This window comes from Cetorhinus maximus, chromosome 16, assembly GCF_964194155.1.
Source record: "Cetorhinus maximus chromosome 16, sCetMax3.hap1.1, whole genome shotgun sequence".
In the NCBI taxonomy this organism is placed as follows: Eukaryota; Metazoa; Chordata; class Chondrichthyes; order Lamniformes; family Cetorhinidae; genus Cetorhinus; species Cetorhinus maximus.
In genome coordinates, this window is record NC_135894.1 from 46284865 (window position 1) to 46429043 (window position 144179).

Genomic DNA, 144179 nt, shown 5'->3' on the forward strand with positions numbered 1-144179 from the left:
TTTTCATGGCTTTTTCAAAGAATAATCCAGTTAGTTCCAATCCCCCCACACTTACACCAAACCCTGCACTTTTTCCTCTTTCAGATATTTATTCAATTCCTTTTTAAAGGGTGTTCTTGGATTGATATCCACCAGCCTAGCAGGCAGTGCATTCAAATCCTACCACTCATTGTGTAAAGTCGTTTTTCCTCAGGTTACCTCTGTATTTTTTTTGCCAATCACCTGAAACCTGTGTCCTCTGTTTACTGACCTTTCAGGCAGTTTCTATTCATTTACTCTATCTGAACTCTTCATGACTTCAAACACCTCTCTTGAATCTCCTCTTAGCCTCTTTGCTCTAGAGAGACATGCGCAAAAGCCCATCACCATCATTTAGAGTCTCCAAACCAAGTTCTAAAAGGTATGGTGGGGCACCTACTCACAATCTCGACAGTGGCCTTGAACAATTTAATGCTGGGAACAGTGTTAATTGCTTTAAGGCAAGACTTTCACCCCATCTCAGTTGAAAGTCCAGCCTTAGAGAGCTGCCAGCTGTTTGGATGAAAGCTCTGTAACCCCAGCATCTCCAGCCGGACATGGGTGGCCACTGTTGGGACTACATTCAGTCCCACCATGCCGAGGAGTCCAGGTAAGTCCTGGGTTGGGAGTGTCAACAAAAGGAATGAGGGGTTTGGGGGGGTGGGGCTGGGTTCAAGAGGATGGGGGTAGGGCTAAATGGTGAGGGGATTGGGCGGGGGGGATGTCCGGGTTGGGGTCCACCATTTTAAATGTCCTTAATAGCAGCAATGCTGCACATACCAGGTGCCATTTTCACAATTACTTTGTAATCTTCAGATGCATTTTTCTCCCTTTGGTGTCCTTTGTAGTCATCAGTTTGATTGATAATGATGGGAAACAGAACCATTTTCTAGTGCAAATGAAATGCTCCCAAGATCAGCTCTAGCTTGGGTGAGTTTTCCAGTGTACTGTAGCCTGAGAATGGGCAGCTCAAGCTGCAGCAATGATGTCTCCATTTTGTAACAGCAATCCTCAGTAGACTTTCTAAGTGAGATTATCATTTATGGTACGCTTTGTAGTTTGGATTTATACCCATGAGCTACTGAATTGAGAATATGCAAATTCTATATATTTATAGATAGCTCCTACAGAAGATTTTGATCTGAATTCAGTTTGAAGTTTTAAAATAATTCAGTCGTTTGACTAATTGTTGATGGAAACAACTGTTGCTACATTGGTAAAAAGTACAGTCAATAATTAGAATATTCCTTTCCTGCTGTAAAAAAAACGGGACAAGCTTGTCACCTATGCTTTCTTAATGGGAATTCACAGATCCCTTATGATGAATACACCATTTAAATTAATTTTATGTGTAGTCCTCAAGTTTGGGTGTATTTTCTTCCAATCTGATATGGAGCTCTCACTCACACTATACACCACAATTACCCCTTTTATGATTCACATCTTTAAGCATAAAGTGCTATTTGCCTCAGCTCAATCAACACTAGCTTTGTCTTCCTTTCTTTCTTGCCTGTTCTTGGCAAAATGAAGGAAAGCGATGAAGATGACAACGTATGTCATCTTGCTGCTTGTCAGGCAAGCTCTAAATAGAATGAAGTCTGTAAATAACGCACATGAGTGAGGGAAATATTTAAAACATTGATTGTCTTCAGAAGGGCCTTTGTAAAAGCCATAACTTTTGTACATAGTTGTTTGCTAGCTTGTGGTCGTATTTTGTTTAGCTAATGAAACAGACAAGGTACTTTGATACATCCTATTGATACATTTGATACATTGATACATGTTAAAAAAATGACCTTTAACAGTATGTTCATTTCCTGTAGCCCATTATGGCTACAGGCTCAGTCCTGTTTCTCTGAATATATGAAGCACTGTTTCCTGATCTGTTTTGTGAATCTTTTGTCAGCAAAATTCATGTTAGTGACCATTGTTCAATGTTTCTGTCTCAGTTTGCGTGACCTATATAACATAGACTTTGAAGGGGTGCAACGATGATGAAAAAATAGTTGGTAAGGCGGATGGTAAATGCCAAGCTGCCCAAATGCCAGAGGGAAACTTGAAGCAGCTGCCACAACTATTCATACTTTTTTCGAGATGCAGGGCTGAATTTTCCCAGAATTGCACTAAGTGCGGTAGCGGATGGGTAGAATGGAGTCCTACCCACCAAAGAAACTGACGGGTTTTCACACCGTACCTTCCCGAGCTCACCTCATTGTATGTTCACTCCCGCGAAACAAGCCGTTTCCATGGTGGGCGGGTTCTCATTCGCCCATTCAGCATTACCTCGCGGTTGCATTACGCCGGTCGCCATCTTTAAAAGGCAGCCGCCAGCAAAGCGTTCATCACCACCAGCTCACCACCACTGCCTGGGACACATGGCCAGAAAGGAAAAAAGACCGCAGCCCCCCGCTTCAACGACAGGTCCCTCAAGCGACTGCTGTATGCTGTGGAGGCCCGCTGGGAAGTGCTCTACCCCCGCTCTGCCTGCAGGATGGGTAGCAATGTCACCAACGCGGCTTAGAAGGCGGTGGCAGTGGTGGTCAGCGTGAACGCCCTGCAGAGGAGACCCAGTGCCACAAAAGAATGAATGATGATCTCTGTTCCGGTAGGGTAGGTCACTCTTTTCACAACTCCCAACTCTCACACTCACAAACCCATCACATATCCACAGGGCCCTCACTCACTGCCAGTGCAAGGGACATCACCATTCACTCTTTCACACACACCGTAGTTGTCTTCATCCTGTCCATGGGACCACTTGCTACCCATACAGGCCAGGCATACTTATCGTCTGGCCTGGCATTCTTATCATCTAGCCCGGCAGGCATCCTGATACACTTTCCCCATCTCTATCCATGCTGGACAAACTGGCTCACAATAGGAGGGAAAGGTCACAGACAGGTGGAGGGATGCTGGAAATCAAAGTTCTGATAGAATTTGAAAACAGAGCCATCCAGCTGGCCGGCGATGATCAGGACCGGTCCTGTGCTGATGGTGAGGTTGGTGCTGCTCTACCAAGTGATGATCCAGCAGCACAACATCCATCAGACGACCATGCCATGAGTGATGTGTCCTGTTTCACAGGCCACTGCCATGCACTAATTATCTCCCCTTGCTTTTGCAGACACATCTGCCAAACAGCCGACAGAGTCCATAACCCGGGGCCTCCAATAAAGCCTCGAAGAAAGCTCTGAAGAGGAATCTGAAGGCATCCTCCCTGAAGTCCCGTCACAGCGCACACCCTCCACCAGCACAGAGACACACTCCTCGGTGGGATCTAGCTTTAGAGTAGCCCCTGGATCACAATCTGCTGAGCACATCGCACTGTCTGATCCACAGCAGGCGGAGGCAGGGACTTCCCAGGTGTCCGCCACTCAGAGGACTGCTGGACGCCAGAACGTTGCTGAGTTCGAGTCAGATGATGAGCCTCTGGACTCGGTCAAGTCACAGTTGCTGGAGTTGCAATTGCAAGCTAGGGAACATCCAGGTGACTCCAGGAGTGTCAGGCGCAGCCGACTCCCCTCTTCCTGTGACTTCAGCAGATCCAGCTTCACAGGCCAAGGAGGGTATCACTGCCACACAGCAAGACCCCGAAAGCAGGCCAGGGCCCTCCACGTCTCGCCCCTGCAGAGGACGCCTGCCAAAGTCACTACAGACAGGGCATCACAGTCAGCAGGCTGCCTCCACCTCTGCTGCAGATGTCCGGGCGCACCAGAACATAGCAGCAGGGTTAGGAAAGTTAGGTAAAAGTTGCTCTTTTGAGTCAAAACGATTAAACTAAATTAACAAAATCAGGGACAAAATAAAAGCAGCCCCTTAAGGGGAAACTGCAAAAACAAAAGACAAAATGCAAAGGAAACTTACAAACATCAAATCAAAACGTGATTAAGAGGGTCGATAAAACACCCCAGACCCCGAGGTGCCCACCGGGCATGGAAGGCCTCGACGGTGCAGGCAGACATCGCGTGCTCCCTCTCCAGGGACACCCGGCCGCAAACGTAGTCGTACGTAGACGCTCGTACGAACGTAGAACGTAGAGGGACAGACAGTCGGGTTGGACGACCCTCTCGATCGCCCACGACCTGGACCTGTTAATGGCCAACTTGGCCAAGCCCAGGAGCAGGTTCACAAGCAGGTCCTCCTCCCTCCCAGTCCGCACCAGGTGTCCGTAGATCAGGAGCGTGGGGTTGAAGTGCCAACAAAATAACAGTAAAAGGTTTTTCAAGAATCTAAAAAGGGGGTGCAGCCTAAAACAACTAATATATACGTAGTCCACAGAGTCCGCAAGGCCGCAAAAGATGCAGGTATCTTGGGAGTCCATGAACTGACACATCCTACGGTTGTATGGGACTGCTATGTGTAACACCCTCCACCCCAGGTCCCCAATGGAAAGTGGGAGGACACCCACTGGGGACCTCCACCACTGGACGGCAACAAGGCACACCCCAGCGTGTCCAAGTGGCGGGCGAGGGCAAAGAAGTCAAGGGTGTACAGCAGCAGCCCATACAGGAAACCCCTCCTCACCGTGCTAAAGGACACGGAGGGCATTTCTGTGAGGTGACTCAGGCCGCGGGGCAATGGCTCCTGAGGGAGGGTTCAGGGCTTGGGGCCAATGTGGAATTTCATCTGAAAAGGGGTGCTGTCAAATGGAAAACCAACATGCACCTGCACCACCTCGAGGCCCAGAATGACGTCGGGGCCGAGCACGAATGTCCTAACTTTTTGAATGGCTTTGGCTGCGAGCCGGACATCCACAGACGCGCAATACACCAACTACTGTCGTAACGTCTAGCCCATTCATCCGCCACTCAGCACGTCCCCGATCCTGGTCACCCCGGCAGCCACAGCCCTCCTCCCCGCCAGCCACTGAAATGGACAGATGGACGGATTCCTGAGCAGTGGCTCTCTGGCGATAGCCGCTAATCCTGATGGGGGAGAGCTGCGTCGCGAGGCGATCACGTTCCAGACTTTGATCAGGTCCCGGTAAAAGACGGGCAACACCTGCAAGGAGCCACAAAGGCCCCTCAGCTCTATAAATAGGAGCTGCCCATCATAATTCAGGCTGTGCACCTGGCAGAAGAAATACATTGCCAGGGCACACCATCTCGGAGGGGGCTTGACGTAAAGGTGTCGCTACAGGGCCTGAAGTTGGAAAGTTGCCACCTGGGTGTGTAGGCACACCAGCACCTGACCGCCCTCCCTAAGTGAGAGACTCAGAACCTCAGCAGTGACCCAGTGCAGCCTTTTGTCCCAGAAGAAGTCGATGAGCATTTTCTGGATTTTCACCACAAAGTCCAGGGGAGGGGTCAAATTCACCAGCCAGTACCACAACATGGCAGCAATCAGCTGGTTTATGACCAGAACTCGACCCCGGTAAGACAGCACTCGGAGCAGTCCTGTCCAGCGCCACAGGCGAGTGGTGACTTTGGCCTCCAGCTCCTGCCAGTTCGCCGGCCAGGATTCTTCAGCTGGGCAGAGGTGGGCACCCCGGTACAGGAGGCTGGTCCTGCTCCAGATGAAAGGCCTGAGCTCCCCGGGTAAGGGATCCATCTGCCACTGACCAACCAAGAGTCCAAAACACTTGTCCCAGTTGATCCTGGCAGAGGACATGGCAAAATAGACCTCCTGGCACTCGCGCATCCTCCGCAGGTCAGCCAGGTCAGCAAACATGAGGAGCACATCATCGGCGTAAACAGAGAGGACCACCCCGATGCCCGGCCTGCGCAGAACCAATCCAGACAACCTCCTCCGCAAGAGGCCCAGGAAAGGCTCCAAGCAGGTAGAATACAATTGCCCAGACAGGGGGCAGCCCTGACGCACTCCCCTCCCAAAGTGAACAGGCACTGTCAGGGACCTGTTAACCTTAACTAGACACTCTGCGGCATTGCACAGGAGTTGGATCCGGGTGACAAAATGTGCCCCGAACCCGAATGCTCGCAGAGTCCCGAATAAATATTTGTGATCCACCCTGTCGAACGCCTTCTCCTGGTCAAGAGACAGGAAGGTGCTTGACAGACCAGTCCTCTGTGAAAAGTGGATGACGTCCCAGGCCAGATGGATATTATCAAAGATGGTGCGGCTCAGGACGGTGTAGGATTGGTCAGGGTGGATAATGTGGTCCGGCATGGTGCCAAGGCGAGAAGACATTGCCCTGGCAAAGATTTTGTAATCCATGCTGAGGAGGGAGACCGGGCGCCGGTTTTTAAGGTGGCGGAGATCCCCCTTCTTAAGTAGCAGAGCAATGACCTCCCTGCACCACGAGAGGGGCATCTCCCCGTTAGCGAAACTCTCCCTAAGGAACCCCGTGTAGTCGTTCCCCAGGACATCCCAGAATGCCCTGAAGAACTCCATGGGCAGCCTGTCCAGCCCCGGGGACTTGCCCCTGGAGAGGCTGTCGAGGGTGCTGGTCACTCCCCCAGACTTATAGGGGAGTCAAGCTTTCCGGCACCCTCCAGGCCGACCTGCGGCAGGTCCTCCCACAAACTCGGCGAGCATCCTCACTGGACGGATCCGGAGAGAACAGGGCAGTGTAATAGTCCCGGCCAATGGTCCTGGTGCTCTCCAGATCCAAGACAGGGGGACCATCGTCGGCCAGCAGCGTAAGGAGCTGCTGACGGACCCTGTGCCTTTTTCCCAGTGAGTGGAAGAAGGGGGAGCCATGGTCCAGGTCCCAGAGGAACCAGATCCGTGACCTCACGTACGCACCATGGGATCCAACGAGTTGCAGCTCCCGCAGCGCGCCCTTCTCCTCATCGTACACCAGCCGCAGGGCCGGGTCCGCATCGGGCTGACGGAGACGTGTCTCCAGATCCAACACCTCCTTCTCCAACTCCTCGACCCTGGATTTCCGCCTCTTTGTTGACCCCCTCGCTTACTCCTGACAGATGACGTGCACGTGACTCTTGCCCACATCCCACCATAGCCTCAAGGAGGGGAAGCCTCCCCGCTTCCTTCTCCAGCCAGCCCAGAAACGATGGAATGAGTCCAGGAACCGCTCGTCCTCCAGCAGCAGGTTGTTAAAGGGCCAGTACGCAGACCCCGTCCGAGCGCAGAACGGAACGAGTTCCGCCCACACCAGACGGTGGTCCGTGCACAGCACCAGCTGCACAGAAGCCGATGGAACACAGGACACGAACGCCTCGGAAATGTAAAGGTGGTCGAGTCTGGACGCTCCGACTCCAAGTGACACAAAAGTTAAAACACTGGAGTCAGGATGGAGATGTCGCCAGACGCCCACCAAGTCGAAGGACCCGACCAGGTCCCACAACTTACTCACACCTAGCGAGCGGTGCTGGGCACCGTGACGGTCCCCAGCCCCGAGGGTACAGTTGAAATCCCCCCAAGGACAATGCCCTCGCCCGTGTCGATGGAGCTGAGATGAGTGGACACTTCCTCAAAGAAGCTCGCTTGCTGCTGTGAGCCCAGGGGAGCGTACACATTCACAAAGTGAAGCGCCGCGCCCCCCAGGCGCACAGTGAGGTGCAGCAACCGGCCTGGCACCGGCTCCTTGACCCCCAAGATCTCCAGCTGAAAATGTGGGGCCAACAAGACAGCCACCCTGCCAGAATTGGGGGCTAGGTGGCTCATGTAGACCCCCCCACCCCTTGCCACTCCAGGAGCCACGTGGCTTTGTCTCCCGGAACGGTATGAGTTTCCTGCAGGAAGCACACCGCATACTTCCCATCCCGGAGGACTGAGAAGTTCTGGAACCTGCGCTGTGCGTCCCTGCTGCTGTTGATGTTGGGGCTGGCTATGGTAATCTTCATTGTCAGGCTTATGTGCTACCATCAGCTAATGCAAAGTGCAAGGAGAGGACTATTTTAATCCTTCCTCTCCTTCAGGATCCCAGTGAGAAACGTGTGGACCCTCCTCTTCATGTTCCGGTCCAGCCCAGGGGCCTTGAGGGCCTCGCGGGCCGACCAGAAGACAAGAGGAAAAGAATGTCACCGGCCCAGAGCCGACTGGTCCCTGTCTCGGTGACCGCGATTACTCACTAAAAAATCATGGAGCTCCCGTAAAGGGATGAGGGGAGAATCGGTGGGGGTCACCAGGGGATCCACCACCTCACCCAACAACAACTTGAAGTCATCCCTGGTGCTCACCACCAAAACCCCGCCCTCCTCCAGGTCGTCACCTCCAGCTTCCAACCCCTCCCCCGTATTGAGTCTGGGGGCTGGTTCGGAGCTGCCAGTCGACTCCATCTCCACCTCGATCCCTCCCCGAGGATTAAGGGCAGAGGGGTCCTCGCGGGTCTCCTCTTGGGGATATGGGCCAAAAGGTGTCTTCCAGACGCTCCGCCCTCTGGGGTTTGGGCAGGTCCGCCCTCTTTAATCGGACCACCGGCTCGGGGTCACATGCCCCACCACCGCCGGACCCGGGAACCTGCACAGGGACGAAGCCGGCCCAGCACATGGCGCCGAGGCACACACCGGGCCCAAGAGCTCGCGTGTTCACGATACCGAGGCCAGATGATTTTTGTCCCCCCGAGCCGGTGTCTTCAGGGGCCTGGAGATCAGGGTGGGTTTGGGTGGTCTGGGGAGCTACCTCCAGGTGGCGGGTCTTCCTCCGCGCCTTCTTACAGTGCAGGGTCTCTCCCCACATATCGCTGGCAGCCGGCGGCACCTCCCCATGCGGGGAGGAAGATGGAGTGGTGGCAGGGGGAGAAGCAGCAGTGCCAGCCGCAGCCGCCTGGATGGTACGGGTGGCCTTGGAGGTGGGGCACTCCTTCCTCACGTGTCCCACTCCCTTGCAGGAATGGCACCGCACGCCATCTACCGACCAAAAAATGCGGTAGACGGTCCCCTCAAAGACAACATCAAAACCCCCCTCGGTGCACTCCTCCTGTGCCAGGCATACAAACACCTGGTGCCAGAAGGAATACACGTGATGGAGGTTGGCATCCTTCAGGCCGAGCGGGATCGGTGCCACACTCGACCTCCTCTCCCCCATGACAGAGGTGGAGGAGGAGGAGCCCATCGGGGGCAAAGGGCGGGACATTTGATTACATTAGCCGCTGGGCAGTGGCCTCCAGAGGGTTCACTGCCAGGGACGTCCCGTCCACCGTGACCCCTTTTCGAGGGCACCCACCGCTCGGCCTCTAGAAAGAACGTGGTCTTCCCGTACATTTTCGAGGCTGCGACTATGTCTGAGGGGACAACAACCCCGGCCAGGGCCTTTACACAGGCCTCAATGGTCATTGTGGGATGGGTGTGGCACTTCACCCCAAGCTGATGTGTCAGCAATTTAAATGTGAGGGGGCTGCAGGAGATGCAGGGGCTGATGGGGCCACCGCCCCTGCATTGGTGGCTCGAGCGGCCCCGCCACCGGTAAAGATGTTGTTGCCGCCATCGGGAGTGCTGCACCCACCCCTGTACAGGTGAAATATACACAACAAACAGAGCAAAGTGGAGTGGAGGTAGGGGAGAGTGACGGGGGTAGGGGGAGACAGAGATGACAAAGGTGCAGGGTTTCTTGAGGTGCAGGTGTTTCCAATGTTCTGCTGCAGGGGGAGGAAGAATCTCCATCTGAGCAGCTAGCACCGCCCAGTAATGATGTTAAATGCCTGTAGATGCAGCTGGCTCTGGGCAGTGCTAGCTAACCCAGGTGAGGCAAGGGAGGGCAGAGTAGGGTACAGGTCTTCTTCCCTCAAAGTTCAGTCACTCACAACTCTCCCTGCTTGGATGTCCTATCCCTCCCCCTGCAGACAACCAGACAGATGAAAGACAGTTATTTTCTCCCCCAGGCACCCACCCCTTGCATCAAATGTCTTCCCCATCCGGCTGGGGTTGGGCCGTCTCCCCTCCGGCTATCCACAAACCACCACTCCCAGGCTCTTCAGGCGTTGCTAGGCCTTACAAAGCCCAATCCTACAGTAGCAGGTTGTAATAGCAGCAGCAGCAGCAACCTTGTTGGCAGTAGTCTTCTGGCTCCAGTTGAGGACTAGGAGGAAACCCCACAGCAGCAGCAGCCACAGGAAATTCCACAGCAGCAGGAACAGCCACAGGAAATCCCACAGCAGCAGCAGCAGCCACAGGAAATCCCACAGCAGCAGGAACAGCCACAGGAAATCCCACAGCAGCAGCAGCCACAGGAAATCCCACAGCAGCAGGAACAGCCACAGGAAATCCCACAGCAGCAGGAACAGCCACAGGAAATCCCACAGCAGCAGGAACAGCCACAGGAAATCCCACAGCAGCAGGAACAGCCACAGGAAATCCCACAGCAGCAGGAACAGCCACAGGAAATCCCACAGCAGCAGGAACAGCTACAGGAAATCCCACAGCAGCAGGAACAGCTACAGGAAATCCCACAGCAGCAGGAACAGCCACAGGAAATCCCACAGCAGCAGGAACAGCTACAGGAAATCCCACAGCAGCAGGGACAGCCACAGGAAATCCCACAGCAGCAGGAACAGCTACAGGAAATCCCACAGCAGCAGGAACAGCTACAGGAAATCCCACAGCAGCAGGAACAGCCACAGGAAATCCCACAGCAGCAGGAACAGCCACAGGAAATCCCACAGCAGCAGGAACAGCTACAGGAAATCCCACAGCAGCAGGAACAGCCACAGGAAATCCCACAGCAGCAGGAACAGCTACAGGAAATCCCACAGCAGCAGGAACAGCCACAGGAAATCCCACAGCAGCAGGAACAGCCACAGGAAATCCCACAGCAGCAGGAACAGCCACAGCCAGCACCAAGCACAACCACAGCAACAGCCACACAGCTCAGCAGTAACGAGCTGTAGCTGAGACCAATCAGGAAGCACAGCCTGGGGATGGGTGTTAATCACTTGTACATAATGTTCACTATTATCAATAAACGTCGAAGAATATCTCCCTGCCTGTGGCTCTTTGTTCTGATGAGCAGTGTTCATGTCCCTTGGATGATGAAACCTTTCTGCACAAGATAAAAGGCAGGTGTCTTAGTCCAGGACTTCTTCCCTGTGCTCTGTGTAGCCTCCAGACTACAGTGATGGCCCAGTCTCACAATTCCTGGACACATTACTGATGCCTGCGCCTCGGCAGTGCTGGTCATTGTTGCCAGAATGTAGTGGGCATTTGCCACAGAGTTCTCTCATACTCTCTGTGTGCTCTCAGCACCTTTAAGGTGGGGCTGACCCCCATCTCTTCAACATCTGTGACCAGTGATGCTTTGTACCAGCTCCTGAAGAGCTGAGGTGCTGAAGGTGGACACAGCATCAGATGCACCTAAAGTTTCATGGTTGTGTCTCTGAGATGGCCCTGATCATGGAGCGCAAGCGAGCTGTCCTCAGCCAGACAGGAGTCAGACATTCTCAGAGGCCATGTGAAGATCTGTGGAGTGTCCTCACTGCATGTTGTCATCATCCTCTTGTGATCGAGCGACTATTAGGGCCTCCACTGCATCTCCATGACAGGAGCATTCTCACACAGCTGCCATAAGCCAGACTGGAGTCAAACTTTCACAACTGCAATGTAAGGATCTATGGGGACACCTCACTTCATGTCGTCATCATCTTCCACAAATCTGGGAGCTATGAGGGCCTCCCAAGCGTGCCTGCCTCATCTAGCCAGTGCGAGAGCCTCAGCCCCATCATCGTCACCACCGAGGATCCCCTCACCCTCATCCCCATTGGCATCCTCCTCATCAGGGGAGACTTGCAGCTCCTCCACCTCCTCCTCAGCCAGCTCCTCACCCCGTTTCAGCGCCAGCTTGTAAGGAGCGCAGCAGACTACGAAGATGCATGACATCCTCTGTGGACTGTATTGCAGGGCTCTGCCAAACCAGTCCGGGCACTGGAACGGCATCTTCAGCATCCCGATGGTCTGCTCCACCAAGGTGCGAGCTGCTGCATGAGCCTCATTATACCATCGCTCTGCTGCAGTCTGAGGCCACCACACCGGTGTCATCAGCCACAGCCTCTGTGGGTAGCCCTTGTCCCCAAGGAGCCAATCCTGCAGCCTCTGTGGACCCTGGAAGACTGCAGGGATCTGCAAGTTACTCAGGAAGTAGGCATTGTGCCCAATCCCTGGAAACCGTGCGCATACCTGCAGGATGTGTTTCTGGTGGTCACACACCAGCTGCATGTTCAGTGAGTGGAAGCCGTTGCAGCTGATGAAGTCCACCGACTATAGTGATGGAGACCTGAGCGCCACATGATTGCAGTCAATCGCACCCTGTACCTGTGGGAATCCCGCGATCAAGGCGAATCTAATGGCCCTTACATCCTGGCTGTCCTGGTCCCGGGTGAAATGCACAAAGTTGTGTGCCATGGAGAAGATGGCATCCGTGACCTCATGGATGCATTTGTGGATTGTGATATCCCACAGAGGTGACCTGTGGAGCCCTGAAATGAGCCACTGGCGTAAAAATTGAGCACCACGGTCACTTTCACAGACACTGGCAGTGGATGCCCTCCATGTCCCATTGGCGCCAAGTCCTACAGTAAGTGGCAGGTGTGAGCCACCGGGTCCCGAGACATGCACAGTCGTCAGCAACACTGGTTCTCAATCACCTGTAGGAATGGCAGGCGGCATCTGTAGACCCTGGGTGACACTAGGTACCGACCAGCCACGTCTCACTGTCACTCCTGGACACTATGTGTGGGAGCTCCTGCTGCCCCTTCTTCATGAGGAAGCTGCTCCTGCCTTTGCACAGCCAGGTGCCTCAGTCACTCTCTCCTCTGTCTTCTACGGTCTCTGTAGACCATCAGGCATACAGCTTGGTCACCAGGATCCATGATCCTGACCTGGTCCTCCCGCAGCATGAAAGAGAGAGAGAGACGTGGTTATCATGGCTGTACTTAGCACCTTTCCTGGCCCTGTGTGACCGCCCCTTAACGCTTCCCAGTGAGTGCTGGTCACTCTTTGGATGGCCAGAGATGAGTGCTCTGCATGGCTGCCCTGTCAACCTGCAACATGGGGGACACTGGTCCCAACCAGGATGCTGAGATTGCAAGGGGCTGTTAGCGCCTCCAGCAGTGACTGCTACATGGCTAGTGTTGGCGAGGAGATTGTGAACGTGTGCAGTCCAACTGCCCCGAGGTCCAATAAAGTGGTGGGGGCCTCCAAGTGTTTGGGGAGGGGGTGGGGGGGGGTGTGTGCGATGGTGAGGTATGGAGCGCTTGGTGGCCCTTTGGTGCCTCCGCATTGCCTGCATGGGTGGGCAGGCTAGGAGCCTGTCCCCAATCATATCACTGTGGCTGCACTTGATCTATCTCAGTTGCAGATATATGGTCAGTTTATACAGGTGTCCCTAATGCGTGGCCACTTCCTTCGCTTACCCTGCCCCCCAACCTCGATTGTGGGGGGCAGGATGCAGCGCCCGGGCAATACTTGACCCCGGACACCCCCTCCCCCATCACCCCATCAGCGACACCGAGGCTGGCCAGCACTTTCCCCCAGTTCCCCCCCCAACCCCAGCAGTCGCCTCCAGAGCAAGTCATAAGTTGCCTCCGCACCCCCCGTGTCCCTGAGGCCTGTGAACAACGGGTGAGCTGTGGAGAAGCTGCTGCTCACTCAACTCAGTTCCCCCAAAGTGAAGGCCGCCAAGTGCATGTCGCCTGTGTGCTGTTGTGATACACGTCGGCGTGCTTTCCCGCTGATGTGGATGGACGATGCGGTGGGGTTCCAAGAGCCTGACAGGATGGCCTTTTAATTATATGCTAATGTATTACAATCAGATCCCCATTGACCGATGGCGGGAAACGTGGCCCGCTGTTGGCGAGCTGAGCAAACGATCGCGACCTGCCTTCACGCCATCGTGAAGCAGGTCATGCCATATTTTCCACGCATGCAACCACTCATGCCCACTGCCAGCGGGCACGGAAAATTTCACCCCTTGTGTCATTCTCACCACTTGCCTTCCCACCTATTTTTGTGTCATCCGCAACCTTGGCAATAGTACATTCACTTCCCTTATCGAAGTCAGGACTGCATGCGTGCCAAACAGCATAAGCAGAAAGTGATAGACAGAGCTAAGCAATTCCACAACCAACAGATCAGGTCTAAGCTCTGCAGTCCTGCCAGATCCAGTCATGAATGGTGGTGGACAATTAACCAACTCACTGGAGGAAGAGGCTCCACAAATATCCCCATCCTCAATGATGGGGGAGCCCAGCACAGCAGTGCAAAAGATAAGGCTGAAGCATTCGCAACAATCTTCAGCCAGAAGTGCTGATCCATCTTGGCCTCCTCCATAGGTTCCCAATATCTCAGATGCCAGTCTTCAGCCAATTTGATTCACTCCACGTGATATCAAGAAAAGGCTGAAGGCACTGGATACCACAAAGGTTATGGGCCTTGACAATATCCCGGCCATACCATTGAAGACTTGTGCTCCAGAACTTTCCTCGCCCCTAGCCAAGCTGTTCCAGTACAGCTACAACACCGGCATCTACCCAGCTATGTGGAAAATTGCCCAGGTATGTCCTGTACATAAAAAGCAGGACAAATCCAACCCGGCTAATTGCCACTCCATCAGCCTACTCTCAATCATCAGTAAAGTGATGGAAGGGGTCATCAACAATGCTATCAAGCGGCACTTGTTTAGCAATAACCTGCTCACTGTCGCTCAGTTTGGGTTCCGCCAGGGTCACTCGGCTTCTGACCTCATTGGTTCAAACATGGACATGTGTTGAACTCCAGAGGTGAGGTGAGAGTGACTGCCCTTGACATCAAGGCAACATTTCACCAAGTGTGGCATCAAGGAGCCCTAGCAAAACTGGAGTCAAAGGGAATTAGGGGGAAAACTCTCTGCTGGTTGGAGTCATACCTAGCACAAAGGACGATGGTTGTGGTTGTTGGAGGTCAGTCATCACAGCTCCAGGACATCGCTGCAGGAGTTCCTCAAGGTAGTGTGCTAGGCCCGACCATCTTCAGCTGCTTCATCAGTGACCTTCCTTCCATCATAAGGTCAGAAGTGGGAATGTTCGCTGATGATTGCACAATGTTCAGCATCATTTGTGACTCCTCAGATACTGAAGCAGCCCATGGCAACTTAAGCAAGACCTAGACAAAATCCAGGCTTGGGCTGACAAGTGGCAAGTAACATTCACACCAAACAAGTGCCGGACAATGACCATCTCCAAGAAGAGAGAATCTATCACCCCTTGAAATTCCCTGACATTACCATCGCAAAGTCCCCCACTATCAACATCCTGGTGTTTACCATTGGCAGAAGTTGAACTGGACTAGCCATATAAATACTATGGCTACAAAAGCAGGTCAGAGACTAGGAATCCTGTGGTGAGCCACTCACCAGACTCCCCAAAGCCTGTCCACCATCTACAAGGCATAATTCAGGAGTGTGATGGAATACTCGCCACTCGCCTGGATGAGTGCAGCTCCCACAACACTCAAGAAGCTTGTTAACATCCAGGACAAAGCAGCCCATTTGATTGGCACCCCTTCCACAAACATTCACTCCCTTCACCATCAACGAACAGTAGTAGCAGTGTGTACCATCTACAAGATACAATATAGGAACTCACCAAGGCTTGTTAGGCAGCACCTTCCAAACTCATGACAGCTGCCATCTAAAAGGACAAGGTTAGCAGATAGATGGGAGCACCACCATCTGGAAGTTCCTCTGCAAGCCAGTCACCATGCTAACTTGGAAATATATCACCTTCACTGTCGCTGGGTCAAAATCCTGGAACTCCCTCCCTAACAGCACTGTATACCTACACCACAGGCACTGCAACGGTTCAAGAGGGCAGCTCATCACCACCTTCTCAAGGGCAACTATGGATGGGCAATAAATGCTGGCCCAGCCAGCAATGCTCCCATCCTGTAAATAAATAAAATAAATCTAAGTTGACACCTCAGTGCAGTAGTGAGATCATGCTGCAAAGTTGGAGCTGCTTCTTTAAGATGAACTGTCAAATCGAGACTCCATTCGCCCTCTCAGTTGGACATAAAATGTCAAGTTACAGTATTTGAAGAGCAGGAGAGCTTTAGTGTCCAGGCAAACAGTTATTTTCCCCAGTCAAGCTCATTATGAACAGATTATCTCATCATTTATCTTATTGGTCTTTGTGGGACCTTGCGTGAAAACTGGCTGTCGCATTCCTCTACCGTGTGCATTCAGAAATAATGAATTGGCTGCTAGTCAAGAATTATATATTTCTATATAAATAGAAATTATTTCCATTCTTTGAATAAGGTCAAGTCCTACTCAAGAACTTAACCTCATAATTTAGGGTTACAACCTCGTGCACTACATTGTCGAAAGTGCAATGCTTCAAATAACATGTTAAATTAAGGTTTGTTATTGTGTTAAATATCCCATGGAATTCCTCAAAATGAAATTATTCTTGTGTCCTCGTCAATATTCTTTCCTCAGCCAGTGCCATCAATAAAGATTATTTGGTCATTTAGCTGATTATTTGAGAGAATTTTGGTATGTGCTAAATGACTATGTTACACAAATGCGCCTGATCTTTTAGCTCGGCATGCGGGCGTGATCAGTGGGCCCGGGATGGGCCAGGAAACGCACCATGGTGGCATGGGCTTGAGAGGTCATATGGCCTGCTCTTACTCCATTTTTTTATGTTCTTAGGTTAAAAGTACATTTCAGTCCATAAGGGATGAGGGGCCAATCTATTAGAGGCGATCTGAGTTACTGACCCTGGAAAAAATATTGAAGTTAAAGCCCGAAAATATACCAATCACCATCTACAAGTTGGCCATCATTAACGTTAACATGCCTCTCTGGCTGCATTAGGGCTGGAAACAAGCTTTCCAGCTTCCAGTGTGAAATGCTCCTGCACTTGTGTAGGTGGTTTGCCAGTAAATGATAGTCTAGTGAACATCAAATGATACTGATTTTTTTCAGTAAATTGATATATCTCAACATGTTACCAGAAACCCTCATCACAAGCAACAGACCTAATATCATTAAGGCAATGAAGGATGGAGGATGTAACCAGATTAGTTTTTTGTAGACACTCAATCTGATAGTATTTAACTGTATTAGCAGGCATTGTATCCCTTGCCAGAAGCATCTGCAATCACTTTTAGTGTAATGTCAAAGTCACAGCTTAGAACCACTAACAGCAATGTATATCCTACTCAGGATAAAAACCCACTTTAAATGCTGGGCAGATGTCTTGAGAAAAAATGAACATACTCCATCTCAGACCCACCAGGTTGGAAAAGTACTTGTCAAATGATTGTTATGCAGATAAATGTTGATGATGCTTTTGTAATAAGCCAAGTTTTCCTCATGATATGCGTTGTCCCCTTTAGGCAAAGGCAAAAATATTCCTGTCAGGACCACACTCCCTCCATTGGCAATCTCTTCCAACATCATAATTTGCAGCCTCCATTTTTCTGAGTCATGACTACCTCTTGTCTTCTCTCCAGCTGTTCCAAGATCAGCAATAAGCCTTCAACTATAACATCCCTGCTTCTAGAAATCTCATGTAGTATATGCTTACCTTATATCATCTGTGTGCACCTTCAAATGTGTCCTGAGAACATATCTCATCGCCTTCATTCATACCTACTATGCCTATTCTGTCCTCTCATGAAATATTTTGCAATGTTTGGTTACATGAAAGTGCTTGTCATGTTTCAATTTTTTTTTCTAATTGGCGTAGAAGTGACTTCTAGGTTAATTTATAATGGGTGCGATTTTGCAGTAGAAATAACAGTGAAGGTAATATTGCTGACCAATTATTTATATAGAAATCAGGTAATTGTGTGCATTTAAATGTGGAAATGAAGAAGTTGCTTCTGAGATGAAAACAAAAATACCTGGAAAAACTCAGCAGGTCTGGCAGCATCTGCGGAGAGGAGCACAGTTAACGTTTCGAGTCCGCATGACTCTTCAACAGAACTAAGGAAAAATAGAAAAGAGGTAAATGTAAGCTGGTTTAAGGGGTGGGGGGGGCGGGGGGGTGGGACAAGTAGAGCCAGTGATAGGTGGAGATAACCAAAAGATGTCACAGACAAAAGGTCAAAGAGGTGTTGAAGGTGGTGATATTATCTAAAGGAATGTGCTAATTAAGGATAGAAAGCAGGATGAGCAAGGTACAGATAGCCCTAGTGGGGGTGGCGTGGGGTGAAGGAATCAAAAAAGGCTAAAAGGTAGAGATAAAATAATGGATGGAAATACATTTAAAAATAATGGAAATAGGTGGGAAAAGAAAAATCTATATAAATTATTGGAAAAAACAAAAAGGAGGGGGAAAATCGGGAAGGGGGTGGGGATGGAGGAGAGAGTTCATGATCTAAAATTGTTGAACTCAATATTCAGTCCGGAAGGCTGTAAAGTGCCTAGGCGGAAGATGAGCAGGGTGGAGTGTTGAAATAGCAAGCGACAGGGAGGTCTGGGTAATGCTTGCGGACAGACCGAAGGTGTTCTGCAAAGCAGTCATGCAGACTGGGTGACCGCTTTGCAGAACACCTTCGGTCTGTCCGCAAGCATTACCCAGACCTCCCTGTCGCTTGGCATTTCAACACTCCACCCTGCTCTCATGCCCACATGTCCGTCCTTGGCTTGCTGCATTGTTCCAGTGAAGCTCAACGCAAACTGGAGGAACAGCACCTCATCTTCCGCCTAGGCACTTTACAGCCTTCCGGACTGAATATTGAGTTCAACAATTTTAGATCATGAACTCTCTCCTCCATCCCCACCCCCTTCCCGATTTTCCCCCTCCTTTTTGTTTTTTCCAATAATTTATATAGATTTTTCTTTTCCCACCTATTTCCATTATTTTTAAATGTATTTCCATCCATTGTTTTATCTCTACCTTTTAGCCTTTTTTGATTCCTTCACCCCACCCCACCCCCACTAGGGCTATCTGTACCTTGCTCGTCCTGCTTTCTACCCTTAATTAGCACATTCCTTTAGATAATATCACCACCTTCAACACCTCTTTGACCTTTTGTCTGTGACATCTTTTGGTTGTCTCCACCTGTCACTGGCTCTACTTGTCCCACCCCAACCCCCCTTAAACCAGCTTATATTTCACCTCTTTTCTATTTTTCCTTAGTTCTGTTGAAGAGTCATACGGACTCGAAACGTTAACTGTGCTCCTCTCCGCAGATGCTGCCAGACCTGCTGAGTTTTTCCAGGTATTTTTGTTTTTGTTTTGGATTTCCAGCATCCGCAGTTTTTCGCTTTTATCTTTTTTGCTTTTATTTTTGCTTCTGAGATATCCTGCTGCTTTGAAAGTTTCCTGAAAACGGCATCTCACTGAGAGATAGGAACAGTGTGGAGTTGCTGTACTTACCTGACATACATGCACTAAATTCCTGAGAAAAAGTTAGGACTTGTCAATTTCAGCATAAGTACCCTTTCAATGGCATAATGTGTTTTAATTAGAACCAGTTTACCTTTCTGCCTCTGAAAATTAACTTTTACAAGTGCAGACGATCATTCCTTCAGTTTTTAATTATTGTTGGAGATTTGAAGCAGGTAAAATACCTAAGGGCGAAATTTTCTGTGCCCATTGGTGGCTGGCATGTTTGGCAGCATGAGCGGACAATATGGCAAGAAGGCCAAAAATCAGTTTCATGACGTCATGAAACCAGTTTGCAATTGTCCGCTCTAGACGTCAATGGTGGGCTGCATTTCCTGCCGTCGGACGTTGGGAACCTCATTGTGAAACATCTGCATATCATTATACGTCCAACTCACCGGAATCATCCCCCCATGCTGGATCATCTGAGCATGCAGTATGATTGCACGCCGACGTGTTTCATAACTGTACATAAGCGACATGCATCTGGCAGGTTGCACTCCACTTGCGACTTCAAGGTTTGTTTGCCTACCTTGCTTTGGTCAGCACTCGTAGTCATCAGCACCAGGTTTCACAGACAGTGCCACATCACTTTTAGGGGGGCTCTGGGGCCAGCCTCTACCTACCAGACCAGCCGTATGGTGGGGGTGACTTCTCAATGGCTACAAGGCTAGGGCTTGCTTGGGGAAAGGGAGAAGTGGCCTCAGGCAAGGGAAGAGGCTTGAGGGCAAGGACTATACTGGGGAAGGGGGTATCCCAGGGTGTGTGTGGGGGAGGAGGGGGGAGGCACAAGCTGATCTGTGTGAGTGGCCTTAAGATGATGAGGGCTGAGGAGGCAGTCTTCAGAGGAAATCAGGCCAGATGGAAATGTGAAGGTGTGTGTGTGAGAGTAATATCCCTTGAGCTGACAGCGAGCGAGATGCCAGTGAATGTGTGATGGGTAAAAGCAAAACACTGTGGATGCTGGAAATCTGAAAAAAAAACATAAAATACTGGAAAAACACAGCAAGTCTGGCAGCATCTGTGGAGATAAAAACAAAAAGCTAAAAGCTACTGCGGATGCTGGAAATCCAAAACAAAAACAGAATTACCTGGAAAAACTCAGCAGGTCTGGCAGCATCGGTGGAGAAGAAATCAGTCAACGTTTCGAGTCTTCATGACCCTTCGGCAGAACTGAAGCATAGTTAGGAGAAAGATGAAATATAAGCTGATTTAAGGTGGGGGGGCGGGGGGAGAGAGAGAAGTTGAGGGTGTGGTGATTGTGGAGATAAGCAAGCAGTGATAGGAGCAGATAATCAAAAGATGTTACAGACAAAAGGATCAAAGAGGTGTTGAAGGTGGTGATATTGTCTAAGAAAGGTGCTAATTAAGAATGGAAGACAGGACACTCAAGGTACAGCTCTAGTGGGGGTGGGGTGGAAAGACTGACAGGGCATTACAGGTATAGATTTAAAAATAATGGAAATAGGTGGGAAAATAAAAATCTATATAAATTATTGGAAAAAACAAAAGGGAGGGGGAGAAAAGGAAAGGGGGTGGGGATGGGGGAGGGAGTTTAAGATCTAAAGTTGTTGAATTCAATATTCAGCCCAGAAGGCTGTAAAGTGCCTAGTCGGAAGATGAGGTGCTATTCCTCCAGTTTGCGTTGGGCTTCACTGGAACAATGCAGCAAGCCAAGGACAGACATGTGGGCAAGAGAACAGGGTGGAGTGTTAAAATGGCAGGCGACAGGGAGGTTTGGGTCATTCTTGCGGACAGACCGCAGGTGTTCTTCAAAGCGGTCGCCCAGTTTGCGTTTGGTCTCTCCAATGTAGAGGAGACCGCATTGGGAGCAACGAATGCAGTAGACTAAGTTAGGGGAAATGCAAGTGAAATGCTGCTTCACTTGAAAGGAGTGTTTGGGCCCTTGGACGGTGAGGAGAGAGGAAGTGAAGGGGCAGGTGTTGCATCTTCTGCGTGGGCGTGGGGAGGTGCCATAGGTGGGGGTTGAGGAGTAGGGGGTGATGGAGGAGTGGACCAGGGTGTCCCTGAGGGAACGATCCCTACGGAATGCCGTCAGGGGGGGTGAAGGGAAGATGTGTTTGGTGGTGGCATCATGCTGGAGTTGGCGGAAATGGCGGAGGATGATCCTTTGAATGCGGAGGCTGGTGGGGTGATAAGTGAGGACAAGGGGGACCCTATCATGTTTCTGGGAAGGAGGAGAAGGCGTGAGGGAGGATGCGCGGGATATGGGCCGGACACGGTTGAGGGCCCTGTCAACGACCGTGGGTGGAAAACCTCGGTTAAGGAAGAAGGAGGACATGTCAGAGGAACTGTTTTTGAAGGTAGCGTCATCAGAACAGATGCGACGGAGGCAAAGGAACTGAGAGAATGGGATGCAATCCTTACAGGAAGTGGGGTGTGAGGAGCTGTAGTCGAGGTAGCTGTGGGAGTCGGTAGGCTTGTAATGGATATTGGTGGACAGTCTATCATCAGAAATTGAGACAGAGAGGTCAAGGAAGGGAAGAGAAGTGTCAGAGATGGACCATGTGAAAATGATGAAGGGGTGGAGATTGGAAGCAAAATTAATAAATTTTCCCAGGTCCCGACGAGAGCATGAAGCAGCACCGAAGTAATCATCGATGTACCGGAGAAAGAGTTGTGGGAGGGGGCCGGAGTAGGACTGGAACAAGGAATGTTCCACATACCCCATAAAGAGACAGGCATAGCTGGGGCCCATGTGGGTACCCATAGCCACACCTTTTATTTGGAGGAAGTGAGAGGAGTTAAAGGAGAAATTGTTCAGTGTGAGAACAAGTTCAGCCAGACGGAGGAGAGTAGTGGTGGATGGGGATTGTTCGGGCCTCTGTTCAAGGAAGAAGCTAAGGGCCCTCGGACCATCCTGGTGGGGGATGGAGGTGTAGAGGGATTGGACATCCATGGTGAAGAGGAAGCAGTTGGGGCCAGGGAACTGGAAATTGTTGATGTGACGTAAGGTGTCAGAGGAATCACGGATGTAGGTGGGAAGGGACTGGACAAGGGGAGAGAGAAGGGAGTCAAGATAACGAGAAATGAGTTCCGTGGGGCAGGAACAGGATGACATGATCGGTCTGCCAGGACAGTTCTGTTTGTGGATTTTGGGTAGGAGGTAGAAGCGGGCCGTCCGAGGTTGGGTGACTATCAAGTTGGAAGCTGTGGGAGGAAGATCTCCAGAGGAGATGAGGTCAGTGACAGTCCTGGAAACAATGGCTTGATGTTCTGTGGTGGGGTCATGGTCCAGGGAGAGGTAGGAGGAAGTGTCTGCGAGTTGACGCTCAGCCTCCGCGAGGTAGAGGTCAATGCGCCAGACAACAACAGTACCACCCTTGTCAGCGGGTTTGATGACAATGTTGGGGTTGGACCTAAGAGAACGGAGTGCAGTGAGTTCAGAGAGAGACAGATTGGAATGGGTGAGAGGAGCAGAGAAATTGAGACGGCTAATGTCACGCCGACAGTTCTCAATGAAAAGATCAAGAGAAGGTAAGAATCCAGAGGGAGGGGTCCAGGTGGAGGGAGAATATTGGAGGTGGGTAAAAGGATCCGTTGAATGGGGAGAGGACTCCTGCCCAAAGAAGTGAGCACGGAGACGAAGACGGCGGAAGAAGAGTTCAGCATCATGCCGAGCCCGAAATTCATTGAGATGAGGGCGTAAGGGTATGAAACTAAGTCCTTTGCTGAGCACTGAACGTTCAGCATCGGAGAGGGGAAGGTCAGGGGGTATAGTGAATACGCGGCTGGGGCTGGGATTGGAAGATGGGGTGGGACGGAGGGACAAGCAGGGGTGGAGGGTCCCAGATGGGTGTTGGTGTCGATGAGTTGTTGGAGCTTGCGTTCCTTAGCACTTGAGAGAAAGAGAAAAAGTTTCTTGTTGAGGCGACGGATGAGGCGAAGAATAAAATGAAACTGGGGGCACGCGCAGCTTTGAAAAAGGGTGCGGCGGTGCTGCTGGAGGGAGACATCTGTGGAGAGCTGTGAAGAAAAGGGCCGAACTTGAAATGTGGTGCCCAGTGGGGTGACAGTGGGGTAATAAATGTGGAGTGCAGTATGGGTTTCTTGTAAGAAACAGTAAACTTTATTTACAGACTCCAGATGATGCTACATGCTTGTTCCAAGACCAAGGCTAAAAAGCTCCGTTCCCTACGTTTAGGGCTGATTCGTCTGTACAGTCACAAGATCCCCATAACAGTAAGAAGTGTTTAATTTAGAATTATTACACCCACCATGTTTCCCTGGAATGTATGATTAATGAGACGGGGTTGGGATGATACGTCGTGAAAACCCACCATTGGGGCCAGCGGGTAAAATGTCCTTTTTCTTGTCTGCTACCGCAAATCTGGGACAATTGCACCCAAACTTTTTTTTTTAACTGTTCTTTCTGTGTCTTAATCAAATCTCTTGTTCTCCCTGTTTCACTTTCTGGGGCTGATTTGACATGAAATTCCATGGCCCAGATCTCACAGTCAAGAGTAGAGCAAATACACCACTACTGACTGTGATTTAATCTGCCCACTTACTATTTTATGTTGGTGCCCTGTACCTCCCAGTTTTAGCTCCAGTTTGAATCCAGCAAAAATCAGAGTCAGAAGTGTCGCGTATAATTCCAGCAAAGCCATGGCCCCTTTTCCATCATGAACTGAAGACATGCCCCTTAAGGTCTGTTTTCAGTTCATTGACTTGCATTGTGTTTAGGTAGACCTGTCAACCTCCACAGCCTCACCCCCAAAATGTTCACCCCCTCCTTCACCCCTGTAATGATCTCCAAAGAGACCGATAACTTTTAAAAATAAATTCAAACTTCTGGTCAATAGCTGAATGACAAGATTTCGCATTTTAAGACTTCTACTGTAACAAGTGGCTAAAAACACTCATAATTAAGCACTACCTTTCTAGGCAAGCAATGCTTCAAACTATAAACCGTAACATTCTCTTTCTCCTTTTGGTAAAACTGAAAACACACTTCACAGATATACCTTGCACTGTCCTTTAAGTAGACATTCAATTCTCCCAGAACCAGTCCAGGGTGATTCTTAGCTCCTGATGGTTTAATTCTAATATTTTCTTTTCTCATCCTGGAACTTTTAATCTCATATCTTTCATGATGAGGTTTTCTCTGCGCAGTGTTTGATGCGTAGGAACAGCATATTACATTAATTTATCACAAGAGGAAGTTATCTACGTAAAATGCATATCTTGCTGACTGCAAAGGCTTTGTATCTTGTTTGAATGCAGACAATTGCAAACATTTGAAATCAAGGAAACTGTTTGCAGAGACGGTGGCTAGCAAAATATGTTGTTTATGCAGAAATGAATGGCTTGAAGGATACCAATATGAAAGCTACTATCATTGTGTCTTTCTTCGTAACTGCCTGTTGGTTTGGTACAGTATCTTTTTACCTTTTTCAAAATTTTCTATTTTAAGTTTAAGCTGTTTTATAACTGCTTCCGTTGAAATAATGCTGATTACATACATAACTATTCCTTTCAAAGCTAACTAATTCACAAAATTTTCTGAGTCTTAATTTCAAAGGCTTATGTGACAGAAGAACTGTTAGCTAATCCTTGTCATTCGTAAATAGCCTGTTAAGATCCTGAATTCAGACTTTTAAGGTCCTGTGTTGAAACATTTCACATTTTTGAATTTTTCTGCTAAAAAATGTACAATTTTCCATGCTTTAGTGCATTTTTAAAAAAACACGCTTGTTCACTTGATGGGTTGACGATTGAATTTGATCAGTTTCGTAATCATACATAAAATGGTTTGATTTCTGCAAGTCAGACCTAGCTCTAAAGCCTTTAAATATTTTAGAAGTGACTTTTCATACATTTAATAACGTTATTTATTTTAAAAGTAATACTTCTTGCCTTAAATGCTTTGTCAAACAATTCAATTTATGCACCCAAGATTAAGTTATGATTCTGCCGTTGACCTGTTTCTTTTTGTAGCCATTTTGTCTGTTCAAAAATGAGAAGGCATTGGATCCTGGCAGTCCAATTTAGGGGTTATTTCCTGCCTGATATCATATTGGTTTGGAAATTCTAGAGTAGATATTTTCAACCAGGGGTCTGCAACTTGGTCATGTTCGACTCAACTCATTAGTAATGGACTGGTGTAACCTTAAACAACATTTGTCTCATAAGCTCTCTATCAGCTCCTGTGACACTGTACCAACACTAGAGACACTTTATAAACAGTAGTGATACTTTACAAGCCTCAGTGACAACCTACTAACTTCAGTATAACTGTGCCAAAATCAGTGACAGTTTACCAACCCCAATGAAGAGTATTAACTTCAGCATATCTACCAACCTCGGTGAGAGTTTGCTAACCTCAGTTGTGCGCCCAGAAGGGAAAAACAGTTTGGACCAGTGCTCTTATTTCCCAGTTTTTACTGATGTTCCATTTTAAGGTATACAATGCCAGTTCAGGCCAGTTTTCTTATTTCCCAGCTTTTACTGTTTTTTTCCTTCTGGTACCTTCGGTCTAACTCTACCAACCTCAGCAACAATCAGTTAACTTAAGCAGGACTCTACCAGTCTCAACTTCATGAAAAGTCCAGCAACATCAGCATAATTTACCAATTTACCACCTTCAGCAGACCTCTAACAACCCCAGCAACAAAAAGTACATCAGCATGGCGTTGTGGTCACTTTGACAAATGGACCACAGGATGCTCAGGTACAGGTCACGATCATTTTATTCGAGCAATTGCAAGGGAAGAACCATCTCAATGCAGCTTGAGACAGTACACTGCTAAACTACAAGTGTTCATCATATTTATGCATTATTGGTCACGTACAAGAACAGTTTCCAGATTTTGATCATGTCAACATATAGGTTTACATTAAACAGACAAGTCTGGTAACAAGTACATGCACCGTATGTCCCTATTTGTTTCTCACCCAGGCAGAGACCTTCCCTCCTATCTAAACTAGGACCGTCTGTTCTTTCCCTATCTGCTGTAAACAGGCTCAATCTTAGTTGTTTTTCAACCTAAGGCTCCAGTCTGACTCCAAAAACACCCAATCTATCATATTTGCATTCTTCTTTGTCCAGTGTGGCCTTGCTGATACTCACAAGTCCTGAGAATGTACAATGTTCAGATTTCTTTCTGTCCAGCCTGGCCTTTAACTGTTAACCGCTTACGCAAACAGGTTTTGCGTGCTTGGATATTTTAAGTATTGATTCCCTTCAATAAGTTCTTACTGTATCCCTTTATTTCCCCCTAACAATGGGTAAGATAAATTACAGAGAGCAGAAAAAGTACATGTAAACATGCAATAACTAGCAAGGCCAGGATTTATCATTGGTCGGGCAGGCACAGTGGGAGTGTGCAGGGTCGGTCGCAGAGTCGACCACCACCTACGATCATCTCCGCACCGCGATTTCATGTGGGCGGGCCAATTAAGGCCTACCCAGTGTGGAACGCGAGTGGTAGCGCTGAGCGCTACCTGTGCAGGCGGGTGCAGGAGGGAGAGTCGGGTCCAGCGCTCTTTAGTGCATGCATGCGAAAGAGCGCTTCAATCTGCCTGAGGTACGGAGCTACCTCAGGGAGATTGAAGCGATTGTTAAAAAAATAAGTAATTACAGTAAAAAAGCAATGAAACATGTTCCCTCAGGTGACTGTGTCACATGAGATTGGACAAGTTTTCATTTTTCAAAGAAAGTTTTTATTCAAGTTGTAATAGCACTCGTGGATGAGGTTTCCTAAAAAACATGAAGGCAGCTTCGCCTTTTTGCCTGCCTGCCAACTGTTAGGTTGGACAGGTAGCGTAAATATGAAATTAATTAGTTCGTTAAGAACATAAGAACTAGGAGCAGGAATAGGCAATCCAACTCCTCGAGCCTGCCCTGCCATTCATTACGATCATGGCTGATCTCATTTCGGCCTCAACTCCCATTTCTCGCCCTCTCCCCATAACCTTTCAACCCATTACTAATTAAAAATCTGTCTTTCTCCTCCTTAAATTTATTCAACATCCCAGCACCCACTGCACTCTGAGGAAATGAATTCCACAGATTCACGACCCTTTGAGAAAAGTAATTCTTCCTCATCTCTGATTTAAATCTACCACCCCTTAGCCTAAAACTATGGCCTTTCATTCTAGAATGCCCCAGAAGGGGAAACATCTGCTCCACATCTACTTTGTCTATCCTCTTTAGCATCTTATATACCTCAATTAGATCTCCTCTCATCCTTCTAAACTCCAGCGAGCAGAGGCCTAAACTGCTCAATCTCTCCTCATAAGACAAGCCCCGCATCTCTGGAATCAATCTAGTGAACCTCCTCTGAACCGCCTCCAATGCAACTACATCCTTCCTCAAGTAAGGGGATGAAAACTGTGCACAGTGCTCCAGGTGCAGCATCACCAATGCCTTGTACAGTTGCAGCAACACTTCCCTATTTTTATACTCTATTCCTTTTGCAATAAATGTCAAAATTCCATTTGCCTTCCTTATTACCTGCTGTACCTGCATACTAGCTTTCAACAATTCATACATGAGGATACCCAGACCCCTCTGCACTGAAGCATTCTGAAGTTTCTCTCCATTTAAATAATAAGTCACCTTTTTATTCTTCCGACTAAAATGGATAACCTCACACTTATCCACATTAAACTCCATCTGCCAAGTTTTGGCCCATTCACCTAACCTGTCCATATCTATTTGTAAATTCCTTATTTCTTCATTGCAACTTACTTTCCCACCTATTTTGGTGTCATCTGCAAATTTAGTTATAATACCTTCTATCCCTGAATTCAAGTCATTAATATAGATTGTAAATATTTGGGGCCCAAGGACTGAACCCTGTGGCACCCCACTAGTTACAGCTTTCCATCCAGAAAAAGACCCATTTATCCCGACTCTGTTTCCTGTAGGTTAGCCAATCCTCTATGCAAGCTAATATATTACCCTGAACTCCGTGTGATCTTATCTTGTGTATTAATCTTTTGTGCAGCACCTTATCAAAGGCCTTCTGGAAGTCCAGATATACTACATCTACAGGATCCCCATTATCCACTTTGCTTGTCACATCTTCAAAGAACTCTAGCAAATTAGTCAAACATGATTTACTCTTTATAAAACCATGCGGACTCTGATGGATTGCATTTTGACTTTCCAAATGCCCCATTACTACTTCCTTAATAATGGATTCCAACAATTTTCCAATGACAGACGTTAAACTAACTGGTCTATAGTTCCCTACTTTTTGCCTCCCCCCCCTTTTTGAATAAGGACATTATATTAGCATTTTTCCAATTCACTGTAACCTTTCCAGAATCCAGGGAATTTTGGAATATTATGGCCAATGCATCCACTATCTCTGCTGCCACTTCCTTTAAGACCCTGGGATGTAGGCTAGCAGGTCCTGGGGAGATGTCACTCTTTAATCCCAATAGTTTGCTCAGTACTTTTTCTCTAGTGATGGTGATTGTTCTAAGTTCCTCCTTCTCTATACCCTCTGCACTACCTGTTACTATTGGGGTGGTACTAGTGTCCTCCACCGTGAAAACTGAGACAAAATATTAAGACCATAAGACATAGGAGCAGAAATTAGGCCATTCGGCCCATCGAGTCTGCTCTGCCATTCAATCATAGCTGATAAGTTTCTCAACCCCAATCTCCCACCTTCTCCCCGTAACCTTTGATCCCCTTACCAATCAAGAACCTATCTATCTCGGTCTTAAATACACTCAATGACCTGGCCTCCAAGGCCTTCTGTGGCAATAAATTCCATAGGTTCACCACTCTCTGGCTAAAGAAGTTTGTTCTCATCTCTGTTCTAAAAGGTCTTCCCTTTACTCTGAGGCTGTGCCCTCGGGTCCTAGTCTCTCCTACTAATGGAAGCATCTTCCCCACGTCCACTCTATCCAGGCCTTTCAGTATTCTGTAAGTTTCAATCAGATCCCCCCTCATCCTTCTAAACTCCATCAAGTATAGACCCAGAGTCCTCAAATGTTCCTCATATGTTAAGCCTTTCACTCCTGGGATCATTCTCGTGAACCTCCTCTGGACCGTCTCCAGGGCCAGCACATCCTTCCTGAGATACGGGGCCCAAAATTGCTCACAATATTCTAAATGTGGTCTGACCAGAGCCTTATAAAGCCTCAGCAGCACATCCCTGCTTTTATATTCTAGTCCTCTCGAAATAAATGCCAACATTGCATTTGCCTTCCTAACTATCGACTCAACCTACAAGTTAACCTTAAGAGAATCCTGGACTAGGACTCCCAAGTCCCTTTGCACTCCAGATTTCTGAATTCTCTCCCCATTTAGAAAATAGTCTATGCCTCTATTCTTCCTACCAAAGTGCATGACCTCACACTTCCCCACGTTGTATTCCATCTGCCACTTCTTTGCCCATTCTCCCAACCTGTCTAAATCCTCCTGCAGCCTCCCCACCTCCTCAGTACTACCTGTCCCTCCACCTATTTTTGTATCATTTGCAAACTTAGCCAGAATGCCCTCAGTTCCTTCATCTAGATCGTTAATGTATAAAGTGAAAAGTTGTGGTCCCAACACTGACCCTTGAGGAACTCCACTAGTCACCAGCCGCCATCTTGAGAAGGACCCCCTTAACCCCACTCTCTGCCTCCTGCCAGACAGCCAATCTTCTATCCAGTCTAGTACCTTGTCTCTAACAGCATGGGCTCTTATCTTACTGAGCAGCCTCCTGTGCGGCACCTTGTCAAAGGCCTTCTGGAAGTCCAAGTAGATAACATCCATTGGCTCTCCTTTGTCTAACCTGCTCGTTACCTCCTCAAAGAATTCTAACAGAGTTGTCAGGCATGACCTCCCCTTGATGAAACCATGCTGACTTTGCCCTATTTTACCATGCACTTCCAAGTATTCTGAATTCTCATCCTTAATAATGGACTCTAAAATCTTAGAAATGACCGAGGTCAGGCTAATCGGCCTGTAATTTCCTGTCTTTTGCCTCACGCCCTTCTTAAACAGGGGGGATTACATTAGCGATTTTCCAGTCCTCTAGAACCCTCCTTGACTCCAGTGATTCCTGAAAGATCACCACTAACGCCTCCACTATCTCTTCAGCTATCTCCTTCAGAACTCTGGGGTGTAATCCATCTGGTCCAGGAGATTTATCCACCTTCAGACCTTTCAGTTTTCCTAGCACCTTCTCCTTGGTAATGGCCACCATACTCACCTCTGCCCCCCCGACTCTCTTGAATTTTGGGGACGTTACTCATGTCTTTCTCCATGAAGACTGACGCAAAGTACCTATTCAGTTCCTCTGCCATTTCTTTGTTCCCCATTATTACTTCTCCAGCGTTATTTTCCAGCAGCCCAATGTCCACTTTTGCTTCTCTCTTACCCTTTATATATCTAAAAAATACTTTTGCAATTTTCTTTTATATTACTGGCTAGCTCATATTTAATCTTTTCCCTCCTTATTTATTTTTTAGCTGTCCTCTGTTGGTCTTTGTAGGCTTCCCAATCCCCTGGCTCTTCACCGCATTGTATGCTTTCTCTTCAGCTTTTATGCTGTCCCTGACTTCCCTTGTCAGCCATGATTGCCTCGTCCTCCCTTTAGTATGCTTCTTCTTCCTGGGGATGAATTTTTGCTGTGTCTCCCAAATTACTCCCAGAAACTCCTGCCATTGCTGTTCCACTGTCTTTCCTGCTAGGCTCATCTCCCAGTCAATTCTGGCCAGCTCCTCCCTCATGCCTCTGTATTTGCCTTTATTCAACTGTAATATCGTTACATATGGTTCCAGCTTTTTCCTCTCAAATTGCAGGGTAAATTCTATCATATTATGGTCACTTCCTCCTAAGGGTTCCTTCACCTTAAGCCCCCTTATCAAATCTGCCTCATAACACATCACTAAATCTAGAATTGCCTGTTCCCTAGTGGGCTCCACCACAAGCTGCTCCAAAAGGCCATCTTGTAGACATTCCACAAATTCATTTTCTTGGGATCCACTACCAACCTGATTTTCCCAGTCTACCTGCATATTGAAATCCCCCATGATCACTGTAAGCTTGCCTTTTTTACACGCCTTTTCTATCTCCTGGTGTATCTTGTGCCCCACATCCTGACTACTGTTCAGAGGCCTCTACATAACTCCCATTATGGTTTTTTAACCTTTGTGGTTCCTCAACTCTACCCACACAGATTCTACATCATCTGACCCTACGTTGTTTCTTGCTATCGATTTAATTTCATTTCTTACTAACAAAGCAACCCCACCCCCTCTGCCAACCTGCCTATCTTTTCAATAGGATGTATATCCTTGGATATTTAGCTCCCAGTCCTGAACCCCCAGCAGCCATGTCTCCGCGATGCCCACCACATCATACCTGCCAATTTCAATCTGTGTCACAAGCTCATTTACCTTATTTCATATACTGTGTACATTCAGATACAGCACCTTCAGTCCTGTATTTCCTGTCCCCCTTCTCATTGTCGTCCCTTTATCTGATGTGTTTGAAGTAAGATTCCTAGCCCTTTCCAAACACTTTGTCCTATTTTGTGTTCTGGAGACTTTAATAGCCTCTCCTGGGCTCTCCTTTCTTTTCAGTTTTTTCATAATTTTCCATGAAGTTGAATCCACCCCTCCACATGCTAACCTGCTGCTTTGTTTCCCATTAGTCATACTTCTTGGAGTTTTACCCTTCACTTCCCTCCCACTTTCTAGTTTAAAGTCCTGTTGACCACCCTATTTACCCTCTTCGCTAGAACGTTGGTCCCGGATCAGTTCAGGTGGAGACCGTCCCAACGGTACAGATCCCTCCTGTTCCAATACTGATGCCAGTGCCCCATGAAATGGAACCCCTCTTTCCTGCACCACTTCTTTAGCCACGTGTTTACTTCTCTTATTCTCTCATCCCTCCCTATGCCAATTTTCACGTGGCTCGGATAGTAATCCGGAGATTATAACCCTTGAGAACCTGTTCTTTAATTTAGTTCCTAGTTCCTGGTAATCCCCAAACAGGTCCTCTTTCCTAGTCTTACCTATGTTATTTGTCTCGACAGTGGACCACAACAACTGGATCTTCCCCCTCCTCTCCAAAATCCTTTCAAGCTGGTCAGAGATGTCCCTCACCCTGGCACCGGGCAGGCAACATACCATGGGTTTCCTAAAGGAGCCTTTACTATGAGATGATTAAGCGTCTCTGCCATTTCTGTGTTCCCCACTATTAACTCCCCAGTCTCATCCTCCAAGCGACCAACATTTATTTTAGCTACTCTCTTTCCTTTTATATACTTGTAGAAGCTTTTTGCTATCAGTTTTTACATTTTGCACTAGTTTTCTTTCATAATTTACCTTTGCACTTTTTATTTTTTTTTTAGTAACCCTTTGTTGATCTTTAAAAGTTTCCCAATCTTCCACCCTGCCACTGACCTTTGCAATTTAGTATGCCTTAGTTTTTGCCTTTATGTTATCTTTAACTTCCATGCTTAGCCATGGATGCTTTTTCCCTCTCTTACCATCATTCTTCCTCTTTGGAATATATTTTACTTGGGAGGAATTGAATATCTCCTTAAATATCTGCCACTGTTCATCAACAGTCCGACCTTCTAATCTTCCTGCCCAGTCCACTAGGGCCAAATCTGCCCTCATGCCTATGTAGTTACCTTTTTTTAACTCCAGAACACTAGTTTGGGACTCAAGTTTCTCGCTCTCAAACTGAACTTAAAATTCTAGCATGCTATGATCACTCTTCCCTAGAGGAGCCTTTACTATGAGATCATTAATTAATCCCATCTCATTACACAAAACCAAATCCAGAATAGCCTGCTCCCTGGTTGGTTCCACAATATATTGCTCCAAGAAACAATCTCTAATACACTCTATGAACTCTCCCTCGAGGCTACTCTTACCAATTTGATTAATCCAGTCTATATGAATATTAAAATCGCCCATGATTATTGCCGTGCCTTTCTTACATGCTCCCAGTATTTCCTGGTTTATACTGTGCCCTACTGCTGAACTACTGTTTGGGAACCTATTGATTACTCCCACCAGGGACTTCTTTCCCTGCTATTTCTGATTTCTACCCAGACTGCATCTACATCTTGCTCTCCAGTGCCTATATCATTCCTCACTATAGCACTGATCTCTTCCTTTACTAACAAAGCTATACCACCTCCATTTTCTTCCTGCCTATCCTTCCGAAACACTGAGTGCCCTTGGATATTCAACTCCCAAACTTGTTCTCCCTGTAACCACGTCTCAGTAATCTCCACCAAATCGTACCTATTTATCTCTATTTGTGCTGTTAACTCATTAGATCCTGGCCCATGTGTACTTTCCCTATTAATTTATTTGATAGAGGTAAGATAAATGGGCAATAAGAACCCAGGTTTGATTCCTGGTCTGTGGTTAAATAATTGATCTCATCCCACAGGCTGTATGAGTGCCACTATTAGTTTTCGCACTCATAAGAGAAAAACTTATCACTTTTCACAACCAACGGACATCTTAAGTGCTTTCCAGCCAATGAAGTACCTTTGAAGTGTAGTTACTGTTGGAATGCAGGAAACACAGCTGACAGTTTGTACACAGCAAAATGTCACAAACAGCAATGTAATTTTTGTGAAGTTGATTGAGAGATAAATATTGGCCAGAACACTAGAGATAACTCCTCTTCTTAAAAATAACACCATGGAAATTATATATTCATATAAGCCGGCAGGTGCTGCCTCAATTTGACATCTTATCCCAAAGACAACATTTCCCTCAGTATGACACTGGAGTGTTAGCATAGGTGTTTGTGCTCAAACCCTCGAGGGAACATGAACTCAGGACTTATGTCTCAGAGGCAAAGGTGCTACCAACTGAGGTACAGTTCTCACAATTCCTATGGATTGGGCAGGAAAGTGTGCGGGTGGAAATGATCGATGAGGGGTGGATTGGCCTCATTGTGATGATTTGCTTAGTTGAAAAACTTGCCAACCTGCATTATTCAAACCTACACAAATCAAACTTAGGTAAGGTACCCAAGGGTAACTTTCACTGTGCAACTTTAGCCCACAGCAATCTGCATCTAGGGGCAGGGAGGAAGGGGGAAAAGATGAAAATGAAAAAGTATGGCATCAACACTGTTAGAAGGTGAGTACATTATAAATTTATAAATTAGGGCCTTAGAATGTATTAATACTAGCAATCTAGAAAGCTAGTACAAATTCTTCTACTCATTTAAATGTTCTTAATTTATGCCATGCTAAAACCTGAGTACCCAGTTTTATTAATATTGTGCCGTCTTAATTCACAAAAAGAAACCACTAAGCTGAACCTTTAGTGCAGAATTTCAAACCCATTACACACATGTAGCGGAGTAAAGTGGATGTAAGCAACTGGAAGAATCCGCTAAGCCACTAATCCACTAGGCTCATGTAATTAGCTTATTATCTAATATTTCAGTTGTGTTTTCTACTGGTATCAGATGCATCTGTCAGTAATAAATTACTCTGCATATTCTGAGATCTCCCCTGAAACTCCTTGATGTTTATGCCCTGTATTAGTAGCCCTGTAGTAGGATTATTGGCAGGCTTTTTGAGGTTCTTTCTAAATCATTTTTCTTGCTCTTTTGGATCTTTTCCTGTTTCCATGTAACTGGCCAGGAGGCCTGTGCTGACATATTTTTCCCACATATATCATGGGCCAGAAATTTCTGAAAAGTTAACGCTGTGTGATTGATGCCCACCATTATTAATGTGCAAATCGTCCACAACTTGTAGCAAAGAAGATATACCCTGTAAATAGAGGATTGCCACAAGCTGTTAGCCAGTTTGCATTGCTCCACCATTAGTTTCACAAAAACATATCTAAACTGCCATTTCATTGCTGTACTCAGTGAGTGCTGTACTGTTGGAGGTGCTGATTTTTTAATGTGATAGTAAACCAACACTCGTTTGCCCCCTCAGTGGATGTAAATATTCCCATGCTACTAGATAAAGGATATGGTAAGATAGAGCTGGGTTTACCTCATCAATGTAGATGTGAATGCTTTCCCAATAATGTTGCTAAAGGGCAGAATGCAAATGACAAATGGAGGTGGCCTACTTTGTGGAGAAGTCATGTAAGATTTTGGTAAGATGATAAGGGATCTGCTGTCACAGAGCGAGTCAGGGGAGCTTTCTGCAGCCTATTCCCACAACATTGGGCTCAGCATTTGCCAGCTGAAGTCTTCTATTTCTCTTAAAGGTCTTCAGTAGAAGAGTTGTTACCATCTTTGCAGTGTTTCTGCCCTTTTAGTCCCCTTCTCACATCTTCTGGTATGGTGTTGGCATCCTTGATGCTGCGCCACCAGGATCCTCCGCCCTTACACTGGTGAGTTGTCTCTTAATGGTGGGACACCTATTGGAATTCCACTGTGCTTATGGAATGACACTGGTTTGGAGATGAGAGTAGATCTTGGGGGTCTGACAGAAGCGCTCACCCCCATTAGAACTCAGCTCTGAAGAGGAGAGTTCTCTTCCAGATTATTTTTTCTCACCTTAAGAAGTAGTTGATGGATACAATGAAAGTTCCGTATTACATATCTGCCATTAAGATCTTGTGGCGTGTGTATCTGCTTGTCTTGGAATGGAATGCATCTGTAAAAATAAAACAAGGTTGATACTTCCGATTTATAGCTCCTGGATAATTACCTGAAGAGAAAAAAATTGTAATTGAAAACTGTGGGGAAAAGGCGGGGGAGTGAAACTAGGTGAGTTACTCTTGTAGAGAGCTGGCACAGCCGACAAGCCCATAGCCTCCTTCTGTGCTGTAACCATTTCATGGTCCTATGATTCTATGTATAGTGGAGTTATAAAGCTTCCCTATTAATTTTGTATTTACAGTTTTGAACTGAATCTGTTTGTGATAGAAAAGCACAATATATATTTATTATTGCTGTTTAGTCCCATATTAAAATACGTCATTTAGTAATGATGAAGGTGGAGAAGAATAAAGTTGTGTAGGTAGATGTTTACTTCATAGTTAACATACAAACTGTGTAATCTGGCATTCAGACAAAACAGGAAATATTCTAAAATTGAAAATGATTTAATTTGAACCACAGAGTTAGATTTCTCAAAACATGAATCTGACTTGCTTTTCTTGAAACAGCTCCACCAAAATGCATCTGTGCATGAAAGTTTGGTCTTTACCAACTTTGAGATACACAGAAAATGGATTATTGTTGTACTGAATTAGACTTTGCCTTCACTTTAAAAAAAGATTTAAGCAAAATCTTGGCAAAAGAACACAATTTGTAGTGTAGATTGTTTAATTTAGCGTTTTGCAATTGATATGGAAATTACTGTGTGAAAAAAAAAGATGTCATCGCACTCCAGTGTGGTGCAACATTTCAAACCTCATGCTAATATTGCACCTGGGACCATTTTCTGCTTCCAAAAGCAAAGAAAAAGTATAGCACAAGTCTGCTTCAGCTCACACTATCTTCAAAGCTTATCAGCAATTGCGCATCACACAAAAAGCCTCCAGTTATTCATATTTTTGTGTACCATGTTTCATTTACGGACAGCAGAAATTTTGACAACCATTCAAGCTGCTTCCAATGACACATCACAAAAAAATAAATTTCTCAAAGCCAACAAGAATCTTAATATAGACAGAAAATAAATCAGTACTTCATTGGATACATTATTTATTCAACAAATAGACCCAACATAATATTCTCCCAAATTTGTACATTATTTGTTTAAGTCTATTTGCTGGATAAGAAGCAATACCCAACAGGGTGCTGATATATTGTCTTCTGTCGCATGAATACATTTCATTTTGAATCAATATTGTTTAAACAATCTATGACGTCCAATACATCCATATTTTACATTTAGTTAAATTGTTACTATTTAGCAATTTATCAATTAAGTTAGGATGTATCATTTTCCTTCTTATCTGCAGTGATAGCTTCATACCTCAGCAATGAGAGCATGCCACTTAAACTGCCAGACTGCTGATGAAAGCAGGTGCAATTATATATATATTTGCTAAACCCATGGGTTCCTGCTATCTGAAAGATTGCATGTACAATAATGGATGATAATGAGTTAATAGGGTACTGATGATAAAGTGGACTTTGAGTTCATACCCAAATTGGTTTATAATGCTTTCTGGAAGCATTTGTACATTTGTTTGAAACTCTCTGCTCACTTACTTCTATTAATGTGAATTTTCCCCTGTTATTTATAATTTGTTATGTGGTGTAAAGTCCCATAATGATGTAAGAAAATTCCTAAAACCTGTTCTTTTGAACAAACGGTTTACAATTTGTATTGAATTGTCACCTTCTGTGTCCTTAGCAGTAATAAGAATAGATTACTAATCTTTACATATCCACTAAATAAAACTCACCTGTGATATTATGGTGTTTGTGAATATCATATTTTGAATAATAATAAATAAAATTTGTATCAAAAATCTTTACTTTGCCACTTGAAGGTTATTTTTTCCTAGTCTAAGGTTCAAGCTAATTTACCTTTGATGCTATTTCAATATTTGCAAACATTGCTCCTTATTCATGTGCAACTTCTGCTTTGTCTTTGCAGAAAATGGAGTTCATGCTACACATGTAACCAGCATCCTGGGCAACAAGATCAATTTAAACTGTTTCATTAATCAGCCCTCTAAAGAAATTAGACTGGTCAAATGGAGTCGATCAACAGTGAATGCAACCCAAGACATCGCATCCTACAATGTTGATTATGGGTTGCATAAATCCTCCAAAGATGACAGACTAACAGTTTCATCTTATAATACAACTTTTCTTCAGATACAGCCTGTAGACCTGACTGATGAAGGAAATTATACATGTGAAATTATAGCTATCAGAGGAATTTTTCGAGTCCACTTTTCTTTGTTTGTGATAGGTAAGATTACTATCAAACTCTCCTCAGAACTAGTGAAACCCTCTTTCTGGCAAACTTCAAATTTATCACTTAAAATTACAAAGCTTTGTGTATTGATTTAAATATATATTAAAAGTACTTTTGCATTGGAAGGATATTATTAATGATTTGAAGATATTTACATGGTTTAAGATTGAGACTAAAGACTCCTGTAATACACAAGAGCACAAGAATTAGGAGCAGGATTAGGCCATTCTGCCCTGCAAGCCTGCTCTGCCATCAGGGCTGACCTGTGGCCTCAACTCTACTTTCCAGTCTACCCCCTATAACCTTTGACTCCCTTGTTAATCAAGAATCTATCTAATTAAGCTTTAAAAATATTCAATGACCCGGCCTCCACTGGTCTTTAGGGAAGAGAATTTCACAGACTAACAAATCTCTGAGAGAAAAAAAAACTAATCTCTGTCTTAAATGGGAGAGCCCTTATTTTAAATCAGTGTCCCCTAGTTCCCACAAGGGGAAACACTCTTTCAGCATCCACCCTGTCAATCCCCCTCAGGATCTTATATGTTTCAATAAAATCACCTTTCATTCATCTAAACTCCAACGGATGCAGGCCTAACCTATCCAATCTTTCCTCATAAAATAACCCTTCATCCCAGGGATTAGTCAAGTGAATGTTCTCTGAACTGCTTCTAAAGCAATAATATCCTTTCTTAAGTAAGGAGACCAAAACTGTACATAGTACTCCAGGTGCAAGCCAGGATTTTCATCCTTGAGGAGGGTAGCGGGATTCGGGAGAATTCTCAACTTGGCCTGCCCACCTCAGAGGAAAGTGCCCGGAAAGGCGGGATCTTCATTGCCGGGGGATGGGTGCAGGTTGGAGTCAGGCCAGCTGACCCAGGAGGAAGTTCAGAGACAGCCACAGGGGCTGCCGGGTGAGGAAGTGGGCTGTTTAAAAGGCCCGCCTCAGCACTGTGTTAAAATAAAAACTCGAAGGCCCTCCAACCCTCACCCCTCACAGTGTTAATGCCCCCACACACTCCCCATGCCCAATCCATGCCACCTCATACTCCCACCCACTCCCTATGGTACCTCACACCCCAGTGCCCAATGTCAAGCTCTGCCCTTCCACCCAACCCCCATGGCCCCTCATTCTCCCACTGCCAAGCTATGCTCTTCCATCCACGCCTCCAGGGCCCCTCATATCCCCAATACCAAGCTCTTCCCTTCCACCCAACCCCAATGGCCCCTCATTATGTATGCTTGGCTGAGAGCCCAGAAAACCATTACTTCTGTTGAAACAGTTGTAAACCAGAGAAAACATTGCTTGATTGGCAGCTCAGGCTTTCTGATGTCTGTGGTCAATTTTATACTGTTTACTTGCACATGATTAAGTGGTTTCAAATGGTTGCAGTTTTTGTTATTGATATTTTAAAGTTTTATTACCTTCGAGTGAAATGTTTTTTTAAAGTAGAAAGATGTGAATAAATTACTTTTATAAAGCTTTCTTTTAACACAACCCCCTGTCATTATGGGCTTCATTGGTTCTATACAGTGTATAGTGGGTCATTGGGCATGGAAATGCTATAACTTGGCATTGAGGGCATGAGAGGCCCATGGGGAGTGGATGGGGTGAGACTTGGCATAGAGGCTTGAAGGGGACCTTTTGAACTTACTTTTGAAAAGGACCCCTCATGAAGACTAGGGTTCACAACTCCTCTGGGGGACCATGAACTACGGCTCTTTAAAGGCCTGAACCAACTCCATGAAAATTGCAGTGGTATAGGAGAGGCCTATCTCCACAATGGAATCAACCAGGTCAGGAGTGCTGGATGTGTGCTTTTGACAAGAACCAGGATATACCCTTTAAAGGCATTCAAAAAAATCAGACAGCCTGCGAATGCAGTCAGGAATCCCGGAATCAGGACTCGTCTGCCACATTTGAAGGGCTCCCATGTTATCCCAACTCAGTGAAAATCCAAGACCACGTACAGCTGTTGCATCACTTCCTTTCTTTTATACTCGCTTCCCCTTGTGATAAATGACAACATTCCACTTGCCTTTCTAATTACTTGCTGTACCTGCATACTAACTTCTTGTGATTTATGTACCTGGACACCCAGGTTCCCATGTACTGAAGAGTTCTGCAGTCTCGTTCTCCATTTAAGTAACCTACTGCTTTTTTATTCTTATTACCAAAGTGGACAAGTTCACATTTTCCTGCATAGTACTGCATCTGCCAAAATTTTGCCCACTCTCTTAACCTAATCTAAATCCCTCTATGGACTCTTTGGGCTTGATTTTCATCTTCAAGGCAGGAAGTTTCCTGGCTCAGTGTGCCTGCCTTGGGGGAAAGTGCCTGCAAAGGTGGGATTTTCATTCTGCGGAGGGCAGGTGCTAACTGGAGTTAGGCTCACCATCCCCAGAAAGCGTTTGGAGGCAGCTACTGGGGTTGCCAAGTGTTGAGGTGGGATGTTTAAAAGGCCTGCCTTGGTGTTCTGGGACTTTGTCACTGTTACAATAAAAGCAATTAAAAAAGAACAGCCTCTAGCTCCTACCCCCTCATCCTTTCACCCCTCACACACGCCCCAAGTCTCGTGCATGCCAAGCCATGCCACCTCATGCCCCCACCCATCCTAAGGCTCCTCATACCCTTCATACCAACTTATGACACTCCATGCCCATTTACCCAGTATATACTGTATAGAACTGCTGATCCCTGTTGTAACAATGGCATGTGCGAAAACACTCTTAAAAACTAATCATTCATAAAAAATGCTTTTGCTACAGCCCTATAGAAGTGTTAATCATCCGGACTCTTTAAAATATCAGTAACAGAAACTGCAAGCACTTGAACCCTCTTTATCATGAGTAAATAAGCATTGCGCAATTGACAGAATAGGTCAGAGGGAAAGGGCTATCAATCAAACAATGCTTTCCCCTGGGGAACAGCTGTGTCAACAGAGTAATGGATGTCAGGGGTCGACTCTTCACAACTTCCTCTCATATCTATCTTTATGTCATCAGCAGATGTGGCAACCAAACATTCAGTCCCTCCATCCAAGTCATTGATATAGATTGTTGCGGCCCCAGCACTCGCCCCTAGTAACAGTTTTCCAACCCATAATGACCCATTTATCCCTACTCTATGTTACCTGTTAGCTAACCAATCCTCTATCCAAGCCAATATGATACCCCTACACCATGTGCCCTTCTTTTGTATAGTAACATTTGATGCGATACCTTATCAAATGCCTTTTGGAAATCCAAGTACACCACATCTACAGGTTCCCCTTCATCCATGCTGTTTGTTACTTTCTCAAAGAACTCTAATAACTCAGTCAAAATGATATTGACTCTGCCAGTTTGCATTAAGATTTTCTAAGACCCCTGCTATATCCCCCTTAATAATTTATTCTAGTATTTTCCTTATCACAGATGTTAGGCTAACTGACCTGTATTTTCCTTCTTTCTATCTCCCTCCTTTCTTGAATAGAGGGGTTACATTTGTTATTTTCCAATCTAACCTTTCTAGAAACTAGAGAATTTTGGGAAATTACAACCAATGCATCTATTATCTCAGCAGCCACTACTTTTCAGACCCTGGGGTGCAGGCCTGGGGACTTTTCAGCTTATGGTTTTAATAGTTTTCTCAGTACCTTTCCCCTGATGATTGTAATTGTTTTAAGTTCTTCCCTCTTTTTCACCCCTTGACTTACAAGTATTTCTGGGATGTCACCTGTGTCTCCTATAGCGAAGACAGACATAAAATATATTTTCAAAACTTCTACCATTTATTTATTTTCCATTATTAATTGCCAAGACACAATCTCCATAGGACTAACACTCAATTTAGTTATTCTGTTCCTTTTTAAATACTTGTAGAAACTCTTACTATCTGTTTTTATATTTCTAGCTAGCTTTCAATCATACTCTAATTTCTCCCTCCTTATTAATTTATCACCATTCTTTTTCTTTCAAATTGATACTATCCTTAACTTTCTTAGTTAGCCATGGATGGTATGTCCTTTCCCTACAGTCTTTCTTTCTCACTGGAATGTATCTTTGTTGAGTGTTATGAAATAGCTCCTTAATTGGCGGCCATTGCATCTCTACCCTTTAACCTCATTTCCCAGTTCACTTTAGCCAGCCCTGTCTTCATACCTTTGTTTATTTATTTGCCTTTATTTAAGTTTAAAACACTAGTCCTGGACCCACACATCTCACCTCGAACTGGATACAAAATTCGATCATGTTATGTTCACTACTACCTACAGGCTCCTTTACTATGAGGTAATTAATTAATCCCGTCTCATTGCACATCACCATGTCTAGAATAGACTGACCTCCGGTTGGCTCTAGAACATGTTGCTATAAGAAATTGTCCCTAAGACGTTATATAAACTCATCTTCCAGACCATCTTTGCCAATCTGATTTGTCCAATCTATATATATATATCACCCATGATTATTGCAGTACTTCCCTTACAAGCCCCCATTATTTCTTTCTGTAGATTCTATCCAACAGTGAAGCTACTGTTAGAGTGCCTATGAATTATTCCCACAAGTGACTTCTTACCTTTGCTATTTCTTATCTCTACTTAAACTGATTCTACATCTTGATCTTTAGAACTAAGGTCATCTCTCACTGTTGTGCTAATGTCATCCTTAATTAATAGACTGACCCTCCCACCTTCTCCTAGTTTTCTGTCCTTCTGAAATGTCAAGTACCCTTGAATATTCAGGCCCCAGCCTTGGTCACCTTGCAACCATGTCTTTGTAATGGCTATCAGGTCATACATGTTTATTTCTATTTGTGCTGACAATTTATTTGTTTTTTTATGAATGCTATACACAAAAAATACATACCAAGGGTACAGCTCTCACTATCCCAATACTAGTGCCAGTGCCCAATGAATCAAAACTCATTCTGCCCACACCTATCTTTATTTAGTTTTATAGTTATACTAAAGTTTACATTATTATTAAAGTTATATTAACGTTTACTTTATACTGCATTTTTGAGTGAAGATGCAAAATAATGTATTTGATGTACCAGTGCTAGAAGTACACAACAGTTCCAATAATGAGATGGCAGATACCTGACATACACTGACATTTCAGCGGACAGTAATTTAATTCTCCCATTATGTAATGAGGTAGGAATAGCCCCTATTGTGCATCTTTATAAAATTGATACTTTTAAGGAACCCTTTCCCATAAAGAAAAAAAAGAAAGATTTGCATTTATACACCTTTCACAGCTACAGATGTCCCAAGTGCTTTGCAGCCAATGAATTACTTTATGTGTAAGGTTGTAATCTAGGACCATTCCCTACTCTCTGTAGGACCACAGGAGGAGTGGGACAAACTGAGTTGTTCTTGCAGAGAGGTGGCACAGACACAGTGGGCTGAATGGCCTCCTTCTATGCTGTAACCTTTCAATGGGCAGAATTTTGCCCTTGGTGGGTGGGCTTGGCGGGGGCGAGTGGGAAGTCGACAGCTGCCCACGATCAGGGCCAGAAGGTGATTAAGGCCTGCCCAGTGTGAAGGGCAGCTGGGGAAGCTCTGAGAAGGGGCACCCGGAGGCATGTTGTCCGCCAGGTCCAATGGTGACCTAGGGTCCAATTCAAAAGCAGCCTGCATCGGAGTTGCAGCAGCGACATGGCTCGATCTATGAAAGAGAACAGGTGCAGGAGGTGAGGTCGGCGGGGCAGCCGGCCCCGTGTTTCTCCAATGAGTGCCCCGCTGTCCTCCCGGAGGAGGTGGCTGCCAGGAGGGACACCCTTGCCCCCAGAGACAGGAGGAGGAGGAAGACACCGCACCTCACCAAGAAGCCATGGAAGGAGGTAGCATCCCGGTTGAGTGGCCACGATGTGGTGAGGCGTACATGCATGCAGTGCCGGAAGCGCTTCAATGACCTGCTACACTCAGGAAGGGTGAGTACCGTGTTGGCGTGGGTCAGTGTGAAGAACAATTAAGGACTGGCCATCCTCCCTTAGAGTTCAGAGGTGCTAGAGTCTGAGAGGTACCTGGCAATGATGCCGGAACTGGTCAAGGGGGTGAGCGGTGGCTTGGACTGAGTGCCTTGCTGGGTCGAGGGCCACGAATTGGATGTGGCATGCATGGAACTCCTCAGGTGGGGTTGGCAAGGCTGCAATGGCGCTGCAAGTAGATAGTGGATTAATCAATGCTTCTCTGTTCTTTCAGAAGAAGACATCCCATAACAATATTGAGAGGTTGCAGACTGGTGGGGGACCCCCACACCAACTCATCCTCTTCCAGTATGAGCAGGAGGCTCTGGAGCTCGAGGGGCAGCATGCACCCTGATCAACCGGCCACGGTGAGACTGAGGTGTCAGGCGAAGGTAAGAGTGCAGTGCATGGAGGTGAGAATTTTGGACAGTGCAACCATTCTACTGTAGTCTCTTCATTGACGTGAGCCTCGAATCTGGGGTCCCCATTGATAATCGAAAGATGAGGGCATCATGATGCAGATCTCCATTGTCTTACCAGGGTGCCTGGCATACACAGTGACAGTTTGATGACTTTCACTAATGACATGTTCCTCTTCTCCCTTTTAGGTTCACCAGCAGGTGTTCGCACTGAGGACCCAGAAGGGCCACCCATTATCCTGGAGGACCACCACGCTCAGCACATACCTATGTCACACTCGCTCTGTCTAGCAGGTACCAGCGCAGATACCAGCGCCTCGGTAGGCATTAGATCGCTGTCTAGTATCTCAGTGCACAGCAGTGAGGGCACTTCACACTCTCTTGAGGTGCAGGCTGAGGCAGAGTGTGCCCAGGGCACCGGCAGTTGGAGGACTGCTGGAGACCAGGACAATGCTCAGCTGATGGCTGATAATGGGCCTCTGGACCCATCCATTAGGCAGCAGGTGTTGGAAGTTCAGTGGAGTGTGCAGGAGGATCTGGCGGAGATACATGAGGGAATGCGTGGCATAGTCTCCATTTTGGAGGAGTCCCTGCAGACCATGACCACTGTATTGACCTTCATGGCCGCGCGCAATGCCTCATCCATGGAGAGAGTGATGACTCTCATGGAGAGGCTGCTCCAGGAACACAATCAGTGTCCCTGGGGATGTACTCAGACCTGCAAGCCCATGCACAGGCAATGACCTCAGGTGGTCATTGGCATGGATGGGGCACCCGGTATCCCACAGACTATCTGCACGTTCATGGAGCGGAATCCCTTCCTGTTGACAAAGACACCCGCTGGCGCCTTGATGCCAATATGTGCAGTTGATGCACCCTGGATGCAGGGGAACCCAGCAATCGCTGCGAAGCCTCTGGCTCGCTCAGCCTTGCTGGCCTCGTCCATGCGGAAATGAATGAATATCAATGCACACCTGAACAGAGCGTCTGTCACCAGTTTGACGCAACTGCGGACAGCTGATTGGAAGACTCCACACAGATCCCCCACTGAGCCCTGGAAAAAGCCGGGGCATAGAAGTTGAGGGCCACAGTGACCTTCAGCACCACTGGCATGGGGTGTCCACCCACACAGTCAGAGCTGGTTTCAGGCCTGATCCTCTAACAAATGGAGTTAATGGTCTCCCTGGAGAGGTGGAGCCTCCTTCGGCCTTGCACCTCGGACATACTAAGGTAGCCGCATCACTGCCTTTAAACCCTGGCAGTGGGACAGTGCCATCTTCTGCAGCCCCTTCCGCCTTGGATTTCCTGCTGGCCCTGGCCCCCCCTGTGCCTGCACACTCTCCTCCCACAGGTCGCTCCCCTGGAAGCTGCACTGGGGTACCTGGCCTCCTCTACCTTCTGCCCCCCTCTTCCTCTTCAGAGTAGGTATTTCCAGCAGAGATCACAATCCCTATTGCCAGGGTTATGGAAGGCTGTCTGATACCTGGAAGGGCTCACACAGTGTGAATCCTCCAGGGGCCTGGCGGACGGCAATGAGTCCTGAAATGAAGCCTAGAAATGATCAGAATGCAGCTCTGAAGAAAGATTAAGCTGTCCAGTTCACATAAGCAACCAGCAGCACATGATCTCCAAAACTCCTCATTTGCTCACATTGACAATGCTGCTGACCCTTCTTATCCCGCCTGTGGCTGAGCTTTTGCAAATTGTGGCCTGCCCGCCTGTCCTTTTTTCCCATGCGACGCTCAAATAAATCGCACAGGGTACACAAAATCGCTGACAATTAGTGTGTCAAAGGCCTTAACTGGTCTCTTAATTAATGGCAGGCGCACCTCCGTTGCCTGCGCGCAAAATATCATGAGAGTGTGTGTTGACGTCTTGATGCTCAGCCGATGTCAACGCGCATTATTTTGCGCTCAAGGGGTCGGGCGCACACCCGCCCGCCAAATGAAAAATTCTGCCCTATGATTCTATAATTCAATTCAGGTAGGTTCTTGGTGTTAAAGTACATTATTGTTACTACCCTTTTTCTTGACAACTGATCTTTTCTGCAATGTTTTTGTGTTGGTGGCAAAAGGAGTTATTGAAACGTGTCAGAACTTTCCTGATAGCAACTTAAAGCTCTATTGCAAATTTGTCAGGAATGATGCATGTCAGGTGAATTCTTCAAGTGAGAACCAAATCAAGTACAATGGTTGAGAGAGGAGGTGAAGAGGAAAATAAGACTGACCAAGAGACAGTCTGAGAATAGAATGGGAACTCCAAATTCTTCTACCAGCATGTAACTAGTAAGCAAAAGTTAAGAAGTGGAGTGGGTCCTATTAAGGACAAATCACAGAGCAAGGCTAGAATACTTAATGAGCTCTTTGTATTGGTGTTTACTAAGGAAGGGGAATCTGTCAAAAAATTGGTAGAAGCAGAGATAATGGAGGCAATGGATAGTGTGAAAATTGAAAAGGAGGAGTTACTGGAGAGGCTGACTATGCTTAGGGTAGATAAGTCACCTGGTCAGGAGGGCTTGCAACCTAGCTTGCTAAAGGAAGTTGGGATGGAGATAACGGAAGGGCTGACCTAAATCTTTCAATCTTCCCTAGATATGCGGGAGGTGCCAGATGATTTGAGAATAGTAAATATAACATCTCATTCAAGAAAGGGTGTAAGGACAGTCCCAGCAACTACAGGCCACTTAATCTGACATCAGTGCGGGGGTAAGATTTTGAAATCCATAACAAGGGAAAAAAATCAACAGGCACTTGGAGAGGTTTGAGTTAATTGAAGAGAGCCAGCATGGATTTGTAAAAGGCAGATTATGTTTAACTAATCTAATTGATTTTTTCATAAAATAACAGAGCAGGTTGATGAAGGGAATGTGATGTAAGTTGTCTATATGGATTTTAATAAAGCATTTACTAAGCATCACATAAAAGGCTGATTAACAAAATTGAGGCTCATGGAATAGAATAGTCAGTATCCAATTGGATTTGGCTTAATGGCAGAAAGCAACAAGTCGTGGTAAATGATTGGTTTTTGGACTGTGGGGTGGTCGACAGTGGTTTTCTCCAAGAGTCAATGCTAGGACCACTGTTTTTTTTTCTGCTTTATATGAATGTCTTGAATCTTGGAATACAGAGTAAAATTTCAAAATTTGCAAATGCTACCAAACTTGAGGGGTGACCAACAGTGAGGAAGGTATGAATCGCCTGCAACAGGACATAGATCGGCTAACAGAATGGGCAGACTAATGGCAGTTGGAATTTAATACGGAGAAGTGTGAGGCGATACATTTTGGCGGAAGGGGTGGGGATATGCATTATGAACTTAATGTCACAACTCTAAAGAATGCAGGAACAGAGGGACTTGGGGGTGGATGTGCATTAATTTTTGAAGATGGGAGAACATAATGAGAGAGTGGTTAGCAAAGTATATGGAATCCAGGGCTTCATAAATAGAGGCATTGAACACAAAAGGAGAAGGTTATGTTGAACCTTTAGAAAGCTCTGGTTGGGCCCCAGCTGTTACATTGCATCCAGTTCCAGCCATCACACTTTAGGAAAAATGTGAAGGTCTTTGAGAGAATGCAGAGATTTACCAGAATGGTTCCAGGGATGGGGGGTGTGGGGGTGGGGCTTTAATTACAAGGTTAGTTTGGGAAGGATGGGGTTGTTCTGCTTAGCGTAAGAGATGGAGGGAATATTTGATAGAGTTATGCAAGATTATGAAAAGCTTAGAGAAGGTAGATGTAATGGCTTGATGCACCGGATAGGTTTCTACTTGAAGCAGATAACTTTATTACAGGAACTTTTCAGAAGCTACATGCTTGAACCAGATCCACGACAAAAACCCACGCTTCCCCTCAAATTACCCCACGCTTAGGGCTCATTGGTCAGAGTCTCTAAGAACAATCACGTGACCCCTGATAGGCAGTAGGAAAGGCTATACCTTCAATCACTACATTTCCTTCCCCCATTTAGTTTTTTTACATTTCCAATTTACAAAGAACATTTTAATCTGCAATTTATACATATATACAGGTCAGGTGATTAAAGATTAATTCTCTGAGGTGGTTTTCTTATTTGGTTAGACCAGCGTAGCTCTACCACTTGAGGTTCTCCCACTGAATCGACATGCTCAGGAACTGCAGCATCAGGTACACCATTAGAAAATGGCAGTTCAGGTATATGCCTGGATGCATACTGTGAAGCTCTGTCAAGAGTGGCTCCCTTCCTTGCAAAGGGACAATGACTCTTGATCCCCACAACAAGCTTCCATTTTGACAACTTAACTCTGTTCTTTTGGGAATGGAATGGTCTCATCTCTTCAGGCACTGGTGAATTCAACCAGCCTTGCAGTACAAAGACTCGGACTTTCGACAAAATTGGATCTCTGTTCAATTTCTTATTTGCTTCGCACACACAGGCAAAGAATCCAAGAAATTCAGTGCAAGCACAACTATTTGTTGCACTGGAGCATGTACAATGCTGTCTGACAACAGGAGATGACAGAGTACATCTGCATTTGCAATATGCAAACCAGGACGGTGCATAAAGGTACACTCATTCGCAGATAATATCAAAACCCAAAAGAATGTTGAATTCTTGCTGAGGCTGCTGGCAGAATGGCTTTATCCTCGCTGAATGAACGCATTAATGGTTTATAGACTGACAAAATGGTGAAATGTTGTCCATGTAGGTACTAGTGGAATTTCATCACTTGAAATATTACGGATAAACCTTCCTTTGCTAGTTGAGAATAACCCTTCTTGGCTTAAGAGGGGTTTCTGGAGACATAGCCGATTGGCCTTTCAGAACCATCTTCCACCCTGTGTGATAACACAACTCCCACACCATAAGGAGATGCATCACATGTTAATATTAATTCTTTTGATGGGTCATAATGTACCAGTAGACATGATGACTGTAATAGCTTCTTAACTTTCACAAAGGCTTCTTTTTATGAATTCCATGACCAATGATGATTCTTTTTTTAACAACAAATGTGACAATGTTGACAAACCAACCATCTTCAGCTGCTTCATTAATGACCTTCCTTCCATCATAAGGTCATATGTGGGGATATTCGCTGATGATTGCACAATGTTCAGCACCATTCGTGACTCCTCAGATACTGAAGCAGTCCATGTCCAAATGCAGCAAGACCTGGACAATATCCAGACTTGGGCTGACAAGCGGCAAGTAACATTCATGCTACACAAGTGCCAGTCAATGACCATCTCCAACAAGAGAGAGTCTAACCATTGTCCCTTGACATTCAATGGCATTACCATCACTGAATCCCCCACTATCAACACTCTGGGCGTTACCATTGACCAGAAACTGAACTGGACTAACCATATAAATACTGTGGCTACAAGACCAGGTCAGAGGTTAGGAATCCTGCTACGAGCCTCACCTCCTGACTCCCCAAAACCTGTCTACCATCTACAAGGCACAAGTCAGGAGTGTAATGGAATACTCCCCACTTGCCTGGATGAGTGCAGCTCCCACGACACTCAAAAAGCTTGACACCATCCAGGACAAAGTAGCCTGCTTGATTGGCACCACAGCCACAAACATTCACACTTTCCACTACTGACGCACAGTAGCAGCAGTGTGTACCATCTACAAGATGCACAGCAGGAATTCACCAAGATAGCACCTTCCAAACCCACGGCCACTGCCATCTATAAGGACAAGAGCAGCAGATAGATGATAACACTACCACCTGGAAGTTCCCCTCCAGGTTACTCACCATCCTGACTTGGAAATATATCACCGTTCCATCACTGTCGCTGGGTCAAAATCCTGGAACTCCCTTCCTAAAAACACTGTGGGTGTACCTACATTACATGGACTGCAGCGGTTCAAGAAGGCAGCTCACTACCGCCTTCTCAAAGGCAACTAGAGATGGGCAATAAATGCTGGCCCAGCCAGCGAAGCCCACATTCCCTGAATGAATTTTTTTTAAAAAGGTTTGGCAAGAGGTGGCTATAATAACTGTTAATAACTCATGCCCAAAAAAGATATGAGTTCAGTTACACTGGACAGATATTGCGCCTCTTTGATTGCCCTAACTTTCTCTTCTACCAGATGCAATCCCATGGCATCACCCAGTGACCTAAGTAAGTAGCTTCTGGCACTTGGAATGTACATTTCTCTTTCTTTAATTGAATACTGGCTTCCAAGAATCTACTTAACACCTCTTCCAGGTTGCCCAAATGTTCGGCTTCAGTTGACCCGATGATCAGAACATCATCTAGATATATTACTACCGGGGCAGTCCTTGCAAAAATTTTTTCATGGTCCTTTGGTAGATTGCACATGCAGACAATACTCCAAAGGTTGGCACGTAGATTGATACATGCCCTCATGTGTGTTGATGGTTATTACCCTGTAGACATGCTATCCAGCTCTAACTGTTGGTATGCATGGCTCATGTCCAGTTAGGTATAGGATTTGGTGGGAATTCTGTTGCAAGTAGCTCACCTCCCGACTGCCCAAAGCCTATCCACCATCTACAAGGCACAAGTCAGGAATGTGATGGAATACTCTCCACTTGTCTGGATGAGTGCAGCTCCAACAATACTCAAAAAGCTTGACACCATCCAGGACAAAGCATTCTGATTCACTGGCACTCCATCCAACACCTTAAGCATTCACTTCCTCCATGACTAACACACAGTGGCAGCAGTGTGTACCATCTACAAGATGCACTGCAGCAACTCACCAAAGCTCCTTCGGCAGCACCTTCCAAACCCATGACCTCTACCACCTTGAAGGACAGGGGCAGCAAATACATGGGTACACCACCATCTGCAAGTTCCCCTCCAAGCCATACACCATCTTGACTTGGAATTAAATTGCCGCTCCTTCACTGTTCCTAGGTCAAATTCCTGAAACTCCCTTCCTAACAGCACTGTGGTTGAAATCCACTGTGGTTGAACTTGAACCATGGTGGAGTTCAAGAAGGCAACTCACCACCACCTTCTCAAGCTCAATTAAGGATGGGTAATAAATACTGCCTAGCCAGCGATGCCCACACCCAATGAAAGCAGAAATTAAATATAATGGACATAGTTAAGAAAGGGAATTGTGAAAGAAGGCACATTGTGCTTCTGTCTGAGGATGATATTCTATGAATCTGGTATTTGTTATGACCTATCAGATGGACAAAATAAACAACATTACAATATGACAATGTGGAGACTGAGATTGCAAGTCCTCTGACCCAATTTCCTTATCTAAGAATATTTGAAAGACTCCAGTATAAGCCTCTGCTATTTTCTCTCTGATTTCCATCAATATTCCAGGATGTATGTCATTAGGGCCTAGTACCTCTTCTACCTTGAGTTGTTTCAATACTACTTCTTTATTGATAGTTATTTTTTTCTAATTGCTTCACTTCTCCCCTTGTACTCTTTCATTACCATTACTGCACTCAGTGGGCAGAATTTTCTGCCTATCGGGCAGGTGGGCCTGACCCAATCTTTGACGGGCGGGGAGCCGATCCCCGCCGGAGAAGTGGGCCCCGCCGCCATTTTACGTGAGCGGGCCAATTAAGGCCCACCCAGCGTGACATCCGGCGCGAAGCACTATGCACTCCCTGTGTGGGTGGGGGTGGATTCCCCAAAAGCGAGAGTGCGCTCTTTCGTGCATGGGCAAGAAAGAGCGCATACCTCCCTGAGGCTAAGTGCTGCCTCAGGGAGATCGCTGACACTTTAAAAAATATTAAAAGTAGAAAAAAAAAAATTCCTTAACATGTCCCCCTCATGTGACAATGTCACATGAGATGAGACATGTTCATAATTTACATAATAACTTTATTAAACTTTTCTAAACCCTACATGAAACCTCATCCTGCTGATGGGTGAGGTTTCATGTTTTTTCTAATTGCCGCCGGGGCTCCTGGCCGACCTGCCAACCTTAAGGTTGGACGGGCAGGTCCATTAATGGTATAATTGATCCTGTCAATGGCTTCAATTGGCCATTGACAGGTCAGCGGGCCCGCAGCTGATTCTGTGTCATTTTACGCGTGGGCAAGGGGGTTCTGCCCCCTGCTCGCCGACGGCAAAATTCTGCCCAGTATTTCCACTATTGCTTCATCCTCCGTACAACTTTTTTTTCATCTTTCATTGGCCCAACTCTTTTATTTATTAATTTCCATTTTGCTTTATAAACATCTTCACTATTTCTCTTCATGTTACCTACCAATTTTTATTTACATGTCCTCTCAGTCTTTCTAAACTATTTTGCTTCACCTCTATATTTTCTCTATCCAGTTTGATTTCATGTTGTATTATTAATCTTAGTTTTATTATATGCCTTTTGGTTAAGCCTCATTTAAATTTAAGATTTTCTACCCATCCAAGGAATTCAGCTTCAATTGTGCCATTTGTGCTTCTAGTGGGAATATGTAAAATGTAATCATCTCCTCTCAGACATAATCCATTCATTGTCCACTGTCTTATTTAGTAATTTTTCTTTACAGTTTATCTGGACTAGTTCCATTCTTATCTCTATTTTCCAAGGCCCAATTTTAGTTGAGCCTCAGACCTCCGCCATCTGGCATTGCTCTCTGCATGCAGACTATTCTGCACCTAAATACAGTCTGAAACAAATATCTACCCCACTGAATAAATCCTGGGCACACTGTAGAAACCTGGCAAGTCTATCCTCGGAAATTTAACATCACATTATTAAGGCTCTCTTGGTCCTGCAGTTTCTCTAATTTATCAACTTATCTCTTCTTATACTTCCTTCCGACAGTAGTCTATAATATACTCCCAAAATAACAGCTATATTCCTGTTCATTTACTCTAATCCAGTTTTTGCACCATCCCTAAACCATCCCTATGTTCTCGTAATTTAATGGAACCTTTGGTTAACAATACATTAGGTCTACTGCACCTCCCTTTTCTCCTGTAATAAACTTGATGTACCGGACAGGCCAATTTGATTGCCTTGACTTTCCCCTCCACTGGATGCAACCCCTGGGCATCCATTCGGTGACCTAAGTAAGTGATTTCAGTAGCTTGGAAAGTACACTACTCTTTCTTCAATCATACACCAGCTTCCAAAAATCTTCTTAAAACCTCTTATCGGCTGTCCAAATGCTAGGCTTTCATTGATCCTGTGATCAGGATGTTATCCAGGTACACTACTACTCGGGGAAGTCCTTGCAATAGGCTTTCAATGGTTCTTTGGAAGATTGCACAGGCAGATGATACTCCAGAGGGTAGGCGTGTATATTGATACAGGCCCTTGTGTGTGCTGATGGTTACGTACCCTCTAGACATGCTGTCCAGCTCTAGCTGTTGATATGCATGGCTAATGTCCAGTTTGGTGTAGGATTTTCCTCCAGCTAGCTTAGCGTACAAATCTTTTACCCTCGAGATAGAATATTTATCTAGTTTAGCAGCCTTGTTCAAAGTTAATTTGCAGTCTTTGCAAATGCAAATAGTTTGTTCTGGATTCATCACAGGGACTATGGGCGCTGCCCATTCTGAAAATTGGATTGGCTGGATTATGCCTACTTTCTCTAAGCAGCATAATTCTGCATCCACCTTCTCCTTTAGGGCATAAGACACAGGTCTGGCTTTAAAGTCTGGGCTTTTACCTCTGAATCTACGTATGTTTTTGCTTGTAAGCCTTTTATCTTTCCCAATTCATCATAAAATGCGCTGTTGTGCTTCCTTAACAGCTCAGGAATTCCTCCTGTTCTCGCTCGAAATAATTCTGACCAGTTGAGCTTAATTTTTTGTAACCAATCATGGCCCAGAAGACTAGGCCCTTCACCTGCTACAATGATCACTGGAAGCTGGGCTGTCTGTTGCCGAAAGGACACAGGCAGTGTGGTGATGCCCTTTACCTGTACTGACTCTCCAGTGTATGTCTTCAGCTGAACCGCGGTCTGCTCCAGGTTCAGTGGCTGGGTACCTTAATTTAGGTATTTAAGTGTGTGTTCTCCCACCATTGTGGTCAAGGCTCCCGTGTGTACCTCCATGAACAGAGGCTTCCCATTCACTTGAAGGGTGACGGTTATTGCTTCAGTTTCTACTGCTTTGACAATGTATGGGGAATAGATATCAGTATCAGCAGCTTCTGATTCTGTTATATTGTGCACTTCAATCACCTTGGTCTGCTACCTAATTGGCTGTCTCGATTTCACCCTGCATTGCTTTATTACATGCCTTTTTTGTGGCAGTAGTGGCATTCTGCCTCCTTAAATCTGCAGGTTTCCGGTACATGGTTAACTCCACATCTGTAACAGATTAATTTCTAAATCCTTGCTGAGATGCTTTCACTATGCCTTTTTGTTTTACGAGCAGTAGTGCCTGTCTCCCACTTTGCTGCTGTCTCTCTGGCTTTTGCACCATGCCTGGCAGTAGGTTCCTGCCCCAACTGAAGAACGGCTCCATGTTGCACACTCTGTATAGCATGGTGCACTTCAAATCAATATTAACTTTTGCAAGTAAGCGGTGCTGAATGGCATCGTTGTGCACGCCACAAACCAACCGAACCCACAACCTGTTATTGAGTGTATCTCCGAAGTCACAGTGCTCAGTCAAGTGTTTAAACTTCACGATTTAAGTTGCGATGGGCTCTCCAGGGGCCTTACTCTGGAGTTGAACCTAAACCTCTGTACAATTACTGATGGCTTCAGCTGAAAATGCATCTTCATGAGGTCTACCAGCTCATTAAAAGATTTAGAATTGGGCACGTTCAAGGCCGTCAGGCTATGGATGAGGTTATAAGTCTTGCTACCACTGACACGTACAAGAATTGTTTTCTGCTTCTCCTCCACTGTTATTTCATTCGCCATGAAATAAAAACCTAGGCGTTCTATGTACTGGCTCCAGTCTTCCATGGACGAGTCATAAGGGTTGATTCTGCCAAAAAGTGGTATGACTGGTGAGTATACTTTTCTTTCTTTCCTTACGAATTGATGTATTCACATTCACAAATGCAGCGACGGAGGTATTTATCCTTGTCGCCAATTATAATAAACTTGATATACTGAACAGGTTTCTTACTTGAAACAGCTAACTTTATTACAGAGCTCTTTTAGAAGCTACATGTTTGTACCAGGTCCACGACTAGAAAACTCTGCCCCTAAGATTACCCATGCTTAGGGCTCATTCGTCAGTGCAATCAAGTGACCCCTAAAGGCAGTAGGAAATGTTTTATCTACAATCACTGCACCCCTACTCTGACCCTCATTAATATTCTTCTAACCAGAAATGCTCACATTACAGTCCTGTTCTAGCCTAAGCCATGGTGATATTGGTGTTTTACATCATTTCCCCCTTAGCAATTTATGCCTCTAGCTCAAAACTTTTATTCACAGCACTTAGTGTATTTGCTTACACACAACTTCCTCTATTTGTCTGATAATCTTATTTTGCTCCCTGAATCCTTATGATCTGTTTAGTTCTTCCATCTTTCCTACACTCTGTTTATTTTGTTCTCCTTTCTCCTTCTTCACATCTGTTCCCTTTAAATGGCCAGCAAACATATTTGAAGTAATGAAAAGACATGGGGAACTATTTCAAATTTACTGCCTGGGCACTGATTGTTTCTTGGGTAGAGTGCAGAATGAAGGATCTTCCATGAAGAGTCACCTCTCCCTTACAGAGCCCGCTTGTTTGTTCTTTAATTTCAATGAAAGAACAATTCGGTATGTTGTAGTCCTGCTGTGTAATCTTGTCCATCAGAATTTCCTTCCTTTCCTTCACCCAATGCTTATGCCCAGGTAGTAATAGTGAAAATTTACTCCGTTAATGTCATGAAAATAGCTGAATAAAATGATTGCAATGCATGGGAAATATGCACAAATAAAAAGCATTTGCTGGCAATAAACAGAAAATGCAGACACAAACTGCAAGCTTGCCAATATCTGATAAGAAAAGTCTTGGCCCACATCCTTAACAGGATTGTGATGTTAACATTTCAGGTATAGACAGCTCTTTAGAGTGCAATGTCAATATGTTTGTTTTTAATGTTACACAGCATGATTCCAACCTAAAGGTTTTTATCTCCAAGTACTTTCACTCCAGAATACATTGAATTGGAAGAAAATATAAAGAAAAAAGTATTATCTGTGATGTGCCAAAGATTTTGCAAAATTATTTTATGTCTAGAAAGATAAAAATATTTCACAATTATTTGCCTGATTCCTGAAGTTAATCATGTAGTCAATAAATCTCATATTACAACTGTATGCACTGTGAAGGAGCAAAATAAACTCCAGAAATTAACCAAGATACCTCAGCAAACTTGCCATTTGAAATGGGGCTCAAACTTTATTTTCTTTACCCCACCATCTTTTCAGACAATCTCAGACAACTTGAGTATTAACTGTCATTTTCCCTGGCCCCTATTTGTCTGGCAAGATAAACCATTGGATAATGTCTTCAGATAGCATATAGAAGGCATTTGCAAAATTGGTTATACAGACTTTAATTAGCCAAGTGCCTTGCAATGATTTTGTATGCTAGTCTGATTCTACTTCTACGTGAGCAATGATATTTCTCTCCTTGTGGTATCTTTGTTATTATAATGATATTGAAAGTTCAATAAACCTAAAAAAATCTACTGGAAAGAACGGATGTTATAGTTAATCATAATTCTTTCAACAGTATGATTTTTAAAAGAGATACTGGAGATAAGACTCAACCACTTTGAAAAATATAGAAACAAATTGGTGGTTATTAATTCTAAAGCCAGTAAAATACAGAAAAAGCTGTGCTGCCATCTTCAATATTGCTTCATTAGAATCCCAATTAACACCTAAAATGGACCGCATCCTTCTGGCACTTCTCAGAATTGTCAGGGGAAAGTAAATGTCATTTCATATCTAAATTTAACAGCTATGCAATTTGCAGATAAGAATGTCTCCATTTTATAGATAACACAAGTTGATTATTAATAAACCAAGGGTTACATAACCTTTATAAAGAAACTATAGAAGGGTGCACACATCAAAGGACACTGGGGTTTAAGGATTATATTTTACAAAACTCTCCTTAATCAATCTAACTGACCTATTGTTAACTTTACTATTTTCGTCCTGTAGAAAGGCACTTCTTTGAAACCATATGCGAATTTAATTGTGGATTGAAAACTTAGAGTGAAGAAGTCACAATTTAAAATATCTGCAAACAGAAAAGTAGATATGCTACAAACAATTGAAACCGCAGGAACAGAAGTAGGCCATTCAGTCCCTCGAAGCTGTTCTGCCATTCAATCAGATCATGCCTGATCTGTAACTCAACTCCATGTCTCCACCTTTGTTCCAGCAATGAAGATTATGAATAGAGAATTAGAACAATTGCTGACACTGAAGCTAAACTCCATACATGTGCTAGATATGTAAAAGTTGATGAAACTGCATTATATTCCAGGGTAGATTTTCTGAGTCCTCACAATTGTAAGTTCACGAGCAAACCACGAATGCATATTGCAAAACAATACCAATTTTACAGTATGAGCTTGTCACGTGTAAGGACTTAAAAATCTAGTCTTCCAAATCAACCCAAAAAATCCACATGGAAAGTCAGGGGTGAAACTTTACCTAGCACAACTCCTGCTTACAGAGCTCTCTAGATAGTGTTGTCATTTGGATTTCTAGTCATAATATTGCAGAAGTTTAAATGCAGAGGGAACCATCATTAGCTGAACTCACATTATTGGATATGATTAGTTAGGCTGTGGGATCCTTCTTGCTGTTGATTTCCAGTACAGAAACCAGCAAGGTTCATTACATGAAGTTTCTGTGCTTTTATTGTACTACAACTCCGTCTAACCTTACAGCACAAACTTTAATACAATTGCCTGAATTGCTACATCCACCATCCAGAGATAACAGTGAATTCAAATTAGGTCCAGAAAGTGCAAATCATGCAAGTCCTGTTTGCTTTTATGTCTCTTCCAAAGGTTTACTAGAGATCAGAACAAGATGTGTGATTGTCATTCATACTTCAGAAACAGGGGGGTGGATTTAATGGAGGCAACAGGAGTATCACCACCAGCTAGAAAGCCGGCAAGAGCCTTGCATCACCTCTTTTAGGGAAAGCCCACCAAAATTTAGGGCCACATAGACACTTAACTCAACAGCAGTGAGTCTTCCCTGGGATCAAGGACCCAGGGAGTTGGAAGTCCTGCCTGCCAAGAGCTGCCGGCCAATCAGAAGCCAGTATTGAATAGCAGTGCCACCAGGGAGGTGGTGGCTGCAGCTGGTACAACACCCACGCAAGGCAGGATCCCAGACAAGAAGTGAGTGATGGCCGAAGGGGTGTTGCAGGATGGGGGCAAGGGCAGAGGATGGTTCTCCCGCACAGAAAGGAGGATTTCCCCCCACACCTTCCTGCTGCTGAGTCACTTAATCAGGCACTGAGTTCCTTGGACCAAGGGACCACCACAGGAGTCCACAAGAAACACAACACAGGTTTGGCTTATCATGCATCCTGCAAGGCGAGCCCCCTGCCTGGTATTGGGATAATAGTAGCAGCAGTGGGTTGAGGCCCTTAAGTGGTGGTCCACAAGGGCCTCAGTTGGCGGTGGGGCAGAAAAGCCATCCACAGGGTCCCCACCTGCCACCTTCCTGCCTGATGTATAACTCCCCACAACTCCCCCCCCACCCCACCCCCCGCCACCAAACTCACCATGGGGGAAAGCATTAAATTGGGCCCAAGATCTTCCTGTAGCACCTGAGGGTTTTTTTTTTCTATTTTTTCTCTCTAGCTTAATTAGTAGAGTATAACAAACCAATCTAAGAAGCAATAATAAAGATCATTTATAGCAGTCTAGGTCACACCAAAAGGCTATCCTATGGTTTTTACAGATAAAATCTATGTTAGCATTGAAGTTATATGGAGAACATAAAATATATTCAAAGCTAGATTTACTCTAGTTTAAATGTAAGTAGTCATATGAGCCCTCAAATTGACTCACCATCATAATGGACAAGGTCATAAAATTAGCTAAGAAATATTAATTGGAGATATTAACTTTAACAATTTTCTGTATTCCTTTCAGCTGGTTTCTAAAATAACTCTACTTAAGAAGGGTATCCAAATTTCATCAAACGCTTTGAAGGACCGAGCCAGTACAAATGAGTTAGGGAGTCACCCACCAGGATTAGATGTCTGCCAATGCAATATATTTGTTTGCCAATAAGAGCAAGTCATATGCCCTTATGAGTACACAGCCTGCCAATATGTGTAGGGTGCCTGCCAACACAAGTTTCTTCTCTATCACCATAAGCAAATAGTTTGCCACCGTGAGTGAGTCACTGTTAGTGCAAACGAGAGTCTGTCAGCACATCTGAGTGCCTGCTACTATTGTGAGTTGAACTAACCAAACAAAAGTTAAGTAGGAGAAACAATTACTGTGTTTCAGATTATACTAAGTTCAATTTCCACACACATCAAGTTTAATAATTCTTAAAATTTCATTCTTCCTATAGCGTAATCAGCATTTGTTATTCAAACTAATATATCCACATTGCAAATGAAAACCAGAATGCTAAGTAATAAAAAATGAAAAGGATTCATGTCTTAGTTCCAACTCAACTGCAAGAGAAGTACTGATATCGGACCTTTATAGAGTTACCGATATCAGACCTTTATAGAGTTATTGACTCTTTATAGAGTTACTGATGTCAGGCCTTTCTAGAGTTACTGATGTCAGACCTTTCTAGAGGTACTGATATCGGACCTTTATAGAGGTACTCATTTGGATCTTTGAGTTGATTTTCTGGTCAGTAAACTTGAGGCCAGAAATTTAATTAGATATGGGGGCTGGGCGTCATAATTCATGACTTGTCTGTTCCAGCTCTGTTGGAAGTAAGCACAAAATTTTCATGCTGTCGTCTCCTCATCATCATGATTTCCACATACAGCCTAGTGCGTCCCATGATGCTGATTGGCTGAACGCACAATTGGGGGTGCCTAATAGCATGTGAGGTTAACAGATGTTCTAGTTAGTCTCCAACTCTTAAAGGTAGCCTGTTCCTCTTAAAGAAAAGCCTCATTGGAACATTCAAGCCTAAAAACAACTGGAGCAGAAACATTCAAGATAAAGGAGCATCAGTCCAGGAAGAGAGCTCTAAGATTCACCGATGATGTTCCGGAGGCACTCGTGGTGGAAGTGGATAGAGGAGAGAGGCTATATTTCCTCAAAGGGCCAGGGGGTCTTCAAGGCATTTCCTCGAAAGAGAGTGGGAGATTGTGACCAGGGAGGTGAATCCCAAGGACCTGGCAGCAGTCAAGGCCAGTGAATGCATCCTCACATCACATCTCACATCAGACCACCAGTCTGTCATGCTGCCAAATGCACCGAACTCCCATCATTCACCCAGCAGCACTCATGCTTGATATTCACATATGCCATCTCATCCACACCTTCCAATGGTGCCAACCTCATACCGCTCTCTCTGCCTCCACAGATTTCCAGCTATTCACCTATATCAGGGACATCACTAGACACAGTGGCATAGAATCACTGGCATTCTGCTCTCTGTCTTGCAGGAAAAGAGTGCCCATAACAGGAGGGAACAACAGAAGATAACGGGGACACCACAACTTTATCCACTCACCCCAAGGGAGGAGATGGTGCTCTGCATTATAGGGCTGGTGGCAATGGAATCCATGGCTTCCAGCATCCCCAAGAACATTGGAGATGATGGTGAATTACAGCTTCATGTCCCTTCTCAACTCATCCTTAACCCAAGACCTGCCATGAGTTAAATACTGAAGATGGTGTGACCATGGACCTGCTTCTTTTCTACCTATTCCCCTCCTTACCCTAACCCTCAACTTCTGCTTTTATGCTTCTGGATACCCAGGATCTGCTACCTGGCCAGCCACAGCGCAGGCAGGCTGAAGAGAAAAAGGAAGCTCAAATTACTTATAAGGAAACACTGTCTCTTGATATCACAATTCCATTCACCAGCTCAGATATTGACACTATGCATATCTTAGAGACTAGTTTAGAGTCAGGATTAGTATGTGGTCAGTCAATGGGCACAGGTGGGCTGCAGCCAGGCCTTGGGGAAAGGGTGCCACATGTGCCAGCTTGCGGGAGGATGAGGTCACACACAATTTCGGCTGCAGGTGACTGAACTGAGGACTTTTATGAGGCTGCCTAGAATAGAACATTGATGAAGATGCACACCAAGATGCTTGGGGCATTGGTATGCCTGCCACAGAGCCTTCCGTCACTGTTAAGGAACATGGAGAAGTCCAGCTTCAACATGGCAAAGGGCATTGTACAAAACTTGGAGCCCAACCTTTCCACTGTGGAAGTGCTGACTACGCTAGCAGATCTGACCATGATGGAGCATCTGGTGGTCACTGTCTCTGCTTCTGCTACTGCAAAGGCAGAATCCACAAAAAGGGCTGCTTTGGTTAGAGAACTCCCATCAGTTCCACAGGGAAGTCCCAACGGTATCTAGTGCCCATCAGGCACTTAAGTGACCACCATCGGGCCTTCCTTGAGATTCAGGGTCCCAGCGGTGGAGAACCAGCCCATCGAGACCTGCAGGCCAATTAGAGGACGGCAGGTCTCCATTGCTCTTCATGCACCAGCGGGGGAGGGGGGAGTGGCAGCTGCCAGCAATGCAGCCATCAGAGGCCAGGATCGCCAAGGGACCCCAGGCCAAAAGTGCGTGAAGGCAGGATGGGGTTCGCTGGTTTGGGGTCACAGGAGAGGGGTCATGGGGGTCGAAGAGCAAGGGCAGGGGAATGGCTTTCAGCAGGCACCCCCACTTCCATCAGGCACTGAGCGACCTTCCCTACGGGGCTACCGGCAAACCCAACAGCATTTTATGGACAGCTGTTTGGAAGTGTGAAAAAGCCTTTAATCCCTCAGCCACCAATAAATTGTGTTGGGCTCAGAAATAATGAGCATCAGTGGCTCATTAAGGAGCCTAATTGATATCACATCGCCAGTGACCAGGAATCCTGTGTCAGCCCATTGCACCTTCCCACTTAATGCTCTTCATATCAACTACCCAACTCCATATCAACTACCCAACACTTCAAGCACCGCCTGGCCCACATGAGGCAGTGTCTGCAGATTGCGCATTGGACTTGTCAGCCATTTCAGAACCCATTGGATCAGAGTGGAAGCAAATCATCCTGGATTCCAGAGAATTACCGAAGAAGACTGCCTAAGAGAAAGAAGGTTTGGAGATTCTTACCTGTTCCACTTTGATCATCTATTCCGACTAAGCTCATCTTTACAAGGGTGGTGGTATTTTGGCCAGTTGTCGCAACTTCCTTGATCTCAGACACTTGTACATTGAAGTGACATTCTTACCTCTGCATGGTATACCCATTCAGTTTTACTTCTATAACCTCTTTGTTCCTGTCCTGAATATACCATGTATCTGTAAAGTACCAGGTAAATGTTACTTCAGAGAAGATGAAAGAAAACAAGAAGAGTCTCCTTCTGGCTAGCAAAGAGAAATTATATTTAGTGAAGCCAAAGACAATCTAAGAGAGACTGCTGAGAGATGTGTCAAGTAAAATTACTTTGAACAGTCCACAGGCTTTCTGGGAAATCTCAAGTTAGCAAAGCTTAGATGCCTAGATGTGTCAGTTCTGCTTTACAAATCTGCTTACTTTTCAGTCTTGCTGCTATAAAAGAGTTCCACACAGGGCAAGATAAGCTTCCCAGCCACTTTCCAGAATTAATTCAAGTCCTGACTCGTTTTGAACAGAAGTCTTTAACTTAAAGTTGAGACCAGATCAGACAATTGTTATGGCTGTGTGACATTGTAAGATAGCTATATTTTAAGCAGTCTCGTTTAATTCAAGGTAAAATAGAGCATGTAACCTCCTACTAGTTCTGCCAGCGATAAGCCAGTTTGTCTTGGTTGCCATTGGGACCTGGGTCCAGGTCAAGTCCTATTGAAATCCAAGTGCCACTTTTAACATCTAAACATAAAACCATACAGCTGGCCTTGCTATTGTAGACATACCCTGGACAGAGAGAGAGCAAGAGGGCGAGAGAGAAAGTCCCAGAGAGAGAGACAGGGAAGCAGCAATTGTTCTGAACCGTAGGGTGAAAGGCTGTTGTCTATTAGTGACATAACCAAATGTGAGTGGGAGCACATTCTCTGGTCAAAGAGACGGAACTCATGGAAATTAAAGGACACTGGAAGATTTTCCCTGGCATGGTTGGGAGAAGGAATTGTCGGAGTGGGCTTTGCTGTTGGAAATCAGTTCAGGGATTCTCAAAAGACTGAGGGAAACAACTTTCAATAGTCACTGGACACCAGAACTTGGCAAGTCGGGGAGAAGCAAGCCTGTCGGAAGCTGGAAGTAACTTTGAACTGGTTCCTGTAAAGACTACAATTCTGCTTTGAGTGTGGCATAATGTACAAACCTGGCATGAGGTTATCGGTTGTGTTAAGAAATTAATAAGAATACCTGTCCTGTAGTTTAGAGTATTAGTTGTCTACTAAGTAATGCTCAGTCAATATAGATTTTAATTTGTTACAGTAAGTCTTAAAACTTGGAATTGTATCGTGCAATTCCTTTAAGTTGGTCACTTGAAATTCAAATCTCTTTTTTAAAAGTTATCAGTCTCTCCAGGGATCATAACACAATTTACAAGGCATTTTTCCTACAGCCCAAATTAAGGAAGTAAACTGAAATTCAAACCTTTTCCACTCAGGAACAAATGCTCATTTGCTAGGCTCACCGTATCATTCATATTATTTCTAAACAGTTTTATCTCTTTTTTACAGCTCCACCAATTATTTCATTGAATTTCAAATCATTACCAAATGGCCTGAAGAAGGTTCAGTGCATTGCTTCGAAGGGTAAACCAGCTGCAACTATTACCTGGAAAGAGGATACTTTTGGAAACTCCACGCAGATTTTTGTTGATAATGATGATGGTACCGTGACTGTGGAAAGTTACTACCATACAGCCATCAACTTCACAGAACAAACACAAACCTGCATCGTAAACCACCCGGCATTTAATGCAACTCAGAACCTTACGATTTCCTTTGGTATGTTTGTATTCTAGTCTTTTTAATCTAAACCTTCTGCCTATGAGAAAATATAATGATTGGCTTTGCAAAGTATATTCCTGCTATATGTACAACAGATTTTCCATAGATAATATAATTAGCAGAATATAAATTGAAGAGGCTAGAAAGAATTTTGTAGCTCTTTGGAAAAATAAGCCCTCTCCTTTAGGGTCTCTCTATTGCAAATGTTTTATGAGATATAATAGTGAACAATTTGTTGTTAATATATTGGCAGTGAATTTTCATGGGATATTCCCATCCATTCCCTGTAACCTCAGCACAGAGCCATGTTTTAGGGAGGAAACTCATGCACATACAATATGCGCCACTTCACTTTCTGAGGAGCTCTGTGTCAGGAGACTGCATTACATGCAACAAGCTATTAGCTGCAATACATTCAGGAACAGGGCCACAAGCTACTGTGAACATCCTACAGACTGTTATTGTTAACAGATGAAGGCCACCATTGCCCTGTATATTACTGGATCCTTCCAGTCAGTAATGGGGGAGGCAATTCATCTATAGTATCAGTCCACGGAGCTGTAAGGGCCTGCATTCACCAGGTGACAAATGTCATTCTTTGTAGTGCTCCTGAGTTCATGAGTTGTTGCATGTCCCATGCAGAACATAGGCCAGAATTTTCTGCTTGACATGTTGGGGGCGGACCCCACACATCAGCGTGTAAAATGATGCACGGTGACGTCGGGCGAGGGTCCCAACGTCACCGGGCGCCATTGTGATATCCCGCTAGGCGCGCGCGCGATGGAGTTCGACGCGCGCCTGCCATTAATTAACGGGCTGGTTAAGGCCCTTAAATCGGCAATCGACACCGATTTTCAGGCAGATGGGTAAGTGACTTTTCAATAAAACTCATCCACGGGCGGGATAAGAGGGCTCAGTGCGGTTGTCAATCTGGTCTGTGAGTATTTATTGCAGAAAGTTTTTTAAACTTGCCTGTGTGATCTGTAGCAGTTCAGATCGATTTTCAATAGCTTTCTGTGTACTTTGAACCTTCAGGTCAGCACTCTGCAGTCAGGAGTCTTTATTGGGCCTGCAGCTTTCTGGAGGCCTCCCTTTAGCCTGGGTATGGGTTGTGACATGTCCACTGGAGGCAGCTCCTCTGAAGAGGAAGGGAGGGCTAGAATAAGGAGGAGGCCAAGAGTGCACAATCAGCCTCCAGGGGAGTCACCTTTGGGAGTACAGGCACAGTCACAAGGGGCACAGGGCCAAGAGGTAGCCCAAGGTGGAAGGGGCCGCAGAAGATGCCACTATCCTGCTGCCAGGGTATACAGGCGGAGAAGCAGCTACCTCAATATGACCGAGGTGCAGTGCCGAAGGAGGCTCCGACTGTCAAGGGGGACAGTCAACTATATCTGTCAGATGATTGGCCCTGAGATCTCTCCTAACTGTGTGGGTGGACACCCCATGCCAGCGACTCTGAAGCTCACAGTTGCCCTCAACTTCTATGCCTCTGGCTCCTTCCAGGACTCGGTGGGTGATCTTTGCGGTGTCTCCCAATCAGCTGTCCACACTTGTGTCAAGCAGGTCACAGCTGCTTTGTTCAGGCGTGCATTGACCTTCATCCACTTCCGCTGGGACCGAGCCGGAGACTTTGCGGCAATTACTGGCTTCCCCCGTGTCCAGGGTCCTATGGACTGTACACATGTGGCCATCAAGGCGCCAGCGGGTGAGCCCGGTGCCTTTGTCAACAGGAAGGGCTTCCACTCCATGAACGTGCAGATAGTGTGTAATCACAGGATGCTGATTCTGCAAGTCTGTGCAAGGTACCCAGGCAGCTCCCACGACGCCTACATCCTCAGACAATCCCAGGTGCCGGGGCTCTTCAGTGCTCCAGCCCGGCTGGATGGATGGCTGCTGGGTGATAAGGGCTGTCCCCTCAGAAGGTGGCTCATGACGCCTCTCCGCCATCCAAGAACAGAGGCTGAGCGGCGCTACAGTAGGAGCCACAGCACCGCAAGGGCTGTGGTGGATAGAGCCATCGGTCTTCTCAAGATGCGCTTCTGATGCCTGGACCCGTCAGGGGGCGCACTCCAGTACCCCCCAGATCGTATCTCGGTGATAGTGGTTTCATGCTGCGCTCTCCACAATCTGAAAGGGGGATCGCAGTGGATGATGAAGACGTTGACACAGTGGATGCGGCTGCACACGATGAGTCCAGTACTGAGGAGGCACAGGGGAATGATGAGGGGCTGAACGCTGACCCTGCACTACACCAAGAAGGCAGGGACACCCGGGAGACTTTAATCCAACGAATCTTCAGCTAGCTCCACACAAATGGAACAGGAGGACCAGCCTTGCCTGGCGTTTCCACACTCGGCACTTAAGTGCTGCATCTGCCACATCATCAGCTGCAATTAAGGGCTTTGGACACAAACCTCAATGTCCACTCAAACACTCATAACATGTATATAAAACATACAAATGCAGAACAAAGGAGCCACTCTCAGCCATGGTAACACATCTGGTTTTAATTTTCTCCATCATAAGATCACACAAAATGAAAGCAAAACATTTTTCAAGCATAAACAAATAATAATTCCCTAATCTAGGGCCAACACAAAAGCACCAGTGAGAAACCTTTGGTCTGCCTAAGGTGACTTATGCTTACGTTTCCGGGTGCTATGTCTTTGTGCTGCCCCATTGCTCAGTGGCTTTTGAGACAGCCTGCTGACTCTGCTGTCCCGTTGCCTGTTGGCCTCGATGACCTTGGCAACCATCCTCTGGCCCGTGGAGCCTGTGCTAGTCCCGCCTGGGAGGGATCTGCCAGGTCCACAGCTGGCATCTCCCCAGTTGTTGCAGCCTCACCCGATGAAGCTTGCAGTTGAGAAATGCACTTCATGGGAGAGATGTGATTGGAGTGGAGAGAGTGCAGAGGTCGTTGGAGCTGGAGAGTTGGAGTTATGAGGAGACATAGCATAGACTGGGGATATTTCCCCTGGAGCAGAGGAGATTGAGGGGTGACATTATTGAGGTTTCTAACGTTATGAGGGGCATAGATAGGGTCAACAGAAAGGAACTTTTCCCCTTGGTGGAGGGATGAGTAACCTGGTGGCATTGATTTAAGGTAAGGGGCACAAGGTTGACGGGTGAGATGATGAGGAACTTTTGCACACAGTAATGTGGGACGCACTGGCTGAAAGGGTGGTGGAGGCAGAAATCCTCCTAACATGTAATAAGTATTCGGATGTGCAGTTGTGATGTCATGGCATACAAGGCCATGGGGATAGTGGTCGTAAATGGGATAAGGTGACTTTGGAAGGTGGTTGACATGTACATCTTTGAAGGGTCGAGAGCCCTTTGTCTATGACACACACCTCTGACTCTATCACTCTGTGAATGAGCAGTGTTGCAACAATAACATATCAAACAATCATCAGTGCTCTGGATGGTGGGGGGACAGAGCGGATGTCACTGTGGACCTCAAATACCTGGCCATTCCACCCCAGCCTCACCGACACCAGTGGACTTGGGCGCATGGCGCCTCTCAAGCTCCAGGGCCTCTTGCTCAAATCAACTTAAAATCATGAGCTAGGCCTAGCTGCCTCCAGTCCACGAACGCTCACAGACATTGTGAGCATTTTTCTCCTGCAAAACAGAGAAAACCATTCATTGTGGCTAATCGCACATGTACTCTGCACACGCACGCTGCACCCCAACCACAGTGGCCCATATCAGGCCTCCAGTGCCTCCTCTCCACACTACTGCTGATCAGTCACACAAAGATAGTACGCCTGCTCCCAACCCCCCCTAACGGCCACTTTGGACACATTCTGCATTCATCACTTTAGGAAACACACGGTCTTGGCTCCCATAGCAAGGAGGCGTAACTATGTGCAGCGTCGAGGGCAGCAGATGGCTCTTGGCCACGAGACCTTGAGGTTCCCCTTCCACAATCTCATCACCGTGAATAGGATATGTGTTCTGAGTATGCGCCTAGCTGCAACTCCTGCAGGTTGCCCCCAGACAAGTCATGTGCGACTAAGAGCAACACATGGTGTGGGGAGAACTCATCTCCTCATGACCCACTGAGGCTGATGTAAGCATGGTCACTATCTGCTTGCCCACCCAAAATACGAGAAATGCCCAACATGATTCAATGCAGTCTTGACAGTAGACTTTGTGGGAGGGGTGGCCCTCAAAGGCTAAGGCTACCTGCTGGGTTAAATGCCCAACACCAACATGGTACTCACTCTTCCAGAACGCAACAAATCATTGAAGCACTAATGGCAATGGATCCAGGTGCGCCACACCACATCACAGGAGCTCACCACCTCCGCCACTTCCTCCCAGGCACGTTTCGTCATGTGGGGCGGCCTCCTCCTTCCGTCCTGGGGAACCAGCACCTCCCACCGTGCTGCCACCTCCTTGAGGAGGGCAGCAAGGCAATCATCAGAAAAGTGAGGGGAACATTGGCCCACCTGCTGGACTACCCTGCAGCCTGCCCTGCTCCTGTAGCAGACCCTACAGCCTGCCCTGCTCCTCTGTCCTTCCTTCCAGAGTGCCCTGCTCAGCAGACCCCCCTGCGGTTGGTTCTCCAGGTGGCCATTGTGAGCAGCCTACAGGACGCTGCCAGGCGTTCTTTTAAACAGACTGCTGGGTCACCGCTGGACCCGGCGATCTGTGCACGCCCGCTATCCATGCCTGCCCGCGCAAAATGGCGGCGCGGCCCTGATCACGGGCATCGATTGGGTCTGCACCCATCTGCATCTGCTCCTGCTCCACCTGCCTGCCAAATGGAAAATTTTGGTCATAGAGACAGGATCATTCGCTTTATAGGCTTGCTAGCTTTCCTAGGGCATAGGGGCAAATGATGGGATCATGTGGCTCCAAAGTTCCAACTTTACCCCACTGACACACATAAACAGAAAGGAGTTCTGCTTGCTGATTGCGAAGATTATCTGTGGGACCCAGTGAGTGATACATGCATATCAACACCTAACATACAGGAAACTGTGAGGATGCATTCATCCTGCACCATTCAGCCATCACACAGCTATTTAGAGTGAAGAGGTAAATTATAAAAATATTTTATCCACATTATGCACTTTAGCAAATTTCATGTAATGCATTTATCTAAGGCATTTTATTCAGAATGCAATGTGTTGCTGCATTTCTTCCATGTACTACCAGGAAGTGAGATTTTCTCTGCTGTAGTGCCATCATAAATCCACTCATGAGAATGTCTAAAATTGCCTAGAATAGAATCTATTAATAGTTCTAGTTTCATTGAGACATGATTAAAAGTTTGTTCCACTGCATACTGCCAATGTCAGTCATGGCTCTGTGGTAATATAGTTTGCTCTGAGTCAGAAGGTTATGAATTCAGGTCCCATCTAGAGATTTGAGCACAAAATCCAGGCTGACACTCCCACTGCAGCACTGAGGGAATGTTGCACTGCTGTAGTGCTGTGCACATAAAACCACAGCCCTAGCTGCCCTCGTAGGTGGATGTAAAATCCCATGGCACTTTCTTGAAGAAGAACTGGGAGTTTTCCCTGGTGTCCCAGTTAACATTTACTCTTCAACCATTAAAACAAAGAAAAAGATTATATACTCATTATCACATTGCTATTTATGGGACATGCCCTGTGTAATGATAGGAAAATACATCATTGACTGCAAAGCATTTTAAGAACATAAGAAATAGGAACAGGAGTAGACCATTCGGCCCCTTGAACCTGCTCCGCCATTCAATAAGATTATGGCTGATCTTCTTGTGCTTCAATTTCCACATTCCTATTTACCTCTGATAACCTTTGATTGCCTTGCCTAACAAGAATCTATCGATGTCTTAATCTGTCTTCAATGACTCCACACCTACCTCCTTCTGAAGCAGAGAGTTCCAAGGTCGCAAAACACTCAGAGAAAAAATTTCTCCTCATCTCTGTCCTAAAGGAGCGAACCTGAATTTTAAAATAGTGCCCTTTAGTTCTGGATTCACCCACAAGAGGAAACATCCTCTCAACGATCACCTTGTCAAGGCCGCTCAGGATCCTGTGCAGTTCAATCAAGTCAACCCTCACCCCTCAGCCCAGTCTGTCCAACCTTTCCATATAAGGCAACCCACTCATTCCAGGTATCAATCTAGTAAACCTCCTCTGAACCACCTCCAATGTATTTACATCCTTCCTTAAATAAGGAGACCAATACTGCACACAGTATTCGAGGTACAGCCTCACCAATTCCCTGTCTAACTGAAACATGACATCCTTACTTTTATTGTCAATCCTTCTTGTAACAAAGGATAGCATTCCATTAGCCTTCCTATTAATTGCTGTACCTGCATACCAACTTTTTGTGACCCATGTACTAGAACACCTAGATCTCTCTGCACCTCAGAATTATGCAGCCATTCTCCGTTTAAGTAATACTCTGCTTTTTTATTCTTCCTGCCAAAGTGAACAACTTCACATTTTCCCACATTAAACTAAATTTACCAGATCTTTGCCCACTCACTCAACCTATATCCATCTGCAACCTCCACATGTCCTCTTCACAACATACTTTCCTACCTATCTTTGTGTCACCTGCAAATTTAACTATCATGTCTTCGCTCCCCTCACCTAAGTCATTGAAACAAATTGTAAAAAGTTGAGGCCCCAGCACAGACCCCTGTGGGACTCCACTCGTCATATCCCGCCAATCTGAAAAAGACCCATTTATGCATACTCTCTGTTTCTGCCAACCAGCCAATTTCTATCCATGCTAATATGTTACACCCTACACCATGCGCTTTTATTTTCCATAATAACCTTTGATGTGGCACCTTATCAAATGCTTTCTGGAAATCCAAGTACAGTACGTCTACAGGCTCCCCTTTATCCACTGCACATGTTACTCCTTCAAAAAACTCCAATAAATTGATTAAACATGATTTTCCTTTCACAAAACCATGTTGACTCTTCCTGATTGCCTTGAGCTAAGTGACCAGCTATAAGCTCCTTAATGATCATTTCTAACAACTTCCCTACGACAGGCTAACTGGCCTATTGTTTCCTGTTTCTACCTCCCTCTCTTCTTGAATAGAGAGGTCATATTTGCTACTTTCCAGTCTGATGGAACTTTTCCAGAATCAAGTGAATTTTGGAAAATTAACACCAGTGCATCGACTACCTCATTAGCCACCTTTTTCAAGACCCTAGGATGTAGCCCATTGGGACCCGGAGACTTGCCAGACTGCAGCTCCATCAATTTGCTCAGTATCATTTCCTGAGTGATTTCAATTTCACCAAGTTCCTCTCTCCCGTTCACCTCCTAATTTGCAACTATTACAGGAATGTTTGTTGTAATCTCTGTGGTGAACACAGAAGCAAGATATATATATATATACTACTTAATAACTACATTAACTACATTCATTTCTTGGCTATTTTCTGATTATCTACTATTAACTCCCCACTGTCACCCTCTAGAGGACCAACACTCACTTTACTTACACTTTTCCTTTTTAAATACCTGTAGAAACTCTTGCTATCTGTTTTTACATTTCTAGCTAGATTCCCCTCATGTTCTAATTTCTTTCACCTGATTAACCTTTTAGTTATTCTCTGCCATTCTTTATATTCTGCCCAATCATCTGTCCTGCCACTTATCTTTGCGGAGTTGTATGCTTTTTCCTTAAGTTTGATGCTTTCCTTAACTTCTGTAGATAACCACGGATGGTGTGTCCTCCCCTTAGAATTTTTCTTTATTATAGCAATGTAGTTATTCTGAATACTCTGAAGTATCCCCTTAAATGTCTGCCACTGTATCTCTATTGATCTATGCTCGAGCCTAGTTTCCCAGTTCACTTCAGCTAGCTCAGCTTTCATCCCCATTTTGAGACGTTCCAGAGTTGTGAAGAAGCGCCACATAAATGCAAGTGTTTTTTTTCTAAAACTGTGGAAATTATTTTTTATAAATAACAATTTAACTTTTATACCAGGACAATAATTTTTTTTACATGTTTTTTCTCTTTTCCAAATTTCCAGTTCCCTTCTCCATCATTTTTAGAAGATGGCTTCAGCCTTGTACTTTTTAAACTACTTAATAACTACATTTATTATTGTATTTTTATATTTTATACATTCACAGCCTTGGCTACAGAAGAAAATACCACAATGATGTCACTGCAAATAAAATTCAGTAAGTCAAATTACCAAGAACCTATCTTCAGATAATAGCGCACAATTTCTTTGTTTCCATAAGATTTCCATATATTTTGCATTAGCTCCTAACTGTTGGGGTCCAAAATGAGATCCTATTCAATATAATTTAAATAACAAATTTTATGGAACTCAATCTGAAGCAGAAATAATCAGGGTGTTAGTCAACCTGCACAGAATGATTGAATTTACCCTATAATTTTGATTTATTGACAATGCTCTTGCTGGGGATTACGCAAAAATAGTGTTAATGCCAGAATTATCGATTGGTCTTTAATCAAGTTTACCAGCAAAATTAGCTCTCATTGTTGTCCACAAGGTTTAATGCTCATGTGGGTGTTTTATGTAAATCATGTCAAGAGGCAGATAATTTCTACCATTTATTAGTTCAGGAATGATATTAAGAATAACTTAAAATAGACCTTTACAAATCTATTATACCTGTAATTCCCTTCTTTTGTGAAAAAGGAACATGATTTCAAATGCACTATTTTGTTTGCTGCAAGTGGAGAACCTAAATATTTGGACAAATATGAGGAACAGCCCACACATAGATCATAACTATTCTGGCTGGCCATAAGGTCTTGTGATCACCCAGCCAATTATAGATGCCAATATTTGACTGGTAGTGTTAGCACTAACTGAAATCAGTTAAGGACTATGACAGGCATTTCATGCCATGCATTTGTCAATTTTTGACCTTGCTGTCCATTAAAATGAATGGGGTGCTGGGGGAATCGTGAGCTGAAAAAAACAGTTTAATTGGCAGTCATAGATTATTATTTGAGTTTTGGTAATGTGTTCATGCAAATAGTCAGAAATAGTCCTGCTAATATTGCATTGCGTTAAAAATAAAATGGATTTGCCTGTTCATCAAGGGATGATAGTAAACATAATAAACATAATAGGTTGGATTGTTGTAGAGTCAGAAACTCCAGGGACCTTTAAAAATGGTGGTCTAATCTGGGATTCTTGACTCCATTCCTAGGGTTTCCGATTTTCAACAATGTTTTTTAAGGGTTTGGCTGGTTTGGGTCTGGACTCTCATCCTGGAATGTATAATGAGGCCAGGCATCCATTAGAGTATGGAAAAACCCAAGCCCCAGGGAAAACATTGCTTGACTGACAGCGCTCGCTCTCTGATCTATGCTGTCAATTGCTCAATGTTCATTTACACAAGATAAAGAGGTTTTAAGGGCTTACAGTTTCTGCTATTGATACTTTAAAGGGTCTGGATGACTGACCCTTAATTGGCCTATTGCAAAAAGGAGGGTTTTTTTTAATAAACTGGAAAGTTATCGATCAATAACTGTTTTTTTTAAAGCTTTTTTACACATCCTATTCTAACTATAGGGTTAATTGGTTCTAAACAGTATATAGTGGGTAGATGGCATGGAAATGTCATATCTTGGCATGAGGGGCATGATGAACAATAGAGAGTGGGTGAGGGGAATACCTTGGAATGGGGGGCATGAGGGGCTATAGGGGATGGGTGGGGGGGGGGGCATACATCGGCATGGGGGCATGAAAGGCCATAGGGGCTGGGGGACATAGGTTAGCATGGAGGGTATGAGTGGCCATGGGTGGAGGGCATGAGGTGGCAAGGACAAGGCATGGGGAGTGTGTGGGGGATGAGGGGGTGTCAGGGGTGTTTTTTTATAACTGGGACAAAGTCCCACATCACAAAGGTGGGCCTTTTAAATGTACCTGGCAGCCCCGGTGACTGCCTCCAAACTTTTTCCTGGTGGGTTGGCCCAACTGCAGCTCAAACCTGCACCCTGAGGCAGATGGCCGAGCTGGGAATTTTACCACCTGAAAGATGAAATTCCAGCTTGATAAACGAATATTAACCTGTGTACAATTCTGTAACTGCTGTGGAAATACTCTGGCATCATGTCTGGCAGCATCTGTGGAGAGACAAACAGAGTTAACTTTACTGGTTGATGACTTTATGCCAGAACTGGAAAAGTTAGATGTAAAAGGTTGTAAGCAAGTAGAGGCAGGGAAAGAGGCGGGTGGGGGAGTTTAGGGAAGAAAGGTGAAAGACAGGAATCATTGAATGACAAAGGGATGGTGCAATGCAAAAGAAGATGGTAGTGGAACAAAAGATGAGTCTCGAAGAGGTGTAAATTGGAATTGCAGAATAATCAACAAAGCTGCTGTATGAAGAAAATGGGGAAAGAACTATATTCTGAAATTATTGAAGTCAATGCTGAGTCCCAATGACTGCAAAGTACTGAATGGAAATATGAAGTGCTGTTCTTTGAAGTCATGGTGCTTTCAGTGTAGGAGGCTGAGAACAGAGGGGGAGTGGGATAGAAAATTAAAGTAGCAGGTGACCAGAAGCTTGTGGTCACACTTGTGGACTGAACTGAAGCATTCCACAAAGCATTTACCCAAACTGAGTTTGGATTCCTTAGTGTAGAAGAGGTCACAACGTGAGCAGTGAATGCAGTATATCATCTGGAATGAATGTTTTGAGCCCTGGACAGCGAGGAGGAAGTAAAAGGGCATGAGAAGGTGCTGTGGGAAAGGGAAGGGTGCTGCTGGAGGTGATGAAGGAGGAGACCAGTCTGGAAGCTACTGAATATTTCCAGAAATTTCTGTTTTATTTCAGATTTTCAACATCTGCAGTAGTTTGTGTCTGTAATTAGCTTGGGCAAGTTATGTGTATCTTTTTTTTCTTTGGCAGTTTTAATAATATGTGCTTCAGCCTTGGCTGTTACTGGGACAGTTATATTGGTGATATGGATCGTGAAGAAAAAAATGAAAAAAGTATCAAAGCCAGGTAAGCACAAAAAAAATTCTTGGAACACTAAGGGGGAAAAATTAGATAGCACCCAAAAATTGTTGTGGGGATCACAAAGTGTGATTAAGCCTTGCCTGTTCCTTTTGATGCAGGCAACATGCAAACTCATTACCATGACTCTGGTTTGCAGTCAACAGCTGAGTGGCTACATGCCTCAGACATGGGTGACAGCAGTCTGAGCAGGCTGACTGATAGGCATCAGCAAGGACACTGGCAGAGTGGCAGTGGAGGGATGACAAATGCTGCTATCCTGAGAGACAACAGCAGGTTCGTGCTTCATGGAACCATTGCCAGTTGCCCAGGGGGTCCTTTCTGCTGCTGAACACGTGTTCAACCGTGCAAGGTTAAGAGAAGGCATGAACTGAAGCATTGAGGTCAGAAATGTCACTGTTGGCGTGTAATCAACATTATACTGGCTGACATCATGATCTACCTACTCTGCATGCTCCGAGGCACGTTCCCAATACCCGCTCTAAAGACGTACACAAAATAGTCACTGGCATGACCCACTCCAATAGTGTCCGTACGCTGCACTGTAACTATTTTGGTACCAAACGGCCCTTACGGGTGCTTCACAATTGATTTTGCGGCATAAGTTTTCTAACTCAGCAATGAATATATTCATCACATTGTTAACTAGCATCAAGCTGTGATATTTTTAACAACATTGCAATGGCAATGTATAATCAAATGAACTAATCTAGCAGGATCAGAGCCCTCCCGCCTATGTGCAGTCAATTTCAAGTGCATAGATATGTAACCACTTAAAAACACCGCATTTCTCTGTAAATTATGGGGACAACAAAAAGACAGCTGCTAACTGTAGAAAAAATGGCAACCTATTTTTATCTAAGGAATATTTGTCAGATGACTATTATTGAAACTAAAGAGATACTTGGAAGAACTGAACAAAATAGGTGTTATTGCCCTTTACTTTAAAAGTACAGAGCAAAATAGAGTTGAAACACTGGGCCTGAAACACATTCACAGGTGAATGTACATCAGTAGCAAAACAAGAAGAGCAAAGATGAGCACAGCAAAGCTTCATGCTGGCAGCACTAAAATTAAACCATTTTCAGTTCAGTTAAAATATTCGATTCAGTTAAAATACCTCACCACCTTCCAATAACCAATACATAGACTGTTTTGACACAATTTATTATTGGGTTCTTAACGCACCTAGGCCCAATGACAGAAGCTGGTGTGGAAATTTTGTGGAAACAGTTTACTTTTTAGCTAATTAACTGCTGCATGAAAGGCCCAAGAGGCACCCAATTCTGGAATGCCACATTTAAATGGCACTCGTGCACAGTTTTCTCAATATCTGTCACCCAAGATTGCCACAGATAAGAAAGCTGTGCCCCAAAAGGGAAGAAGATAGCTGTGCCCAAATTCAGTGATGCCTTCCTAGAACACCTGCTGGATGCAGTGGAGGCCCGCCACAATCTCCTCTACCCCCATGCTGGTGGGAGGAGGTCAACCAACCTCACCACTCTGGCTTGGGAGGCGTGGCAGCAAAGGTCAGTGCCAATGCAGCATAGAAGAGGTCAGCTACTCAGTGCAGAAAGAGGGTGAATGATCTCATCGATGCTGCCAGGGTAGGTCAATCATTTCATCACTCTCAACTCACACACTCACCAGCCCAACACCCCATCACTGGCATCTCACACATTGCCAGCTCAAGGGACAACACAACTCACTCTGTCACACACACTTTCACATATCCATCTGGCCTCAGATCCTCTGGAGTTCGCATCCTCTTCCCATCCATGGCTGCACTCAACACCCACACATGGCAGGCATCCTTATCATCTGCCCCGGCATGTGTCCTGCTCATAATCGCCATCTGTCTTTCCACAGGACAATTATTCAGCCCATCGTATATGCACCAACTCTCTAAGCATTTTAACTTAGTGCCAATCTCCTGCCTTTTCCCCGTAACCCTGCACATTGTTTCTATTTAAATAATCATCCAATGCCTCAATGAATGCCTCAGTTGAACCTGCCTCCACCACACTTCCAGGCAGTGCATTCCAAACCCGAACTACTTGCTGTGTGAAAAAGTTTTTTCTCATCTCACGTTTGCTTCTTTTGCAAAACACTTTAATACTGTGCCCTCTGGGTCTGTTTACGAGCAGGAACAATTTCTCCCTATCTATTCTCTCCAGACCCCTCATGATTTTGAAAACTTCTATCAAGTCTCCTCTTAGCCTTCTCGTCTCCAAAGAAAACAGTCCCAACTTCTCCAATCTTTCCTCATAACTGAAGTGACTCATCCCTGGAAATATTTTCGTAAACCTCTTTTGCACTCTCTCCTGTGCGTTCACAACTTTCCTGTAGTGTGGCACCCAGAACTGTACACAATACTCCAGTTGAGGTCTAAACAGTGCCTTATATAAGTTCATCAAAACCTCCCTGCTCTTGTAATCTATGCCCCTATTAATGAAGCCTAGAATACTGTATGCTTCAGATATGGCTCTCTCTACCTGTGCTGCCACCTTTAATGACTTATGTGCACATACACCCAGGTCTCTCTGCTCCTCCACACCCTTTAAAATAGCATCCTTTATTTTATACTGTCTCTCCATGTTCTTTGTACCAAAGTGGATCACCTCACACTTCTCCATATTGAACTTCATCTGCCACCTATCTGCCCACTCCACCAATGTGTCAATGTCCTTTTGAAGTTCTACACTGCCTCCTCACAGTTTACAATTCTCCCAAGTTTTGTCCCTTGCCCACCAAGATCTAGATCATTTATATATAATCAGGAACAGCAAGGGTCCCAGTACCAACCCCTGGAGAACTCCACTACAAACCTTCTTCCAGTTTGAAAAGTACCCATTAACCATTACTCTCTGTTTCCTATCCCTCAGCTAATGTTGTATCCACATTGTTACTGTCCCTTTTATTCCATGACCTATAACTTTCCTCACAAGTCTGTTGAGTGATACTGTATCAAATGCCTTTTGGAAGTCCAATATACACTACATCAATGGCCGTGTTTAGTCTGACGTGATAGTGCAGGCATGCCAACACACCGAGGTCAACACTAGCTGGATGGCACCCACCATGGAGACCTTGGCCCAGGACATAAGTCCTGCACTGCACCAGGAGCTGCACTTCATCGCTGTAGGCATAGGTGGCATCCATCAGTGCTTACGTGAGAGGGTGCCAACCTCACTCCAGTTCTCCTCAAAGAGTCAGCCAGGGGCCCTCGAGCACCCATAGGGAGGAAGACCAGCAGATGGACACCCTGGGACCATCCACCCAGGTGACTCCAGGACTATCTGGCTGATCCCAATCCCCTCTTCCTGTAACCCCGTCATGTCCAGCTCCACATGCCGAGGAGGATGCATCTCCCCCACAGCAGGACACCAAAAGCAGGGGCCCTCAAGTTCTCGGCTCTCCAGAGGACGCCCACCAAAGTCAACAGAGGCAACAGGGCATAGCAGTCAGCAGGCTGCCTCCACGTCCACTGTGGATGTCAGGGATGCACCCAAACTTAGCGGTAATGTTAGGAAAGTTAAAAAATATTAAGCGCATAATGGTGGCAAGGGTGTTCACTAACATGTATATAATGTTCACAAATGTAAATAGATTCATACCCATTTCAGATCTTGCGTGTATGCCTCCTTTTTATGATGAGCTGTGTTGCTGTCAATTAGGTGTGACATCACGGTCCTTCCCCATACTTATTGCAGATGTCACTATCATGGGCCTCTCGTCTGTGTAGTCTGCTTCCATATCACCACAGTGTGTGCCTGTTCTCAAATCATTCCCAACATCAATGATGCCTCATCCTTAATGTAAAGTATGCCTGTGGAAGGAACCTTGTTCACATGCTTTGCACATCCTATCATGTTCATTCTTAGCTGTGTAAGATTGAGGCAGATGTGTTCTCCCATCTCGTCTGGATTATTGAAAGGTGAAGGTGTAGTGTAGAAGGAGAGATGTCTTAACACTTGGAGAAGAATCATATATCCTGGAACTCCATGTACTCTGTCATCTGGCAGGGTTTTCATGCTATGAGCCCATATTCAGAGCTCACATGCGCTCCTATCAACCAAGCACGTTTCCAACTTTTCAAGTGTGCATCTGCTAAGCTCACCAATAAAATGCCTTGTCACCTCAATGTGCCGGAGCTCTGCCCCTCTCAGCCACATTAATGTCCCGGCGCTCATACCTACAACCTTGAGAATTTCTCACCCTGTAGTTGTCTGTATTGTGACCACAAGGCTCTTGTCACAATGTGCGTCCTATCACCGCTCAGTGCGTCCTATTACCGAAACATTCACCAAGGTCAATGATGCTAATTCCAAATGGTGAATTTTGACAGTCAATGGAGCCTTTGAGCATGCTCTGGAAGCGCACATGGTAGCTTTAGGCAATGCTGAGGGGAACAATGGGATAGGAAGGAGGATGTACAGAAGCTGAAGTTTGCTCTTTATTAGCAGTGACGCATGACTTCGAGGGCTTCATGGTGTCTGAGTATTTTGGAGTTCGCAAGGGCCTGGTCTGGCCATGAGGGCACAATGTCTGTATTAAAGAAGAGGCATTTTAATGCCTGGAATGTGAGTGGTTGAACGTCGTCATCCTCAGATGGTCCACATCCATAGAAAGATGAGGCCAGCATTGCTGAGAGTGCCGTATGTTAATGCGATTGAGAAGAAGGTGACACAGAGGATTGAGTCATCTCTAAATGGACTGACACCTGTGGAATGTCCTCGTCTGCCTTGACCAAAGAGTCACATATCAGTTAAGGGGTGGGGGCGGCATAGTGGTATTGTCACTGGACTACCCAGGGTAATGCTCCGGCAACCTGAGTTCAAATCCCACCATGGCAGATGGTGAAATTTGAATTCAATATAAATTTGCCCACTAATGCTCTTTAGGGAAGGAAATCTGCCATCCTTACGTGCTCTAAAAGGAATGAAACCAGGCAGGCCACCCGGCATCAACCTCCGCTCAGGAAACGACAACAGCAAACCCAGCCCTGTCGACCCTGTAAAGTCCTCCTTACTAACATCTGGGGGCTTGTGCCAAAATTGGGAGAGCTGTCTCACAGACTAGTCAAGCAACAGCCTGACATAGTCATCCCCACGGAATCATACCTGACAGACACGACCATCACCATGTCCTGTCCTACTGGCAGCACAATAGTATACAGTTAGGAGGGAGTTGCCCTGGGAGTCCTCAGCATTGACTCCAGACCCCATGAAGTCTCATGGCATCAGGTCAAATATGGGCAAGGAAACCCCCTGCTGATTACTACGTACCGCAAACCCGCACCCACCCCCCACCCCCAACTCTCAGCTAATGAATCAGTTCTCCTCCGTGTTGAATACTGAGGGTGGCAAGGGCACAGAATGTACTCTGGGTGGGGGAACTTCAATGTCCATTACCAAGAGTGGCTTGTAAGCACCACCATAGGTCAAGCTGGCCGAGTCCTAAAGAATATAGCTGCTAGACTGGGTCTGTGGCAGGTGTTGAGGGAACCAACAAGGGGGAAAAACATACCTGACCTCATTCTCACCAACCTCCTGTCGCAGGTGCATCTATCCATGACAGTATCGGTAGGAGTGACCATCGCACAGTCATTGTGGAGAGGAAGCCACATCTTCAAATTGAGGATAGACTCCATCATGTTGTGTGGCACTATCACTGTGCTAAACGGGATAGATTTCAAAAATGTCTAGCAACTCAAGACTGGACATCCATGAGGCAGTGTGGGCCATCAACAGCAGCAGAATTGTACTCAAACACAATCTATAACCTCATGGCCCAGCATATCCCTCACTCTGCCATTACCACCAAACCAGGGGATCAACACTGGTTCAATGAAGAGTGCAGGAGGGCTTGCCAGGTGCAGCACCAGGCATACCTAAAAATGAGTTATCAACCTGGTGAAGCTGCAACACAGGATTACTTGCGTGCCAAATAGTATAAGCAGCAAGTGATCGGCAGAGCTCAGTGATTCCACAATCAATGGATCAGATCTAAGCTCTGCAGTCCTGCCACATCCAGTCGTGAATGGTGGCGGACAAACAACTCACTGGAGGAGGAGGCTCCACAAATATCCCCATCCTCAGTGATGGGGGAGCCCAGCATGTCAGTGCAAAAGATAAGGCTGAATCATTTGCTACAATCTTCAGTCAGAAGTGCTGAGTGGATGATCCATCTCGGCCTCCTCCAGAGGTCCCCAGCATCACGGATGCCAGTCTTCAGCCAATTCGATTCACTCCATGTGATATCAAGAAACGGCTGAAGGCACTGGATTCTGCAAAGACTATGGACCTTGACAATATTCCGGCAAAAGTACTGAAGACTTGTGCTCCAGAACTTGCCGCACCCCTAGCCAAGCTGTTCCAGTACAGCTACAACACTGCCATCTACCCAGCAATGTGGAAAATTACCCAGGTATGTCCTGTACCAAAAAAGCAGGACAAATCCAACCCAGCCAATTACTGCCCCATCAGTCAACTCTTGATCATCAGTGAAGTGATGGAAGGGGTCATCAACAGTGCTATCAAGTGGCCCTTGCTTAGCAATAACCTGCTCGCTGATGCTCAGTTTGGGTTCCACCAGGGCCACTCAGCTCCTGACCTCATTACAGCCTTGGTTCAAACATGGACAAAAGAGCTGAACTCCAGAGATGAGGTGACAGTGACTGCCCTTGACATCAAGACAGCATTTGACGGAGTGTGGCACTGAGTAGTCTTAGCAAAACTGGAGTCAATGGGAATCAGGCGGAAAACTCTCCACTGGTTGGAGTCATACCTAGCACAAAGGAAGATGGTTGTGGTTATCGGAGGCCAATCTTCTCAGTTCCAGAACATCATTGCAGGAGTTCCTCAGGGTAGTGCTCTAGAACCAACCATCTTTAGATCCTTCATCAATGACTTTCCTTCCATCATAAGGTCAGAATTGGGACTGTTGGAAAGTGCAGTTGATAAAGCATATAGTAGCCTGGGCTTTATTAATAGGGGCATAGAGTTCAAGAGCAGGGAGGTTATGCTGAATTTATATAAGACACTCATTAGACCTCAGCTGGAATATTATGTACAGTTCTGGGCACCATATTATAGGAAGGATGTGAACACATTGGAGAGAGTGCAGAAGAGGTTTACAAGAATGGTTCCAAGGATTAGAAACTTCAGCTATGAGGATAGATTGGAGAGGTTGGGACTGTTCTCCTTGGAGAGGAAAAGGCTGAGAGGAGACTTGATAGAGATTTTGAAAATCATGAGGGGGCTGGGCAGAGTAGATAGGTAGAAGCTGTTCCTGCTCGTAAAAGGGTCAAGAACAAGGGGCCCCGGATTTAAGTGTTTTGCAAAAGAAGCAAATGCAAGGTGAGAAGAAAGTTTTTCACACATCGAGTGTTTCGGGTCTGGAACGTGCTGCCTGGAAATGTGGTGGAGGCTGGTTCAATCGAGGCAGTCAAGAGGGCACTAGATGATTATTTGAATAGGAACAATGTGCAGGGGTACAGAAAAAAGGCAGGGCAATGGCACTAGGTCATAATGCTCATTTGGAGAGCTGGTGCAGACATGATGGGCTGTTTGGCCTCCTTCTGTGCCGTTAAGTTTCTGTGATTCTATTCGTTGATGATTGCACGATGTTCAGCACCATTCATGACTCCTCAGATACTGAAGCAGTCCATGTCCAAATGCATCAAGGCCCGTACAATATCCAGGCTTGAGCTGAAAAGTGATAAGTAACATTCACGCCACACAAGTGCCAGGCAATGGCCATCTCCAACAAGAGAGAATCTAACCATCACTCCTTAACATTCAGTGACATTACCATTGCTGAATCCCCCACTATCAACATCCTGGGGGTTACCATTGACCAGAAACTGAACTGGGCTAGCCATATAAATACTGTGGCTACAAGAGCAGGTCAGAGGCTAGGAATCGTGCGACAAGTAACTCCTCAAAGACAGTCCATCATCTCCAAGGCACAAGTCAGGAGTGTGATGGAATACTCCCCACTTGTCTGGATGAGTGCAGCTCCCATAACACTCAAGAAGCTTGACACCATCCAGGACAAAGCAGCCACTTGATTGGCACCACATCCACAAACATTCACTCCCTCCACCACCGATGCACAGAGGCAGCAGTGTGTACCATCTATGAGATGCACTGCGGGAACTCACCGATGCTCCTTAGACAGCACCTTCCAAACCCACCACCATCTAGAAGGACAAGGGCAGCAGACACATGGGAACACCCCCACCTGTAAGTTCCCCTCCAAGCCATTCACCATCCTGACTTGGAAATAGATCTCCGTTCCTTCACTGTCACTGGGTCAAAATCCTCAAACTCCCTCCCTAATAGTACTGCGGGTGTGCCTACACCACATGGACTGCAGCAGTTTAAGAAGGCAACTCACCACCACCTTCTCAAGGGCAATTAGGGATGGGAAATTAATGCTGACCTAGCCAGCGAAGCCCACATCCCGTGAGTGAATAAAAAAATAAGTTTCAACATCGAGATTACACAGAATGCATTATCTCGTTGCTGGAGATGGATCTCCTTGAGGAGCTTTGTCAGACTGAAGGCATACAGCTAAGAACCCACTGAGGATAGTGGAACAATTCTTGGCTCTTGTAGGTTGTTGCTGCAACTGGGATGCTGGAGAGATGCTTGAAGAGGCAGCACCTTCTGCCGCCTGAAGCTGAGACTCCGTCCTCAAGTTAACACCTCATCTCAGTGAGGGCACATGCTCCCAAGGCTTCATGACGCTTCAAAGGCTCAGGAGATTGTGAGCTCGATGTGTAACTATTCACTGTCAAATTGAAGTAGATGGCTGAAATGAGAGGAACAGCAATGCTGGTGTTTATGTTGGCCATGACGGAGGGCACTTGTCCAAGAGGAAACTCACTACAACTCCTCATCCTCCTCATGGAATCTGGTGGCTATGAAGGCCTCACATGCACAACTAACTTGTCTGGCCCATGCTATGGCCTCTTCCCCGGAGGCCTTAGCGTCCTCCTTCGATCTCCTCCTCATTGGAGGAAATGAGCAGTTCCTCCATGTCAGCATTTGGCAAGTTCTCCCCACTTTGCAGTGCCAAGCTGTGCAGTGTGCAGCAAGCCACGATGATCCGTGAGACCCTCTGGGGAGTGTACTGGAATGCTCTGCTAGATCTGTCCAGGCATTGGAATCGGATCTGTAAGTTGCCCATGGTGTGTGCCACCAGAATTCGGGTAACGGCATGAGCATCGTTGCATCATGTCTCTGCAGTATTCTGTGGCCCCCACACGGGTGTCATCAGCCAAATCCTTTGCGGGTACTCGTTGTCACTGAGGACCCAGCCCTGGATCCTGTGTGGTGTCCAGGATCTGTGATCTACTCAAGATGTAGGAGTCATGGCAGCTTCCTGGGTATCTGGCTGCAGAATTTGTTTGTTACGATGGTAGATCAACCGGACATTGAGTGAGTGGAAGCTTTTCCGATTTATGTATTGGAGTGCCTGTTGCCAGGGAGCTTTTATAGCCACATGAGTGCAATCAACAGTACCCTGCACCGGTGGGAATCTGGAAATTGCAGCAAAACCCAGTGCTCTGGCTTGCTTGAACTCTGTCAAAGTTCACACAATTTTGGGCCTTGGCAAAAAGGGTGCCTGTTATCTCCTGTATGCATTTATGTTGGAAGCTTTCAAGATCCCATAGAGGTCCCCAGTGGAGCCCTGGAAAGATCCACTCACGTCGAAGTTAAGGGCGGTGGTGACTTTCAGAGCTACTGGCAATAGATGTCCTCCCAGTCCCCATGTCGTCAGCTCCTGGAGTATGTGGCAGATGTGAGTCAGCAGATCCCTGGACATACGAAGGCGTCAGCAGAAAAGACATGCGTATGCTGTACACCCTTGGTCTTGTGAGCTGCCTATGCACAATGTTCCTGTGACCATCATCCTCTGGGTCTGGAGAGGGCCCTGCTGGTCTTTGCTCATTAGAGTGAAGCTGCTCCCTTTGGCAGCCTCCCTTTGAACACCCCATTGCAACCTTCTCCTCCTTCTCTTTTACCTGTATGCGATTATGTGCAGGCAGGAATAATTCCAGGTTCTATCTTCCTGATGGCCTCCGCTCTGCAGCACCAATGAGAAACAGACAAGTATCAGCATTAGCCTCCAAAGGTCCCATTTCTATCGATGACTTGTCAGTGAATGTGTGTTCAAAGGTTTAGTTCCAGTGTCAGCAACTATTCTCCCCTGAAATCCTGGCCAGCACAGGGTGGTTTCAAGGTGCTCATTTCCTCCCGCACCCCCCACCACCCCACCCTCCCTACCTTTTACCTGACCAACTGCTATGAGATTGCTTGGACCAGGTGCTTGAAATTGTTGCTGTCAGCCCAGGCGCTGGGATCCTTATTCATTGCATTCTACTACCACACTCTTTGGAATACACATGAGGCAAAATGTTTAGTCAGGAAATTAGATTATTTGAGGAGGGCCTGAGGCTTCCCTCCTGTGAACCATCCAGCACCATGATTCTAACACACTGCTGAAGCTTGACCAGTTACCCAATTGCTCGTGACTTCGTTATTAATCTGGGAAATTTCCACACTGTGAACAAGGGGTTAGTACAAGGAGATCGACTGGTGCCACTTTTCAGGATTAGTCTTGCATGAATGCACTTCATAGCTTCACTCTCCTGATTCCCTGCATTGTTATTGAAAGGCTCCTAAAATATCTCAGCTGTGCATCTCTCCTCATTTGGGGATGCACAGTTCAGTTGGATGCCCCATTAATTGGCCCCCTGGTGCATGTACCTGCCCTCCATTCTGCCCATAGAGCCCTCACCAGCAGAGCTTCTCCTCATTATAATTTTGGACTGTGCCATCGCCGCAGGTTGGAAGATGGTAGTGCTGAGGTCTCACTACCGAACCAGTTTGGACCCTCCCTGTGTGAGTATGGAAACTCCTCCCATTGTTCCAGAGGAGCTAAATGTTCAGGTTCCCCTCCCTCCAAGACCTTTCAATCTTCCCCCTGTATTCCTTGATCCTATCATGATTGTGGCAGACATACCTTTGTTAACCCCTGAATATTTTGAGGAAAAATTGGCTGGACCTCATCCCTCTTGAGGCCACTTGCAACAAAGTGAAATATATACACCAGCTCCCCCTACCCTCCTCAACACCTTTGGATACCCGCACATACCTTTTCTGTAGCCTGCACAAGCCCCCCCCACTGAGTGTGGCACCTGAGGCCCAGTATGATGCCAGAAACCCCCCCGGACTGAGGCGCATGATGTTACAGCCATGCTCTGTGCACAACATACTGGGCACGACTGAGGCTGGACTGACATGCCCCAAGTGGCTTATGTCATTCTGTAACATACTCTGTCCTCTACACTACCCCAGTCATGTGTCCGAGTGCAACCTTCCCCACTCTTCCCCCGAGTGGAGGTCTTGCCCTGCAGCCCCTTCCCTTGCCTCAGGCCAGTTTTCCCCCTTCCCCAATGGAGGCCTTACCCTGCAACACATTAAAAGCAACCCCCGCCTTACCGTTGGTCTGGTGGATAGAGACTTGTCTCTGACACCCCCCTGAAAGTGGTGGTTCTGACTGCGAAGACTGGTGCTAAGTCTCAGTTGCCGGGAGCGCTGCGCAATGGAAGGTAGACAAACGAACCTCGAAGTCACGAGTGAAGTGCAGGTCGCCAGGCGCTAGTCACTTATATACCCTTGTGGAACATGTCATTCTAATTGGATGCCGACATGCCCTGTTGATCCAGCATGTGGGGATGATTCCGGCAAGCAGCCCTTATAATGGTATATAAATGTATTAGGATGATGTTCCCAATGTGCCGTGGCAGAAAGCACAGCCCGCCATTGAAGGCTGGAGCGGACAATCGCAAACTGGTTTAACGATGACGTAAAACTGATGTTTGGTTTCTCACAATATTTTCCACTCCCTCTAGCCATGACACCCAGCACAGGAGGGGGCGGAAAATCCCAGCCTATGTTTTCCATTTTCCTAGTCCATGGATTTTGAATCCAAGGATAACACCTCTACAACTGTACCAACTCAGCATGGATTCATGTATTTGATAACTGCCTAATCTATAAATGCCATGTTTTAGTCATTTATCTGAAGAGAGCACTATTTTTGAATCTTTAAATATCAATGTGTTGATTTCTTGAGCAGACATGAACAAAATATTTAAGACATTCTGTGGAACTTGTCAGAAGTAGCAGTCACTGCAGAAGTGGACAGGAAAGGTTCTATTAAAGAATCCATTTTTATTTAAAGCCTCCAGTTCATAAAAGGCAGACAGCTTTTCCAGAATCTGCTGACCACAGCATCCTCGAAAATGTCCTAAAATCCACTCAGACTATAGCTGGTACAGCTAGAATCTTAAGGGTAGATACATGTTTTTTGAGTTGCTGAAGCATCCTTCTAGATAAGCCAATCTATATCACTGTCTTAAAGCCACAAGATGAGTCAGGCCAAGTTCCTTTCACCCACTGATAACATAGAAGTTAATTAGTCTTTGGAATGCTGAGCTGATGTGAGTTAATGTAAACCAAGAGTAAAGGTCACAAAAGGCACAGCTTGATGTAAAAGACTTTCAGTTGGAGAATAAAATATGACCAGTGTCACAGGAGGTTAGGAAAGATCCAGGGTTAATGATCCTGCACCTGACCCCAACAATTGTAACATGAGCTACAAACAGAAAGTGCTGGGAACACTCAGCAGGTCAGGCAACATCTGTAGAGAGAGAAACAGATTTGGCATTTCAGGTAGATGACCTTTCATCAGAAATGCAATGTGAGGTCTCCTGCAGCCTTCGTATCATCTTGTCTGTTGTTTATGAATAAATCTATAAGCAAAAGTCTCAGGCTTGAAAGTTGTTTTGCGCTGGCCTGCTATGTTTTCGTTTTATCCCGCAGCTGATAAACTTCTTGGTTCCACATTCAGGAAAGTAGTTGTTAACAAGCTTATCTTTTTAGTGGTGACTTCCAGTGGTCCCTTTAAGGACCCCTGGTTAGGTTACATCTTGACGACATTTTATTGAATGCTGCATCCCAGCACCAGTTAACACAAGACAACCCAATCCTGAGAAGAGGTCATCAAACAGGCATTAGGCATGCTATTTGCATATGCAAACACAAGCCCTCAACACCTCTTTCTCATCTTTTATTAGCTTGCTGGCCTAGAGCTCTCATTCCATGATATGGTCAACAATTCAAAGCTTGTATCTAGCAGTATTATCTAACGCATTTGTCATTGTTCACTGGTGGTGCACAATGATGTTTGCAGTAGTAAGGTGTCATCAATATGCTGCTTAGCTTTTCCAATTGTGATTAAATAAACTAGTTTTGAGTATTACATCTATTGGTCATTTCTGGTAAATATGCATACAAAGGAGATATAAATGGACTTGTTCCTTTTCTTAACAGAAAGAAGGAGACAAGCTGAAGATTTTGAAGACCAATTATATCAGAACGTGCATGTGAAGAGGGGAAATGATGCTGTAGTGGTAGTATCACTGAACTAGTAACCCAGAGGCCCAGGCCAATGCTCTGGGGACATGGGTTCAAATCCCACCACGAATGCTGGTGGAATTAAAGTTCAGCTAATAAAACCTGGAATTATAAAGCTAATCTCAGTAATAGTGACCATGAAACTATCCTTGATTGATATAAGAACCCATCTGGTTCACTAATGAACTTTAGGGAAGGAAATACCCACCTCACCATCTCATGAGACAATGCAGAAAAACCCCAGTGTTCTACAATAATTTAATCAGATAATGAAAACAAAACAAACGTGCAAGCAGTGACAGAAACCATTTTGATAACAGAAAAGCTAAGTGAGCCTAAGTTGTAATCCATGTTGTTCTGGTCTTCAAGACCCAGAGGGCTGGACTTCCCTCAAAATTATTTTGGGGCCATGATTGGTATAAAATATGTTCATACAGAACATTGCCACAAATTTACAGCCATAAATCTGGACCTGAATTGTTCTCTTTTCAAAAGAATCACCAGATTCCTTAATGGCTCATCGGAAGCCTGCTCCACCATTTTCTCCAATTTCTGCCCCAAACCTACACTGGATTATAACCACCACAATATAATTGCTGGTAGGAGCTGCAGAAAGATACCCTTGAGGTAGATGCCACATTGATGAATCCAATTTGTTTGCTGGCACTGAAGGCTAGTAGAGGTTCAGGCAGGACTTTTGCTGCCAGCTTTACACAGCTCTGCTCAAAGAACAGCTTTCCATTGAGGACATAGATAGAATGAGGCCCATGCCATCGCAAGAAGTGTATAGAGCAGAATCCTCAATTTATGATTTTAGGCACCTGTGGTAAAACTTGGTGAAGCCCAGGAATACAGTCAAGTGAGAGTTTCATGAAATGTTTGCTGCAATCTGTGCATTACTTTGAGGATATTGTATGATGTTGTATGTGCCTGCATGCCGTTGTAATGTAAAGGTGGTCAGCAGAGCAAGGGTTAACGTGGGACTGAAGAATAGCACCGCCCATGGTGTGATGTATAGAGTCACACGATAACAGACTGAGAGAACCGTCTAGAGGGAGCACTCTGGAATCAACCTAGCAGCATGGAACAGCACTGTGCATGACAATATCTGGGATCTGTAAATGGTTAAAGATTAACAATAAATGGCTCTTGTTTAAGTATACAAGTCTCAAGATCTCATTTTTGAGACATCTAAAGAATCTATATTACAACAGAGGGAAAACTTACTGCTACCAGAAGCTGAAGACAATGATGATGAAAAGGGGATGGAAGAACCTCCCACCTCACAGCAATGGTAGGAGCACAAGAAGGAAGAGTCATGGGACAGGGCAGCCAGCAGCCTCCTAAAAGGAGGACACAACTGATAGGTCAGTGATTGAAATAATAAAGATTAATTCACCAATAAAAGTCAAATTGAACATCTATTGAGAAAACAACAATCCCACTATTTTCAGGGAAGCAGGGAGCATGCAGGGGAGGCTAAAAATGGCCCAATAACCCAGCAAGCCAGGGGACATAACAGTCCTGCCAAACTAAATGGCAGAACCTCTTTAATCTTTTTCTTGTTCCATTTCTCATTCAGCAGTTGGCCAAGCGGACAGTCTAATCAACAACAAGGAGGGAAGACCAGCACCAGCTGACCACAGCTAGGGGCCCTTGGGGACAGTCCCCAGCGCTTGCCAGGTTGCAGCAGAGGATGGGAAGAGAGTTGGAGGGGCTGGGGGTTTGGGAGGTCAGCAAATGTGGCAGGAGGAAAGAGAAAAACCATGATTGGCAGTGGGAAGCGCCAAAAGCTTCCCTGAGGAGACATCAGAGCCCTCCTGCTCCTTCTGGCTCACAAGAGTGCTGAAAATGGCACTGGCAGAGTTGGTCATTCCCGCTTCCCTTTAATAACTAGTTTTCCGGACTCCAGGGAAACCCATGCAATAAGGGTCAATTCTAAATTAGGCTGTTCCACCTTTCCACAGATGGACACTTGTACACCCTGATATCCACCACCGCAAAAAATGCTGCAGTTGCATGTGCAGGATCTTGGGGCCAGTTTGCAAATATTTAACCATTCCCAGCAATCCTCTTCCACCCATTGAGGGGGGGATTAATATCAAGACAAAAATATTTATTTCACAAGGTTGCTATTTTCATATTATTCATTGTAGTCTCCCCAGTGTCTGTCTCTGATGGGCCCACATTCCCCCTACTGCTCTTGGGGAGTTGGGGAGTGGGGGTTGGGGGGTGGGGGGTGGGGGAGTTGGGGAGTGGGGAGGTGGGAGGTAGGGAAGCAACCACACATTAGGGAAACCTTGTATAAAGTGACCATTGCTTCGCAGCTGAGACAGTTCTGGTGCAGCCACATAGAAGTGATTGGAGTTGGGCCTTTAGCTTCTCTGCCCACTCAAGCTACACAGAGGCATCAAAGTGCCACCAAGTGCTCCAGAGCTTTTCACCGCTCTTGCACAGACTGCAAAGTAATGAGCATTTTAGTGGACTGCAGAACAGTTGGACGACTGGGCACATTGTACAATCTCCTTTCTAAAGCTGGCCATGGAGCAGTCACAGCCCCTTGGAATGTCATCATCCCAGTTTGGACCAGTCTCCCCCATGGTTCAAGCTAACAGGGCAGCCTTGCAGTGCAGGTTAGGAGAATGCCTGTGCCTGAGCTGAGAGCACAGCATGCAGTCCAGTGGGCGAAGCTGCCGCCAAACGGTCGGGTGGAGTGGGGTGGCGGTGGGTGGGGTTTCGGGCAGCCATGCAGCGCTCTAAACTCTGGCCATCCAAATGGTGGCCAGCATTCTCCGGGATGTGTTAAGGGGTCTTAAAACTTAATCAGGACAAGTTCTTGGTACACATATGCTAACCCACAAGTCTCTATCTTTCATCCTGCAGGAGGAGTACATCAGGATCATGGAAACTAGTTGTATGCCTCATGGTGTACAGACAAGGAAGACGACTGAGAAGAAAGTGACTGAGGCGCCTGGCTGCGCAGAGGAAGGAGCGGCACCCTCTGGAAGAAGGGGTGTCTGGGCTCCCACACACGCTGCCGAAGAGCCATATCAAGCTGTCGCTGGTCGGCGCCTAGCGACACCCAGGGTCTATAGACACCGCCTTTCATTCCTGGAGATGATCGAGAACCAGTGTCGCTGCAGACTGTGCATATCTAGGGAACTGGTCAGTCACATCTGCCAGCTACTGCAAGATTTGGCGCCACGGAAGATGGGGGGCATCCACAGTGACCATGAAAGTAACCACGGCACTTAATTTCTATGTCAGTGGCTCCTTTCAGGGCTCCACAGGTAACCTCTGTGGGATATCACAAGCCTCCACCCACAAGTGCATCCATGAGGTCACAGATGCCATCTTTGCGAGGACACACAGCTTTGTGCACTTTGCCCGGGACCAAGAGAGCCAGAGTGCAAGAGCGATTGGATTTGCCCAGATCTCAGGTTTCCCACAGGTGCAGGGTGCCATTGACTGCACTCACATGGCGCTTAGATCTCTGTCACAACACTCAGTGAACTACATCAACCGCAAGGGCTTCCATTCGTTGAATGTGCAGCTGGTATGCGACCACCAGAAACCCATCCTGCAGGTGCACACACGGTTCCCAGGGAGTGTCCACAACTCCCAATTGTCAGTCAGTCACAGATCCCTGACATCTTCCAGGGTCCACAGAGGCTGCAGGGGTGGATCCTCAGGGACAAGGGTTACCTGCAGAGAACATGGCTGATGAAACCTGTGCAGCGGCCTCAGACTGCAGCAGAGTGAAGGTATAATGAGGCTCATGCTGCAACTCGCAACTTGATGGAGCAAGACATTGGGATGCTAAATATGAGGTTCCAGTGCCTGGACTGTCTGGTGGAGACCTGCAATACAGTCCACAGAGGGTGTTATGCATCGTTGTCACCTGCTGCGCCCTTTATGATCTGCTGCTGCAACAGGGACAGGAGTTGGCTGAGGAGGAGATGCAGGAGCTGGAGGTCTCCTCCGATGAGGAGGGCATTGACAGTGATGAGGGTGAGGAGGTCTTTGAAGGCAACAATGATGGGGATGAGGCCCTCACACTGGCCAGATGAGACAGGAGCACTCAGGAGGCCCTCATTGCTGTTAGATTTGTGGAGGATGATGACAACATGCAGCGAGGAGGCACCATAGATTCTCACATTGCATCTGTAAACGTTTGACTCCAGTCTGGCTCATGGCAATGCACATACCAACTATGATAATGCTCCTGTCATGGAGACGCAGTGGAGGCCCTAATAACCACTCGATTGCAGGAGGATGATGATGACATGCAGTGAGGACACTCCATAGATCTTCACAAAACCTCTGAGAATGTCTGACTCCTGTCTGGCCAAATGCAGCTCACTTGTGTTCTGTGATCAGGGTTATATCATAGAGACGCAGCCACAAAACTTTAAAAGTATCTGATCCGTTGTCCGCCTTCAGCACCTGCCCCCTTCAGGTGCACAGCGTCACTGGTCACAGATGCTGAAGAGATGGGGACCAGCCCCACCTTAAAGATGTTGATAGCACACAGAGAGAATGTCAGAACTCTGTGACGTCTGCCCACAACATTCTGGCAGCAATGACAAGCACTGCCGAGGTGCAGGCATCAGTAATGTTTCAAGGGAGTGTGAGGCTGGACCATCACTGTGGTCTGAAGGCTGCACAAAGCACAGGGAAGAGGCCCTGGACTGAGACACCTGCCTTTATCTTGTTCAGAAAGGTTTCATATCTGAGTGACAAGAACACTGCTCATCAGAACAAGGAGCCATAGGCAGGGAGACATTCTTGGGAGTTTATTGACAATAGTGAACAGTATGTACAAGTGATTAACACCCGTGCCCAGGTTATGCAACTACATCTTCTGCCGTTACTCCCTGGCCATCCACAATGGAGTAGGAGGCAGCCTGCTGACTGCTACATCCTGTCTGAGATCACTTTGGCGGGCATCCTCTGGGGGACTGAGACCTGGACCACCCCGGCCTGTTTTCGGGGCCCTGCTGTGTGGCAGTGGCACCTTCCTCGGTCTGTGGAGCTGGAGTTGCTGAGATCACAGAAAGAGGGGTTTCGGATGGGCCGGACACTCCCAGAGTCACCTGGAAGGATGGTACTGGGAGGTACACCTGCTGATCCTCCTCCCTATGGGTGCCCAAGGGCCACTGGATGACTCTATGAGGGGAAGGAGTAGTTGGAGTGAGATTGAGCTGCCCTGCACCCCTCTGGCATTGACACTGTTGGAGGCCAACTATGACATAAGTGATGGAGTTGTGCCCGCGCAGCAGCGCAGGAACAAAGTTCTGGATCAAGGTCTTCATGGCGGCTGCCATCCTACCACTGTTAATCTTGGTGCGTTGGCATGCCGGCACTATCACCTCAGCCTGAAGGTAGATGAGCTCCTCCATCATGCCTTGGAATCTGAAGAGTGCAGCAGACATCCCTTCCTGTTGTTCCCTAGCTTGCCTTTACAGTTCTAGCAACTGTGACATGACTGAGTCCAGAGGCTCATCATCTGACTTGGGCTCAGCAAATTTCTGGCCTCCAGCAGTCCTCCAAGTACTGGACACCTGGGAAGTCCCTGCTGCAGCTCAGGAAGTGTGATTGCTCACCAGATTGTGATCCCGAGACTACTGTAAAGCTAGGTTCCACCAAGGTGTGTGTCTGCGCTGGTGGAGAGTGGGGTGAGCGCTGTGACGGGACTTCAAGGGGAGTGCCTGCAGATTCCTCTTCAGGGGTTTCTTCAGGACTTGATCGGAGACCCTGGGTCGTGGACTCCATCAGCTGTTTCCCAGCTATGCCTGCAGAAGCAAGGGGAGATAATTAGTGCTTGGCAATGGCCTGTGAAACAGGACTCATCACTCACAGCATGGTTGTCTGATGGATGTTACACTGCTGTCTCCTCATTTGGTAGATCACTGCTGATCTCACCGTCAGCACAGGAATGGCCCAGATCCTCACCAGCCAGCTGGATGACTCTGTTTTCAAAATCCGTGAGGACCCTGATTTCAGGCATTCCTCCACCAGTATGTGACCTCTTCTTCTTGTTGTGTGCCAGCTTGTCCTGCATGAATAGAGATGGAGAGAGGGTAAGCAGGATGCCTGCCAGGCCAGATGATAGGTATGCCTGGCATGTGTGGGTGGTGAATGGCCCCATGGACGGGATGAGGACAATGACAGTGTGTGTGAGAGAGTGAATGGTGATGTCCCTTGAACCAGCAGTGAGTGAGGTCCCTGTGGGTGTGTGATGGGTTTGTGAGTATGTGAGTTGAGAGTGATGAGAAGAGTGACTTATCCTGGCAGAATGAAGGAGATCACTCATCCTCTTCTGGCACTGGGTAGTTCTCTTTTGAAGGGCGTTGGTACTTACCACCGCTGCCATGGCCTCCCAAGCCGGATTAGTGAGGTTGCTGCCCATCCTGCAGCCAGAGCCGGGTAGCGGACAATACGGTGAGCCTCCACTGCATCCAAAAGGCATTCGAGGGACGCATCATTGAACCTGGGGGCTGCAGTCCTTTGCCTTTCAGGCCCATATCTTCTTTGCAACAGTTGTGGGCTGGAAGCACTGAGGGGTGTGCGCACAGCTGGACTTTAAATATGGTGCCCGGTGTGCTGAAGCTGCGAGTTGATGGCATGGTGGGTGAATGAGAGTCCATCTGCCATGTAAATGGCGTGTTTCCCGGAAATGCATAACTAATGCGGTGGGTTCGGCATGGCATGGTTGATACAGCATGAAAGGCCGCCAGTGCAGCCAACGGGTAAAATGTCGTTTTACCCACCTGCTACCGCACTCAGTGCAAATCTGAGACAAATCCGCCCAGTACCACTTAAAAGTTGTGGTCTGTGTTTGTATGCACTTTTCAAACAATTAGTTTTTTAATGGTTTTTTTTAATCTTTCGGAAGTTGTATTCTTTTTCGAATTGGCATATGTAAGAAAGAAGCTATAATAACATGGATATTGGATGGTAAAAAAAATTGTGTTCTTTGTTCTGAGAGTGAAAGAGATATAGGAGGTCCTCTCCCATGCTGTGAAAGACTGCTGTTAGGTTTAATTTTGTCTGTTGTTAAGATGTTGTGCTGTGAAAATTCACCTTTCCTTGTGTTCCTACTTATAGCTGTTCCAAAATGCGCCTTGAAGAATGAAGACTTTGAGAACCCAAGGCTTGTTATTTTCTTTGTTTCTTTGCAAAACATGCACCACATTCATTTGTTGAGTTGATAAAGTTAAAGGAATATTGTGGAGATGAAGTTGGAAGTTTCCAAAAAGGAGAAGATGTGTGTGTGATAAAGATTTTGCCTGGATAAGTATGTTTTAAAATTCCTCCTGAAACTGTGGTATCTATCTTAAAATAGAGGTGTAATTAGTGAAGTAAAATCTTCAAGGTATGAAGCTGGAGTCATGATTACTTGCCAGAATCATGATTCCAGGGTATTTTGATAAACATGTGGGAATTTTAATCCGTATACGAATTCACACATGTGAAAGCAAGTTAGTTTTAATGTTTGGTAGAGTTGATTGGAATTTGGGATATTTGTAGTGATCATGGCTAATCCTGATTGGATTGGTCTTGGGTTAGAAACTTGTTACAAAGTTTAAAGATTTGGGAGTTTTGTCCCTAGAAAAGCGAAAATTTTGAGATTGGAAACTATTAATTGAAACTTGAGTTCAGACTGCCAAAAATAGGAGAAAGGAGATCTTGGAATTTTAAACAATTGGAAGGGTGATTTAATATTCTGTCTGAGGAGAATGTTAAGAAATGTGAGGAAATGTGTAAAAGATATCATGAGAATTCAAAACATAGAAACAGTTTCTATTTTTAAAATTTATTTGTATTGGGCATTCCAAAATTTTTATGTTTCTCAGTTGTCAGCTATGTTTGGACAAATTAATCCATTTTTCGCTGAGCAAAATGGATCTTTTGTGTTTTTCTTACAGGTAAACTGCAAGTAACAAGATCTGCAGTCACTTCAACAAAATAATCATGAACTAAAGACTTTGTTTTTTAAAAAAAGAAGAAAACTAAGAGGAATTTGGCCTTTACCCATTCAGACCATTGGTTATTTCCCAAACAAAGTGCTTGAGTATGGGAAATCTGGTGTAAACACGTTGACCAATAAGTATCAGACTTTTCAAAACCAGTAAGTCCGGGCACAAGAAATTGGAATTGATGAATTAATTTTAACTCATACAAGTTGGTATCCTAATCATTTTGAAGACAATTATCTGAAAATAAAAGAGATTCGAGGAAAACAAAAAGGCATACGCAGACAGTGTAGGTGCTTCCTGCAGATATAAAAAATGGGGATTTATTATGAGGATGAAGTGAATTATATAATAAAAGAAATCTGTCAGCCCAACAACATTGTTATTTGAATTTAGAACAATTTTGAGATGTGAAAAGTGCAGTGTAATTTAGCAAATTACTTTCAAAAACTATGATGTCAAATAAGATGAAGAACAACAAGCAAGACATGTTGACAGAAGAAAAATACTGTGGATGCTGGAAATCTGAAACAAAAACAGAAAATGCTGGAAAAACTCAGCGTCTGTGGAGAGGAAAAAAACAGACTTAACGTTTCGAGTCCTAATGACTCTTCTTCAGAGCTCTGAAGAAGAGTCATAAGGACTCAAGACATGTTGATGCCTGGAATCAAACAAAACTGTTTGATTTCTGTGTTAAATATATTATGAGAATATTCTATTGGACTGTGAAATTTCTCCAGGGGTCAGAATGAGTTGGGTGCTAATGAGTGGGATGTGTAAAATTGAATGAGAGAAAGTGAACCAAGGGTAGAAGATAGAGACAGGGAAACACTGCATACATGTCAAAGTGAGAAAAAATTAAAGTAGAAGGGGGAACCCCTGCATTGCAGAGGCCCTGTTCAGGGTTTAAACTTCAAAACGAAAGTGCAGCAGGGAACCATCACTGTCCCTGTTCGTTCTGTGTCTGATGTGTCAGCATGAAGGAGAGAATGCATGTATACTTTTTCACTTCCTATCCTTCCTTCTTAAGACCACATATACAAAAAAAACTAAATAGAATTCATTTTTTCCCCTGAGGAGGCGATGGATGTCTTACAGCCACGACCTGACTCTATATTTTCATATGGCTAATTTATAAAGTCTTTAAAACTGGGCAAAGGCTTTACAATGACTGAAGCCATTGCTGACTATAACTTACACACTAGGAGCTCCCTGGCATTCAGAGCAGCTACTATCTCATTATTCCTGAAGAGGCGCTAACAACCCTGTACTTGTAGAGACCAAATTCCAAAGGGATTATACAAAGGCACGTTACATTTCTAAGGCAGGCTCGGGCCAATGGAGATGGCCAATCTGTGAGAGCAAAGGACCCTAAAACCTCTGGTAAACTTATTAATGTATGAAGCATTAACCATCTCAAAAATCCCGACCAGGAATATACATCCCTTGTCCAAACCAGAAGTGGGATTAATGCCAGAGGGCCATCTTCCCCCCACCCCACCTCCCCACCTCCCACCACTTCCACCCCCTCTAGGCTGCTAGAACCTGCAATCTTGCCTTGTGGAGCTAAAAGATGCAGCCTGCCATTTCCCATCAACCAAACAGTAGCAAATCCAGAGCTCTTTCCATGTTTAAATGGCCTGGCCTTTGTCTACACTGTTTCTATGAGAACTTCTGAACCAGTGCCTACTACTAGACTAATTCATCTCTACATGTTCCTCCCATCGTGAAAGTCATTGCTACTGGAAAAGTGAATCACCCAGGGAAAAATTTTCCCCCCATCGGGGGTGAAGAATGGGAGCGGGCGTGGGCGGGCTCCCGATCGGCACCCCCGGGGTTGGGGGGCGTGCCGCCATTTTACATGGGCAGGCCAATTAAGGCCCGCCCAGCGTGACATTGGCCAGGAAGCGGGCCGGGGGGGGATTCCCTCAGCCGAGAGTGCGCTCATTCGCGCATGCGCGCAAAAGTACACACAGATCTCCATGAGTCTAACTGCTGCCTCAGGGAGATCAGCTCTGTTTTGAAACTTTTAATAAGGAGTTTAAAAATTTTCTCTGCCATGTCCCCTCATGTGACACCGTCACACGAGTTGCGACATGTCCATAACTTTTATTGCAACCTTTCATTAAAATTTTAAAACCCTCATGAAGCCTCATCCCGCCAGTGGATGAGGTTTCATGTTTTTTCACAAGCCAGCCTGGGCTCCCAGCCTGCCCGTCAACCTTAAGGTTGGATGGGCAGGTCCATTAATGAGCTGAATTGGTTTCTTAATGGCCTCAATAGGCCGTTGACAAGTCGGTGGGCGCGCAGCCGACTTGGCTGCACGCCCACCGACCTGAAAATGTAAATGACGCAGGGTGATGTCGGGCATTCTACCCGACGTCATCCCGTGTCATTTTATGCGTCGGCGTGCAGGTCCCGCCCCCACACGCCGATGGAAAAATTCTGCCCCCAGTATCAGCTTCAGCCTGCTAACCTCTCTGAAGGAATACACCATAGAGCTTTTGATTCTGGACTCTGGACTCACGTAAAACAGTAATTCTTATTTTGTCTGTGGTCTTTGTGCTCTACCTCTTTCTTTCCCTTATCCCTCTTTTATTGTGTGAATGTTTTGTGGTACATAGTGACACCCCCTCCTCACATTTTGAATGTGTGTAAAATAAACCAACCCTCTGATTTTACCCTATCTTGAGTTAGCTGTGGGGGTTATTAATAGAGGATTGGATTACTCCAAAACTGAGGAGTTGGGGAAAGCATACCAGCACTTAAAAAGGAGGAAATCAGAAATAAATAAAAAATCCTTTCTATTTACAGACAGATGGTGAGGACTGAAATCAGGGATCAGAGCTGTTTTAAATCAAATCCCCTCCTGTCCATAACATATTCTTCGTGTCCCTTTATTGTTTGGTTATAGTCAATATTCCCTCTGTGTGGCCATGCAACGACCCAATAGTCTTCACGGGGGCTGCTTAATTTGTCCCTTAATTGTTAGCCTTGGTTTCTTCAGTGCAAAAGTGGAGTTTTTCTCTTTTGGAGATTTGTACTGGTATTTAAATGCACCAAATATGTTTTGAATATTTCCCACTATTTGTTCATAAGTTTACCCATTAAAAGCTCAGCCAATTTACTGCGGTCAGTTTATTTCTCATCGCTACAATCTTGCCTTCCTGCCTCATTTCTGTTCCCGGGACATTTCTATACAACAGCTTGATTTCACCAGGAAAATGTCTGCTACTTAACAAGTAAAAAATAACAACATCATGGTGCCCAGAGCAAGGAAGAGCTGAGGTCACGGCATGGCAGAATACCTGAGCCCGCCTGCCAGCTATCTGGTGTGTTTCCCATGACTGCATTAATAATAAGGCCAGGAAAGTGGCGATATACCACAAAAATCCGTCATTGCAGCCAGCTTGTAAAATGTCTTTGCTCATGTACACTAAATGCAAATCTGGAATGGTTCTGCCCTATATTTAACTGCATATGGGTGAATGCCAGAAGTTTCTGTCAGTTTCACGGTTGTAATTATGCTGAAGGTCTCACGGTCATTATAATTGCAAAACCTGGATTTTTTTTGAAACCGCCAACAATTAAAACCTGGAAGAATGAGACCCCACACTTGTAACTGCTAATTTTCAGTGCCAAAGGTGTTAACTGACTGGAGTTACACTTAGCGTGTCACAAAAAAGGGTGCTTAGATTAAAATTACTTAAACTGATTTAATTTGCTGTGATGAGTTTATTTTGTATCTATCATGCAAGTACAAGGACTTTACCCTGCTCAATGCATTTGACTGAGGAGCCATAAAGTGAGATCATGGTCCGTAACTTGCGGTGGAGTTCCACTCCACTTCTAGTTTCTTACCTTAAAATGAAGCCGTTCCTATCTTGCCTGCCCTTCCAACTCAGACGGGGCGATATCACTGCAGCGCAGCAGGTTCCTAAGGCCTACAGTCAAGGGCAGCTCAGTGGAAGGTAAGTATAGTAACTAGATGTATTGTCTCTCCCTCCTGTCAATCACTTAATATGTGATGCGGTTACAGGGGCTTCGACCAATAAGCTTATTGCGCAGGTAATCTTGTGGGCAGGGCTTCCAACAGAGAGATCACAACTAGCATGCAAGCACCTCTACATGTCTACTTAATAAAGTTTAGCATTTTTTTCACCAAACCTGCTGCTCCATCAAGCCATTACATTTGGCGATGAGGATAAAACCGACTTCTGCTGTGTACTTCACCCTGGTTGTTGTGAGTAAAACAAAGTTAAAAAAATACATTCCAGTCAAACCGCTGTTTGGAAGAATTGATCCATACGATGCTAACATTGAAGATTGGAGTCAGTATGTTGAGTGGGTTTTGGGTTTTACTTCGTTGCGAACAAAATTACCACCAAAGAAAAACATAAAGCTATCCTACTAAGTGCATGTGGGAGCCAGGTGTATAACCTGGTTCAAAACCTGACTGCCCTGAGTGCACCCAGTTCTAAATTGTACAGTGCGTTAGCAGAACTCATGAAATTGCACTTTCAACCCAAGCCATCTGTGATCCTGCAGCACTTCAAGTTCAATTTGAGAGTTCATACCCCAGGCGAGTCCATTGCTACCTTCATGGTGAATCTGAAACAGTTAACTGAACACTGTGAGGTCTGGAAATAACTTGAATGATATGCTGCGGGAGAAACATGTATACGGAGTCAAAGATGATGCCATACAGCGCTGCTCGCTAGCCGAACCCAACATTGATTTCAAGCATGCCCTGGAACTTTCCCTCACTATGGAAAGTGTCGCGAAATGCTCGCAGGCTTTGCAGCATGTGGACAATGGCGCCGTACTCAATGTTGGGCAGGAACTTGCCGCTGAGCCTGGCTCGAAAAACAGAACAGCAGATTTTTAATGCGACTCTATGGTCACTACATGAAGAGTTAGGAAGCCTAATTGTAACACATCAGTTAATAAGATACACAACTGCCTCAGATGTGGAGAAAATCATGGAGCAGACAGTTGTAGATCCAAAGATGCAGAATGCAATTATTACCACAGAGAAGGACACCTGGTTGGGCAGTGCAGAACAAAGGCTAGGTGTTATATTTTACTACGGGGTCGCTTTGCTCGTGAAAGGGTTGCACGTTCATCTGTCGGCAGGTACGTCAATTACAATATACTGCAGACACAGAAACCAATATGAAATGAAGCACATGTTATTTATTTACACAGACAACAGAGCACTAACATGATGTGTGCTTCTCCAACCAGACCCTACTCGAAATTAACATTAACATAGTAGCCCGTGCTACACAGCCATTGGTTCTCACAGCCATCTGGTCAATCTGCTCACATTCTCTTAAAGGTGTAGTACATCTCAGATTACTACATCCCTTTGATTACCCTTTCAAAAGTATATTTTACAATATATTAACTATTTACAAAAATGAACTATTTACAAATTCAGTCTCTCAGGTGGCTTTTTCAAATATGTCGACAGTCGTAGTTCTACCACTTCAGATGGTTTATCTGAGGCCTCCCTCAGGAGTTATCTGTCTCCCCAGTAGGAACCTGTAAGTTTGCCTCTTTGACTCTCTCAGGCTCAATGGGTTCTACAGGTACTTCCAAAACAAGAGGAGTTCCTTCTACCTATGGCGTAGACTCCAACGAGAATGTTTTCACACTCTCTCGAGCCCAATCGCATTCACACCTGCTGCCTTTGCCTCCAAGTTCAAGAACATGAAGGGCAACTATAAGGCAGGTTCTGAGAATCAGAATGTTGGGTAAGGCTAAATTTAACATGAAATAATCAGCTTCCTGTTGTGCAAAAAAAATTTCGGCGCCTTGTTAGTAATCTCACTTTCTCTTCCTACATGTCTTCTTTTGATGGGTTTTATTCTTGGCAGCGCTGACTTTAATCTCGGCTTCCTCTTCAACTTCCCTATTGGCCAGACTAGGCACAGGTAAGAGCTCAACTTAAGTGAACTCAGCAGTTGAGTCTTCCAGCATTTCCTCATCTGTCGGCTTCTCTGAAAACTCAGGGGTGTCTATTTTTAAGGCTTCTTGGCTTCCAGGTAGCCGGTTCTTCAGTTCTTCCATTTCTTTTTTATATTTGTTAGTTGTTTCCTGGAGAATTAAATGTCATTGTGCTTTCTTGGCTACCTGATTCTTCATCTCGGCCAGAGATATGCGGAATTCTTTCTGCTCTTCCTCATACCTTTTTAGTGCTACAAATTGGGATCTGAGGGAATCTTGCAATATGCAAAAGTCCTTCAGCAGGTTTTCTTTTTCTTTTTGGAGATTACTGACTTCAACTCGAACTCTGTCCTGAAGCATCAGCTCTATGAGTTCCTTTTGTTGAGTCTTTACATGCCCCTTTTTCCAAACAGCAATATTTCTTGTTTCTGATTGAGATCTCAGAAATCTCTCAAGATTGATCTCTCTTAACCAGTTTCTTATGAGGAGATTCGGCCCTCGGCCTGCTATCATCATGAGGGGTAGGTTAGCAGACTGGCTTCTATATTGTACTGGAACCTTGCATATACCTTTCACTCGTATGTCTTCGCCAGTATATGTCTTTAGTCTGGCATCTAAGTTTTCCAGCTTTATTGAGTGGTCTCCTCTATTCAGATACTTAAATGTGCGTTCCCCTATGACTGTCGTGGATGCGCCTGTATCCACCTCCATTTGAATGGGTTTTCTGCTGCCTTCTACTGTCACATGGATTGGCTCTGTTTTACCCATTTTTAAATCGTATACGGAGTAAATATCTGACTCTGTTTCTTCTGACTCCTCCATTATATAAATTTCACGACCTCTGCCTTTTTGTTTGAAATTTTACCTCAATCTTTCTTTACAATAGCACATAATGTGCCCATTGCAATGGCAGTAGAAACACTCGTTTCTTTTAAATTGCTGTTTGTTTGTAGGCTGTCTGGTTCCAATTCTGTTATGATGAATGTGGTTTTTATCCGTTAGGCCTTGCTTTTTGCTGTTTTGTTAATGGCTGCTGTTTCCCACATTTCCACAGAGCCCTGCGCTTCCGCACCATTTCTAGCCGGATGCCTGACGGGAAGGACGGCGCCATTTTGTGCTCCTGTGATTTTTTTCTGCGTCCCTGACGGCACTTTCCATTGCGAGCACCAACTCCAGTGCCTTGCTGAAGTCTAAATTTGTTTCTGACAACAACCTTTTTGAATGGCGTTATCATTAATCCCACATGCTAATCAGTCTCTTAACATGTCACAGTGCTCTGTCAGTTGTTTTAAGGCTGCTACATAGCAAGCGACTGTCTCTCCAGGGGTGCGACACTTTGAATTGAATTTAAAATGCTGCGTTGTTACCAAAGATTTCGGTTGGAAGTAGCTTTTCACTAGATTCACCAACTCATCAAAGCTCTTGGAATGTGGGGCGTTGGGTGCCGATAGGCTACAAATTAGGCCGTATGTTTTATTGCCACATGTCGATAAGAGGATCACCTACCTATTCTCCCCTGATATGTCGTTGGCCAAAAAGAAAAATATGAGACATTCAATATAATGTGACGAGTCATCGGTGGTCTGATCAAACGGTTCGATGTGGCCCAATTGTGGCACACTGGAGGGAGATAGCTTTGACGACTATGGTAAGGGTTTTACTTACAATCGGCCTGCAAGGCACGGCTGACCCACTTCAGTTGAGTTTTCGCGGCTTCCTTGGTGTTGTCAACTGGTCGTGTTTTGCCTTGTCGCCAGTTGTTATGTTTTACTATGGGGTTGCTTTGCTCGCGAGCCAGTTACACGCTTATCTGCTGGCAGGTGAGTCGATTACAATATACTGCAGATGCAGAGACCAATATGAAATGAAGCACATAATATATATTTACACAAACAACAGAACACTAACATGATGTGTGCTTCTTCAACCAGACCCTACTCTGGACTACCATTAATATGGTAGCCCACACTACACAGATATTGGGTCTTACAGTCACGTGTTCAATCTGCTCACATTCTCTTCTCAGATTACCACAATAGGCAAACAGCAAAACAACAAGCGAATCTGATTGAGCTAACTAATAAAGCAAAGACTGAGGCTGCTACTACTGATGTATACTATCTGTATCATGTGACTGCTGTTAAATCTGAGCCCATTACAGTATTAGTGCAAGTGAATAGCAAGCAACTGCAGATGGAAGTGGACAGTGGTGCTTCAGCTATTGCTGTTGTGGAGCACACGTTCAAGTGCCTCAGTGAAGGGAGTCAGCCATTGACATTGGAGCAGACGCCAAGCTGAGAACTTACACTGGAGAATCCATTCAGGTCAAAGGCATTGCTGCTGTCCCAGTCTGCTACAAACAACAGACAGCCCAGCTGCCTGTGATCATCATAAAGAGGGAGGTGTCCAGGCTTTTGAGTCAAGATTGGCTGTGGAAAATAAAATTTGACCGGTCAGAGATATTCCATTTGAAGTCTGATGAAATTCCAGTGGTCTTGAAGAAATATGACACTGTTTTCAAGACGAATTGGGAAAACTGAAGGGCATGCGAGCTAAAATGCTTATCGATCCCCAGGCAACATCACATTCCTTCAAGGCCAGACCAGTGCCTTACTCACCAAAAGAAAAAGTGGAAGCAGAGTTGTGCAGGTTAGAAAGCCTGGGAATAATTCAGCCTGTCCAGTTTTCTGAGTGGGCCGCACCCATAGAATCAATTGTCAAACTAGACCAGACTATACATATATGTGGTGACCGCAAACTGACAGTTAACAAAGCAGCAAAGTTAGACAAATACCTCACTCCTAGCAGGACACAAGTCATACACAAAGCTAGAAATGAGTCATGCCTATCAACAATTGGAATTAGGTAGCACGTCAAGAGAATACGTGACAATTAATATCCATAAAGGCCTCTGCCAGTGCATCCGATTACCTTTGGAGTTTCATCATCATGCACTATTTTGCAGTGAACCATGGAAAGTCTCCTGCAGGGACTTCCTCGTGTGGTCATGTACTTAGATGACATTCTCATCACTGGACTGACTGTAGCTGAATATTTAGCCAACCTTGAGGAAGCACTGAGAAGATTTATGGAAGCAGTGTTTGCAGTGAGAGAAATGCACATTTCAAGCATCGGAGGTAAACCACATAGGTCATATAGAGGGCACTATGGGGTTGCATCCTCTTAAAAACAAGGGCCAAGCAATAAAAGATGCACCATTGCCCTCTAATGTGATAGAACTTAAATCTTTCCAAGGTATGATAAATTACTATAGCCGGTTTTTACCTAATCTATCCACTGTACTGGCACCACTACGTTTGTTGCTGAGGAATAAACACTGCTGGCCATGGGGTTCACAGCAAGAAGAAGCCTTTGTAACAGCGAAGCAACTGCTTCATTCATCATGTTTATTGTTAAATTATGACCCATCTAAAGAGCTAATGTTGACGTGTGATGCTTCTCCTGATGGTGTCGGAGCTGTTCTACCACATCAAATGGAGGATGGATCAGAAAGACCCATTGGCTATGTTTTAAGAACACTTTCCAAAGCTGAAAAGGGCTACTCTCAGTTGGAAAAAGAAGGGTTGTCGATTGTATTTGGTGTCAAGAAGTTTCACCAATATGTACACACGTGACATTTTATAATTGTGTCTGAGCATAAGCTGACAGGTTTGTTCACCGCAATCAAAGCTATTCCGCCTACAGCATCAGCGAGAATCCAATGTTGGGCTTTGATGCTATCAGCTTACGAGTACACATTCATGTACCACCCTGGCACGTATATAGCTAATGCAGATTCACTTAATCGTCTTCCGTTACTGGGTAGTTTTGTCAATACACCCGTTCCAGAAGATTAGTGTTATTGTTAAATTTCTTGGATTCATCACCTGTATGTGCCAAACAGGTCAAGAATTGGACGTACGGAGACCCAGTACTGTCAAAAGTCAAAGAATTTGTTTTACAAGAATGGCCAAGAACAATTGTGTCTGATGACTTATAATCATTTCATTCAAAGGACACTGAACGGAGTTGTCAAGACGAAATTTTGCTCGAAATTTGGCTTGATGTCTCGAAGTAAAACTGCCAACTTCAGCCGGAGCTATCAAAAGTATACATGGTTTACATACCTGAGATTACTGTTTCTGATAATGGGACAGCTTCCACCGGCGTGGAATTTCAGAGATTCACAGACCTGAACGGTATCAGGCAAAGGTAAAGACTGCTCTCTGGCATCCTCCAATGGTGTCACCGGAAGAGCTGTCCAGGCTTTTATAGCTGGTATGAAGAAGTTATCTGGAGCTACTCTGGAGTCTCACCTTTCCAGATTTCTCCTGCTACCGTACAACACCACATACTACTACGGGCTCAGGGTTACTGATGAAATGCTGTTTGCGTACGTGTTTGCAATTGGTGTTTCCAAATCTAGAGGGGAAGGTGACACGGAGCCATTTAATCAAAAAGTGAACCACAGTCTATACAGCAAGTCTCATACGTTCCATGTAGGCGACCCTGTATAAGTGCGTAATTTTGGAAATGAACCTTGTTGGATTCCAGAAGCCTTCATTTCAGAGACTGGTCCATTATCTTTACAAGTGCAAGCCGAAGGTGGAATTGTATGTAAACACATCAATCATATTTGGGCTAGAGCAACATCCCAACGAGTGCAAAATCAACCTGTGATTAATGTTTCACAGCCAACTTCTGAGGTGTGTGATAGTCCTAGGGCTGATATTCCAGATCACAGAATCACAGAGTGCAGAAGAGGCCCTTCGGCCCATTGAGTCTGCACCGACACGTGAGAAACACCTGACCTACCTACCTACCTAATCCCACTTACCAGCACTTGGCCCATAGCCTTGAATGTTATGATGTGCCAAGCGCTCATCCAGGTACTTTTTAAAGGATGTGAGGTAACCCGCCTCCACCACCTCCCTAGACAGCGCATTCCAGGCCGTCACCACCCGCTGGGTAAAAACGTTTTTCCTCACATCCCCCTAAATCTCCTGCCCCTCACCTTGAACTTATGTCCCCTTGCGACTGACCCTTCAACTAAGGGGAACAGCTGCTACCTATCCACCCTGTCCAGGCCCCTCATAATCTTGTACACCTCGATCAGGTCACTCCTTAGTCTTCCCTGCTCTAATGAAAACAACCCAAGTCTATCCAACCTCTCTTCATAACTTAAATGTTTCATCCAAGGCAACATCCTGGTGAATCTCCTCTACACCCTCTCCAGTGCAATCATATCCTTCCTATAATGTGGCGACCAGAACTGCACACAGTACTCCAGCTGTGGCTTCACCAAGGTTCTATACAACTCCAACATGACCTCCCTACTTTTGTAATCTATGCCTCAATTGAAAAAGGCAAGTGTTCCATATTCAACCCACTAACATGCCTCTCCACCTTTAGAGATCTATGGACACACACGCCAAGGTCCGTAGAACTTCCTAGTGTCATGCCGTTCATTGAATACTTCCTTTTCAAATGACTCCTTCCAAAGTGTATCACCTCACACTTTTCAGGGTTCAATTCCATCTGCCACTTATCTGCCCATTTGACCATCCCTTCTATATCTTCCTGTAGCCCAAGACACTCAACCTCACCGTTAACTACCCAGCCAATCTTTGTATTGAATGACGTATCGAATGAGCTTGTCGACTGTAGAACTACCCAGTTCCAACGATGTATCTCCTAGAGCAGCTTCAGATTCCTTTAATCCTGTTCAGGAACCTCCGTCGGTAGAGCTATGCCGCTCTAACCGTCTCTGCCGAGCTCCTCGGAGACTTGTTTTGTAATCACCAGAGACTGTTCAAATGTTTGCTGGATTTTCTGACTTTTTTTATTGTAAATGTAAGAAACTTAAAGGGGAGGAAATGTAGTAACTGGATGTATTGTCCCTCCTTCTGTCATTCATCATGTGATGTGATTATACAGTCGCTGCTGTAAACCAGGTAATTTAAATGTCTAGCCACTTTGACAAGCCAGTGAAAACCTAAGTGCATAAGGTAAGTGGGTGGGATTTGGAGGCGGCGGTGGGGGGGGGGGGGGGGGGGGGGTTCAGGTCGGGTCGGGCCTAGGGGGGAGTTCAAGTTGAGGGGTGGGTTCGGGTCGTTGCGGGAGTAATGGGGCGTAAGGTGAAGTCCCAAGGATGGTTGGGGGTAGTCAGGGGGTAGCGGGGAGTGGGGGAAGTCCTGTGGGGGTGTCGAATGTTGGAATAGCCCCATGAGGGGTCAGTAGATAGTTGGGGCTGGGGGAATCCCATGGAGGGTTGAGGGTGGGGGAGTCCTGGGGGGGGAGTTGAGGGGGTAGTAAGGGGGTAGTGGAGTTGTGGCGAGTCTTGTGACAGGTCGGTGGGTAGCTGAGGGAGTAGTGGGTGGCGGGGGGAGTCCAATGGGGGGGTCAGGGGGTTAGTCGGGAGGTGGGTAGTAGGGGGAGCCCCGTGATGTGTCAGGAGGTGTGGGGTGTCCTGTGGGGAGGGTTGGGGGGGCGGGGTCAGGTGGGTCATTGCTATAGCTACCCAGAAGTTAAAAGTGGTTTTAATTCTTCTAACTTTTTCTGGGTAATGATTACTGTAGCCCAGTCTGAACCATCCAAAATTCGCAATTTGAATTGCATTATTGGATAGTTCCCAGTGCAGGGCAATTGCCCAAAGGAAGTTTGAACTTCCCGAACACCGAGCAATTGCCATGCAATACTTATCTGGGATTCTCCAGGGTGGGGTGGGGGTGGGGTGTTCCCCAGTGCATCTTTCGGGTACCCTCCAGATACACTGCCTTGGAGTTCGAAAGTTATGGCTGTTTTTGCAAAAATAACGATGAAGTGGCAGCATCTGCAACAGCAACTTCTTGTTTTTCGTGTTTAATTGCATGTGCTTTTGTTTGAAGTTGTTGTGGTATTTGCATTTAAATAATGCTTTGCTATTCTTTCGACAAAAAAATTTAGACCACATGACTACTAACACAGTGTAATTTTAACCCCAAAGTGTAAAAAAAAATTATCAAGAAAGATGTGGTAATCTGAGGTATAATACACCTTTAAGAGAATGTGAGCAGATTGACCACGTGACTGTAAGACCCAATAGCTGTGTAACACGGGTTACCATGTTAATGTTAGTCTAGTGTAGGGTCTGACTGGAGAAGTACACATCATGTCAGTGCTCTGTTGTTTGTGTAAATAAATAGCATATGCTTTATTTCATATTGGTCTCTGCATCTGAAGTATTTTGTAATCGCCTCACCAGCCGACAGATAAGCATGCAACCGGTTCATGAGCAAAGTGACCCCATCGTAGAACATAACAAAAGCAAAATACCGTGGAAGCTGAAAATCGGGAATAATAGCAGAACATGCTGAAATGCTCAGCGGGTCAGGAAGCATCTGTGGAGAGAGAAACAGAGTTAACATTTCAGATCATGAATGACAGCATCAGCTTTGTATCTCATCACTGAAGTAAATTCTCTCACAGACTCCTGATTAGGGTACATTCATCTCCATAAGCTTCACATCAATGCAAAGACAAAACTATTTTGCATTAATGCTGAACGAGAGGTGTAACTTAGGTGCTAAAACCCAAACAGATTCACACAAAGCAGATTGAGACTACCGCCTCCAAACAGTCTCAATCAGTTTACTTCCACTGTCATCTTAAGCTCTGATGCCCAATTCAATTTGCAATTACACTGCGACTGCAATGTTGGTGCAAAGCCAAACTGCTTCACACAGACATTACAGCTGGACTGTGAATTTATCCTTAAATGTTCATCCACTCTTGCATTTACAAGGGCTGGAATGTTAAGGCCCCGTTGTGGTGGGGTTGGTGCCATAAAATGCGGTGAGACATTCTAAAGTCCATTGACTTCGTAGGGACCATAAAATCCCGCCGGTGTGAAATTCCGCCCAGTGTGTTTGTATTCACAATCTTGTATGGTTCACTTGAAGATGATTAAATCTCTTGCAAGGCTGTTATCTTTTCTAAGCAAAAGAATATTTAAAATTGAATGCATTTCATTCAAGTACATTTCAACATAACGGGAAATAACAGTCCTAGTGCCAGCTAGCACTATGGATTGAGTAATGATATACTGTTGTAAATATTGTGCAAATGCCGAGTTGAAACTTTCTTCCTTTCTTTGAACTTTACAGTGAGTGATGCTGGAATTGGAAGTGAGTTCTTCCACCCACCAGATGTTTGTGTTGTTGACCCCGCCCTCATTTCTGGGTCAGTTTATTTAATTATACTGAAGCAGATTTCTCCTACTTTAGTGCTGCGTCTGTAGGAGTGAGAGAAAAGAGAAGGATTGTGTTGCTGCAGAAATTAAAGTTCCGCAGCAGTTTAAAGGGGCAGGTATCGACAATAGTTGGCCCTTTTGGAATGGAGAACAAATTCCTCATAGTAAACAACAGACACTTTCACAAAAGTTCAGTAGGTGGAGCAAAAAGCTTTTCAGTTCTCCAAGAAGCAGGCATCCCAAGGAACAGTGACAACTAAGTGTTGGGCAGTAGTTTTGGCTGGGAGTGCCACCACCACATACTGTAGTGCAAAGCAAAACAATATACAATTATTTCACGAGAATCTGTGAGATATAGGGTGTCACCTGAAGCTCACCAGAAGACTTAGATACTATGTTATCTAATTCCCCAGCATCCTCCAAACATGCTACAATCCATGCCACACCTCTATAACCTACTGTGGCTCTGATGGTAGAAATTTTCCCTCTGAGTCAAAAGATTTTGGGTTCAAATACCACTCCATGACTTAACTGCAAAAGACAAAGCTGACACTGCAATTATTATTGTCATCAATCCCTCAAGGCTTCATGACTTGTGGATGTCTCTAATGCTGCAGTGCAGTACCGAGGGCGTGCTGCATGGGTGGAGGTACTGTCTTTCAGATGAGATGTGAAACCAAAGCCCTATCTGCCCCATTCAGATGTAAAAAGATCCCATGGCACAATTTCAAAGAAGAGCAGTGGAGTTATTCCCTTATCCTTGGCTGTATCTGGTCATTATCAGATCTTGCTGCATCCAAGTCGGAGGTTGTGTTGCTACAGGACAGCAGTGACTACACTTCAAAAGTACTTCATAGGCTGTGAAGTGCTTTTGGAATCCTTTAGTCATGAAAGGTGCTATATAAATGCAAGTCTTTTTTTTCAACCTTACAATTCCTACAGCTTTTCAACACATAGATATTGACCCTACCCTACAAGCCTGCAGCTAAGTGTGATGGCAACTTGTTCACCTTTGCCTGCTGATACCATAGCACATGCTGCCACAAACATGATTTTAACAGAGTGAAGAATGTCTGTGACAGGTTTTTACTATGAGGTGACATTGACAAAGATTAATTGGGCTTTTTGGATGGAAGATATTGGTGAAAAGGTTACACTGTGCTCCAGGAACTGATTGATGATCTTCAAGAGAAGCTGTCCCAATGAGGCTGCTTCCAATCTAACAGGCATATAAATTGTGTTTTACCTTGGGGCTTTATTCTCAGTAGCAGCCAGGTAGAGGGAAGTGAGACTGACGGTATGGAAGGGTGGAGTGGAGTGGGTGTGAAGGGTGGTTGGGGCTGGGGGGGATGTAGAATTTTCGGGGTAGTCAGCACTGTAAATCTTTGATAGCTGTTGCCAAACTGCAAGAAATGACAGAGCAGGAAAAAGAAGAGATAAAGTAATGGAACTGAGTACATTATTACACTAGGTAGCAAATGGAAATCACTTCTGCCTTGCCAAAATTGTCCAGTGCTATTGTACATCTGTTTTATAAAGGCTGATCATGCTACATTGTAAATAGTGATATGCGATGTCACGCCATCATTACTCCCTTATTTAACCATTGAAGCCAAGGAGTCTGTGAGCCTTACTTACTCTACAGAAATAAAAACTGAACCAAAGAAGAGTCATTTGGGCTCGAAAGGTTAACTCTGTTTATCTCGCTCTACAGATGCTGCCACACTTGCTGAGTTTTTCCAGCGATTTCTGTTTTCGTTTCAGTTTTCCAGCAACCGCAGTATTTTGCTTCTACTCTACTATCAGGTTGGAAAAGTGCCTATAGGCAAAAATTGGCAAGGACACAACAGTATATGTCAATTTATGATCCTGCCCACCAGAACTCCACTGATCTTTGGGTTAGTAAGAGGTACAGTATGTTATTTAGGCCTCCCTTTTCCGCTCAATTTATACTACATCCTTATTCCATGTATTATTCCTTCTTATAATAGTGCTTGCAATACTGAATGACATTCCAATGATTTTTGGCCTGCCTAATATTGACTGGAAAGTTTATTTTGTAGAGACTGGTGAGAGAGATATCCTAATCAAAAACTTTTCTCTTTGTTACCAATTTAAGGAATAATTTTTTGGCAAAACCTGTCGACCAATTTATCACTTTCAATTTTCATTCAGTTTATCTGTTGTTTATATCCCGCTAAATAAATAGAGAATATTTTAGTTAATCTTCCATCCTCCACATTTGGTAAACTTCAGCTCATCCAAATCTCTGCTGTCCATATCTTATCCCACACCAAGTTTCACTGGCTCATCTCCCCTAGCCTCATTAACCTATATTGACTCCTGAGTTCCAATGCCTTAAATATAAATTTCTCAACTTTGTGTTGAAATCCCACTGGGGCCTTGTCATCATTATCTCTGTCACATCATCTACCTGAAAAGCCCACAATGAACTTTCCATTCTTCTGACTCTAGCCTCTTGTGTGTCTCCTGCCCACCATTCGCCTCACCATTGTTAGCCATGTTTTTGGAACCCACAGTCTGAAATTTACTTTCTAACTCTCTCTGCCTAACCTCCTCAATCTCATCTTTTAAGACCCTCTGTAAAATTCACCTCTTTGGTCAAGTTTTCACCACCCTTGCAAATAGCTCTTTCTTTGGCTCTTGGCTCATTTGTTTCCTTCTATCTCTGCGAAGAGTTTTTGAATAATTGTCTATGTTAAAGGCAGTGTATACATGCAAAATGTAATGGGTATTGTTGTTACTGTTAGTTTTTTATGATCTTTCAAATAATCAATATCTAGACTTAGAATTTCCACACAATGAATTGTATAACTTTTATGCCAATCGACAATGAGTTGTGCTCACCCTAATATGGAGAGGTATTTAGGTTAGAATTTCCTAGTTCAGCTTATTTGCATACCCTTTGGAGTAGTGATTGATCTAAATCCCAGGTGAAGTGGAAATGTGGAGATTAGAGTACAATTTATTAAACAGCCAGCTCTGGTTGGAGATAGCAGCAGCTGAATGGAGGGAGGGGCAGGGGGTTGTTGGTGGTGCAGGGACAGGGGAAGTGCTTGGCTCACCCAATTACCCGTTAGCTAGTCAGACGATGGGTGGAGTTTTCTATGCCCATTAGCGTTGGGCGTCATGATGGGCATGAGCAGACAATATGGCAGGAAGGCCAAAAATCGGTTTCACGACTTCGTGCTGAGGTGTTTCACAACTGAACATAAGCAACATGCACCTGGCAAGCTGCACTTCACTCAGGACTTTGAGGCTTCTTTGCCTACCTTGTTTCAGGCAGCACCTATGGTCATCAGTGCCAGGCTTCACAGGCAGCACCACATCATTTTTAGGGGGGCTCACAGGCAGGCCTCTACTTGCAAGACCAGTCATAAGGTGGCTTTTCAAGGGTTATGACTTGCTTGGTGAAGTGGGAGAAGTGGCCTGAGGCAAGGGAAGAGGCTGCAGTGCTAGGGCATTACTGGGGAGGGGTGGTATCCCAGGGTGTGTGTGGGGACACATGTTAATTTTGCAAGTGGCCTCAAGAGGGTGAGGGCTGAGGAGGCAGTCTCCAGAGGAGATGAGGCCAGCAGGAGATGTGAGCATGCGTGTGAGAGAGTGAGTGGCGATGTTACTTGAGCTGGCAGTGAGTGAAATGTCAATGAATGTGTGATGAGATTGTGAGTGTGTGAGTTTAGAAAGCAGAGATGGTTGCCTTACCCTGGAGGCACAGATGATATCATTCATCCTATTTCTACACTGGATAGCCAACCTCTTCTGTGCAGTGCTGGCACTGATCACCATTGCCACCACCTCCTGCAGCCAGAGTGTGTGTAGAGGATAGTGTGGCGGATTCCAACGGTGTCCAGAAGGCATCCCAGGGGTGCATCACTGAATAGGGGAGGATACAGTCTTCTTGCCTTTCAGGGCCTTGTGTTCTGTACAGCAGTCCTGGGCTGGAAGCACCGAGGGGTGTGTGCACGGCTGCACTTTAAATATGGCGCCTGGCATGAGGAAGTGGTGAAATGATGGCATAGTGGGCGATTCGGAGGCTGCCCGCCAGCAAAATGGCATGTTTCCCAGGAAAGCATGATTAATGAACCGGGATTGGGACAATACGGCACAAAAACCCATCATTGCAGTCTGGGGGTAAAACATCCTTTGTCGCATCTGCTACCGCACTTAATACAAATCTGGTACGATTCCACCCTATATGTTTTGTGAATGTTTTGTGCTATTTTTCATTGTCCATTACAGTCAAAGTACCCTTTTAATACTGAGCTTAGTTTTAATTATTGCCAAACAACCTCTCTGGTGCTGACAGTAACTTTTACAAGTGTGGTCTTTTATTCCATCAAAGCTTAATTGTTCCAGGAGAGCTTAAAACATGTACATTACATTTCTTTATCACTTTTTCCACTGACTCTTCCATTTCTCTTAATCCAATATTTCTTTCCCTCTCTTTATTTTGCTTTCTGTACCAGGTTTGACATTGAATTAATTGTTCAAACTGACACTTCCTGGTTCAGCAGTGATCATTAACTGTTCATTAACAAGTCTTCAACTTAATTGGGTCAGGGCACATTGTCTCCCCCATTCATACAGGACCCAGATGCCCTGCAGAGGGTACTCACTGTTTTGCTTTTCCACTTCCAGCAACTTGCCACAGAAAAGCTGTTAGAAGTTAAATGACAAGCAAAAGTCTAATGAATAGCAGGTGCTGTTCACTCACTGGCTATAGTAAATTCTGGCCTATTATTAAAATGCATACTAGATTTAAGTCTCCAGACGTTTGCCATCAACGCATATGTTGTACATGTATAAAAATTACAGATTGCACTTACACACCAGTACTAAGAACCTGGAACTTTCTGCTCCAGTTACCACAAAATCCCTCTTGGATAGTAACTAAGATAAACTATTCATGAGAAATTCACTGCTGCATTCAGTTTCTATGTGGAATTGAACCTAAATATTACAACAACCAAGAACTTCATAGTAATGACTTTATTATTTAAAGGGAAAGTAAGCCTCGTGAAAGGATTACATACATTGGATACACAGGATATACAAATTATTTTCCTACTTTATAATGGAAAAGCTCCATACAAAAAGAGTTATTGGAGTTTCCTGTTTATCTTTCAGGCCAGTCTGAAGTCACACCCCTCGTTGTTTTACATGGAACTTCTCCAGAATAGCACCCCTTAGTGACATCATGAAGTGGTTTAGTAAGGAGAGAGATATGAACTTTTCCTTCCCAGCTTTTAATTAAAATATGGTAGACCAGATTTAGTTAGGTCTATCTACTTCCAGCATAAAATGGTGCAGTACTTTGAATAAAAAGGAATCCCTCCTAGATTTCCCTTCCCTTTTAATAGTGCTTTAATATAGTGTCTTGGATCAGAAAGAATTTACCTCACGACAGCTGGGTGTTAACTGCATGAAAAATGAAGATGTTTTACTAAGGTTATGAAATAACAGAAATACTACAGAGATCATATAATGTTGAGTTAGTCAAATTTGAACAATATTGGCTAAATTCTTTGTAAATTCATCAGGACTAAATATTTACATGATTTTATTTGAGTGTAATATAGATATTGAGGCTTGCTGTGCTACTGGTACAATCTGTTGATGTCCATGATAGTCATACAGCGCTTGCCACTAATTAAACTGCCAACAGCACCCCACATAGGAGATCATAGGATGTACATATCATGTAAACCCAATTGATATTTGTCTCCTGTTGATTGATGAGGGATTGGCGAAGTCTGTTGCCAAAGCAACAAATCATCCACCCCATGCTAGAATGAGCTCATACTGTGACATGCTTTGAGAAATATATGAACATCAGACACTTGGATATCTGTGTCTGCTGGCACATATAAATTATTGAATGAAAAATGGTACAACTGGTGGATTTTTTTAAGTTAATCATATACTCCTTGCTTTTTTATAAGTAATTAGAGCCTGAATTTCCCTCTTTGATACTCTGTAACCAGCAGCCAGGAGCTGTATAACAGCATCCTGGGATGACTGTTCTGCTGATTTATTTTTCTACCTTCCTGTTGTTGGTTATAACCTTTCCTAGAGAATTAATAGGAATTTGCAATATGGAGAATCATGGCTATTGTGTCAACTGCACACAGAGGTAACCACCACCTCCCCCACCACAATGTCCCCATATCACCACACCTAGCTAGGAAACCAAGTTAGCAGTCTAATCCCAGCCCGCTGCCAGTATTTCCTAGTGACTGGACTCCAGGATATGCTCAGGAGCAGACATGATGACTCTCTGCCAATTTCCCTTCTCGTTATTTGGGAAAAATATCCAGCTTCCACTCTGTCTCTCTTCACAATACCTCATCCTAAGAACCAGCAGCTGGGGAATCACGAGTGCACAACTACCTTCCTGTGGCTCACTTACTTGGATAACCAATGCACAGCATGAATGCACTGTACTGAATCTCAGAGCTTTCGCATTTCCCCATCAGCAAAGACTGAACATCACCATGTAACGCCTCACCTCTGAAATCATGCTGGTCAGTGTCTTAGATATGTGAGTTAATTAGAATGCAGATAATGATTTACCCAGTATAGTATTAATATAATTAATAGTATGCCTGTCACTGGATGTCATCACATAAAGAGGCACCATCTTCATGAAAAAAAAATGTCTGGCAAACCTGTTGTTCAGAAGAAAATGGTATAATTACCTCATTCATATTAAAACCTGAGGTTGCAGAATGTCATAATGATAGAAATGAACTATGGCTCTTCTTGGCTTCTCAGGTGCAAATTTGATCTTCATAACTCCACTGCGCCACCAGCTGTTTCCAATGCAGGCCTGAGTGTCATGGCCTTTTAAGACAAGCGCCTGCCCTAGCATTCCCGATATGCACCAGGAGCAAGTGGTGTAGCTTTATACTGATGTCACAGCGCCCGACTGGCTCATGCAATGTTGGACTTCCTAATTTGGATCATACTGGTCCATAATAAATGCATGTGTCACTCTGCAAAGAAAAAAGGTTAAACTGCCTGAGCAACCCACCATTCTCATTATTTCAAGGGCTAGGCACTCAACCCAAGTACTTTTGAAGACCTTCTGCTATTGTAAATTGTTTGGAAGTACTGTGGAGTACTGTTGGAGGGGTTGTGGTGAATTGCTGGACTGCATAGGGAGCTGTTGCTGCATCCTCACACCGATGGCAGAGGATTTGACGACGTGTGCACACAGTGGCTGCAATGGGTATGGGTGCAGCAGTGACAGTGCCTCTGGGTCTGCAGGGTGACTGTGAGATGATGCTGAGGCTGCTGAGAGGGCAAGCTCTGTGCAATGCCCTCTGTCAAGTTGCAGCCTCCATGCTCATTGGCAGTGACAGGAAGCTGTATGGCAGACAGGGCAATTCACCCAGCATCTCGGCATGCAGGCCCATTAATGTTCTCCTGTATGTCACTCAATCAAGTTTCCCACCTGAGTACCTTGTAGCAGAACTCATCTGCAACCTCACTTATCAGTAAGCTAGCAAACAAACCATCCCTTAGCCCTGGCATAGCTGCAGCCCACCTATGTCCAGTGGCTCACCATACGCTGATGCAAACTCTATATTAGCCTCCAAGCTATGTGCAGTGTCAGTAACTGAGCTGGTGACTTTAAGTATCAGATGAAGGGTAGCATTTTGGTTTTTGGGGCAGAACCCTGGCATCAGGTTCAAATGGTGATCAGAACCCACACAGTGGAATGTGAGGGAAATCCCTGGCAGGGGTTTTCCCTGAATTAGCAAATTAGTGACCAGAGGGCGGACTCGCTGCCCAATTAAGGATGGCAGACAGGCTTTCAAATCTGGAGGGCTAATAGGAGGCCCTCCAGCTAAGAAGGTGGATCAGGCTGCAGTTCAAGTAAGGAGGAGAGAGCGCCATCATTTTTGAGGGGCCACTCTCTTTTTAAACTGTTAAATTTTAAAACGTTTTCAACAGCATGTCCATCATTGTGTAGCCAGGCAGATGGGAAGGGCTTCAAGCCTTGCCTGGAGTGCTATGCCCCTGGTCTGCTGTTACAAAGCCACTTCCAGGCAGCTGGCCTTTTGCTCGATGCTGTAGGAGGCCCAGAGCTAACTGGAAAATGCCAGTTAGTCTCTGACAATAGGCCTTTAACTGCCATTAATTGACTGCCAGTCACTTGCTGGTGAGTATTCCTGCTGATTCCAATCTCACGGCCGGCAAAATCAACCAGGGTGGGATGGAGCCAGCAAACTCGCACATCAGCCAGCGGCGCAAATTTTTTTGCCTGCCTGCATCCGTACTCAGTGCCATCGAGACCCAAAAGTCCTGCCCAAATAATGATGCCTCTTCTGTGCTTTGCTGCTGCTCTCTCTCTTCCTCCTTAGGCTGCTGTGATTGGCAGGCAGCAGTTCTTGGTTCTTGGATGCCTAAAAGCAGAAAATCAGAAAGGGGAGGTTGGTATGAGTGAAGGATAATGAGGGTGGGAAGCATAGTCACACGATCTACTTGTTTGTCATGCCAGATAGCAGGAGATGGGTAAACTGGGAGTTGAGAAGGATTTCTTGGGCACTGCTCCCAGGTTCTTATGGCCAGTTGACAGAAATTGACTTCCATTTCCTTTTGAGGATGGTCCTCGAGGGCATCCTGGCCTCCCACCCGCAAAACTCCGGCATCTATCCCCCTGCCCACCTCCAGAACCAAAGCCTGCAGTGCTGCATCCGCTACCCTGGAACCCACTCTTTGCCCTGGTCTTCCATTTTCCATGCTTAAACTGCAGCAATATTATTCAAAGCAGCTCCCCTTTAAGCCTGCCTTGAAGAACAGAAGATTGGCTGCACCACGTGTGCTCAACACAATGACATTCAACTCCCAGCTGACACAGAGGCAGTTGGTAGCGTGCAGCAGCCACAGCGCAGCAGACACTCAGCCCTATGCTATATACATCCCACCAAATTTATGTGCTGTCCACCTCAAATGGAACCGACGCAGGCAAGTCATAAATAGTGACTCCCCAGGCTTGAGAAACTAGATAAGTCAGTTTTTAGACCCTAATTCCCAAACCAAAAAAAGGGCAGAATTTTACATCCCGCAGGCAGGCACACGCCTGAGGAGCTGCTGCTGTCATCCAGATCACACTGAGAGGAGCTCACTGAGATAACAATCTGCGTGTGCACCAACATGAGGTCGCTCTGGACCTCCCTGCTCACTATTGATGGACGGGCACCTAGCTGGGATACTGGGTGCCTCATCCATTCCTCACACTGGCACTGACCACCTGAGGTCAGTGCCTGTGTGAGGGCTTGCAGGTCCGAGCACAACCCTAGGAACACTTCATTCTGTTCCTGGAGTTGCCTCTCCATGAGAGTCGCCGCTGTCTTAATGGAGGAGACAGTGCGCTCGGCCATGAGGGTCAATGCAGTGATCACACCATGCATGGTCTCCCCCACAACAGAGACCATGGCAAGCAGGCCTTCATTTATCTCTGCCAGACCCTCCAGCACATCCCGTTGGACATCCAGCATCTGCTGCCTAACGGGCGACTCCAAAGGCTCATTATCTGCCTTCAACTGAGCATCATCTGGTCCCCAGCAGTCCTCTGACTGCCAGCGCCCTGGGCAATCTCTGCCTCCGCCTGCTCCTCAAATGAGTGTGAGTGCCCTCCCCAATGTGCACCGAGATAGTAGCTGCCGATCTACGCCAACCAAGGTGCTGGTATCCGCGCTGGTGCCTGGTTCAGAGAGCGGGTGTGACGCAGGTGAAATGAAGCCTAGTGGTCCTCCGGCATCAGGGGTGGCCCGTCGTGGTCCAGAGAGCAAGTGCGTGTTGGTGAATCTAAAAGGGAGAACAAGAACATGTCATTAGCTAAAGTCATGACTCTGTCACTGTGCATGCCATGCACCCTGGTGAGACAATGGAGATCTTCATCACAGTGCCATCATGTTTCAATGATCAATGGGGACTCCAGGTTTGAGGCTCCCATCAATGAAAAGACTACACTAGAATGGTTGCTCAATCCAAAACTCTCACCTCTGTGCACTGCACTCTTAGGAGCAGGAGGTTGGGCTGCCTTCCGCCTGTATGTGACCTCTCCAATTGGTTATGGCTTGTCTTTTCCTGAAAGAACAAAGAAGCATTGATTAGCTCACTCTTTTTGCAGCGCCATTGCAGCCTGGCCAACCCCACCTGAGGAACACATCACAGGGCACAGCCAAGTCATGGCCCTCAGGCTGTAAGGTGCTCAGTCCAAGCAGCCAGGGTGCACCCCCTTGACCAGCTCCGGCGTCACTGACAGTTGGCACTCTGACTCTAACACCCCTGAACTCCACAGGGGGATGGCCACACCTTAACATTTTCTGCACACTGACCCTTGCCAACACTGTACTCGCCCTTCCTGAGCGCAGCAGGTCATTAAACCTCTTCCGGGAATTCACACATGTGCGCCGCACCATGTCACGGCTGCTGACCTGGGCTGCAACCTCCCCCCATGCCCTCTTTGTGAGGTGTGGTAGCCTCCTCCTCCCATCTCTGGGGACAAGGATGTCCCTCCTGGCAGCCACCTCCTCCAGGAGGACCGCGAGGCACTCATCCAAAAGCTGGGGGCTGAGTGCCCACCCACCCTGCCCTCTCACCTGTCGTGTCCAGCCGCACTCAACTCCATAACTTGAACATTGACAATGCAGAGGAGACGTTCTTCCGTGGCAGCCTTCCAGGGCCTGCCTGGGCCATTTTTAAACTGGCCGCTGGATTGCCATTTGACCCGGCGGCTGACATTCATCCACCCCTTCCAGACCAGTGAGGAGTTGTGTTTCACTCTGGGTGGGCCTTAATTGGCCGGCCCAGCGTGAAATCGCGGTCAGAGGCTGATCGTGGACGATGGACCGTTTCCTGGTCGCTCCCAGGCCTGCCGACCTCAAAATTCTGCCCAATGAGTTAAAACGGTTTTCTGATTGGTATGAGTTTGTAAATTATGCATTGTGTTCGTGGGTTTAAGACTGATAAATCGTCACAGATAAGGAGGGTGATGAAATGTGTGAAAGTCACTCAGCCATTTCTGCAAGTTTATTGCTTAGATTCCCAGAGTGGGAAGAAACTCAGCAATAGTTAACAAGCCTGGCATTTCAGCAGCTGGCGCATAAATCTGTTTCTCTGAATAATTTTGTGATTTTGAAATACATAATGAGATTAGCAACTACAACGTCAGATAGCTGAATTTAATCTTTGAAATTCGCCACTGGATCTTGAAGCATGTACCAAACACCTGTTCTGGGTGCATGATGTGCAACACTCTCACAGCTGCAGTCAAGTGGAAGACAAAGGAGGTGGCAGCAGGAACGTTGTAGGAAGCCATTCTTCTTTCCTGAAGCCTCCTTTGATATCTACATGCATTGACGTTCTTAAGGTTCATGCATGCATGACTGGCCAATGATTGTATGGATAATTAGTAATCTGCCAACTCAGACCAGGAACCATATGAACTCTGAAAGGAGGGGACTTAAGTGGTAATTATAGCTTACAGATGAAATGGCTGATGGTATCATCTTTTTAATGTGCAAAACTGGAGCATAATTCTATGAAGGTACTTATGCATGAATACAATTAATACATGTTTTATTTACTATGATTGGTTATTAAAGGAACACCATCTCTGCAAAAAGTGTTTGGAAGACATTAGGCAGGATTTTGAGGTCATCGGGAGGGCGCAGTGGGCGGGCCTGGGAGTGGCCGGGAAACGGTCCGCCGTCCACCATGATTTCACACTGGTGGACCAATTAAGGCCAGCCCAGTGTGAAATGTGGCTCCACACTGGCCGGGAAGAGGCAGGCAAGGGAGGGGGCCTGTTGGGCCGTTGGTTCGCTGTTTGAAAATGGCCCAGGCAGCCTCTGAAGGGCTGCCATGGAAGGACGTGTGTTCAGCGTTCCCAGTGGAGTCAAGTGCAGCTGGACAAGGCAGGTAGGAGGACACGTCAGGTGGGCACTCGTCCCCTCACTTTTCTGATGAGTGCCTTGCTGTCCTCCTGGAGGAGGTGGCTGCCAGGAGGGACACCCTTGTCCCCAGAGATTGGAGGAGGAGGCCACCGCATCTCAGTAACAGGGCATGGGAGGAGGTGGCAGCAATGGTGAGCAGCCATGACGTGGTGCGGCGCAGATGGGTGCAGTGCCGGAAGCGCTTCAATGACCTGCTGCGTTCAGGGAGGGTGAGTACAGTGTTGGCATGGGTTGGTGTACAGAAGTGTTAAGGTGTGGCTGTTACCCCACCGTGGACCTCAGGGGTGCTAAATCCTGAGTGCCAATTGTCAATGATTCCAGAGCTGGCCAAGGGGGTGAGCCCTGGCCGTTTGGACTAAGCGTCTTGCGGCTCGAAGGCCACAACTCCGCTGTGCTCTGGGAGGTGCTCCTCAGCTGGGGTTGGCCAGGCTGCAATGGCGCTGCAGGTTGGGAGTGGACTAATCAATGCTCCTTTGCTCTTTCAGGAAAGGACAAGCCATAACCAGGCAGAGAGGGCATGTACAGGTGGAGGGCAGCCCAATCTCCTGCTGCTCAGCAGGTTTGAGCAAGGCGCCCTGGAGCTTGAGAGCCGCATGCTTCATGTGCAGCCGGGCGTGGAGAAGTAGGGGTGCCAGACGAAGGTAAGAGCTCAGTGCACAGAGGTGAGACTTTCGGCTCGTGCAACCATTCTAGTGTAGTCTCTTCATTGATGGGAGACTTGAACCTGGAGCCCCCATTGATCATTGAAAGACGATGGCACCATGATGCAGATCTCCGTTGTCTCACCAGGGTGCCTGGCATGCACAGTGACAGTGTGGTGACTTTAACTAATGACATGTCCTTGTTCTCCCTTTTAGGTTTGCCAGCAGGCCCCCCACCCCCCGGACACCCCCCAACACCCCAGACTCCCGGGTCTCTGATCCCTCCCCCCAGGCCTCCAATACCCCCACCACCCACCCTCCCGGACATCTGGCCACCACCTCCCCACCCACCCTCTCCGATCAACACGTCCCACCGCCAACTCCCCCCCCACTCCACCCCACCCCCAGCTCCTGGAACACCCCCCACCCCCAAATCCTATCCACTTGCCTTAGGCACTTACCTTCTCCCTGGCCTGTCAATTTTACCGGCCCTTTAAACTTACCTGCTTTACAGCATCAAGTGCCATAAAAAAGGGGGTGCCACCTCCTTGAATCGGCCAGAGCCACACTTCACTGGGGCCTGTGAGAAGTCTTTCAATGCAGGCCCAAGGCAGCTTCGGTGAACAAAAGGGTCAGCCTAATTTTCAAGACCAAGTAAGTGTGCATTTATTTCTTCTAATTCCTGAGGCCAGCACTTTCCGATGCCAGTTGGAAGTTATGGCCCAATATGACAACTGAAATAAATTGAATGAAAAAGATCATAAGGGTTACATGCATTTTTGCTAGGTCCAAGTTTTTTATTCTGTTGTCACTTCTATGTATTTTGGTTTACAATGCTTTATTGATGGTATACATGGAATGTAGTGACCAAAAGAAAAAAAATGATGTAAAAGTGCCTGAATCACTGTGTAGTAGCACTCATTCAGGAATTGTGAATATGGTGTTGCAATAACAACCTGATTTTACATTATTGCAACTGTGTCTATATGTAATCTGTTGCTTAAGATAACAAGACAAATTTGGGCAAGAAAATAGTGCAATGTGCTACGCCAGTATCTCGCTGATAGGTTCGGCATTAAAATACATGTAAGGCCATTAATTTGTGGTACATGCCCATTAGATACCCACTAAACACACCAGATAATTTTAGGGTTTGTCCATTCAAGTGTAAGTGCATTGTTAATGTTGTGTTTAGTCCTAATTATAGCTAAACAACCTCTCTGGCACTGAAAATTAACTTTTACAAGTGTGGAGACTCATTCTTTCAGATTTTAATTATTGTTAAAGATTTAAGACACCCTTTCTTATGTGTTTTCTTATTGTCCCTTTTCTCTCTCTCTCTCTCCCAATCCCATCTTTCTTTCCCTCTCTTTATTTTATTTTCTGGACACAATTTACCTTGAATTAGTATTTATACTTCCTAGTTTGGACTTCACATCCCTCAGTAAAAACTCTTCAATCTGATTATTGTTGCTTGCCCTATTCACATAGGTCCTAGATCCCCTCTAGGCAGGTCTAGGTCTAAATGTAATGAAATGTGAGCGCCATTCAGTCAATGCTGATCACAAAATCTGGGCCAATATGTTCAAGCTATGTTTAAACTTATGTGAAAAATACAGAAATGTTGTACTGTTCTTGTGCGGTTTAAATAAGAAAATGCTTTAAAATCCCAGCTTCAATATCTTGAATTAAGCCAACTCAATTCCCTCTTGGCAGATGATACTGCAACTTAATCTTAAATAATTAAAGGCTAGCTTTTAGCACACATTCTTGATGTTACATCTTTCAGTGATGTTACCCTTGAAAGTGTGGCCTCAGAGGTATCACACCTCCAAAGTGAAAACATCCAAAGGACAAAAAATTGTGATTGGTTTAAATAACCATTTAACCATTAAGTCCTCAGGCAGCCATCCGATATGAACAAAACTACATACCGAATGAGAAATGAATACCCATAGATATCAAAACCACAGGCCTGAATTTTATGGTGCAGGGGCAGGTGCACGATACTCCCGACACACTGTCAAATAGATTGTGATGACGTTGGAAGGGATCCTGATGCCATGATGCCGCATCGCAATATTTTGGAAGGCTGGTGTGTCCAAAGGTTGGCAGCTCACCCGACACCAATTGAAAAGGCAATTGAAGTAATTAAAGATGCAATGCACTGCAATTTTAAACAGTCCATGCTGTTTTAAGGACAGTGCATGGGCTGCACAATGAGCACTTTCTCAATCCAAGGCGGGATATAAAGCTACAGAAGGAATAAAAAGTGTGGAGGTAGGAGTTAATATGTGTTGCTTATGTTTTGACTTTCTGGATTGTTTTCTGAACCATTGTGTTCAATACTTTGGGAGGTAAAGAGGCTTCTGTCTTTAAAGAGCCACTAACAGACTGGCATAACATCAGTCAGTCTGCACCTCAGCAATCCAATTGCTTTACTGTAAGAATTGTTCTATCAGCTGGAGGCTCTTCTTCAGGTGAGGAGGAGAGGAGAAGAAGGGGGTGGAGGCCAGGAGACAGCATCAACCTGTCTGTCCAAGAGCAAAGTGGCACACCCTGAAAAGCTTGAGGGCCAGCAAAGCTTGCAAAGGAGAAGGGACCAGTGGAGGCCCCGTTGGCAGAACCAACCAAGTAAGATCCAAATACCTGGACATGACCAAGGTGCAGTGCAGAAGAAAGATCCGCCTCCCAAGTGAGTCAGTACCATCGATCTGTGAAATGATAGGCCCTGAAATAGCATCCAATTGCAATTGGGGGGCAGCCTATGACTGTGGCACTCAAAATAACTGTTGCCTTATATTTTTAAGCATCAGGTTAATTCTCGGGTGCTGTAGGAACTCTCTACAGCGTGTCACGTCCTCTGCACACCACTGCACAATACTTGTCATGGACGCACTCATCAAGAGAGTGAAGACCTTTATAACTTTCAAAACAGATGAGGATAGTCAGGCAGAGCATGCAAGAGTATTTGGGACTATTGCAGGCTTCCTAAAGATTCAGGGTGACACTGATTATGCTCATGTGATGATCAAAGCACCTGCAAGAGAGCTGGAGGCCTTTGTGAGTCATAAAAGGTTTCACTCGTTCAGCATCCAGCAAGTGTGCAATCACCAGCAGCAGATCCTCCAGGTTTGTACAAGGTATCCTGGGAGTTGCCATGATTCTTGTATTCTCTGGCACTCGCAGGTTCAAGGCTTTTCATCCCCCCAAAACAATTGGATGACCGGTCGGTGGGGGATAAAAGATACCCTCTGAAAAGATGGCTATTAATTGTAAGTTAAACCTTTCATACTGTTATGGGGATCATGTGACTGTACAGACGAATCATCTCTAAGCACGGGTAACCTTAGGGATGGAGCTTTCTAGGCTTGGTCTTGGTACAAGCATGTAGCTTCATCAGGAGCCCTGTAAATAAAGTTTACTGTTCCTAACAAGAAGCCTGTCTGATTCCCCAAGCTTATTACAATTGGCAACAAGGATAAATAGCGCTGACACTGCACCTCCACTTGCGAATGTGAGTATTTTGATTTTTAAGGGAAGAAAGGAAAATATACTCACCAGTCATGCCACTCCTTGGCAGAATTGACCCATATGACCCGTCCATTGAAGACTGGAGTCAGTACATAAGTTTCTACTTTGTGGCAAACAAAATAATGATGGAGGAGAAACAGAAGGCAATTCTTCTAAGCGTCTGTGGGAGCAAAATGTATAACTAATCCGTAGTCCGACAGCCCCGAACACGCCAAACTCCAGACCCTTCAAAGAGCTAGTAAACCTCGTGAAGGCACATTTTCAGCCTAAACCATCGGTGATCATGCAAAGATTCAAATGCAACTCTAGAGTAAGGGCTCCCGGTGAGTCAATCTCAATGTACTTCGTGAAGTTAAAACAGTTAACGGAGCACTGGGACTTCGGAGATACTCTAAATGACATGTTGCGAGATTGTTTGGTTTGCAGCATACTCGATGATGCCATTCAGCACTGTTTACTTTCGGAAATTAATATAGACCTGAAGTGCGCCATGGAGATAGCACTAGCAATGGAGAGAGCTGAGAGGGACTTGCAGGCTTTGCAGAATGTGCAACATGGCACCGTTCTTCAGTGGGAATCTGCCAGGGGCATGGTGCGAAAGCCAGCGAGATAACCGCAAAGTAGGACATGGTCCCTACCGCTTGAAAAACAAAAAGGAATCCAGGAAGAAGTTCACCAGTAATTCAGAAATTAAAGTATTACCGATGTGGGGGTAATCATGTACTGGAAGCCTGCAGATTTAAAGAGGCAAAATGCCACTACTGTCACAAAAGGGGCATTTATGAAACAATGTAAGGTGAAACCAGAACAGCCATTCAGGCAGCAGGCCAAGTTGAAAGAAGTGCACAATATAAATGAACCAGAAGCTGCTGATACTGATATCTATTCCCTACACAATCTCAAGGCCAGGAAAACTGAGCCAATCACTATTAGCCTTCAAGTAAATGGGAAGCCTTTAATCAAGGAGGTTGACACAGGAGTATCAGCCACAGTGGTGGCAGAACACATCTTTAAATACCTCAGCGAAGGTACCCAGCCAATTTGGAGCAAACTACAGCTCAGCTGAAAATGTATACAGGAGAAGCAATACAGGTGAAAGGCATCACCTCTGTACCTGTATCCTACAGGCAACAGACAGGCCAGCAGCCAGTAATTATTGTAACAGGTGAAGGACATGGCCGTCTGGACTGTGATTGGTTGAAAGAAATAAAACTGAACTGGCCAGAAATCTTTCAAGTCAGGACGGGACGGATTCCTGTGTTGTTTAAAAAGTATGACAGAGTATTCTGAGATGAGTTGGGAAAGATATAAGGCCTACAAGCTAAAATATATGTGGATTCTAAAGCAACAACCTGTTTTTTTAAAGGCAAGACCTGTGCCTTATGCCCTAAAGGAGAAGGTGGATGCAGAATTGTGCCACTTGGATAAATTAGGAATAATCCAGCCAGTCCAATTTTCAGAATGTGCAGCACCCATAGTCCCTCTGATGAAACCAGATCAAATTGCTTCTGTGGACATTACAAGTTAACTGTGAGCAAGGCTGCGAAATTAGACAAATATCCAATCCCAAGGATTGAAGATCTGTATGCTAAACTTGCAAAAGGAAGATTCTACACTAAACTGGACATGAACCATGCATACCAACAGCTAAAGCTGGACAACACATCTAGAGGGTATGTTACCATAAACACGCACAAGGGCCTGGACCAATATACACACCTACCCTTTGGAGTGTCATCTGCCTATGCAATTTTCCAAAGAACCATGGAAAGCCTACTACAAGGGCTTCCCTGAATTATTGTGTACCTGGATGATGTCCTAATCACAGGAACAATGGAAGCCAAACATTTGGCTAACCTAGGAGAGGTTCTGAAGATATTTTTGGAGGCTGGTATACGTTTGAAAAAAGAAAAGTGCGCTTTCCAAGCAACTGAAGTCACGTATTTGGGTCATCAAGTGGATGCCCAAGGGTTGCATCCAGTAGAGCAGAAAGTCAGGGCAATCAAGGAAGTGCCCTTTTCTACTAGTGTCACAGAGCTCAAGTCTTTTTTGGGCATGATAAATTAATATGGACACTTCTTGCCTAATTTATCTAGAGCCCCATTACACTTATTATTGAAGAAGAACCACAGATGGTCCTGGAAGGCACAGCAAGAGGAAGCCTTCATAAAAGTCAAGAAGCTTTTACACTCGATATGTCTGCTAGTGCACTATGACCTGTCAAAGGAATTAATGCTAACTTGTGATGTATCTCCCTACAGCATGGGAATGGTATTGTCACACAAGATGGAGGATGGATCTGAAAGGCCAATAGGTTATGTCTCCGGAACCCCCTCTGCAGCTAAGAAAGGTTACTCACAAATTGAAAAATAAGGTTTATCCGTCATATTTGGAGTCAAGAATTCCATCAGTATTTGCATGGTCGACACTTCACCATAGTGTCAGATCAGAAGCCACTGTTAGGTTTGTTTAGTGAAGATAAGGCAATCCCACTAATAGTCTCTGCTAGAATTCAAAGGTGGGCTTTAATTTTGTCAGCATATGTGTACACTTATATGCACCATCTGGGTGTGCATATAGCAAATGCATATGCCCTCAGTCGTCTTGCTTTGCCAGTTAGCATTACACGTGCTCCAGTACCTCAAGAAGTTGTACTTGTGCTGTATTTCCTGGACTCCTCGCCGGTCTGTGCAAAGCAGATAAGAATTGGACAAACCAGGATCCAATTTTATCAAGAGTCCGAGAACAGGAATTGCAAGGATGGTCAAATGCACAAGTCTCTGAAGAATTAAAACCATTCCATGCCCATAAATCTGAATTAAGTTGTCAAGGCGGTATATTATTGTGTCCTTTGCAAGAAAGAGAACCACTATTGACAGAGCTTTATAGTGTGCATCCAGGCATTTCATAAATGAAGATGCTCGCATTAAGTTATATCGGGTGGCCAGGTATAGACAGTGATATAGAAAAAATGGTTAAACACTGTGTCTAGTGTCAGCAACAGCAGAAGTTACCCATTTCAGCTCCATTGCATCTGTGGGAGCGGCCTGGTCAACCCCAGGTTACACTACATATAGACTACATAGGACCATTTTTAGGTACCATGTTTTTAATGATCATCAACGCGCATTCAAAGTGGATGGATGTGCATGAATAAGATCACCTACAACGTGTGCAACTATTGAAAAGCTACATCAATGTTTTAGTGTGCATGGCCTACCAGAAATCTTTGTTTCGGATAATGGCACTGCTTTCACTGGTACAGAATTCCAGAGATTCATGAACCTAAGTGGAATTCAACATGTCAGAACAGCACCATATCATCTTTCATCCAATAGGTTAGCAGAAAGAACAGTGCAAACTTATAAAACAGGCATGAAGGAACTATCCGAAGGAGCATTAGAAATATGAATTTCAAGATTTATTTTCGCACGACTGCTCATACATCTATGGACTCAACACCGCCTGAATTGCTTATGAAGTGCTGCCTTCGGACAAGATTGAGTCTAGTATTCTCTATCTTAGAGGGGAAGGTGGAAAAAAAAACAGAGTAGTGAATCATGGGGGAGAATTTTTGGCTCGGCAAGCTGGGGCAGGGCCCGCTTGCCGAGGCGTAAAATGACGCAGGGTGACGTCGGGTGTGCGTCCCAACGTCACTGTGCATCATTTAGATTTTCAGTTCGGCGGGCGAGCAGCCGAATTGGCTGCGCGCCCGCCGAACTGTCAAAGGCCTGTTAAGGCCATTAATGAAGTAATTATGGTTATTGAAAAAGCTGCCTGTCCAACCTTAAGGTTGGCGGGCAGACGAAGAGCCCAACCTTCACATTTTTCATGGAGCCTCATCCACGGGCGGGATGAGGTTTCATGAAGGGTTTATAAATTAAATACATTTTTTTTTATTAAAGTTCATTGACATGTCTTTTATTAAAATTTTTAAGACTTAAAACTTATCTCCCTGAGGCAGCTCTGTGCCTCAGGGAGATTTCTGCACTCTTTCGCGCACATGTGACTCAGGGGACACCCCCCCTCCTCCCGACCACCACCCCCACCGCTCGCACAGGGAGCGCTGAGCGCTTCCAGGCATGCGTCACGTTGGGTGGACCTTAATTGGCCCGCCCACGTAAAATGGCGGTGCGGACCCAATCGGAGGTGCCAATTGGGTCCATGTCTGCTTCCGCCCGCCCCTGCACAACCCCCACAACGGGGGGAGAATTCTCTCCATTATTTTGACAGTAATGATCGAGAATTTACTCCGGGAGAAACAGTTTTTGTGTAAAATTTTGCAACTGGACCGGGATGGGTCCCTGGTACAATCGTCTCCGAAACAGGACCTTTATCTTATCAAGTGGAAGTGGAAAACAGGATTGTTAGGAAACATGTGGATCATCTCAGAAGTCGAGACACACTCCAACAAACAGTTAATCCACCTGAAATAGAAGTCAAACCTTTGATCCCTGAGGTGCCAGATCAACAACAAATAGACATACCTGATATCTCTGTTGAAGCAAATAATTCTGAACTGCCATTGTCTAAGGATGTGCCTGATGCAGCAGTTCCTAGTCAAATCGAAATGGAAGAGTCTCAAGTCGTAGAGTTGCCGTTGCTCTACCCAAATCAGAAAACCTCGAAGATGAAATCTATAATTGCATGAACTATATATATTTGTATATGATATACAATATATTTTTTAAATAAGAGGGGTAAAGCAAAATTAAAGGGGAGGAATGCAGTAATTGTAAATAAAACCTTTCATACTGTTGTGGGGATCATATGACTGTACAGATGAATCAGGCCTAGGTGCAAGTAATATTATGGGTGGAGTTTTCTAGCCTTGGTTTTGGTACAAGCACGTAGCTTCATCAGGAGCCCTGTAAATAAAGTTTGCTTTTCTAACAAGAAACCTTTCCGGTACCCCAAGCTTATTACAATGGCTAATGACACCAATAAGACATCCTCGCATTTCTGCTGAAGAGAGGTACAACATAAGCCATGCCTCCATGAGGGTCATAATCGAGAGGATGATTGGACTGCTCAAGAAAAGGTACCATTGCCTGGAGCGATCTGGAGGGTCTCTTCAATATGCTCCAGATCATGTGTCTCTCATTGTTGTGTGCTGTGCCCCTGTATAATCTGGCTCTTTCTCAGGAGGATCAGATGGAGGAAGTAGATTGGGACGGACAGCCACAGATGTGTGAGAACTATTCAAACACAGACTCCAAGGATGAACCTGTACAGCCACAGGGCCATTTTGAGAAGCCAGCAGGGCAGCAACCTTTGAGAGCCCAGAAGACCAGGGAAGCTTTCATTCAAAGGAGCTTCCAGTAGGCTGCCAAAGTCCTCAGGCCACGTCATTAAAAAGCTGCATGAAGCCTCCTGACTCCCTCCTTTGGCCTATGGCTCCTCTAAAAAATAACAATCATGCTCAATTGCTTTTTGGGATTGAGTTGCAGGCCTCCAAACTTCACGCCACTCGTAGCACAAGATGAATATGTGATATGAAATATCAATTTAATAAGTTGATGTGGAACAACAACACACAAGTCACACAACTAAACATATTGCCTGTGATTGCCTTTCTGTTATTACTGTGATTTCATAAACCGTTTACAAATGCTTCAACTTGGTGCTCCCCCGTTGCTGGCAGCTGATTTAAGGCGGGCTGCTGACTCAGATGCCCCGTTGGCCTGGATGACCTTGGCAGGCATCCTCTGGTTGCCGGAGACTGCGAGGGCCCCGACTGGGTAGGAGAGTCCTGCCCAGTGGTGGGACACTCCTCGGTCATTGCGGACTCTTCAGACAATACTGTCACTGGCAGAGGGGCGGAGGAGCTGCTGTCATCATCAGGAGCACCTTGAGAGGAGCCCTCAGATGCAGAGAGCTGCCAGTCATCCACCAACATGAGATTTGCTTGGACCTCCGGGCTCACCGTAGATGGACAAGAAGATAGCAGAGACACCGGCTGCCTCATCCATCCCTCACACTGGCAATGCCCTGCAGGGTCACTGTCAGTGTGTAGACTTGCAGGCCTGAACACAACCTCAGAAACCCTTGATTGAGCTGCTGGAGCTGGCTGTCCATGAGAATTGCCAATCTTTCAATGGAGGATGCCATGCATTCAGACGAGAGGGTGATCATAGCACCCATGCCCTGCATTATATGGGCCAGGGCTCACATATCATCTGGAAGCTCTGCCAGGTCTCCAGATACCTTCCACTGGACATCCAGCATTTGGCGCCTGATGGACGACTCCAAAGGCTCGTCGTCTGCCTGGGACTCAGCATCTTCCTGGTCTCCAACACTCCTCTGACTATCATAGTACTTGGAACTCTCTGTTTCCAACAGCTGCTCAGGCAATTGTGATGTGCTGCACCCAGTTTGTACTATTGGCTGTATGGATGCCCTCAACTCCACCAAGGTGCCAGTATCTGAGGTGGTGTGCAGTGTGGAGCGAGGATGTGACACTACAGCATCTGAGGGTCCCTCCTCCTTTGATGTTAATGGCGGACCATCTAGGTCCTTCATTGGTTTGGACAATGATCCACCTGTTGGATGAAAAACAGCAGTGAGTATACATGACCATTAAAGAAACAGAGTAAGGAGCTATTACAGCATCCTACACATGGGCATTGTGCACTTCACAAATATAACAATGCAGAGGAACAAAAGACCAGTCACCTTGCATTCTCTACTGCTGAGCCCTTCATATCTCATGCTCCACCCCAGTTCAAAGTGCATCCCCTTCACTCCCACCCTCCTCATAAACCCCTGCCTCTCCACAACCATCAGATCTCACACACTGCTCGCATGCTAACTCTAGAAGACTTCCTCCACTGGCACCAGCATTGCAGATTTGGGACTCCACCACCTTTACTGTTGCATTCCAGCACATTGTGTTTCCTCTTCTCCTGTGAAGACAAGAGCACATTACTGAGCCCCTATTCTATATGACTGAGGTGTACATGCTCCTCCCCAAAATCACTGGTCCATGTGCCCAATGCATTACAGGACCTTTCCCTCTAGGCATGCCTGCCATCTTACCTAGCCCTAAACAGCTTTGTTGGGCACAGGTCTCCTTTGGCACTAGAGCCGCTTATGTACCATCTTCTGGCCCTGTCAAATGCATGCCCACCCATATACATTCATTCAAAATGCAAAGTGCCATCCTTGCTCGCCCTTGGAGAAGGTCATTCACCATCTTCCGACACCGCACCAAGTGCACTGCTCACTATCGCTGCCATCTCTGTCCAGGCTTTCTTGGTTAGGTGTGGAGGTTTCCACTCACCATCACCTGGCAGCAGTATCTCCTGTCGATCACTGACTGGCTGCGGGAGGGCCTGCAAGCAGCCATCAGAGAAACGAGGGGCTGTTTGCGTGTGGACATTTCCATTGCCACCAGCCTGGTTTTGTCCTCTGGTCATCATGTCTCAAATCCCTCAACAATTTGGTCCTGCCTGTGCTGCAGGATAGCAGAAATTGGCTGTCACTGAAGAAGCTCCTGCAACTGCACTCAATTCCACAATCATTGCTTCAATCACCCAGAGTCTTCACACACTACTAACGGCCCTTTTAAGCGCCCCACAGCAATCTTGATGAAGAACCTGAACTGCTCCCACCCACCACCACATCCCCACAACAGCTCCGGCCCTCTCAGTGAATGTTAAATGACTAGCCAGTGTGTAATTGCTGGCGGCAGCCAGTGTTAGGCAGGAGCGGACATTATGCCCGCTTCTGGTCCCACAAATCTGATACACATGCCGAGTGTAATCTTCAGGCCGTAAATTTATTTTCCAAGCTATCATTGTGAACCAGAAATGCCATGAAGTGGATCAATTAAATTATTTGAATAATTTGCTCATATTGATTTCAGATGCCATTTTTCTGTTTCTCCAATTCCCAAAACCTCCAATTTAAATTTCTCACTTCTAGTTGGAATCGTTTCACAGACTCACCCCTCTCCATATTTGTAACCTCTTCCAGTCCTACAATACACATGCCCCTCCCCCAAATTTACTTCACCTCTTAATCTGGTTACACCTTCATCCCTCCTCCCTTTATCCTTCTACTGGCAGACATGCCTTCAACTGAAATTCTCTCCCTAGACACATCAGCCACTCCACCTCCCCTACTTCCTTTTAGACCTTCTTCAAACCTACCTCTTTAACCAAGCTTCACTAATATCCTCTCTTTGATTACATATCTACGAAGCCCTTCAGTATATTTTTCTGCCTTAAAAGGAGCACATAAATGCAAACTGTTGCTGTTTCACTCAAATAATTGTATCTTTTTAATTCATTCATGGGATGTGGGCTTCACTGGCTAGGCAGCACTTATTGCCCATCCCTAATTGCCTTTGAGAAGGTGGTGATGAGCCTTCTTGAACCGCTGCAGTCCATGTAGTGTAGGTACACCCACAGTGCTATTAGGGAAGGAGTTCCAGGATTTTGACCTAGTGACAGTGAAGGAACTGTGATATAGTTTCAAGTCAGAATGGTGAGTGACTTGGAGGGGAACCTATAGGTGGTGGTGTTCCCATGCCTCTGCTGCCCTTGTCCTTCGAGGTGGAAGACATTGTGGGTTTGGAAGGTGCTGTTGAAGGAGCCTTGGTGAGCTGCTACAGATTATTTTACTCTCTGAAAAGCACTTACAGCAAAGAAGATAACAGAGCAAAAGGCAAATGAAGGAAAATGGTGTCATAACTTTACTGCTGAAGACCTCAACACAACCCTCAATGAGATGGAGACAAAGGGTTATTGGCTCATTAGTAACAATAAGTACATGGCCTCTGGAAAAGTTAGCATGCTTGCTTGGAGGTTTGGCTGCTCTCAGCAATGTTCCAATGACCATGGGGCAATGTCACAAGAAACTGAATGATTTAACACGATCTGCCAGGCTTTGTACAGTTCTTTGAAAACTTTCTAATTAGGATTCCTTAAAATGTTACTGAAGCATGAATCTTGTTTGTGGGTAAGATGTTCAGGGTTAAATGAAATCAAGCGGTTGTAAAATTCAGTTGCTATTGGAGACAGGACTCACTAAGTGCTTGCAGCAATCTATCTGTACCCCATAGAGCTGAGATGTGAAGTTGCTTTCAGTGAATCATATCCTGTCTCCAAACCAACCAACAAGCCTTACTCAAACCAATAAGGAAGCGCAAAGTAAAATTTATTTTGCATGCCTCTTTAGAGCAAGATGGCTCATAATGCCCAGGGGCTTTTGTTGACCGGGGTGGTGTGGCTTTTGTAAAAAAAACTTAATAAGTATGAAGAGAAGGCCAGATAGCTGGTGAGTATCACAAATACTTCAGTGTATGGTGCCCAATCAGACATTGAAGTGAGAAAAGGTGTCACCAGCTGAATTTTTAAATCATGAATGAACATACGAGCTTCTGTGATATGCCAAAGGAACACTCCTCATTGCAAAGTGCTTCTTCTGAGAGCTATACTATGGTCTCCGGACACACCAAACTGGTGCTGAGTCAACACAGGCAGAACGTATTGAAATGGGGCATGGAGAAGGAAAGAGAGACATTAATTGAGCTGGATGAAGAAGAGGATTGGCATCCAGGTGAGCAGTAAGGTGCTCAGCCTGAGTGGGAGGGCAGGAGAATTTGTGTTGTCACCTCTGTGCTCACATATTGCGCCACCTGTAACTAGTGTAGTGCCATGGGGATCCGTGCTGGGGCCTCAATTATTTACAATATATATTAATGACTTATATGAGGGAAGTGAATGTACTATTGCCAAGTTTGCAGATGACACAAAGATAGGTGGGAAGGCAAGTGGTCAGGATGACACAAGGGGCTGAATTTTCCCCCCCTTGTGGGGGAAGTTGAGGGGTGGGCGCATACGGGTGCGCTTCTGATTGGCACCCCCTGATTGGAGACGTGGTGCCATTTTACGTGGGTCAGCCAATTAAGGCCCGCCCAGCGTGACATCCGCAGGGAAGTGCTATGCGCCCCCTGTGCGGGTTGGGGCGGGAATTCCCAAAATCGAGAGTGCACTCTTTCGCACATGCGCACGAAAGAGTGCACTCATCCCCCTGAGGCTAAGTGCAGCCTCAGGGACATCGCCTCTACTTTCAAAAATATTAAAAATAGAAAAATAAAATTTCCCTAACATTTCTCCTCATGTGACACTGTCACATGAGTTTGGACATGTTCATAATTTCCAAAAAAACTTTATTAAAATTTTTAAAACCCTACATGAAAACTCATCCCGCCCGTGGATGAGGTTTCATGATTTTTCTAATTCGCGCCGGAGCTCCTGGCCTGCCCACCAACCTTAAGGTTGGACAGGTAGGTCCACTAATTACTTTAATTACTCTGTCAATGGCCTCAATTGGCCATTGACAGGTCAGCAGGCTCACAGCTGATTTTGCTGCGCCCCCGCCTTCCTGAAAATTTAAATGGAGCGGGGTGACGTCAGGAGTTCCACCCGACGTCACTGCACGTCATTTTACATGTCGGCAAGCAGGCCCCTCCCCCACTCACCGATGGTAAAATCCAGCCCAAGGAATCTACAGAGGGATATAGACAGGTTAAGTGAGTGGGCAAAAACTTGACAGATGGAATATAATGTGGGAAAATGTGCAGTTATGCACTTCGGCAGGAAGAATAGGGGAGCTGAATATTATTTACATGGTGAAAGACTGCAGAAGGCTGCAGCACAGAGAGATTTGGGAGTCCTTGTGCATGAATCCCAAAACGCTAACATAGAAGTTCAACAGGTAATAGGGAAGGCAAATGGAATATTGGCCTTTATTTCAAAGGGGATGGAATATAAAAATAGGGAAGTCTTGCTAAAACTATACAAGGCACTAGTTAGACCACACCTAGAGTACTGTGAACAATTTTGGTCCCCTTATCTAAGGAAAGATATAATGGCATTGGAGTCTAGAGAAGGTTCACTAAGTTGATCCCAGGTATGGAAGGATTTTCTTACGGGGAGAGGTTGAGTAGGTTTAGTTTAGAAGAATGGGAGGTGACCTTATTGAAACATATAAGATTCTTAAGGGGCTTGACAGGATAGATGCTGAGAGGTTGTTTCCCCTTGTGGGAGAGATAGGACCAGAGGGCATAATCTCAGAGTAAGGGGTTGCCCATTTAAGACAGAGATGAGGAGGAATTTCTTCTCTCAGAGGGTAATGAATCTGTGGAATTCTTTACCGCAGAGGGCTGTAGAGGCTGGGTCGTTAAGTATATTCAAGGCTGAGATAGGCAGATTTTTAATCAGTAAGGGAACCAAGGATTATGGGGAAAAGGCAGGAAAGCAGAGTTGAGGATTGTCAGATGAGCCATGATCTCGTTGAATGGTGGAGCAGATTCGATGGGCCAAATGGCCTACTTCTGCTCCTACATGTTATGGTCTTATTTTAACATGATAACAGTTTACAAATTAATAAGTACCCATTTAACTCAATTGTATTAAAATTCTTGCAGCAATCACCTCAGGTTTACATAAAGTTCAGCAATATCTATCTCTGAAGTTTGCAATGAGCATTTACTCAAAAATTGCATGTCACTTATTTCACTTCCGTCTTGGTTGTTCTGTAACTTGCTTTCTTGGGGAAAGGAGAGGGATTTTACTACTCTCATAAATGTCCATCCTGCAAACAAGATTGTGCCAGAACAGGGCAAAATGGACAAGCCCAACGTAGATTTGTTGAAATCGTACCTCATGGACCATGTGAGGAAGCCAGAGAGCAGCTGGTGGCTGAGGCATCTAGACATTGAGAGTGACAAAATCCCTCTCCCTCTCCCAGAAATCAGACAAAAGAACAGTGTAGATGAAAAGTGAAACAAATGACATTTTATTTTAGCACCAAAGCCTCATTGCAAGATTTTTGTGGTGGTTATTGCTAAACAATGTCAACTTCAGCTGTTTAGTGCAAGACTTTTATTACCATTTATGCTAATTAGCCAATTTACTGTTGTAGCATTATAATGGTTTGTGTTAATATAATTATTTTGAATGCTTTAGAAAGGATACAGACTAAATACAACAACAGACTCAAGTAGAACACAAACAGGGCGGAATTCTCCCATGCCTTCGCTGGCTGGATCAATGGCGGGCGGGGGGATTGGGGCAGAATTCTGTGGGAGGTCCAAAAGTCAGTTTCAAGCTGGCATAAAATGACAGCAGGATCTTCTGATGCTGCCCGCCCTGGCGTATCAGGAATCCCGCTGGAGGCCAGCATGGAAGCGATTTGCATCCTGCTAATGGGATGCAAATGAAGACCAAACCAGAATCTTTCCCCAACCCCATGCCCGATTCTCCGTGACACCAGCAGGAAACCACGTCGGCCCAGAACATGTCTGGACTAGCGTAGCGTGCAAAAGTCAGGACTTACCTTTAGGGCCTTGCTCAGCTCACAGACATCTGTCGAGAAGATGCTGGAGGCCTAGAGCTACCAGGCCCTGGAGGAACATATGCATTGCATGGTCGGGGGAGGCTCATCCACATGGCTGCTCGGCAAAGCAGCTTTCGGAAGGTGAGAGGTCTCCATGCAGCAGTTTTGACTTCACTGAGGCTTTGGACTTCCAGGAACTTCACTGAGGCTTCAGACTTCCAGGAACTTCCTTGAGATTTCAGACCATCTTCCTGGGACTTCGCCATGGGGGATGGGATCCTCGAGCTGCAGGTTGCAAGGCAGCAGGGGGTATTGATGGCTGGCAAAGGGTGGGGGTTCATGTATCAGTCTGAAGGTTGGGGAGGAGGGTGAATGTCCAGGTGAATGTGCTCACAGGTAGAGGTCAGTGGAGTCAATGGTTGGCAGCCAGGTACCAAGCTCAGCGTGGGCATGATAGGAGGATGTGGTTAAGGTTACAGGGGGCTAAGCGAGCCAGTAGGGTGGGAGGGTGAGGTTTCGGCAGTTTCGGGTGAAGGGGCGGCAAGGGGTGTTAGTAGGGATATGGAGATGGACATGGACACAGTGGGTGGGTAGGAAGAGGTCAGGGAGTCAATGTGAACGGGGGCGAGATGCTCTGGAAGGGAGGGAATGTGTACGTTCACCAGGACATCCTAGAAGGAGAAGGGTTCAGCCTGGTGGGTGACAGTTGGGAGGTCGAAGGTGATTCTGGGGGTTCAGTGGTGATGGGGGAAAGGACATGGGGGACTGGAGGAGGGGAAATGGTGGGGAGCTCATGAAATAAGTCACTGCAACCATGGTGCTCAAATCAAAAGTGAGCGGAACTTCATGCTGGATGGGCACAGGTGCTGCATGGGAGTTGGGTCAGTGAGTGGGCAGGGATGCATCTGAGCTGGAGAACTGAAAGGGAACCACAGCAGGCAGTATTGGATATGCAAGGGACCAGTGAGATGAGTGTGATGGATGAAGGCTCAGCGTGCCTGGGAGAATGCTTGCACAAGGCTCTGAAAGGCCCTGCCACAGACCCTTCTCCCTGCAGATTCAGTCGTGGGGTCGACTGCATACAGGAGAACTGCTTGGGGTTGGGGGGGCACCTTGCAAAGCTGTTAGAAGGATGCTGAAAGCAAACAGTGGACATTATGCAGTGAAAGTGAAATATTTGCAGAGGTTTAATTTGTGACAGTTATTATGTTCACCCATGCACCATGTTGTGATCAAAATTTCTTGATCTTTCTAGGCCTACCACTTCTTCTAGGTGCTGCCATCCTTTGGAGAGCCAAGGCCTGGAGGGCCCCGGCTTCCTTTGGCTGTTTCCCTGTGGGCCAGCTGCTCCCTCTGCAGTGACAGAGGACATTGAATGGATCACAGGCAAAGAAGGTTCAGAGGTTGCGGACAACATCTGAGAATCATGAGTGGATGACCCAGGGGTGTCCAGCTGCAACTCCTCCTCCCTTTGGGTGTCCGAATGCCCCGGCCTGACTCCTTGAGGGAAAAGAGCACTTCAAGGTAGTCAAGGTGCCCCGTCCCCCTCTCGCGATGCCACTGCAGGAACTCACCCATGGCTGCCACGGTGGAGTGCAGGTCTGCAGCATCTCTGGCAGGAACTGGGTGTTCTGCTGGACCAGGGTCTCCATGGCATCCGCCATCCTCCCCATGGAGACCTCAACGCTAGCACGTGTGAGTAGCACTTCTTCAGAGAGCAGGTGGACAGACTCCTCCAACTCGTGTGCCACTCTGTTGAGGGCTTCTAATGCCTGAAGTTGCTCATTCTCTTGCTGACTCTCTATGATGAGTTGGAAGGTCAATTCCTGAGGCTCATCATTTGACTTGGACCTCGGAGGTGCTTCTTCCTCAGCAGTCCTCCACGTTCCAGGGAGCTCGGCTGAACCTGCCACCTCCTGCTGCGGATACATGTCCGTATGGTGACCTCCAGATTGTGATACCCTTCCTGACCTAGCACTAATACCCACCGAGTTATGTGTCCCTGAGCTGGTGGAGGGTGCTAGTGTCTGCTGAGATGCCTCTACAGGTGTACAGCTCTCTTCTTCTGCTCTCTCCTGGCTCCTCTCTGGGCTGTTGCTGGGGCTGGTGCTGAGGCCGGACAGGGAATTCTCCTCCCCAGGTCTTGGCCTCTTCCTGGAGGTACCTGTAAGTGAGAGAGGAGAGTGCAAGTAACAGTATCAGCTGCCTCTAACATGGAGGCATATTTGACCCTCAGGTTTCCATAGATGGATGAGTCCTTACTAGATGGACGCCCAAGTCTCATCTCCCCATCACCAATGGCACAGTGACTATGGAGTTGGTGTGGTGGGTATGACATGGCATGGAGGTGACATGGAGGTATGAGGGAGTATGGGGGAGTGAAAGATGAAGGCAAGCGAGCCTAACAGCCTTTTATAAAACTGGGTTGAAAAACCAAGGCAGGCCTTCTACCCAGCCCACCTCAGCACTCGCCAGCCTCCAAACTTTCTCTGGAGGTGGCAGCCCTGGCTTGATCACATCCCCGTGTCCCACTCCCCGAAAATCGTGTTTGCAGGGCCATGGAGACAGGAAATTGTGCTTGTTTTCATGGAGACAGGTCTGCCAAGTCAGGAGATTATATAACTCAAGTTTTCCACCCCAAAACAAAAATTTGGCCCTTCATCTCCACCTCATTGAGAAATGTTCTGAGATCTTGTTCATTAATGTTATGAGACCTATTCCTTTTATATGCCTTGTGCACTGCCATCTTCTTTTCTGTATGAGGTAAATAAGTGCTTTTCATAAAACTGCTTTACTTAGCTCCTCTTTTTAAAAGGCTGTCAAATGCACATTCCCATTTATTTATTTTTAAAGTTTAAATGTTTTAAAGGTTTATTAAATGTCAAAGTATTTTAGAATTTTTAAAAATTTGTAAAAGCTTTTGAAATTTATAGAAGTTTTTAAAATGTTCACATTTGATTTTTTTGAACTCTATAAATGTTTTCAGAAGTGTTTAAAAGTTTTTAAAATCATTATAAAACAGCCACTTTCCTGTCAGCTGAAGACTGACTTTAATGGGAGTGTCTTCAGCTCACGACATCATCAGGGAGTGTGGCTTTTTCCGGAATGAGCTTCTCTACAGGGCCTCACTGTTCCTCCCGTTGGCAAACCATGCTACAGCCAGAAGTTAAAAAATTTCACGATAGCCAATGAACTATGTGAGAGCAAATTTTTCAGCGTGGTTAGCAGTGAATTCCACTGCTTTGCTGTTGACCACAAAGCCCAGGTCATATTGACATTCAGGCTCTGCAATTGGGTATGACACACAATCGTGACATTCAATGAATGAAACCCCTTCCTGCTAATGTATATATCAAGTATGTTATCCATTGTCTTCAATGAGATATATGTTCCACTGATGACTCTAAACACTTTGGAAAAGCCAGCAACCCTGTAAAATGCAATTGGACTTCTCCCTCACCTGTTCTGGGGACATGTCAAGCCCAATGAGGTCAGAAACCCTACTGAAAATGGCATCCATGACCTGGTGAATGCAGTCCCTCGCAATGCTCTGGGTGATGCTGCACATATCACCAGTGCCTGAGTGAAATGATCCACCTGTATAAAAATTCAGTGCTTTGGTTACCTTCACTGCCACTGACAAGGCTGTGCTGGATGTAAAATGTGGCTGGAGGTCTTCCTGTAAGATATCACAGGAGTGGCCGATTAACTCCTTTCTAAAGCATGGAGCGGAATTTTCAATTGATGACCCCTGTCAAACAAGGGGACCTGTAGTGGGTCAAAGGAAGGATTCCTAATTAAATGGATCCCAGTATGGGTTACAATGGCTTAATAAGACATGGATTTTTGAATCTGTAGCAACCACAGGGATAAAGAAGATGATGCTGGGATCCTGACCTGATGTGATCTTTAGGGGATTTAACTCCCTGCATGCGCCTAAATCCGTCCTCCTTGCCTGTCAAAATTCCCCCCATAGTCTATTCAGATTCAATTCCTCAACTTTCAAAATACAGCTTCTCCTTATGCACTCTCTGAGATGAGCGAAAGTACTTCCTGATTGACCTACAGGCATGGTTCACCCCTGTATTGGGCTGTTATTATGCAGAAATTATACTAAGCTAGGACCATGAGTGAAAAAAGAATATTTCTCCCACACAGGCTTAATATTTAAGATGTTGCTATACTGTTAAAACATGGTTTATATATTTTAATATCATTTATACAATGTCATGTGCATGAAAACAAGATTTTAAAATACCATATGAATTTAATAATTTAAAAATTCAGATAAAACTTGTTAGAACGTCATAAATGTTTAAAAAAAAGTCTGATCACTTTTGTTAAAAAGTCAATTACATTAAAACATTTAGAAAGTCAGATAAAACTTGTTAAAACGTCATACATATTAAAACTTCTTAAAATCGAATAAATCTTGCCAAAAAGTCATATATGTTTAAAGATTTTTTTAAAAGTCAGATCAATCTTGATAAAAGCATTTACATTAAAACATTTAAAAT

General features: G+C 45.6%; 1 protein-coding gene across 1 annotated transcript; it reads left to right on the forward strand.

The window, feature by feature from the left end:
* The first annotated feature begins 24504 nt into the window (after positions 1–24504).
* Positions 24505–90126, forward strand: LOC144691948 (cell surface glycoprotein CD200 receptor 1-B-like). The gene is made up of 6 exons (XM_078560513.1): positions 24505–24644; positions 37789–38109; positions 64234–64503; positions 72619–72669; positions 75382–75477; positions 88902–90126. Exons 1-6 carry the CDS (start codon positions 24572–24574, stop codon positions 88997–88999), a joined length of 909 nt encoding a protein of 302 aa, XP_078416639.1. The 5' UTR covers positions 24505–24571; the 3' UTR covers positions 89000–90126.
* The last annotated feature ends 54053 nt before the right edge of the window (positions 90127–144179 follow it).

Excerpts from the sequence above, each read along its gene's own strand:
- LOC144691948 (XM_078560513.1), top strand. The coding sequence starts at position 24,572 with ATGAATGGCTTGAAGGATACCAATATGAAAGCTACTATCATTGTGTCT. Across the intron at positions 24,645-37,788 it reads CGTAACTGCCTGTTGGTTTG|AAAATGGAGTTCATGCTACA; the intron begins GTACAGTATCTT and ends TTGTCTTTGCAG. Across the intron at positions 38,110-64,233 it reads CTTTTCTTTGTTTGTGATAG|CTCCACCAATTATTTCATTG; the intron begins GTAAGATTACTA and ends TCTTTTTTACAG.